The 111,630-nt window shown below is 48.6% G+C and overlaps 3 protein-coding genes across 11 annotated transcripts; 1 reads left to right on the top strand and 2 right to left on the bottom strand.

Annotated features, from left to right (window-relative positions):
* Nucleotides 1–22,581: 22,581 nt before the first annotated feature.
* On the top strand, nucleotides 22,582–25,674 carry Il9 (interleukin 9). The gene is made up of 5 exons (XM_006976859.2): nucleotides 22,582–22,704; nucleotides 22,796–22,831; nucleotides 22,917–22,949; nucleotides 24,068–24,199; nucleotides 25,396–25,674. Exons 1-5 carry the CDS (start codon nucleotides 22,582–22,584, stop codon nucleotides 25,513–25,515), a joined length of 444 nt encoding a protein of 147 aa, XP_006976921.1. The 3' UTR covers nucleotides 25,516–25,674.
* A 5,065-nt stretch (nucleotides 25,675–30,739) lies between these two features.
* Nucleotides 30,740–77,296, bottom strand: Slc25a48 (solute carrier family 25 member 48). 9 transcript variants are annotated; one of them, XR_006072686.2, is made up of 9 exons: nucleotides 77,111–77,291; nucleotides 73,698–73,741; nucleotides 65,980–66,051; nucleotides 63,733–63,991; nucleotides 44,733–44,990; nucleotides 42,802–42,935; nucleotides 34,157–34,284; nucleotides 31,898–31,941; nucleotides 30,740–31,783 (listed from the first exon to the last, which is right to left on the bottom strand). XR_006072686.2 is itself a non-coding variant. In XM_042278556.2 (8 exons), exons 1-7 carry the CDS (start codon nucleotides 77,154–77,156, stop codon nucleotides 34,174–34,176), a joined length of 924 nt encoding a protein of 307 aa, XP_042134490.1. In that variant the 5' UTR covers nucleotides 77,157–77,291; the 3' UTR covers nucleotides 30,740–31,783; nucleotides 34,157–34,173. The 9 variants fall into 9 exon arrangements, 6 of the variants coding, with proteins under 6 accessions (XP_042134490.1, XP_042134486.1, XP_042134487.1 ...); XR_006072685.2 differs by having other exon boundaries at nucleotides 30,740–31,689; XM_042278556.2 differs by lacking the exon at nucleotides 31,898–31,941.
* Nucleotides 77,297–90,223: 12,927 nt separating this feature from the next.
* Nucleotides 90,224–96,974, bottom strand: LOC102927100 (uncharacterized). The gene is made up of 3 exons (XM_042278551.2): nucleotides 96,836–96,974; nucleotides 91,319–91,738; nucleotides 90,224–90,603 (listed from the first exon to the last, which is right to left on the bottom strand). The coding sequence occupies exons 1-3, from the start codon at nucleotides 96,845–96,847 to the stop codon at nucleotides 90,349–90,351; spliced, it is 687 nt and encodes a 228-aa protein (XP_042134485.1). The 5' UTR covers nucleotides 96,848–96,974; the 3' UTR covers nucleotides 90,224–90,348.
* Between the last annotated feature and the right edge of the window lie 14,656 nt (nucleotides 96,975–111,630).

Raw genomic sequence — 111,630 nt, 5'->3', positions numbered from 1 at the left:
AGATTTGGTTTTTCTATTGTTTCTCCAGAATCCTGCATGTTGCATCTAGGGGCATGTCTATGATTCTCTATGAATCCAATCCCTCTACATTGTCTGTCTGTCTTTCACATGGTCTGTCCTGTTAGTGAGAATTCCCACCGAGCTCTTTACTTGACTGGTTAAAACTTTCTCAAGTTACTTCAGTTGAGGTTTCTTGAGTATTCGTCTGTGTTGAATTCTATCTCTTTCCAGAACTGATTTCCTTCCTTGGTTGTTCATATTTTCTTGAACTTTAGTTCATCCTGTCCTCTTTTGGCTCATTCAATTTTGTTTGTTTTTATCTTCTTTAAGTTATTGGTACTTTTTGAAGATGTTTTGTTTTTGTTCTTTTGAATTCCATGTCTTCTATTTTATCTAGGTCATTTTCTTTTGGACAGAGAGACTGCTGCTTTTGGAGGGAAGCATATTGTCTCGGCATTCCTGATGAGATCTGGGTGTCCAAACTGAGGCTGTTGGCTGTGACTTCTGCTATGTGTTTTCAGCCCACCAGGCTGGCATCTAGAGAGAGATGAGCCGTGGGATAGACCATTTTTGGAAGGCTAGCAGGCAGGATGCAGGTAGGGAAGATGAGGATGTCTTCCCAGGTCTCCATCAGACTGGATTATTTGTAGCTAGTCAGCTGGAGCAGGCTTCTAGGGCCAGAGAAAGGTCACAGGCAGTGGGAACGGAGGGAGTGCCTTACCTGGTCCCTAAGAGCCTGGTCATTGTGTGGTGACTCAAGAGGTCTCTAGGTGGCCTCTTTTTTGAACTTCAGACTCTCTACTTAATTTCAAACAGATTTGCAATAGTTTATCTCTTATTTCTGTCCATAGTAGATCCCAGATCTTCTCCAAAAGTCAGCCTCTTACTGTCTTCCTGTCTCAGCAAATAGCAGTTCCTGTTTTCAGTTGCTAGGGCCTAAACTTTGAAAATATCTGACTCTTTAAAAATTTTTTATTTATCCCCACATGTCAGCAAATCCCCAAACATGACCATAATCTGAGTTTCATCACCCTGCCCACCACTAGACTGGCCTGAGTCATCTGATGGCCTTCTGAATGGCCTCTCCCTCCACTTTGCTCACCCACAGTGTCTCAATCCAGGAACTAGAGTATTCCTATCACAATATCTGCTCTAGTCAGCCAGTGGCTTTCTCTTACTCAGAGTAAAACCCAAGTCCTTAACAAGACCTATGACGACTGCTAAGTCAGCCCTCACACGCCTCTCCCCACTCTGGCCTCCTTTCATCCCGCCGCTGCCTTCCTCTCTCCATGCACTCCATTCACAGCATCCTCTGTGCTGTGCCTCAGACCCTGCAAGCCCAGTCGTACTCAGACTCTCTGCGGTCACTTTCCCTTCTGCCTACAAAGTTCATCCCTAGGTACCGGTCCCTCTCCTCTCTAAGGTCTTTAGTCAGACGGCACCTGCCTCTTTTTTCCTCTTAGCACCACCCCCTGTATCACCTAGGCAAGCTGGATAGCCTCAGGCAGGCTGGATACTCTAAGTAGTGCTTGGCATCCAGTGAGTACAGAGTGTACAAAGACAGAGATGAATACATTAGTGCCCCACCATCTTACAGAACCACTCCAATAGTGAGAAGGCAGGTAGGAAGATAGTTAGATAAATATAAAGACAGGCTGCTGCTGATAGATGGAAACTGTGGGTGGATGGGAGTCCTCTATCCTTCCCAATCTCTCTTCCCTAGGAAAAGCAGCACAAGTACTCATAGCCAATCACAGAGAGAACGCACCCATGAAAGGTTAAAGAAAGCATAGAGTCATTATGTATTCTGTATTTTTCACAAATTAAGTACCAATACCTTTCATTTGATGATCTTAAAGCACGTTACAAAAAAGAGCACTGTAATTACATGTAGTTATACATCACTACTGTATATCAAGCAGCATTAGAAGGCTTAATGGATTCAAGATCTCACTTGCTCCTGACACATCTATATTATAAAAGAAAATGCAAGATGAGCCCAAGTGGCAGGCTGACATTTACACTGCGTCATCTGAGCCTCTGAAAATCTATTACAGTGTGCCTTATTAGCATAAGAAAAAGTGAAATGACTTGTAGACTGTCAACAGTCTCATGGCATCTCTGGGCCAGCCAGTCACCTCAGCTGACGTCGTCTGTTCTGTTTCCCCGGGCATGCCACTGATCATGATCTCCAGGGAACAGACCACTGAAGGAGGGCCTGGGGGAGGAAGTGGGGCTCACTTTTGGTGGTTAACCAAAAGTACGTCTCTGAGGTCAAAGTGTGGCATGTGTGCTCTGTGTTGACCACACTTGTGTCAAGAAAAGTTCTCTTCATGAGACCAAGTTCTGGCAGACTTTCCAAGTGTTCAGAGCCTGGCTTTGGTGTTTAGTGACTAAATGGCATGCCCCTCAGCACAGTGATCCTCTTTTCAGATGCCAGCAACCTTCCTCCTCCTTCCCCTCAAAAGTGGCACACAGAAAAGCCTCTGGTAACTGCTTAAATGCTCACCTTTTCTGAGATTCCTACACAACTATTTGAATAGATCATGGCCAGAGGCAAAACTACAGGCGGGCCTACAGTGCGATTTCAGGGTCAGCCTCAGGGTCTGGGTACAGGAATTTGACTGCCAGAGCCATGGGGGTGGAAGTGAGTATGATGCCCCAAGCATATCTAGCCTGAAACGTTTCTGTTGCAATGGATGGTCTCACTGTTGTGAAGTACGAAAGGAAGGCTAGCAGGCCTTCCTCAGTCTTGTTCCAGATCTCTGGAGGACCTTAGTAGTTACTGCATCTCATCTTGTTACATGAAATGGAAGTCCCGAAGAGTTCACTGCTGACCTGTGAGCCCCAGGGTGCTGATTCCAGGTCTTAAGTTGCACATTTGCTTGGTTGTGAGTAGAGTGAAGCTTTTCCAAAGCTCATGTGCTTCAGCATGATCGTTCTGTGAGTCTTTCTAACCTGAAGAGTGACTGGAGTTATCAGTTAGGACAGTCCAAGGGCCTCATAAGACGAACCACACAGAGTGGTGAGGCTTCGAACCTGGAGTTAGCTTGTCTCTTGCTGGGATGGTTTGAATAAAAATGTCCCCCATAGGCTCATACACTTGAATGCTTAGTCACCATGGAGTGGCACCACTTAAGAGGAATTAGGAAGTGTGGCCTTGTTGGAGTAGGTGTGGTCTTATTGGAGGAAGTGTATCACTGGGGGTGGGTTTGGGGGTTTCAAACGCCTAAGCCAGTCCCAGGGTCTCTCTCTTCCTGCTGCTTCTGACCCGAATGTAGAACTCTCAGCTACCATGTCTGTGTGTGTGCTGCCATGCTCCTGCCATGAGGATTCCAGAGGAAACCTCTGAAACTGCAAGCAAGCCCCAGTTCAATGCTTTCTTTGTATAAGAGTTGCTGTGGTCATGGTGTCTCTTCACAGAGATAGAACACTGAACAAGACCCTTCCCTTTACACTGGAGTAGCCTCACATCTACATGACCAACGTTAAATTATAGGGACAATGGAGAATAACGAACAACCCTGCACAGCAGCTGTTGAGTGTTCGCTCAGGCTTGGTCACAGTCTAGCCATTTCATCTCAGACAAGTATTTCATCCCCTTTGGAGACAGAAACTATTGTGTGACTTTGCCTGGGGAGGTATGAACAAATATCTATTCACCCCATAAATAGCAGAATGTAGCCATTCTGCCCAAGTCTAACTTGCAAACTAGTGCATTTATCAGGGTTACTTATAATAACCTGGATGATTCAAAGGCAGGTGCATCCCTGAGAAGCCCACCCAGACTGGGCAACATGACAGTTGCATCCCTGGAGCTCCTGCTCAACCTATAGGCAGCTCAGGGGGTTAAAGTTGGTTTGGCCCTCTGCTGGGCAGCTTGGCTGCTCACTGTTTCTAGGTGATTGGGTTGATCTGAACTTCTTTTAAGCAGCTCATCTTGTCTGAGAGTCTTTTAGGCAGTGGGCTGGTCTCTCTTTCAGGTGCCTTGCCTGGTCTAAGAGTGTCTTTCAGCAGGCCTTACTGCTTACATATCCTTGGGGAGGGACCTAGTGAATCTGGTCAGTTTCAGGGACTTCCTGAAGCAATTGAGTTGTTGGTTTCCTGATTTAGCTTAGCAAGCTTCCCTGCAGGATAGAATTGTTCATGTCCTACTGTGTCTAAAGGAGCTTTCCTCCAAGAGGGAAGATTTTATCTTGAAGGAAATCACTACACAATAATATTGGAAGGGAGGGAGAGGGAAATTTGGAGAAGAATCCAAGGAAGAAAAACCAAGCAAGTTTCCAGTAAACTGTTTTTCTTCTGTTTAACTGACCTTATAATTTGCTAACTAGTATGTTACAGATTTCAAAGGATGTCATGAAGCTAGTCCTCCACACAGCTGCTTTTCCTAAACTGAACAGAAGAAACTGCAAGAGAAACCTCAGACCACAGGGGCTTGAAGATTAGGAGCAAATGAGGTAACAGAAGATAGTGACACCTGATAGAAGTCCTCATCGTCCTGGTTCTATGAACTGCTTATGACAGGGCTCCAGCATGACCAGTAGCTTCCTTTGCAGAGGCTTCATGCTGAGGGAAATCGTGTGAAAGTGGGCACTTCGTGGGTTTAGTAGCACAATGAATAGCGTTTTTAGAAATTTGAATATTTGACAATGAAGTGGGAAGATTGTTTAGTATGAGTTGTATCATTCTCTGTGATCAGATTTTTTTCAAACCGCAAACAGGATGCAGATGATGGTGCTGAGACAAAAAAAGTTTGGGTGCCAGAAACAAAAATGATAACCAAACGAGTATGTTTTGCATGCTTTGTCAAAGTATGCAACCACTTTAAAACTTGCCGTGTCTAGTTTTAAATTCAGTCATGACAAGCAACACCTGAAATGATTGATTCTTTATTGGTGTAAACACAGGCTGAAAGGTATCTTACCCATCACTTTATATGCAGACATTATAAACAAGGAAAGGTAAAAACATTTTGCTACTGTTTATACTATAAAATTATATTAAAATAATGTTTTTTCATCAAAACAATGAGGTATAATACCTCTCTCTAGAGCACCACAGACTGGAAAAATACTTATTCTTAGAACTATAGCAACATTCTCCATGATGTATTATGTACTGCTCAATTAATAAGCCTCAATAATAAACTTGTAAATATTAAATAAAAATAAGATTTTCTTTATGTAAAAAAACCTTCAAGGGGACATACTAAAAAGAAATATAATTTCAGCCATAAATGAGTTTTAAAGCTATTTTCTTGTAAGGCTGGTTAGCTGGCTCAACAGGTGGACGCACTTGCCACCAAAGCTGATGACCTGAGTTCGAGTCTGGAGACCTGTGTGGTAGGTGAACCCTACGCGGTGTCTTCTGACTTTCTCATGCATGTCATGATGCGCGCGCGTGTGCACACACACACACACACACAAATAAATAAATACTAAATAAACTTTCTTTAATAGTTTCATATTCCAAGCACATAATAGTGTAACTACTTCTCAGCTTCTGAAATACTGGAAAACTGAGCCGTGGATGAGAAAACACTGGATGAGAGCCACCACCGAAGGTGTTGGCATCAACCTGCTATGTTGTTGAAGTTTGGGGACATGAGTGCACAGTTCACCGCCCAGCAAACTGCTTTTCATTTTCTGGCATTTTCTGTTTGTGTGTCTCCGACTGCACGTCATAACATCTCTGAGAAATTCTAAAGACTTGGCTTTGCTGACCAGCAACTCCTGCAATCTTGTTAGGAGTGTGCACAATAGCACCCTCCGCAGTTTAACCACTGATTCTTTAATCCGAGCATCCGTTCAACAATATGTGCCATTCGCTGCTCAAGACTCTGAAAATCAGAGTGGGCCAGACGTTTCCTGACTTTGGAGTTTCTACTTCTGGGGAAGAAAAAGAAGAAGAAACGAAATTTCAAACAGATGAATAAATGGGAAAATGATTTTGGAGGCTGATACATGTTCCTAAGGAAACAAAACAAGTAATATGATAGAGGGTGCAGGAGGAGGGTTGCATTAACAGTGCCATTTAGGTCAGCCCTTCCTGAGGACATGGCAGCTCAGCCAGACCTGAGTGACAACAGGAAGGAGCCGGCTCTTTACTCCAGTCCCACAGACAAAACAGCAGGAGCAAAAAGAGGAGACTGCATCAGGTTGTGGGGAAGGGGACAGTTGTGGGGGAAGTGGTGAAGCTGGAGAAGGAAGCAGGGGCCGGAGCAGGTGGGACATCACAGGCCATGGTGGGAAGCCGCAGCTCTGGCCTCTGAGCAAGGATCTTCACGGGATAAGGAAACCTGGTCTGCATAGGTGTCACTGTTGGGGAGGGCTGCTGACTGCTGTCGCAGGTTCAGTCCCACGCAAGGGTGTCAGCACAGCAGGTAAGAGGGGGCCAAGATCTAGGACTTGCCAGTCTGCAAGCCCTGTGTCCATCACGGGGTGACCATCTGTAGAAAGAAGGGGTTTTGTTGTTTTCTGAGTGTCTCACCTGGCCCAAACCGGCTTTGGACTATATGGTTGAAGATGGCCTTGAACTCCTGATCCTCCTGCTCCCACCTCCCGCGTGCTGGCTGGGATCACAGGCATGTGTCACCATCCCGTTTTATGAGGTACTAGAGTTTGAACCTAGAACTTGGTGCATCCTAGGCAAGCGCTCTGCCAGCTGAGTCTCATGCTCAGCTCCAGCGATCTCTCTTTCATAGCACAAGACACACCATGTGGAAGAAGTAATATGATAGAGGGTGCAGGAGGAGGGTTGCATTACTAGTGCCATTTAGGTCAGCCCTTACTGAGGACATGGCAGCTCAGCCAGATGTGAAAGCAAGGGAGAATGCTGCAGTGATGTTTACAAGGATAGCAGTTATGGTAGAAGAATAGAGAAGCAGAAGATCCTCCCTGCGTCAGGGTAGAGACTGCTGGTGGGTGGAGCAGTGTGAGAGCCGAGGGGGAGGAGCAATCCCAGGGAGCATTGGTGTACAGGGAGCACTGGTGGGTGGAATGTGAGAGCTGAGGGGGAGGAGCAATCCCAGGGAGCACCAGGTGTGCAGGGAGCACTAGGTTTGCAGGGAGCACTGGTGACCATGACTGAGGCAGGGAAACTGGAAGTTTTTCTTTTGGGGAAAGAGTAAAATATTTTTAGGTTACAATTAAAAACATGCAGCATGTTAAAAGCCAAGCAGCACCTATGCCAGCTGAAGAAATTTACAGTTTCAGTAAACACAACCTAAGAAGCACAAAGCTGTAGCTGCATTCTGGACCGTCCCATGGCTCCTGGCCCACTAGGGGAAGATGGAGGAAGGGAACTAGAGTTAGTTCAGTCTGGGAGGCTTCAGTCAGGGAAGGCACAGCCTCTCCTTCCCTTACCCATGGTGGCAGGCACCCGCAGAAGCCCATGGAGGGAGTTGTCGCCATACATGTCCTCTCCCTGCATGTTCTCGAGGTCTTGACTGCTCAGCCTGCTGACATTCCTTGCTGTACCTGGGAGCTAACTGTGATCTGATGGAGACTGGTGAAAATCCCGGGACTCCTGACTGACACAGCCCCATGCAAGCTGGACCAGTAGACCCAGATCCTAGCTCTGTGGTCCAGAGTACCTTGTCCCTCATACATGATGTCCGCTAACTTTCTACCTAGACGTGGTATAGAAACCCTTTGTAACATGGGATTTCTGACTCTCATCCATATGTGGGGAAATGAGTGGAGCTTCATCTAGCCCCAGCCTCCTTCTGTCTCCGTCTGACTGTACCATTGGCTGTACTCAGGTATGCTGCCAACGCCTCTTCCCACCGCCCAGATGGGTGGCATAGTGACTAGATGGGGAGATAATGGCCTCTCAGGCCCTCAAAACAAAACAAGCAAAAAGCTCTCTCCTCGTCCTCTAGAGATTTCGAGCACATCTCCCCTAACTGGCGGGGCTCAGAGAGAAGACAGTCACCCAGTGTTTCCCTCTGCTCCATTCTGCCCTCCTTCCCACGGTCCCTTGGCACTAGAAGAGGTAGACTTCCAACTTGAATTCCTCCTACTCCATATTTCTGGCCTGGGGCATCTAGGCTCACAGCCCAGTCACCCTTCAGGAGGGCAATCTGCCGTCTATATACAGAATCTTTACATAAGGTGAAGGAATTAAAGAATTCTTTCCAATCTTGTTGCTACACCTTAGTGTTTGAGGAGGAAATCTGGTTTTTGTAAATACAAAAAATATGCTATTTTCACCCCCAAACATATCATACTTATAACACGAGTCTGTAGTCCATGAAGCTCTCAGGGCTGGAGACATGATATGAGTCTTTGGCATGAGACTGAGTAACACTGGGGGCTGGACAAAGACTTTCAGTCACAACAGAGATGAGCAGAAAGATCAGGGCTAGGTCTGAGGACAACCTGTTACAAGTACCAGAAAAACATGAAGGAGTCTCAGAGCCCACAGAAACAAGGTTTCATCCGAAACTGGCACAAAATTACCATGTGGTGACCTGGAGTCCAGGAGATTTCCAGAGGGAGGGGCACTCAGCTGAATCAAGGGCTGCTGGAAGGCCCAACTGGTACAAGATCCCAACACATACTCTGATCCTGTCTCAGACAGACACTCACCCAGAGCCTCAAGTTTTCCTTGAAAGAAACTGAGGATGCCTTTTCCAGATCATAAATCAACTCAATTGACCAAAGAGGACCCCTGGCAGGAAAAATGCACAAACTCGTGCCACCATTTTAAAGGAAGATGGTGCTCTCCTAAGCAAATGCTCTGCTCTTTGAGCCAAACTGAAACTCCAGAAGCTGACGGTACCAGTGAATCCTGGCCACCGGAGAGTCCCTGTGGTTACTGAGAAACATCTACCAGCACTCCAGGGGACCCGCTGTCTGCTCTTACTGAGCATCACACACACCAGGGGGACGCCCTGCTTTGCCCATCTTGTTCTGAAATCAGCTTGGGAAACACTGTCACTCTTTCAGGCATACACTCAAGTGCTCAGTTGTGGGCGAGGCAGACAGTACATTCAGTGTCGCAGGTAAACTGGGGGTGGTGAGAATATCACCAGAGATAGATCCCCAGTTTCCACCAGTGAAATAAAACCTTGGGATGTAGAAGATGCCCACATCCTCCTGCCTCTCCCCATCTCTGCTCTGAGATTCTGGTGACCACCTCTCCTCTCCTGACCTCAACTCCCAACTGTGACTGTGGCCACTGTGGATGTCTTATTCACGTCTCCGGTCCCATCTGACCTACTGAATCCAATTGAGCAAGAACCAACCAGGAAGTCACTGGGCTACAGTCCGTCCAAGGGAGCACAGTGAGAGGTAGGAATAGAAAAGGAGGCCAGAAGTTTGTCTTTGGGGCCAACTCCAGCAGGAGTTGGCAGATCTGAAGAGAGATGAGGAAGTGGACTCTGCTCTACCCACAACACATTGTCCCAACACAGAGCCTTTGGGATGGAGGGCGCAACTGAGTAAGTCGAGCAACTCATGGGAACATGTGGGAGCTTCTCAGGGTGTTGGATGGCCAGACTCTGAGAAGCTGTTCACCCTCTCTATCTAGACCTCTGGTATCTTATCAGGTGATAGCAAAGTCTTCCCCGTAGACCTGAAGCCGGGTGCCATATTAGAAAAATTCATGATAGACTCTGAAAAGAGTCCCCAGCCAACGGTCTCAGTCCAACCATCGGTGAGGAACCAGATCCACATAAGCTAGGAAGCAGTTCCTGCTCCCAGTGGACCTTCAGGTGGGAGCACATCCCCTTTGTTGACACCTGGATGCAGCCTTGAGAGAGGCCTGCAGCACAGGATACAGCTGAGCCATGGCGCATTTCTGCGATACAAACTCTGGGACAGTAAACAACTGTAGTTTTAAACGTCGAGTTTTGAAGTCGTTTGTTACTCGGCCACAAGTAAGTAACAGAGCAGCCTTGTCACAGTCTCACCGGTGTGGGGAAGAGCCAAACCTGAGCCATCTTCATGCCCCGAGAGTCCTGGCCACGTGACCAGGTCAGGAGGAAGTGAGGAGCAGAAACAGAATTCAATGTCTTTGAATCTTCCTCCTCAAGTACCCAAAGAAGATACTGGAGGCTGAGCGGAGCGGGACTGTCAACCTTGTTCATAAGCTGTGTCCTCACAGCATCAAAGGACGAGCCAGTCCTCTGGGAAGAGAAGGATTCCATGAGGTCAATGATAACCGAGGTGCCACCTAGTGAGAGCTGCTGCTCAAATGGCCTCCAGCCTCTACAGGAGAGGATGACATTTCACACAAGTAGCTCTCAGGTCTCACACCCCCCTCCTAGGTCTCTAAGCTGCTAAGGTACACCTGGGGCCCCCAAGACTGAAGACTTGGATTCGGTCCCAGAGCCCACAGGGTGGAAGTAGAGAATTGACTCACACAAGTTTTGTCTCCACATTCCAGTGTGTGCACAACCCTCCCCAAATAAATGGGGGAAATTGAAAGTACCCATGTAAATTCTTTTCTCTCCTTGTTAAGGATGGAGAGGAATCATATTGGTTTACACAATCCCAGCTGGAGGTTATCTCAGCCACTAATACTGATTTTATTACCTTTCTGAGCAAAAACCCATTTGCGTTAATAAAGCAAAACATGACCAGATGTATAAAATACTCAGCAGTTTAAATGGATCATTCCGTGCAAATGACTCTCACCGCAGAGGCTCCTCCTAAAGAGCGGGCCCCATCTACTTCCTATGCTAATTATAATTCTCACTGTCACATTGCATCAATATGGTGAGGACAGGTTGTTCAGGAAAGGAAACCGTGTTCAAACCATCACCAAAGACAAGTCTCGGTGGGACTCTAATAGCGGTGAGCACACCTGCCGCCCTCTTGGCGTCTAATGTCATTTTCCTGTAAAAGGAGCCAGAATTCCTCAGAGAAATGGAAGCATCTAGGACTGCAGCAGAAAACAGACAATATGAGCCTGGAGAATCTCGTGGCAAAAAAAAGAGAGACAGAGGAGGAGAGGAAAAAAGAGGTGTAGCAGGTCTTTCTTCGGACCACCGGCTCCCAAATAATGACACAGAGACTTCTTATTAGTTATGAAAGCTTGGCCTTAGCTTAGGCTTGTCCTCAACTAGCTCTTAAAACTTAAATTAACCCATTGATACTAATCTATGTTCTGCCATGTGGCTCTTTACCTCTCCTCAGTACCTTATGTCTGACCTCCTCTGGGTCTGGCTGGTGAATCCCCTGCTCCAGATTCTTCCCAGAGTTCCTATCTCTACCAAGAAGTCCTGCCTATCCTTTCCTGCCTAGCTATTGGACATTTAGCTCTTTATTAAACCAATCAAAAGGTGCCTTATCAGGCAAGGCAGGACAGAGACAGATCTTCTCACAGTGTGATCAAATATCCTGTAACAGAGAGCGGGAAAGGAGGAAAAGAAGGAAGAGGATGAGAGGAGGGAGGGAAAGGATTACTGGATTTAAAAGCTTTATTGATGAACTCAGAGTACACGGAAGACAACTTCAACAGGCTCCTGGGGGCAGGTCAAACTCAGAGTGATGTGAGCAATAAGTAAAACATCATCAGATTATAAGATGAAATGTAAAATATCCACAAATCTATATTGATAATATTTTACTAGGTAAACTGGGAGACCAAATTCCCATGTGTAAGCCTTCTAAACCATTTGTGAAGATACACAGCCATTGAGGAGGCTGGTTATGCCCAAGTGCAGCCAGTGTGCAGCGGCTTTCTTCCAAAGAGCATCTTATGGGGAGGGGGGTAGGGAAAGATTCACCTCACAACAGAGAAGCAGCAGGACCACCTCAGCTGAGCAACCAAGGCAACATCAGGAGTGAGAGAAAACGTTGACAATATGTGCCTTTGAAGTCAAAGAACTAACAGGTTCTTTTGAAAAATACTAAAATGGAGAATGTGATCTTAAGATTAAATGAGCCAACCTCATGCTGGTCAGGAATAGCCAAGGACTAAACTAACTAGCCATAACTAAACACTTTCTGCTAGAGTTTCTGAATTTCCATAGAGAAGGTAATGTAGATAGAGTCAAGGGGTTTCCTGCAGAGAGGAAACAACAGTAGCTTCATCAGAGGAGAGATGAAACTGAAGACAGAGACTTTAAAGACTGGACTGGGCAGCCAGAGACAGCTCAGTGGTTAAGAGCACCTGCCGCTCTTCTGGAGGACCTGAGTTTGGTTCCCAACATCCATGTCTGGCAGTTTACAGCTGTAACACCAGTTCCAAGGGACCTGACACCCTTCTCTGGCCTCCAAGGGACCTGCACACACATGTCACACACACCCTCCCCACATATACATAAATAAATTTCAAAGTAAAAGGAGTGTGACTGAGTGAACCACATGATGGATTTCACAAGATGCTATAGGCTGTGTTCTGGGAGCAGCTGTGTGACCTTGTGCAAAGCACTGGGCCTTTCAAGCTCTGGTTTCCTCATCTTCAGACAAGGGTATCAATTGCTTCCATGGTAATGAGTGGGTTCCACGCTGTTGTAGGGGCTTCATATGTGCAAATTCATTGATCCTTTCTCTATGACAGGACTCAATGGGGACAGCCTGTGATACAGATTTCCTATCATCCCCTTCCCATGCATAAAGACCCAGATATACAATGGCAGAGGTTCTTCAGCTCAAGTTTATACCCAAAGCCACCATGCTTTAAAGACCCCTTATGATGCCTCTCAGGATGCTATGAGGACTCAGTAGAATAACATGTTTTAAATGTGAGGCTCTACCTGTGAATAGATCAACAACTGTAGGTCTATTTGTGTGGAAAATAAAACAAATGTGCAGCCCACAGAGCTAGAAAAGAAGTGGTAAAATAAATCTAAATCAAATGGAGAACAAATAAAGGAAAGATATATAATGTCAAATTAGTGTGGTGGCTTGAATGAGAATGGGCCCGTGGTCTTCTGTGTTTGAATACTTGGTCCGCAGTTGGTGGAACTGTTTGAGAAGGATTAGGAGGTGTGGCTTTGTTGGAGGAGGTGTGTCACTGAGGTTTGTGGTTTTAAAAGACTCTCATCATTCCCAGTGCCTCTCTGCCTCATGCTTGTCTCTCAAGCTGTGAGCTCTGAGCTACTGCTCCAGCACTATGCCTGCCTGTCTGCCGCCATGCTCCCCATCATGATGTTCATAGGCTGTAACCCTCTGAAGCTGTAATCCCCCCAATAAACTCTTTCCTTTATAACTTGCCTTGGTCATGGTGTCTTATCACAACAATATAAAAGCAACTAAGAGAGAAAACTAAGGCAAAAGTTGGTGCCAGGGTACGCTACTGCTGTAAAAAGCTGACTATGGAAGTCTTTGTGACTTTGGATTAGAAAAGCAGTTAAATTCTGGGAGAAGGGCTTAGTGGTTCATCCTAGTAGGATCTTGGAGGATGGTAGTACTGAGAGCAATGTGGACTATGGAGACCCAGCTCAAGAGGTTTCAGAGGGAACGGATATTAGCAATCAGGCTAGAGACCATACTTAAGATATTTTGGCAAAGAATGTGGCTGTTTTCTGCCCTCATCCTAAAAATCTGACTGAGGCTAAATTAGAATGTATTGGATTAATTTTCTTAGCAGGGGAACATTCAAGACAACCTAATATTCACTCTGTCTCATTGCTATTAGTAATCACTCTTATGCAGGTCTACAGTGAAAGTTAAGAAAGTTTTTTTAAGAATTTAGGAAATTAAAAAGAACTTGAAATTCTGTGAAGAACAAAATGTAAATGTTTTACTAAAGAGAAAACTGGGTATAGCATATAATTTGTTAATTTTGATTTTCAACAAATTCTAGGTCATGTTCTAAGAAAATTAATATAAAAAAAGTTAAGAAGTGGAGGCTTATGGGTAGAAGATAATATGCTAGTAAGTTTCTAATGTGGTGGGTTCCACTTGGTTCTAACTATTCACTTCTCTCCACACACATGCTCTCGGCTGTGTCATCATCCAGAGTTTTGAACAGTGGGCCAAGTGGCCTCTTTTGGCCATTGATCAGCCATATGGCTTGCTTTGGCTCTGAACTATTGGCAAATGTAATTAGAGTAGAACCTGATATGACTCTTAGCCTTGAGGTTGATATACTATTACCCTATTACTATGGGACGAATATATCTGAGCTACCCTCAGGCATGTGAGCAGCAGGCACTTCATTTAAGTCCACAGAAGTTCAACAGATCCTTCTGGGAAAACTCAGCTGAGCCCCATAGAAGTGTGTAAAATTAATGACTATCATTAGAAGCTGGTGAGGTGTTGGGATTGTTCGTTACACAGCAAACGCTAACTGTGGTATTTAAACATCAGTAATAACCAGTTGGAAGACACACACTATAAATAAGACCTGTGACCTGTAAAGGATCTGGTCTTCCATCCTTGTGTCCCTTGTCTCAGCTCTTCTCCATGCAATAGCCAGAGGAGCCTTCCTAAGTACAGACCGGTTCATGCTGTTCCCAGGCCTCACACCCACCAGCAGTTCCTCAGAGTGGAATCTGGAGTCCACCTTCACTGCCTGCACGGCTTCCTGAGATTTGCCCTTTTGCCTCGGACCGTAACTGTCCCCAGCCCTTTGCATCGACCTACAGGAGCACTGGCTGCCTTGCTGTCTGTCCCTCTTGCCTGGGAGGCACACTGGAGCCATGAGGCCTTTGTGTTCCCATCCTTTTTTCCCTGCCAGAAAGGCTCTTTCACAATCTGTCTGACTCACTCGCTTTCTTTGAGCATCTGGCCAAATCACCATCACTGGAGAGGCTTTCACTGGCTGCACAATAGGCCATAGCTCTGCTCTCCTCCCGTCTCCCCTGCCTCCTTACTGGCTTTTGTCTCCCTCGGCACATCTTGACACAGTACCAGTATGTTTACTTGTTTCGCGTTGTCTTTCTGCACTTTCTGAAATGTAGGCTGCACACACCAGGAATTTGGTTTTTGTTCACTTCTTAATCCCAAGCCCAGAACAATGATCAGGATATAAGTCCTCAATAAATAAATATAAGTCCTGAATAAATAGGTGAACCTAGGCAGAATTTTTGTAAAAACTCATGGAACTTGTATGAAATAAAAGAACAAATCTAAAACTGAATTGAGGGAGATAGAAAAAAACATGCTGAAACATATAGTGATAAGTAAGCTTTAGGAAGAGAGAGCCAATATCTTAAGGATATGATTTTCTCTCAAATTCATTTTAATTGAACCCATTCCCTAGAGTATTTACTGGAGGAATCATCAAATAGATCTTAAGGACAATTTAGACATGTAAATGTTTACAACTATCTAAACTGCTTTGTAAGAATGAATAGTAAACTGGGAATATGCTAGCTCACCCTGTGCGAGGACCTATACTTCCTTAGAACTAAAAATAAATAGGTAGGCTTGTATTCTCCTCCATCTGTTAAGACATTTAGAAGGCTACAGAAATAAAATCTTGGCAACACCAGTGTGAACAGTCATTTCATTGGAGCAGAATAAAATCCAGAAACAAACCTGTGACCATCCACACTGATTTTCAACTTGATGGGAATTAGATTCACCTAGACAAATCTCTAGACATATCTGTGAGGTAATTTCCAGTTTGCATTAACTAACATGGGAATGCCCACCCTAAATGTGGGTGGTACCATTCCCTAGGCTCAGATCCTAGGCTAAATAAAAAGAGAGCAGGCTGGGCACTAGCAGACATTGCTCTTTACTTTCTGACTGTGGATACAATGTGTCCAGTCACCTGTTCCTGCCCTGTGCCTTCCTCGCCATGATGAACTGTAACCTCACACTGTGAGCTGAAATCAATCCTCCCCTCAAGTTACTAGGATGTTGGGATGGCAGCTTTGGGACAGTGACACAGTTAATCTTTCTAGACTCTACATCCATGTATAAGTTACTTGCCTCACTGTGACAAGACATCTGAAGAAAAGAACTTCAAGAAGAAAGGATTTGTTCTGCCTTTCGGGGCAGATGGTGGCCGGGGACACTTTCCACCCTGACTAGGAGCTGCACAGCAGCAGCAGCCAGCTGGCCACACTGAGTCCAGTCAGGAAGTCACAAGTGATGACTCGTGCTCAGCTCAGTTTTTAGAAGCATTTTTAAAATGTATTTATTTTGTATGTCTGGGTGTTTGGCCTCCATGCATGTCTCTGCACCATGTTCATGACTGGTGCCCACAGAAGCCAGAAGAGGGCCTCAGATCCCCTGGGACTGAAGTTACAGATGGTTGTGAGCTGCTGTGGGGGTGCTGAGAATCAAATCCTGGTCCTCTGGAAGAGTGGCCAGTGCTTTTAATATCTGTACTATTTCTTCAGCCCCATTTTCTTCTCTTTACTCAGTCTAGGATCCCCTGGTGTGGGGTCCTCTCATCTCAATTAACCTGGACAGTCCCTCAAAGTCACTCCCAGAGGCTTGTCTTTCCGGTGACTCCAGGTTCTGTCAAGTTCACAGTGAACACTATCTACCATACCTCTTGCCCTGAAGGGCACTGACTTTCTGACTATATTAAGCAATCTTGGGACATGGACTGTGTGAAATGGGTCAACAGAAACAAAGACTGAGTCCTGGCATTGTCCACACACACACAAGCTTTGGGGTTTGCTACATTCTGTTCAAGATGTGGATTCTGTTGACTAAGATACGCCTCTGAGCACTCCAGCATATATAAATATATCTGGTCTTCCATGTAAAAACAATTACAAAAGGTTGAGAGAGCCCAGTGTGATCAAATATAGAACGGTGCTTAATACATTACCTTATATAATTAAAGGTTTGACTGAGTCTAAGATCTCCAATGTGACCACAAGAGTATCAGTCTTCGGAGTCACATGGACATCAATAAACCGGCCGGAGCCACGGAGGTCCCTGCAGTGTCTGAGAAATGGGACAAGCTTCAAGTAGTGATAGACTATGCTGACTCAGGATGTGAGATCTCCACTAACAAAGGTAGGCTGGGTGCTTCAGACAGTGGCAGGGAGTGAGGAGGAGAGGAATGGACCCTAAGGCTCGGGCTGGGGAGAACTTCGTGTCAGGTAAACAGGGAAGAACATCCCTGTGTCCCTGTGTCAGGAAAAGAAGAATTGGCTTAGGAGAGATTCTGGGGTAGTGGTCAATGGCGTGCAGTTAAAAAGCATCCTTCTTTGGGGAAAAGTGTATCCAGAGGAGCCTTACCCCTATCATAACTGGTGAGAAATATTGATCTAGAAATTACCATTTGATGAAGAAATTAGTGCTAGAAGATTCTTGGAACTAGTTATCTCTTTACTGTTTAAAGTAAAATGTGGAATGGTTTTTATGGCTTGGAAATTTAGCTTTTTTACAACAAAAAAAGTTTTTGGTCATTTTGTGTTGTGTTTTCCTAGAACAAATAACCATTTTGTATTCCTTGAGAAATAATCCATGACACATGAGCTTTTTAATCACAAAATAAGTATGTTAAGCTTTATCATTGGAACAAAATAAATGGCTGATTATTGTCACTTATTGCTAAAGATGTTATCTGTGTTCGATCTTGGCCTGCATTCTGCTCCCCAGCCTCCCTGATAGTTAATGTCAGTGAGTCATTTTTTTAGTTGGGTGCATTTCCTGCCGGTTATTTGCATACTTGCATTCTGATGCTGAGAAAATCCTAGAAGCCAAGCTTCAAAGGTTGCACACGGCCTGGCCAGTGCCTGCCATTCCAATGCTGTTCACCTGGAGTGCTTTCACCGAGGACCTGCTGAGTGTGTGTGTGTGTGTGTGTGTGTGTGTGTGTGTGTGTGTGTGTGTGTGTGTTGGGGGGGGGCGGAAACAAAAGATAAAGAATCAAACACCTATCCTCTTTCTGTTTCATTCTTTACAGAATGGGTGGCCCCGCCCCACAGCCCCGCCCCACAGCCCCGCCCCACAGCCCCTCTCTGGGCAGCCACTACTGAGCGAACCCTGCAGCAGGGGTTCAGAGCATAGTGATGACTCTGTTCCTCACCTATTTGCTCCTCAAATGCTCCCATGTTCAGCTGCTTAAAGCATTCGGTGATCATCTGCTGGGAATGTGTCCTGGTTATTTCTAATAATATATATGTCTAATGATATATATGTCTAAGGGCAAATGTGTAAGTCATTTAGTCAGTAATTGCTGAGCACTTAGTGAATTCAGAATTTGTTTTGCTATTTCTCTAAGAATGTAATTGGTATTTGGGTGGAAATTGCATTGAATCTATAAGCTACTTCGGGTAGTATAGACACTTTAAATATATGAATTCTCCCAGGCCACAAGCATACATGGTCTTCCCCTTGTGTGTGCACATACCATCTCCAGTTTCTTTTATCAGTGTTTTGCAATTTTATTATAGGACTTGTTACTTCTTTGCTTAAAATTATTTCTAGGCTTTTGGGGCTTATTTGTTTGCTGCTGGCCCTGAATTCCCAGGTTCGACCCATCTTGCTGCCTCAGCATCCTGAGTAGCTGGGACTATGGACTTCCACTCCCCTACCTGGCTTATTCCAAGACATTTATTTTTTTCTTTTGCTTTAATTTTGCTGCTGTTGTGAATAGATAGAATGCCTCTCATATCTTTTGAGTAAGTTCATTACTAGTATATGCAATATGGCTGGCTTTTATGTTGGATTACGAAGGATTTTACATCCTTCAGTTTTATTGAATTCCCTTATCTGTGTCTTTTGGTGGAGTTTGCAGTGTTTTTTTTTTTTTGTTGTTGTTGTTTGTTTGTTTTACCTATATATTATGTCATTTCCAAGAAGGCAATTTGATTTCTTCTCTTCCTATTTATATACCTTTGATTTATTTTACTTGATATCTAATTCAAAATAACTATTATAAAAAATAGCAAATGTTGACTGGAAGGCTGCAGGGTGAACTCACACACCGCCGATCAGTGGAGGGACGCCGATCAGTGGAGGGACGCTGATCAGTACAGACTTCTTAGTGTCAAGGTTTCAAAACATGAAAATCAGATTATCCAAAGAACCCAGCAATCCTGCTTCTGGTTCTATCCAAAGGCAATGACTGAAGGTGACGCTGCAGGCGGAGTGTGGCACTCTGACAGCACCTCGGACGCAGGATCAACCTACAAGTCTGTGACAGAAGAAGAAAACGCATTGTGCATGCATGCACAATGGAGTATGGTCCTACCATAAAACATCTGCGGCAGGATGGACACAACTGGAAGACACCACGGTGAAATAAGCCATGTCCCACATCCTTTCTAAGCAAGGATCTCACAGTGGAAACTAAAGATACTGTTCTCATAGTAGACGAAAGTGGAGTAATCATTCCTAGGGCATGGGAAAGGGAGAGGAAAGGAGAGATGAAAAGATGTTGGATAGTAAAAGGCGAAAGATTTATATGATCTGAAGAGATACCTGCCAGGTGGTGGCAGCACACACCTTTAATCCCAGCACTTGGGAGGCAGAGGCAGGCGGATCTCTGTGAGTTCGAGGCCAGCCTGGGCTACAGAGTGAGTTCCAGGACAAGCTCAAAAGCTACACAGAGAAACCCTGTCTAGAAAAAACAAAACAAAACAAAAAAAAAAAAAAAAAAGATGTTGGATAGTAAGTACCAAGACACAGGTAGATGGAGGGAGGGAGTCCTAGCACATTATCACCATCAGTAGAAGGTTATAATTCACTAATGCACAAGACCCCAAAGGTTCCTAAATTGGGGATAGAGAGATGACTCAGAGGTTAAAAGCACTAGCTGCTCTCACAGAGGACCTGGGTTTGATTCCCAGAACCCATATGGCATCTCACATCTGTAACTCCAGTTACAGGGGATCCGATGCCCTCTTTGGCCTCTATGGGAACTGTACACAAGTGGGAACTTACATACATGCACACAAAACACTTATATGTACATATAAAATAAAATATACACATCTTTTTATAAAAATACATCTTTTTATAAAAGGCTCCAAATATAGGCAAGTGATAAGGAGATGGAAAGCTAGCTGCCTTGGTTAAAAAGGACACACTGTATACATGCACTGAAATATCGGCACATTGTATCCCACTAATACACACAATTATTATGAATTTATTTTAAGGAGAGATAGAGACATACAATTGCAATAACTATCTGGTCAGGGAAGTCCTGGTGAATGAGAGCAGGCCCGGTATGGGAAAGGTGAGTAGGGACATCCCAGGCAGAGCTTAGCAAGGATAAGGGCGCAGAGGCAGAAGCAGGTGGCACCACAGTCTGGAGGGTGGTTTGAAAGAGGAAGTCAGCACCCAGTGAGACTGGACCAGATCAGACCAGACTTCCAAACAGAACTGCGGTTCACCGCTGGACATTGTGTTCCAAATCAAATAGTGTATCCTCTGGGAGGGAGGACTCAGTGTATGATGCCTCCACCCTCATTCGTCGGAGCTGCAAAAGGTTGGAGACCAGCCTAAGAAGCACCCATGGGTATGGACACCATCTTTACACCATTCTTTTTCTGGGTGGTGGCAGGGAGGTGACCCAAGGGCTATGGGTCAGGGTAGAACTTTGCAGGTGGTATAAGTAGCCAGCATTAAAATGAGACACGGCTCCCACTGCAGCAAAGTTGCGGGGGAGAGTAGGGCATTGGCTGGCTGTATTGCCACACTGAACTGGCCAGCGTCCTACCAGAGAGAGGCGCAAAGCTAGACTTAGAAACCAAGTGTTTTCCATAGGCTAGGAGGCCATCAGTTTCATCAAGTGTCTGTAAAAGGCAGGTATGCAGGACTAAGCTGTGGGGAGATTTGGGAAATGTACGGAGAAGTCATCTCTAACTTGTTAACCTCCAAGATGGCCCTCTTTCCCATTGTGCAGGCAATACCCCTCTCTCCTGAGAAAAGAAAATAATAAAAACCAACATTGCCACCACTCACATAACAGGCCGCACAAAGCTTAGGAGTTCACTCCTGCTGACAGAGAACGGACATGCTCTCGCCTGCTGATCTGATGGTACAGAAGGCAATGTTCTTACCTGAACTTACCTCCAAGGAGAAACAGCTTTGAGATCTCTCAGGAACATTGTTTCAATGCACCTTTCCATTTAAAAAGAATGCTTCAAATTAATGTTTGAAGTCAATTGACAAGCATTTAGTCGGTTTGAGTCTCTAGGTGTCTCAGCGTGGAGACTGCACTGGAGAGTCAGACCATGAAGACCCTGGAATACATACACATGGGCCTGAACAGGACAGGGAAGCCCTTAGGACTGTCAAGGTGGATCATCTGGGAAAAGCACCAGCTCCACAAGCCCACTAACCCAGGCTCGATTCCCAGAAACCTCGTGAAAAAGCGCGATGCTGTGGTGTTCATCTGCAATCCCGGAATGCCTACGGAGAGACAAGAGACAGGAGAATTGTCCAGAAACTTGGGGGCCCACTAGCCTGGAGCAACAGAGCAAAAGCAAAAAACCCTGCCTCAGAGTCAAGGCAGAGGGAGAGAACTGACTCCTCCAAATTGTCTCCTGATTCCATATACATACACCACAGTAGTAATATTCAATAAATACATTGTAAAAGGGTTTTTAAAGATGCCTTTGGGGACCAAAGAGGGTGTAGCCTGGCAGTGTGGTGCACTTGCCTGGGAAGGTGTAGCTTGGTGGTATAGCACACTTGCCTAGCTGAGTTCTGTTTTACACCCAAAAAACCTGCACTTGTAACTTTCAATACAGAATCTACAGAGTCCTAGTTGTATGACTTTGGGCAAATTACTTGCTTCTCTGTGCCTCGGTTTCCCCATGGATAAAATACTGAGGAAATGTGTTGTATTTACATCCGTGGCCACAGAGCATCTGCTTCCAGTCATAGTAATGAGCATAAGAGGTGGATGGACATAGGCACACACGGGAACCTGGAAGCTAAAATGTTTTCAGTGGCTGAAGTGGGAGAGATGAGAATGGCAAATTAGTGCCCATCTCATTTGAAGGCCCAATTTACATCAAGTACCTGGGATGGGGGCTGATACGCTGTAGGTGCTCCAGGGACTAAGCATTACCCTGTTTTAGTACTGAGTTTTGTTTTGTATTTTTAACCTGGTGTTACCCAGGGCTACACATGGTCTGTAAAGAGTCCAAGGCCAATGTTAGCAAGAACAGTTGCAGCATTCCTGTGCTTATAGAGCACAGCCTTCATAGACTCAGTTCTCAGAGGCTATGTTCCTACGCCTGAGAGACTTTGAGTAACTAAGCAATCATATAGTAAACTGAGGCTACAATGACTCAAGGAAAACCCCAATTAGAGAGAGGGGTGCCCTGCTTTCCCCTGATATCCCCAGCATGACCCCTTTATTACAACACTAGAACTGTCTATCAGCATTTCCACTAATGCAAAGGGGAAAACACAGACCTGGGCTTCATGGAAAGTGTTCTGATTCTCACAACCAGAATTCCTGCCTTTAGAAGGGGGTGGGGGTAGATCTTTAACTTTTCCTTTAGCATTTCAGAACCCAACTATTTGAAGAGCATCTTTTCTGAGGAATGGTATTTCCTGGCACAAAAAGTCTTTGTCAAGTGACTCAGACTGATTATTTTTCAATATCAATTGGCCTCAACTTTACAGAGAAAAAGTGGGCACTGGGTATCAGTTTGATGTCAGGGTTTTTCCCGGTTTGAAGAGCTTTAAATACGGCTAGGCTGGAAGGTGCCATCAGGTTGAGCTCCAGACTCCTGCCAAGATGTTTGTGGCCTCCATCCTTGCCTCTGCCCTGCTCTTCGGTTCTCTTGGTTCTATACTGGACTGGAAATGCAGCACCAAGTTGGGGATCATAGACACCAATTTCCTTATTGAGAAGCTGCAGGTAGATTATGGGGCTGGGGGGAGCTGGCATCCTGGAGGATGAGGAAGGGCACTTTACTCACTCTGAGTTATCATCTCTTTGCCTACTGTAGGGAGACCCAGCCTCAAAATGCAGCTGCAGCACCAATGTGAGTGAATGATTTCTTAAGAGCCTTCCAAACCTGTCTTAACATTTACAGCTAGAATGTTTATGCTGAGATTTCTCTCTTGCAGGTGACCAGCTGCTTGTGTCTTCCCATCCCATCTGTAAGTATAATTGAAAAAGATCACTGGGACTCTGTTTAAGCTTTGAAGAAAAGTAACACGATTTACTTGACATTCTAAATTTTAAATTATTATTTAAGTGTAACTGTTATAGTATAGACCCCACCTTTAGAACTTTTATGTTTATGTGTACATTATACATATATCTATATATTTAAGTTAGCTTCATGGCCCTTGAGAAATTTGAATATTTTTCAGAGTCTAAAATTTATTGACTATCTTGAGATAAATGGTCATTCAAAAAATGGATATTGTTTTCTGACTCATGTGCTGATGGCTCCAGTCTGTGAACAAAGTAACAGCACCAGGCGTGGACTCTCTGGATGTCACACACCTCTCCTTTCTCTAGCTCCTCCTCCTCCCTGCCCCCACTACTTTCTCTTCCTTCATCTTCCTGCTGGCTTTTGGTGGCTTTCAAATGGTTCCAACTGTCCTCTAGGAGGACAGTGTCAAAGTTTGGTGCTGGGGACCGAATGGGACCCCAAGAGAGCAGCTGCCACTGTGGCAGTGAAGGAGGAGCCGGAGGCTGTGGTCCTGTTCTAACTCCTGCTGAGGATGAGAGAGCAGTCAGCCAGACCTCTGCAGGGCTCCCCCTGCAAGCTGGGCCTGGGAGAAGCGGAGTTTGGAACCGTGTGAGGTCAGACGCCCCATCCTTTGGGGTCTGTGGCTAGGGAAGGGTCCAGCCTGTTCCCTCCTTTCTCAGGGTAGGATTTTAGCTTGTCTGAAGCATGAGCCCTATCCAATGGCATGCCTCAGCTGGTGTGAGAAAGGCTTTTCCTTTTCTGGACTTTCAAACTCGCAGCCACTGGACCTGGACGGGGCCACCAGGCGCAAGGCAGACGCGCAGCACGGCCTCTGTCAGGGCATCACGCCCACATTTCCTGGACAGAATCTCCTCCGGGGTGTCACTAGAAAAATGACTCACCTTAAATTACTTAAGATCATTTCCTGGACTGTCAAGGAACAGAAGGGAAAACAGCACGAGTTTGGGTGACACCGTTTAAATGAAGATGCTCTTTAAAACTCTCTTGGTGATTCTTTCTCAAAGCTGTCCTAGACAGTTTCACGAAGCCTTGTCCTAAGCCCTTATCATTTCCCAGGATGATTGCACCACACCGTGCTTCCAGGAGGGCCTGTCACAGGTGACCAACGCCACACGCAAATCCAGATTCTCCTTTTTTTTCACTCGGGTGAAAAAAACAGTTGAAGTTCTGAAGAGGAACAAGTGTCCGGTGAGTTCTGTGTTCGCATGTGACAACTGATTTCTGAGTGGATGCTGACACCAAAGGAGCAGGGCCTTTGGGTCAGAGCTGCAGCGGGAAACTTGATGCAACACCACTGCTTGTCCCTGAGCAGATGAGAAAGGGTGGTAGTTAGGGTGAGCAGCCCAGGCTGGAAGGGGGCAGGTAAGAAATCTAACCAGAAACAAGGCTCCAGAAGGAGGAGCTGCTCTGGACTCCGTGGCTCCCCTGGCTAAATGGAAACACTGATACCTGTGTGGCCAATGTCTTCTCTCTGCTTGTTGGATGATGAAAGAATTCATCCTGTTATAATCAAAAGATGCTCTCTAGAGTCAGACTGTGCCTCAACATACTAACCAAGGATGTGGAAGCCTCTAAGTCAGGATTTTTTGTTTGTTTGTTGAATGGCTCAAAAGGTTTGTTTAAAAAAAAAAAAAAGACACCAAGGTCTAGGCAGGTACTTGCCACCCACCCCACTCACTACCAGCATGCGCCCTGGTTCCCGGGCAGTGGTGGGCCTCTGTGCCTTGGTATGCGTAGGAGAGCACCAGCAGTGCAAAGCGCTGTGGTTGGCCAGTCGAGTCACATAACTCTGCCCAGAGTGGCGTCTGCCCCAGATGTGCCACATGTTAGGCTAAGCACCTGCCTTAGAGGCCGGTTTTAGCTCTGCCACCCCTGCTAAAGGAGGGCGGTGATACCCAGGAGAGTTATTTTTCCCATGCAATTGTGTTTAATAAGAGACAAAGTTGGGACTTAAACTCTGGTCTATGTGAACGCAAAGCCTCACTCAGAACTACTGTGTTATAAAGTGACCTTGAAAGGATGGGCGGGGGGAGATAAAACGTGTATAGATATTTAGTTCTCAGAGAATCCCAAGAAAATTTTCCCTAATGACATTTAGGGAAGTGTGTGTGTGTGTGTGTGTGTGTGTGTGTGTGTGTGTGTGTGTGTGTGTGTGTGACGTATTCGCACGCATGCATGCAGACTCCTGGAATCCTGACCCCAGATTAACCCCTACACAGTCTTTTCAAATACTAGCTGTCCCAGGATCACCTTATTTTCCCCACATCTCACTCCTCTCTCCCCTGCCCATCAGCTGGTCCCAAGCTCAGGGGGAGATGGTCCCGGGGCTGCTAGGCACACAGGACTGCAGTTGCTCACTCTCTCGTCCTCTCCCCTCCCTGCAGTTTTTCTCCTGTGAAAAGCCCTGCAACCAGACCACGGCAGGCAACACCTTGTCATTTCTGAAGAGTCTCCAGCAGACGTTCCAGAAGGCAAGGGAGCAAGGGCCGAAACGCCGAGCATGAAGATGAATATTATTTATTCTATTTATTGAATTTATAAAGCCTTTCCTCTTTAATTGTTACAATGAAGAAATAAACTCAGCTATTCTAGACCAAAGCCAGCTGCGTGCTTTTGTTCCACATTTGCTTTTGGAATAGAGGTCCACGGGGAAGCGGAAATACGAGCTGCCTCCAGGTGCTTTCTCGTTGCTTACTCATTCATGCTGCTCAGAACAGCTTCGAACTTTGTCATAGGTGGGACGGATCAAAGACTTGGTGATAAGCAGAGTCATAAGTCCGAGCCCAGAACTAGAGGCTTACGCCTTGACTGGCCTGTGGGTGAGCAGCTGTGCGGGGACAGTCTGAAAGGTGACAGTAGTGGAGGCAACAAGCCGCCTAGGGGAGGCACGGGACATTACCAAGGGGGTCTGCTCCTAGGAAACAAACTGTGGACCTAAGTGGTTAGGGCCATTGTTTGGTGAGTCCAAGGGCTGAGGGACTCCTTGGGAATGTGGGGGCTGCAAAGATGTGTCAGTGGTCATGAGCATTTGCTGCTCATCCAGAGAAAGAGTTCAGTTCCCAGCATCCTTGTCAGGAGGCTCACAGCCATCTGTAACTCTAGCTCCAGGAGATATGGTGCCTCTGCGCTCTAAGGGCACCTTCACACACACACACACACACACACACACACACACACACACACACACACACACACACACACGCGCGCACACGCACGCATGCACACGTGCATGCACACACACACACACGCACATGCACACACACACACACACACATCTACATATAATTTTTTTTAAATAAAAATAAACGTGGGCATGGCTTACATACGAGGCTGGCAGCGGGCCTGGAGATGAGTCACAGAGCAGGGCCTTCATGTTAGAGCTCAAAGCAAAGAAGTGTGGGATCAATATGGTCTGTTTACCCAAAGCTGTTCGGGGAGCACCCACCACGTGTCAACCCACAAAACCTAGTGGGCAAACCCCAGAAATCCTCAAACCACACAGCACGCTGGCAGAGTGTGGGTATGGCCATTCCCCTCACCCGAACACTCGACCCATCCCACCCCAGTGTCCACTCTGGCCTCCATCCCACAATGCTCACAGCCTCCGCAATGCCAGCTCTCCAGATCACGTGCCAGCTCTCCAGGGACCTGGTTTGTTCACTCCCTGTACTAGTACTGAGCTGTCTTGGAGCAGGCACTGTGTGAATATGGGCTGAATGGATGATGGGTCTCCAGATGCAAGGGCACAACTGGAACTGAGTCAGGAATATGCATGCCTGATGGATAGATTGGACCCAGAACATTCTATGGGTGTCTTTGCAACATCCCTAGGCAGGTCAAGGCAGTTTATGCTACCTGCCTACCCAGGATGGAAAAGACTTCAGACCTTCTGTTTGGCCCCTTTAGCATTGACTGATGGACTCGTGGACACAGGGTTAAGGACAGGTGAGAGTCTTTGGCAGAGAGAATGGCCCTCTCCCCCTCCATCTGCTGATACAGAGGTATGTGGGGAACCCCGGGTTCGCTCTTCATGAGTGAAGCTTCCAAAACTAGGTTCCTGCCTCTACACAGTGAAATGAATAGGGAGGGTGCCTGAGTATGTGTGTCATGCCTGGTGTCTGGCCTTTTGATCTCCCTAAAACAAGGTGCCTTTCCTCACCCCTTCCAAACTTACCACTCAAAGTGTGATACACAGAAAATGCTGAGAAGTCTAATAAGCCACACACTTAGAATAACCATTAGTGTTGAGTCCTTAACATTAGACATTCTTTTGGGACTGGAAGAGAGAACCTTACTTAATTACCCAAGACTGGTAGGAAGTAGACACTAGTATTTCTTTTTTATAAGCATGAACATCGAAGCTTTCTAGGTTGGACAGGTTCACAAGATCCCTCAGCTGGTGAACACTTAGAGCAGAGAGTCACTTCCAGCTGGTTCTGCTTGCCAACCCATCCCTCTGCCTACCCTGTTCTGTTCTTCTTCTATGTAAGATTTCCATGCTGCCTCCTCTGACCACAGCCCAATGCACACCCACTTATCCAGAGAGCCACCCACTTATGCAGAAGTCAAGAGTTAGGCAGGGTTCAGATGTTAAGCTTTTAGCCCTTTCAAAAGTTAATGCACAATTCCGTCTGCCACGTGTTACATAACACCCACAGCAGGGCCTGGGGCAAAATTCTGTGATTAAATGCATCAATAATATTCTGCAGTGAAACCAAAGAACATTCACACAGAGTGGTCAAGGTCTACAGTCACATGAGTCACAACAACCTTGAGTTGGCTGAGCTGTTTAGGTTTAAGGAAGGTGATAAAGGATTGAGGAGCTGCGTGAACAAAAACGCTTTGCTCCCGCTCAAAGCGCACGTAGGTTTTCCTTGGCTCTGGGTCATCCCCAGGAGAGACGGAGACTTCTGCAGCTCCCTGGCTGGCTACATGGCAACCCCGGTGGCTTCCCCTGCATCTGGGTCTTCTGAGTCAGACCACTCAGCGTGGTTTGCAGTCTGCACTGACCTCAGTGGGATCGCAGGCAGGGGAGGGTCCCGACAACACAGCTGCTGCTTCTGGAGAGGAACTGAGCAATGTCAACTGGAGCTCATCACCACATCAAAACCACCTGCCAGCTGGGTGCTTCCCCTCAGCCTTTCTGTAAAATTGTGTGAGATAAGACTCCACTCCGGCAGGCAAACTCTGAGGAGGGCTCACCCAGAGAGAGATGGGCTGTACTGGGAGAGCTGGACTCTCTCAAGAAGCACCTTGGAGAAAGGAGAAGAAACACGGTGTTTTGTTTTGCTGGGCATCAGGCAGTACTGTGTTTTGTAGGATAGTGAGTTGGATCCTCATGTTGACCCCATGGGGTATTCACTAACAGTTGTGCATGACTATTCTCATTGGACAAAGGAGAGAGCTGAGGCCCAGAAGCACGTCGTTCAAATGGGTGAGACTGCTTCCCTGCGTGGGCAGCTACGTCACCAGCAGATTTGTTCCAAACCCCAGAGGATACAACAGATACTGCCTGGAGAATCCCTCTCCCTGCATCCCAACCTCAGAGCCCCAAGTCTCCTCTGGGGAAGAAGGAGGCCATCTTGAGCTGAACATTTCACTTGGAATTCCTAAATTTTCCCCAGCAGTGGCAAAATCATGTTTCCCCAGCTATTGGGTAGAACGGAGGCTGAGGGTGGGTGACAAAAGGCACCTGCATCCTGAACACCTGAGTATATGATCTGATGACTCAGCAGCCATCATAAACATGCAGGTGCCAGCTGGGCAGGACAGGGAGACAATGTGGAGCTAGGAGGAGGCTAGAATGATGGTTCTTGTTGGGATCAAAACCCAGTTTGGGTTCCTTCCATGCTCAGAGGAACTAAGCCTAGTGGGCTCTCTCTATGCTCAGCCAGAGGCCAGAAGCCATACTTCTCTGGGTGTCTGGCTCTCTGGATTCCACTGTGGGATCACATGCTTCTGGAATCTTCTTTGACATCAGCTTAGCAGAAGGGATTATGGGAGTTAGAACCTGAACTAATAACCTGTCATGTGCCCTGAGCATGCAAAGATTTGCTCAGGATTTGCATCTACCCCGCGCCAAGCATGCTTTATGAGATGTTCACTTGAAGGCATAAAGGAGCAGCTATGGCTCTCAGGGTTTCACAGGGATCAGGCTCAGGGAATAGAGATGCAGCCACCCTGTCGAAAGCTAAGTGGCCCAGATTCAAAGGGGAAGGCAGACAGAAACAAAGACACATCAGAAAAAGTTCCCCTCACACACACACACACACAGTCTTCCAACCTCTACAGAGGACACTTTACAGTCCCCAAACCTACTTCTGTCCTTAGTTCTTACTGTCGATTCCGACAGTAGATAAAAGAAGACTGGGTGTTTGCAGATGAGGAAAACTGAGGTCCAAACAGGCAGACTTTGTTGAGATTATTCACATAGACACTGAGTCTGCAATCCAAGAAAATGACAGCCCCCAGTAGCACAGAGAACCAAGAGACAGGAAGAGAAGTATCAAGGACCCCACGCTCCACCAGACCTAGGTCACCAGCTAGAGATGCCTCTAGGGGTTTAGTTGACCTCTGCTGCCATCAAGTGGCAATTCTATGATATATCAGCCAGAGAGGCTTTTGAGGGACGCTGTTTCCTGCTGGGTGGAGCATCTGTCCTCAAAGTGACCCACAAGACCAGAATCATCTTCCTATGATTCTGAGAGACCCTTCCTTTGCACTCTCCTCTTCTCATGTGCACATGCGGTTTCCAAAGGCTGAACAACCAGTGACGTCACAAGACAAGCAGAAGGGTCTCCAGCTGCCCCCACCCATTCACTACAGAGGAGTAACTCAGCCTAGTCAGGAGAACACAGTGGCAGACCCTGCCTGGCCTCCGAACATACAACCCCTCCCAATCTAACTGTGCAGCCAGGGCAGGCACTAGGGCATACCTACTTGACACACCCTGGGACGTGATCGAGGAGGTACTCTGGGTTCACCTCAGCATTATCTAACATGCCAGGAGCATCTCCTCCCCAGCATCCTCAGAACCTGCTTGTGATGCTGAGGAGGGGAGGAATACAGTCTCTTTCTGCTAAAGGGTTTAATAAACTAGCGTGAAAGCATTGCTGGCGCTCCTCCATCCTCGACCCTCGAGACAGTGCCTACACAAGGCAGGTGCACAGCAATTGTGGATGACTAGGTGACCAGAGGCCCCATAGCCACAGGCTCAGAGCTGCCCAGGGGACTTTGCAGCCCTGTGGAGGAGCTGTGGAGAATGGAGATGGAGGAGAGCACTGTGAGGGTACGAGAGAATACCTGTGAGCTACATGCTACACTGGGAAGAACGACCCATCGGCCTCTGAGGGGCAGCAGTGATTTGGTGCTGGCTCTGTCAGGAATTTGCTTCAGATCACACAGAGGTGGGAGCAGATGGGGCATAAGAGAAACTGAGGAAGACCTGTAAAGGTTTGTTTTTTACTTGACTGTGAGGACAAGTTCCCTTGCTGGGATTTAAAAATCACCTTGTAGGGCATTTCTGCTTGGCTGTTGGTAGCTGTCCAGGTTACAGTGTTGGGCAATTCTGAAGTCACATTCAGCAGTGTGCTGAGATTCGGTGGAATAGGTGTGGCTGCTACAGGTACAGAATCGGAAGCGACATTATGAACACATAGCAATGCAATCTCGTATGTGCTTTCAATAGGAGATAAAAACAGACACATAAAATCACACTGGAAGGCAGAGTGCAGATGACATGCGCATTTTATTATGGTTTCCATATAAGTCAGGTCCAGAGAACACTCACCTCCTGCAAGCCTGGGCTGCCATCTGCTATCCGTGACACCAATACACACTACTGCTCAGGCTTGAGAACCTCTGGATTTCTCTCTCCTACATGATCCCTTTCCAGCCACTGTGCCCTCCCTACACACCTCAAGGACCTGGGAGAAGATGCTACTACCCCCTTAGTTCCATTACCAGACTGCATGGAGCTGGTTTCTCTCTGAGCTGGCAACATTTCCACAGACCTAACCTAAGCAGAGATGGGGGTGACCAAGGCATCCCAAAATCCAGGTAGAGGCATGTGACACAGAAATAACCCAAAGGGCATTCAGTGCTTTTATTTGGAAGCACGGAGCCACCTCAAGTTTCTCCACAAGTCTCTGCTGTGTTTTCAACATTCAGGGGCACAGGCATTTTGCTCCAGTTTTCCACAGGTTCTAATCCAGAGCTGAAAGAGATGGTGGTGGATGCTTGGTCCATGGTCTGCTGCTTCCTTCCAGCACTCGGGGCTGGGGAGAGAAATGGAGAGCCTGCAATCCTGAAGGAAGTGACTCTGAGCTCAGTATGACGGCTGCGGCCCACCAGCACAGAAGCGGGAAGGCCGGGTCTTTTTTCTTTCCAGTAACTCACTGGTGCTGGTTCTACAGGCATGGTCAGCACCAGCCCGCCAGGGCATGAGGCCTGGTCTGCCCTGGGAAGAGAGAAGGGATGTGAAGAATCCTCTTTTGAGTTGTGGCCTGCAGGATCCAGGCTCAGACAACCCACATGGAGATGGTTTGTGTTCCACAGAGACGGTGTAGTAATCACCAACACACTGAGGCCAGTCAGAACAGCTGTCTGAGATCATTTGTGAATGTTCAAACCAGGCAGCATGGAAAGAATGCATCTCCTTTCTTTGGGTATGAAGTTCCCTGCAAATGGAAAGTAGGCTTCCTGGGTCTGGAGCATGCATGCAGGGCAGAACATAGAACGGCACTATTCTAGGAAGGTTCTGGAGCCAGGACTCTGGAAAGGCAGGGAAGGATGACACAGTAGGACTTGTGAACAAACCTAAGAACTGACTACCCACCAGTGACTAGGACCCTTTCTCTCAAATTATCCCTATGACAAAATAACTACCTCAAAAAGTTCTCACTGAGTTTCATGTCTCTGTTCTGAGTAGCCTGGAAGAAAACAGAACAAGGGATGGATGAGAATTAAGGTGCTGTCTCCTTGAGACTCTAGGGAGATGTGTCCTCCATCCCATGCATATATTTGGAAACAATTTTCATTGACCCCTGTGCCTAGGACTCTGGAGACAGTCACCATCCCGCAACTTCTTAGGGTCTGCAGTGTTTTGGGGCAATCTGAGATACATCGTCTCCTCCATTCGGGTCTAAACGAGAAGGGAGGCGTTGCTGTGCATATCTTCAAAGAGTTCACGTTTCTGCTGCATAGATTGTAGCCTGCTCCAAACCTTTGTAGGTTAAAGCCCAGGCTTGCTAGAGGACCTGGTGTTCATGACTCCTGGTTAGAGCAGGATGTTAAACACCTTGAGCGAAGCCTGTTCAAGACAAAGCTGCTGGGCCACCCATTCCCACTTAAGGGGACCTGCTCTTCCCACTGCCACCCTTAATGACTTCTTTCTAAGGAGATGGGTTTCCAAGCCCTTTGCAAGAGACAGGGCATTCAGGATGAAAAGTTTCCAACTGGCTCGGCTATTGTTCTCAAATGCCAAATCTAGGACAGTCCTGACTTGGCTCTCTAGAAACTTCCTCCAGCCTCCTTCTTAAAGAGCCAGTCCCAGGGTGGCAAAGAGCGGCACAGTATGACAACTAGGGCAAGTGCCCAGCCACTCCAGACCCGAGGTCTTGGTACCGAAGCCATTTTGTATTTAAAATTTAGCTGCGTGAGACACGGTCTGGGCCATTAGGCAGGAAGGCACCTACATCATGCAAAGTGGGTTCTGGGTCTGAGGCTCCGGTTGGACCCTATGGTGACTGTGGGAAGTTGTACAATGTTCTTTCTGTAGTTTCTATATTTTCCTACAATATAAAAATGCAATGATTTTGTAACAGGTCTTTAAATTTTTATTTCCCTGTTAAAGGGGATGTCTAAGCACAGCTTTAGGAATGAAACAATATCCGTGTCCTGCCCTGCCTTGTCATGGACATCACCCAAACACAGGATGCTTCACCGAGAGCTTTAATTATGAAAAATGCATTACTACCCTTTTTCATTTTGTATAAAAGGTGGCAAAAGGCCGGAGAAGCTGTGAGTGTCAGAATTCTATTAAGGCCAGCTTCTAGGTTTGCTGTGGTCAGCCTGACTGATGGCTCTCTCTGCCTCCATCAAGAACCTGGTACACTGTCTATGCTTCCCAGCATCCACTGCAGCATGGAGTTAGAGGTCAATAGTCAGGCTCCCCTGATGGTGGCCATCCTCCTTGGCAGTCACAGAGGCAGAGTGAAATGGTTTCTTGGTTGATGAGAAAGTCCAATGATTGACCACTTCATTTTCTGAGCTTGCAAGTGACAAGCTTGAGGCTAGGAAGGAATAGCAACAGGACAGAGGGACATGGGAGGTCCACCATTCTTCATCCAGGGACAGTGTTAAGTCTCCATCAGGAAAAGGGTAGAGGAGGGAGAGATGCCTTGCAGAGGACCTCCACTGGGAAGGATGGAGGGGAACAGCAGGCAGTTAGGGGGTCCTTTGTAGGAAGGCCACATCTCAGCTAAGAAATCAAGCCGTTTGCTGGAGGAAACCAACAGTTAGGTCTGGAGGACAAAGCGAGTGACATCAAGACCAAGGGGAGTTGGCTCAAGGCACAGCAAGGTCACAGACCCCAGGAGAGAGAGGGTAGAATGTTCAGGATGGGGGCAGGTTGGAGGCGGGGGCATCAAGGACTGACTCCCGGGTAGCTGAGGCAGAGAGCTGCTGAGAGCATTTGAGCAGGAAGTCAGATTCACGGTGCCACACCAATCCTTCCACAGTGAGATAGGAAAGGGCCTGAGGACTCTAACGGTGGGAGGCAAGGAATGGCCGCCCCTCTGGAGCTCTGCGAAGGAGCGTGTTAGTAGGAAGTGGGGAGCTGACCCCATATTGGCATAGCGTGGCCTTTGGGGTCAGTATCCTCAGATCACAGATCACTACTGTGAAAGGGAAAGAGAGCGGGTGAACTGGCTGTGAGATGTTGAGTTGTGCCCAGCTCAGGGACTAGGGGCCCAGCATGCCGCGGTCAACCGCGGGTATTTCAGAACAGCAACGTGTTGGTGAGAAGGCAAGCTTCTCCACTGGACTTACCACAGGGGACAGAGGGGCATGTCAGAAGCTCAGGACAGTTTTGTAAGGAAGAGCGGAGTCCCAGCTTCCCCCTTGGCTAGAAGAAGCCACACTCACCTACAACCATGGGCTTGTCACAGTGTGGTGGTGCGGAGTGCCTTCAGGGAGAGCTCATACCCGAGGAACATGGCCGCACTCATGGGGAAGCCACGCACAGCGTTCACAGTGAGACCCCTGAAAAACACCTTTGTGCAGGGGGGTAGTTACTCCAGGGCTAGCCCTCTACAGTGCCGACCCACACTCTTCTGACGGTGAGGGAAAAGACTGCAAATGCACTGCAGCCCAGCCCTAGCCTGACCAGAGCCCAAAAGATCTCTATGCGGGCGGGCAGCCTCTGGCCTGTCCCCAACCCATAGTACCTGTGATGGCACTTGTCATCATGGGCTCTGCTATACATAAGGCTTCAGCAAGCTGAGATCCAAGCAATTCTGAGCTGGTGTGGTGGGATGCACCTGTGTTTGTTCTCTGTCTCTTTCCTGCCCCCCACCCCAGGGTTCTGGAATCTCGATATAAAGCACTCAGCCCCACTCAGTGATAGCAACAGGTGCTTCCTACAGCATCCCCAAGTGGTACAGTACAGACGCAGGACAATGCTTAAAGTCGCAGGCCATGGATAGGGTCACAGCATGGGTGGGTGACAGCATCTCTAATTATAGTGGCAATGTTGGGCTACTAATGGGAGATCCAGGGAACAACCCAGACAATGCTTCTTAAGCTTCTCCTAGTGCCCACTGAAGCAGCAGGTACCCAGTGACTGACTGCCATCCTCATCCTCAACAGCCATCACCTGTGGAGGCTGAGGTAGCAGTCTGAATGGAGAAGTGGCTAGCAGCCTCTGCCTCTGTCACGAGCTGTCACCTGTTTCTGGGCAATGCTATGGCAGGGCTCTCATGAGCTCCTGACTCCCTGCATCTTTCTGCCTGGTGTCCGGTGGGCGGCCTATACCCTCTTAGGTGAGCTAAGAACATTCTGGAGCAATGACAATATTACCAGGCGATGACGGGGACAGAGAGGGGCTAGGGAAGCGGGGAGGGAGCTGCTCCTTACGGTCTTCTCTGGAACTTGCACACAGTCAAGAGGTAAACCCTCCCCCAAGCACGATCTGAGAGCTGCCAGGCACGTGAACTGTCTCTCACACAGAATCATGGCAAAGACAGAGTGGGTCATTTTCAGAAAGAGGCAGCCAGCCTGTATATTCGTCCAGTTTCAGGGGACACTGGCAGCCACAGGACAGTTTGGCCTAGGAGAGGAGCGGATAGAATACAAGCTGGCACCACTCAGGCAGACCCACATGGGATCCGGGTAACATTAGCACTCTGTTCTAATGCCTAACCACACTGGAATTCCTCAGGCTCACCCGGAGTGACTAAGTAATAGCAAGGAGCTGGGTTCAGCTCCAAGGGGAAAATTCCACACTGGGTTCCCAGACTCTCTGTAACCTTGGCTTGACTCTGCTCCAAGGCTACAGGGAGAACCAGGTTCCAGGTGGGCCCAGCCTGGCACACAGCCTCCTATCCCATAAAACAACATTCAGAAATTTTGAGCTAAGACCCTCCTCATGAAGCCTCCATGGCTCCCTACTACCCGGGACATGTCTACCTAGACTCCTCACTGGGCTGTGATGAGCCTCCTGCCCAAGCCTTGTGTTCTCTCTGACTGCATGTCTCATCTGTCGCCCTGGGACATATCTGGTCCCCTCTGCTTTAAATGCTCTCCAGATATGCTTGCAGCCTCAGTCCATCCAATCAAGGCCACCCCAGAGTGGACAAGAGTAGCTTCCTAATCACACCATGCCTTCATTGTTTCTCGTGGTCCATGACCCATGAGTCCCTGACAGGACAAGGAGCAGAGCCTGTGGGTGTAGTGCTCTTCCCATCCCCCATCTCAACACTCATGGACCTGAGCAGACCTTCTGTAACTGGTCAAATGAGTCCACGGAGGATGGGCAAGTGAATGAACGACAGAAGGAGAGCCTATGCCGAGGGAGTTCTGCTGGTGGTGGCTGTAGGGTTCAAGCAGGGTTAGGACTTCAGACCCAAAGGGCAAGACCACCAGGCAGCTGACCTCAGCCCCGCAGGAAGCCTGACTACCAAAAACACACCTCTCCAGCCCTGAGCCAGCCTTGTCCCACCACCCGGAACGAAAGGCTCAACTCCAGCCTCCTCACTTCAGCCCATGTGGCCCACGTCAACCCTCAGAGTGGGTAGAGTCAAGGACCACAGCACTGGGGGCCACTGATTCTAGTTTGGTGGTAGATCCCTAAACCATGAGCTTCTGGGTGTGCCCTCTCTCAGCAACCCTTGAGCTACAAAGACCAGATCACCCTGCCTCCAGTGCCATGGTCCTTCCTGAGTCCTTGTCACTACTGAGTTCCTGTCTATGGAAAGATGAGGGTGGGTATGCTGATGGGGTGTGTAGGGTTTTCATAAGCCACAGGCAGAATGTTCTAGAAGTTATTCTCTAGCCAGCAGAGCCCACGTCATGGGGACTGCAGTTACTATTGGCCTTGATCAAAGGAACTCTTCCCACTTGGTGGTTGCCAAGTTCGAGACAACCGATGGGTATGGCTTGTGCACACTACTGTTATATCAATATGAAATGCCCGTATGTGTGAGCACACACAGACATCCACTCGCTTGCGTGTTTGCAAGTGCACTGTGTGTTTGGGGAATATAGCCCAAGAAACTCAAATTAGTAGCTGCTTTTGAAAGGATGGGGTGACAGGTGGGACACTAAGACATGTGGTGTCCTTGTGTTTGGGAGCTTCCTGCTTTCACAGAGCACCGACCTTTTCATCAACTAGTACACGATTTAAAGATTAATCTTCATCACCGGCTGGTGAAGCGGTTCATCAACTGAGCACTGTGTTGTATTTAATGACGCTCAATTCTTGGCGCCACAAAAAGCAAATAAAATCTATCTCTGAATAAGCACTGCAGATGAAATACTGCGGGGATTAGGAAAACAACCGCCCAGTCTCAGCTGTCCTGAGGTCTTTGTTTCTATGAAGTATGGAGACTGGGGAAGGGGAGAGGATGGCAGCAATTTGTTTTGCCTCTACAGATTTTTCTTTAGTTATGACACATTAATTTGGGAGAAATAGACAAAAACTCTCAAATAAAAAGTAGCATCCCGAAGGAATCTCTTTGGGTTCAGTAACTGCTGATGGGATCATAAGCATTTGTCTTCTGAAAAAAAAAAAAAAAAAAAAAAAGCTGGGTGTGGTGGCGCACACCTTTAATCCCAGCACTCGGGAGGCAAAGGCAGGTGTATCTTTGTGAGTTCGAGGTCAGCCTGGGCTACAGAGTGAGATCCAGGACAGCCAGGGATGTTACACAGAGAAACCCTGTCTCGAAAAACAAACAAACAAACAAACAAACAAAAAATCAAGTTTGTGCCCGAGCGGCACCCTCTCAGTGGCTGCCATTAAATAAAATAAGAATTAAAATAACGAAGACAGCAAAGCTCCAAATGTATCCATCCCTGAAGACAGAAAGGCTCTCCTGAACTGCATCCCGGGCAGATGTCAGTGCCTGGCCTTTCTGCGCATGCTCTGGGTCCCATCAGTGTATTAATTAATGGGAGCTGACTAGAGGTGGATGCAGTGTTCCAGCCGTGGTCTGCTCAGGGCAGAGGCTTCCAACTCCCTTGTCCTCTCCAGTACTTCTACACTGCATCCTGGTCCTGCCAGATCCATCAGAGTAGGCTTTTCCTCTTTCTTTACTGCTCTGTTCTCAACTCCTAAAATTGCACCTGACCTAGCCCAGTCTTCTAAAATTAGGCAAATTAATGGTGAACTTGTGAAAATGAAACCCCTCAGACATTTTCTCCAGGAGCTTTTGTCAAATTTGATTGACAACTAACTCTTTACTGCTAGGGGCTAGATGTGATGTTGATTCTAGCGGTTCTGCCTTTAGATGTGGGTCTCCCTCTAGACAGTAGGGAGTCCCCTGGATCTTACATCCTTTCATACAGCATGCTAGCTCACCTCTGGCTCAGCCAAAGCTCTGGATCTTTCCCTGATCGGAATAGGAGAGAGAACACGCAACTTCTCTAGAGAGAAGGCAGTAGAGAGAGCTTTGTGGCCCATGGTGCTGTGTGAGAAGCACCCATGTGGGCATAGAAGTGCAGTGGTCACTGGGCAAAGGTGTGCCAGGCATGGAGGTATGGGTGGAGCCAATTGGCAGGGCTTGGGGAGAGACAATACACGGGCACAGACACAGGCCCTATGGGAACATACATTAACCAAACTATCTCAAGTAAACTAGCATTCGGGAACTTCGGGGTGAGGCATGGGCTAGCAGCTGCCTCTGTGTGTCCTCATGAAGGAGAAATAACAGACAAAATAGATTCTATTCCAAGTGAAAAAGAGGAAGGGTGTTGTAAATCCACAAATGGGTGAAAGGCTGCCTGGGAACTATGAAGAAAAACACAGAAAAAGAGCTTTAGTCTTATGGCTCTGTGACAGGGGCAAGGAAGCAGAAGGCACATTCGGAAGGCGAGCTAGGTGTGAGGCAGCCATATCTGCCTTGGAGCATGCCTCTGCGTGCACAAGTCTCAAACCCAGCTGCAGGTTTGGGCAAGGCGGTGGTTCCTCTGGTCAGCTATAGAGAGATGTTCTGTTTCTGTCGTGGTAATATAGCTCAGAGGGCAGTGGCTGGGTCTTGCCCTGAGAATGACTACTGCTTAAAAACTGAACCAGCAAGGCTACAGAGAGCCAAGCTGAGCTGGCTCTGAGGGTAAGGGCATTTGCTGCTCTTCAGGAGGACCAGAGTTCAACTCCCACCATCCACATCAAGTGGTTAACAACTCCCTGTAACTTCAGCTCCAGGGCATCAGATAATCCCCTCTTAGACCCCGGGGACACTGGCCTTCAAATGTGCCCTCAACCCCACATGTACACATAAAGAAAACAAAAACCTGAGCTAGCCCTGGGGCATGCAATAAACTATATCCTCAGGCAGGGAGCCTCTGTTCCACCATAGCCTCAGGATTAGGAAAGGACCAGGGAGATTGTGGTGAGCAAGAAAGCAAAGTGCTGACAGTCAGAAGGGCATGGGCAACAGGTTTGGCTCAAGGAGGCAAGTGCATAAGCCTTGGATGATGGCAGGAAACAGATCTCAACTGTTTCATGGAGTTCAATAGCCCTAAAGCTCAGGTCAGTGAACTCTTGATTTCTGGTCACCTGTCTGCGTTAGAAGCTCCTTCTGACCCACGCCTGTATCCTTCCAGGAGACACTGAAACTACAAAGACAGGTTCTCCACCTGCTCAGGTCTCAGTGCTGTGCTCACTTCCTAGGCTACCAACACACAAAGATGAGATCCTCTAACTAGACTATAGCCACTCCAGGGGGTACAGTCTAGGGTGTTTTAGGAGAGTGAGACAACCCGTCCAGTCCACAGACTGCAAAGTTAAATATGGCCAGCAGAGGCCTCTGGTGCACAAATAAACAAATTAATTAATTAGTTAAATAAATAAAAAAAATAGCAAAATGAAGACAGTGCTGGTGGACAAGAGACACTTGTCTAGTACAGAGTAAGCAACAATATACACCACAGGCAAGACACGAGGTCACAAGTTCAACTGGCCTGCACTTCCATGCGTGAAGACCACTGAGGCAGCATCACAGAAGACAGACAGGACTGCTGCCCAAGGAAGAGGATAGAAGACGGTCGCGATCGTGAGAGCACTGGGAAGAATGAGTGACAGGAAAGAACAGGTGAAGAAAGGGGGCTAGGAAAGAGTCCATCATGTCCAACCCAGCAAGCCAGCAAACTGCTGTTACTAACGGGGGGGGGGGGGGGGGGAGGGGGCAGACAAGAACAGGCAAAAACCCAACCAATCAGAACAATAACAATAAAAATGACAGGAATCAGTCAACTTCTCTCAATATTAACCTTAAATGTATGTGTCATCAACTCATGAATAGAGAAATTCAAATTGGCTGACTGGATTAAAAGATTAGCCCAGCTGTCTGTTGTCTGCAAGAAACACACCCCACTGGTACACACACCCAGGGGTTAAAGGTAGAAGACAACTCATCAAGAGAGTGGAAGATGAACACAAGCTAGCATAGCTATTCTGGTATCTGATAAAGTAGACATCAAACCAAAATTGAAAGAGATAAGAAGGTCACTACATATGAAGAAAGGGAAAGCTCATCAAGAAGACAGTAATTGTAAATATATATGCACCAAATGGTAGATGTTTAATTTCTAAAATAAACACTAAAGGTCATAAAAGGTCATACCAATCCTGATATAATAACTGGGTAGTTTAAGTGTCCCACTCTCATCTAAAGATGGACCATCAACCTAAAAGTAAACAAACAAAAGACCCTAATATGGTGGTATTCTATTTGTACTGAAATGTGATTTTAATTGTATATTAATAAATAAAGTTGTCCAGGGGTCAGAGCTATTAGAGTCATAGCAAGAGTGTGGCGGTGGTGGCGCACGCCTTTAATCCCAGCACTTGGTAGACAGAGCTAGGTAGATCTCTGTGTGTTCAGTGATACAGCCAGCATTGGAGACACACACCTTTAAGATCTGGAGGGCTGTATATACAGGCAGTGATGAGGCAGTCACATGTTTGGGTTTACAACCAATGAGAAGGCAGAACAGAAAGACTATGTAAAGACATACACACAGGAAGTAGGTCTCTTTCGGGGGAGAGGTAGGAGCACCGCAGGAGGAAGGGTAAGATTTTAGCTCTGAGCTCTGACCTCTTGGCTTTCTCTTTTACATTGGTTCTGTGTTTCTTATTTAATAAGACAGTTGGTTACATCTACACCCTAAACCCTAAATTACATGAGATAGTAAATGGACTTAACAGATAACAATGAAATACTCCACCCAACAGAATCAGAATATATATTCGAAACAGCCAAGCAACCTTCTCTAAAACAGGCCACAGTCTAGGACACAAATTAAATCTTGGCAAATTCAAAAGCATAAAAATAATTTCTTGTTTTTTATCAAATCTTAGTAGAATAAAACTAAAATTCAATAACAAGATAAAGTGTAGAAACTGTGAAAACGCATGGAGACCAAACAATATACTCATCAATAATTCTTAAAAGTTCATTGAAGAAATCAGGGAGAAAATTGAAAAATTCCTAGAATCAGAAGAAAATGAAAATACCTGTAGTTATGAATACTTACATACACAACCCAGAGTGATTGTCAGGAATTGCCCAATGGTACATTTCAAAGTCTTAGAAAAACAAGAATCAGCCAAACCCCAAGCAGTGGTGGTTAAAAAAAAAAAATCAAAAAGATCAGGGCAGAAATTAGTGAAATGGAAATTTTTAAAAATGTACATAGAGTCAATCAAAGAGTTGGATCTCTGAAAAAAATGAGCAAGATTGACAAACTCCTGGCCAAACTAACTGAAAGAGAGAAAGAGAGAAAGAGAGAAAGAGAGAAAGAGAGAGAGAGAGAGAGAGAGAGAGAGAGAGAGAGAGAGAGAGAGAGAATGCTAGCATTAAAAATTAGAGATGAAAGGCTGACATTGCCACAGACTCCAGTGAACCCAGGCATTCACTAGGGAATACTTAGAATATCCATGCTCCAAACAACAGGAAAGTCTGGAAGGAATGGCTAAGGCCCTGGACACCTATGGCTACTAAATTAGTTCAAGATACAAACAATCTAAAAGATATAGAAAAATCAATATCATCAAAGCTGTAATAAAAATCTCCATCAAAGAAAAGGCCAGACCTGGACAGATTCACTGCTGAATTAAATTATTTAAAGAAGAACTGAAACTAATCCTCCAGAAACGTCCATAAAATAGAAAAGCCAGAAACACCACCAAACTCATTCTACAAAACCAGCATGGCCCTGATACCAGCAGGAGAAAAAGACAACAAAGGGGAATTATAGACCAATTCCCCAATGAACATAGACACAAAGATTCTCAATAAAACCTCACAAAGCTAATTAAAGAACACAATGAGAAGCTAGACACCATGACCAGGTTGGTTTTATTTCATGGATAGCTTGACTAAACATATGCAAATTAGTGTAAATAGAGATCACATGACCATTCCAATAGCTACAGGAAAGACCTTTGACAACACTTAACACTTCCGTTCGTGATAACAGCCTCCTCGAAGAAAATTAGAAGGGACACCCATCAGCACACCAGGGCTATATGACACACCTGAGCCAATACTATACCAAATAGGGGCAAACTGAAAACTTTTCTGTGAAATCTAAAAGAAGACAAGGGTGTCCACTCTCTCTCCTCTCCTTTTAGTACAGCGTGTGAAGTCTTAGCTGGGAAACGTGACAAGAGAAGAGATAAAAGGACTTCAAATAGAAAAGAAAGAATTCAAGCCACCCCATTTGCAGATAGCACCATCTTTTTCTTAAAAGCCTACGGACTCCAAAACCCTCAGACTTGATCCACAGTTTCAGCAAAGTAGCAGGGTACAGAATCAGCACACAAAATCTAGTAACTTTTCCATACACCAATAACAAACTTTCTGAGAAAGAAATCAGGAGGTGGAAAAAAAAAAGTCTCATCCACACTGCTTCCTAAAACAGAAAGTATCCAGGAATAATCTTAAGGACAGGCTGGTAACCTCCAATACCTGCTCTCTCAGTCCCTGACCTCACCCTCACAACATCCGAATCCTCTGCCAGGCTTTTGCTCACGGTGGGGGGGGGCGGGCGGGGGGCGGGGTGCAGCTCACCTTCAAGCCTTCTTGACGGTAACTCTGGGAGATACAGTCCAGGACTCCACTGTATCTGTTTAAATAGACCCCATCAGCTTGGAGTCGACTTTTCACGACATCCATCGGAGTTGCTGTCCCCCAGGAAATTGCCCCTGCAAAGTCAGAGAAAAGCATGCCAGAGCTGGCTGTCTTGGGTCTTCAAGGCATGGCTTCCTGAGGATGTTGTCCTTCAGAAAACCCATAGTTGGTGGCGAGGGACATGGGCCGGGAACTGGACTTCTGGTCCTCTCTCCACCCACTCTTGGACCTCGAAGAAGCCTCCTGCACCTGCTCTGTGGACTGGGGCTGAAGTGCTGTGTTCGTGAGGCAGCTGTGAAGACGTGTGAACAGATGCCTGTGGTTGCGTGGAAGGTGAGACCAGGCCACAGTGAGGCTCCACATGTGGCAACATTTATCTGTGGGACAGCAACTGCTTCACAGGCCTCTGCAGTCCTTCCTAAGCAGAGAGAGAGAGTTCAGGGTGAGACCTGTGACCAAAGGCTTGCAGCTACCCACAGGCAGGGTTTAATTTGAATCTGGGAAACGAAGCAAAGCCTGCCACACAGACCACTCACTGAGAAGGGCCAGCCTGGGGACTGCAAGGCAAGATTCGGCACAGTCTTTTTCTGTGTAAAAACTTTTCTAAATCTGTGGCATAAAACTGAGAGACCACATATTGGGGTCATCGTCACTGGATCAGCTGAAAAGTCCCTGTTTAAGCATCAGTGTGACTCCAAAGGATTAGGAAAGCAGTGGTTGTTTTGTTTCACTAATGCAGAAATTGGCACATTCTTGGCTGGGGAGAGACAACACTCCAATGTCAAAGTCCAGGGCAGCTGGCTTTCTAGGTTTGGTAACTGCCGCTCAGCGGCTCTCCAAAGAGACATCCTGGACCCTCTGCCCATGCAGGCCTCCAGCGCTCCAGTTTTCTCACACAGCCCCCGGAAGTCTGTTTCCATGTTCACTCTCTCCTGATCTTGCCAGGGCTCCTAGCTGCCTCCCCATGTGTGTCTGGGATTCTCATCCCTCAGTCACAGTGAGAATGTCATGAAATGAAGTCCTCGGGCCCTTGGTACCTGCTCTCCACGCAAAGGAGAACAGATAGGAACTTGAGGGCTCTTCCTAGGAATAGGTCCAAGGATGGGCCTCAGACACACAAGGGCATAAGCAGAACACCACTGCTGTATGGTCAAGGCATGGGCTTTGTGCATGTCTGATGTGAGTTTAAAACACAGATTGGAGGAGGGAGTGAGGAGGAGGGAAAGGGGAGGAGAGGAAGAGGAAGGGAAGAGGAGGAGGAGGAGCAAGAAAAGAAAGATGCCTGAGAGGCAGTAGGGAGTCATATCAAAGTAGGTATGGCAAACCACTCGGTGCACGCTGACCTTCCTTCTGATGAATCGCAGCTGTGGTGCAGGGTAGGAGAGTGACAAGTCCATGGCGACAGAACGAGCAAGTGTGGCCCCACCTGGCTCTTTCTGACTGCAGAGCCCCCCACTGTCCTATCTGCACCGGCTCCGTGGCCTTGAGTTCTCAGTGCAGCGTGTGGAGACTGGCTCCCCCTCACACACCTAACAAAGTGATGCTCAGTCAAGGGGAACTGCACCAATAACTTTCCCCAAAGCTCAGCAATGCCTGCCACCGAGAGCATGCTCGGAGTGCGTCCAGGGCCTCAAAGTCCAGTGAATTCACACAGAGACTCACAGCCCCAGAAAGAAGGACACGAGAGGTCACCGGACTGTTCCCACTACTAGTTAGGGCACATAGTAAGTGAAATAAAGGGTCCTGCGTATACGGCTGGATGAGTCCTGCCTTCTCAGAGGTGGGAAGGTCATGGTGGGTTCCTCTGCACTCTGCCATCACTGTGGCAGGCCCAGGACCCAGGGATGGGACTCCCATGCTGTAGCCCTTACCTGCAATGCCACCTGCCAGCCACACAGCATAGGGGCTGGGCCCTGTGCAGGCCTCGGGTGTGATCCATTCACTCAGGAACACATAGGGAATAAAGTAGAGGCAATATCCTGGGATGTCCCTCAGCAGCATGGCACTGGCTCCCCGGTATAGTCCTGCCAGGCCCTCGGTCCGCACAATGGTTGCGATGCAGTGTATTGGTCCCTGGTATGCTGCCTGCTCCCCTAGAGCCACTGCCCTGGTCTTCAACCCATGGTTGGCTGAAAAGACCGGAGAGAGATGGTAGCAAGTGATCAGGCAGGTAAGAGACTGGCCAGCCCCTGGCACCACAGCCGGCCCATCCCACTGACAGACTCCACTCACATGGTACATTTGTTTCTACCAAGCTATCTGTCACTCTTGGCAGCGTATACCAGAGTTTTGAGGCTCCAATCAGGAGCCCTGGCAACCTGCACACAAGATTGGAGACACTCCCAGCCAAGTTGCCCTGGGATTCCCAGAGCCTTCTGGTCAACCATCACTATGCATTTCTAAGCAGTTGTGATTGTAGAATGCCCAGGATCATTTAAGACTGTCAAGTCAAGATCACTCTTGATGGGGAATTGATAGTCATTCATAGTCCCCCACACACACACACACCTGTCTCTCCCAATACTGTGTGTGTGTGTGCACATATGTGAACATGCATGTGAATGCCTGTACTCTGTGTGGTAAAGTAAATGTGATTTGAAGCTAGGCTGTCCTGGATGCAAATCCTCTTCCACCACTTACAAGTGTCAGCATTTTCTATCTTTGTTTTCTGATCCTTAAAAGACTGACAGACTACTGTCACAGATACATGTCAAGTAACATGCCAAGTCCTCAGTGTGGTAGCTGGAATAGTGTTGGGTCCAATAAGTTAGCAAATAATGGTCAGTGAGAGGACCCACTGGCTGGCTAGAGAATAGGCATGTTTTGACTCATGCCAGCCCTGGCCTGGTTGTGCCCTAAAACAGCTGCAAGGCGGTATCAATGGACCCTCAAAGTTCAGGGGCCTAGCACAACTGACTCCATCACAGAAGTACCATTCAGACAGTAACACTCAACACGTAGACAGCACCACCTGCCAAAATGAAAACAAAGGCCTGATCCATCAAAGTTCATGACTCTGAGAAGTCTCTAAATGTGCTAACCTTGCTTTTTGGCATCTGTAGTTAGTTCTGCTTCTGAGTGTTCTTGTTAAGTCAAGTATGTCAACCCAGGATATGGTTGCTGTGCTTAAAAGCTCACCCTGAGAAAGTCTCAGGGCTACACTGAGATCCCAAACACCCAGTGTAGTCACCAGCCGGCTAATAAAGACTTTCTATGGCTTAAACCCATGTCTGAGCAGTCTTCTTTGGTGGATCCCCACAAGTTCAGGCTGCGGGGCGGGGCGGGGGGCTACTATGCTGGTGGTTTTCTCTCTCTGTAGCATCTCTGGGGTACACAGAGCAGCAGACTGGTCTCTCTCCCAGATGGTCCTCCCACAGAGCACCCTCCACCTTCCCTTGTGCTCATCTTCTCTGTTGTGGCTCTTGGTCGGATAGGCCTTCCAATACCGAAAAAAAGGTCCCTTCTGAAGGCTCCTACTAACACGATGGGACCAGGATGAAGCATGAAAGCCACCCATGACCACAACACTATTTGAGCCACCTGATCCCAGGTCTCTTTTGGTCTCACACATGCTGTAAACAGGAAGTGGCCTTTCATCCTGGGAGCTAACTCCCAAGTCCCCAAATGTCCCCATCTTTCTCCGATGAACATTCAGCCTTGTGGCTGTGTAGTTCAAAGTGGAGATTAAAGGACATGAACTTTAACTCATCCCAGAATTCCACAAGAGCAAGGGGAGGCAGCACTTGCCTGAGAAACACGCCTGAGCAAACTCCTACATACACATTTCCACCTGTGTAGGGGAAGGGAGGTGAGGGGGATAAAGGCCACCTTGGGGTTCATTTGAGCAAGAGCAGACATTGTGGCCCTTGAGGGGCCCCAAGAGATCATTATACATTCTTTCCCCAAACTGTGACAACATTACCAGTGTGCCCTGGGAAATTTGCCATAGACCAAATAGGTGCCGTTGTCTGGCTGTATAAATGCTGGCTAGGCAGCTCCTCTCTAGCTGTGGCTGACCTGACCCAGGAGGCGGTGTCCAGATAATGATCTGCTAGTTTGGCAGTGCAGATGTTGAAAGAACACTGGCCAAACTGCCAGCAGCCCTGTCCATAAACCCCTGCATTTTTTTCCCATTATCTCTCCTGAGTAAGCAATAAGAAAATTCTCTCACATTCTTCTAAGTTAGCAACATAAGCAATCTAGCTTTTATTGGTTTATAATTACTCATCTGTGGCTATTAAACCAATATAATAGCCAGTAAAGTATGCACTGGACTATCCTAGACATGAAAACAACCACCCGGATGCTGACGCAGCTCCGGACCAACCCAAACTCACACTGTTAATACTTGTCAACTTGGCAGTTCTATCACAAAACACCCGAGGTAATTATCTTCTGAAGAGAAAAGGTTTATTTTGGCTCACAGTTTGGGGGGTTGTTCTTTCAGTGATTAATTAGCCTCCTTGTTTGGGGTCTGTAGCAAGGCAGTGCACCATGGTTACATAAGATGATTTAATGCAAGTGTGTAACATACTTGGAGCATATGTACCCCACGCCCTGCTGCGTACCCCTTTCTCACCTCTCTATTCCCACTGTTCCCTACTCAGCCTTACTTCTTTCATGCCATATGTATATGTATGATGTCATGCACCTATATAAAATATGAGAACCACAAATGAGAGAAAACATGTAATATTTTTTTTCTGAAACAACTTAAATTGCTTACTAGGTTATATCCAGTTGAATCAATTTTCCTGTAAATGACATAACTTCATTCTTCATGGCTGAAACACTTCTACTGTGTGTATAACCACATTTCCTTAGTGCACTCTGTGCTGACTCCTGGGCTGGTCCTATAGCTCAGCTACTGTGATGAGCACTGCAATAATATTGATGTGCAGATATCTCTCTGTTGTGATGATTTGGAGTGGCACAGGTAGCTAGGTGTTAGTTTTTGAGGAACCTCCATATGACTTCCACAGTGATTAGACTAATTTATACCTCTACCAAAAGTTCCTCCCTACCCCTATATCTTCTCTAGAATTTTTATTTATTTTCTCATTTTGTTTGTTTTTCAAGATAGGTTTTCTTTGTGTAGTCCAGGCTGGCCTCAAACTCAGAGATCCGCCTGCCTCTGCCTCCCAAGTGCTGGGATTAAAGGCATGTGCCACCACTGCCCAGCTGTGATGTTCTTAATGAATGCTATTTTGACTGGAGGAGATGGAATTTCAATGCAGTTTAGTTGGTATTTCTCTGATGATCAGTGACACTGAATATTCTTTCATGTTTATTGCCCATGCATTTATTGACATGTGTCTACTCATTTCATTAGGCTGTCTATTGATTAGATTGTTTGACTTGCTTAGTTCTTTGAGCTCTTTGTATAATCTAGGTATTAACCCTGTTAGATATCTAGCCATCAAAGAGCCTCTCCCTTTCTGTGGGCTATCTCTTCACTCCATTGTTTCCTTTGCTGTGCTGAAGCTTTTTAATTTCATGAAACCCCACTTGACAGTTGTTAGCATTATTTCCTGAGTGACTGGAGTGCCATTCAGAAAGTCTTTGGCAGGCCACTGAGCTGACTCAGTGGGTAAAGATGCTTGCTGCCAAGCCTGATGACCTGAGTTGGATCTCCTAGGACCCACATAATGGGAGAGAGAACCAACTCTCATTAAATTGTCCTGTGATCTCCACACATGTGCATGGCATGTGTCTCCTCCAACACTAAATAAATAGAATTTAAAAATCAAAGTCCTTGCCCATGCTGATATCTTAAAATGTTTTCTCTTATTTTCCCTCCAATGCATTCTGGAGTTCAGATCTTACATTAAGGCTTTTACTCCATTTGGAGTTGATTTTCATACAGGGTGAGAAATAAGGATCTAAATTCATTCTTCTAATGTCGCTGCCCAGTTTCACCAGCAACATTTGTTGAAGAGGCTATCTTTTTCTCCAATATAGATTTTTGGCTTGTCAAAATTCAATTGGCCATAGTTGTGAGCGTCTAAATGTGGGTCCTCCATCCTATTCTATTCTATTCCACCCCATCTTATCTATCTTACTCTACCCTACCCTACCCTACGGTCTACATGTTGGTTTTTGCTCCCGTGACTCTATATTACAACTTGAAATCAAGTATGCTGATGTCTCCAGCATTTTTCATTTTGCTTAGGACTGTTTTGGTTTTCTGGAGTCTCATGCTTCTGCAGGTATTTTAAGACTTTTTTCTATTTCTGTAAAGAGTGACACTGGACTTTTCATGGGTTCGCTTGTATATAAGACTCGGTGCTTCTCTCAGCTTTCAGTATCTCCTTTGCTCTCTTGTTTAGTGTTACTATAATATGGTGTCAGCAGGTTCTTTTCTCATCTTGTCTGTTTGGTGTTCTAAATGCCTCCTGGTTCTAGATGCCATCTGCTTCTCTACATTTGGGGAACTTGTGCTACTATTTTGTTTAATATAATATAATATAATATAATATAATATAATATAATATAATATAATATAATATAATATAATATAATATAATATAATATAATATAATATAATATATATATCCTTAGACTAAAGTTCTATCACTCCATGACTTAGAAATTTGATCTTTTAATGGTGTCAAATAGAGCTTGTGTATTCTATTCATATTTTATCACTTTATCTTTGTCAGCATCTGAATCGATCTGTTTTCATCCCCGACAGTCTGTCTTTTATTTGAGCCATTCATGAGCAGAGCTTTGTAAAGAGTTTATTTGACTTACTGAGCTTCTATCTCTTAAATTTCAATTTTATTTGTATTTAGTATTTCTATCTCTTTCTTGAGTTCTTATGTCAAATCCTGTTTGATTCTCTTATTTCATTTATTTATTTGGATTCTATTTCAACTCATTTGATAGTTTATTTGTATCTTCTATTTTTATTAAACTTTCTTACAATCCGTCCTTTGAATTCTTTATCTGGGATTTAACGCAATGCTCTCTCATTGAGATCCATTGCTGTCCTTCATGTTTCTTATATATTATGTGTTCTGACTTATGCATATTGTGTTGATTGGATTTTATCAGCTGCATTATTTTTGTTGAATTATCTGCAATGTTCAAAGTGAGCTAGACTATGGTAGGGCTGAGGGGACAGTTTAGCAGTTAAACTCTCAATCCATGTGCATGAGGCAGAGATATGGTCCCCTATAGTACTCCAAGAATATAAACTACAGAAACAACCTCAGCAGCTGGATAGGACCACTATGCCAATATCATCCTAGCCGGTTGAAAATACTATCCCTTTGATAATAAGTATCAAAGAATAAAAGAACAAGACTTGTATGGCATCTACAAAGGTATTAGTTGCTAAGATTAGGAGTAGAAAGAATCAGGTTGGGTAGTAGTATTATGCTGTGGGATGGTCTATATGTCAAATGCTCTGATTGGTCAATAAATAAAACATTGATTGGCCAGTGGCCAGGCAGGAAGTATAGGCAGGACTAACAGAGAGGAGAATTGAGAGAACAGGAAGGTGGGAGGAGACACTGCCAGCCTCTGCCATGACAAGCAGCATGTGAAGATGCCGCTAAGCCATGAGCCATGTGGCAAGGTATAGATTTATGGAAATGGATTAATTTAAGCTATAAGAACAGTTAGCAAGAAGCCTGTCACAGCCATACAGTTTGTAAGCAATATAAGACTCTGTGTTTACTTGGTTGGGTCTGAGCAGCTGTGGGACTGGCGGGTGATGGAGATTTTTCCTGACTGTGGGCAAGGCAGGAAAACTCTAGCTACAGTATTACATCAACTGAGATAAAAGTTGAAATGGAAAAATATCCGAGAAGGGGAAGCTGGAATAGTTTTAGGGCCCATGGAGCTCAAAGATTTTTAGAGCTATGGAAGGCTAGAATTAAGAAGTAAAAACAGAAAGTGCAGGGAACTAAAGAGAAGACATGAAATAGGAATAAAAGACAATACAGGGGCTATTCACCAAAAGAACAGTGGGTTGTTGGCATTAGGACAGGTTGGAAAAATACAGGACAATCTAAAACCTAACAAAGAAATATACAAACTCAAAGATGAATGTGATGTAATTATGCAAGAGTTAAGATTATAAATTAACAAAGGTTAAAAGTAACAAAAAATAAAAACACAGCATATAAAAGTCCATTAGATTAAAAATACCACATCAGTCTGTATTTCTTCCTTGGTGGGATGGGTTTTGAATTATTTCCCTGTTGTGATGTTTCCTGGGGCAAACTGCTAATTGAAGGAAGCACAATTTGCAATTAGAGTTCAAAGCTATAAAAGCAGATTTTGGAGTGTGTGTTGCCCAGGAGAATTCACACAATTCCCTTTCAGAGTGAGTTTCTGGTGCAACCATGTTGAGTGTGCAGTTCTCAGACCTGAGTGTTGATGCTCTCGCGCTCCTGCTCTCAGAATGCATCAGCACCGGCAAGGGATGGGAACTTCTGCCTCAGGTCCCCCTGGCCTCAGCTACCTCAGCTCACAGCACATACTTGGAGCCCAAGACTTCATAGCCAGGACCAATGCCCTAGGCTTTCTACTCATAGTGCATCTGGCCCTTAGTCCCACCCCCTAAGCAGCAGTCCTCCCTGGCTGCACAACTGGTTCAGAAACTCTTTCAGGGTGGGCTGCATGCACTGAATGTCTAATCCTAACTGCTTCTGAACACATATCCTAAAGTTTGAGATGTCATCTTGTCTATCTCAGTGACCAGGTTCAAACTCTACATTGACGAGACCTTTATCTAATCTACCATCTGTAGCAGAGCTGTCATTTGACCTCATGACATCCTTGATAGCATCTCTCTCCTCCAGGAAGGAATCTAGTCTCTCCATCTATGACATCCCCACAGCCTTTAGCTGGTTTTTACGACACCGACATGCAGGAGGGGAACAGCCAGTCTCTGCTCTTTGTAGAACATTCGCTCAGGGCGTGTCAGATTTCCTTGTGCTTACACTGGAGTGGTTTGCTCCTTGTTTTTCTTCCCGGTTTGTCTTGCCTCCTACTTTTTTTTAATCAATTTGTTTCTAAATTTACACTTAATGAAAAGGTTAGCGCTTAAGTGCATAATTGGTGAGCTCTGTCAATGGAGTGCACCTATATAACCACACCTACCATGGAAAATGTCTCCTACATTTGCAGCAAACTTCTGTGGCCTCCACAGCTGCAATGCTCTGCTGATACTCACGGTTAAAGAACACCACAGAGCCATCAAGGAGGCACTCACTGAGAAGCAAAGCGCCTCTGGAGCACTGGTTGTTTGGGGTCCACCTCACAAGTTCAGCATGCATGGCTCACGCTGGCACCACAAAGCATGTCGTCAGCTGCGGATATTACAATTCTAGGCCCACATAAAAATACACCGCAATACTAACAATGGCTAGGTCAAGGTCATAAAGGCCTACAAGGATGGAGACTTTACACCACAGTTATCAACTCTGCAGCTATGGTAGGAGTAAAAGAAACCGGCCAGGATGTGTGTTCTAGTTCAGTTGCTATTTACTGTACAACCATGTACAAGGGACTGAACACTTCATGGACCTTGGTTTCTTCATCTCTTAAGTGGGGGCAAAGATGAATGGCCAGTTCACTTCCATGGCTTTGTAATTTAGACAGTGTTACAAATGACACTTCACTGAGATGGGAGCTGTGAGAATGCACTTTGCTCAAGGGAAACTGTTACCATTCCTATGTGTACTGCCCTGTGCCGATAGGAGTCTGGATTCCCAAAGGACACACCTGTCAACCTTGTTGCCTGCAGTCCAGCCTGTGGGAGCTCTGGGACCAAGAACGCTCAAGACGGATCTCAAGTCCCAAAACCAGGACAACACTTAGTCTTGTCCATTGATTAAAAACAAAACTAAACGCCATGGTGTACCTCCACTGCATGCAACTTTGGCAAAAGTATATTATGCTTAGTGCATGGCCATACGCGTAGCCTCTCTGTGAACCTCCTCCCTCTGCTTCTAGGCTGCCAGAGCCCAGCCCTCACTTCCTCTCAGCTTCTCAGAACCTCCTAGAGAAGCACAGCCAGGCTACAAAGTCCTGGAACATCTCTGGGTTTTTGTGTCTCTTGTGTTCCCAGGGGGTCTGACTTTTCACATAACTCCCTTAATTCGGAAGTGAATGGAGGTATCATCAGTAATTCGTGAACTTAAAGAACCTGTTGCTCCCCCCAACATGCCTGGAGAAGAGGGGAATGTGTGAGATATGCAAGTGTGTGGTGTGTGTGTGTGTGTGTGTGTGTGTGTGTGTGTGTGTAGTGTGCATGTGTGGAATACATGTGTGAGGTTTGCACATATGGTATGTGTATGTGAAGTGTGCATGTGGTATGCATGTGTGTAAAGTGTACATGTGTGGTATATGTGTGTGAGGTGTGCACCTGTGTATGTGAAGTGTGCATATGTAGTATGCATATATGCGAGGTGTGCACCTGTGTATGTGAAGTGTGCATATGTAGTATGCATATATGCGAAGTGTGCATGTGTGGTGTGCACATGTGTGAGGTGTGCACCTGTGGTATGTGTATGTAAAGTGTGCATTTGTGGTATGCATGTGTGTGTGTGGTGGTTCAGCAGTCACTCATCTGTATGGTGTCCCTCCTGGGGACCTCTGAGGACACGTGAAGCAAGCAAATGGGTCTCTTCCCATCTTTGTTGCCATACAGATCTTGGTTCTAATGGCTTTGGGTTCTAAAAGGCCCACACTGCCTAGAGCAGTGGCTCTCAACCTTCCTAATGCGGCAGCCCTTTAATACAGTCCCTCATGTAGTGGTAACTCCCTACCATAAAATTATTTCATTACTACTTCATAATTGTAATTTTGCCACTGTTATGAATCATAAATATCTGATATGTGACCCTCAAATGGGTCATGACCCACAGGTTGAGAACCACTGGCCTGGCTCAAGCCCGCAGCTAGCCTTCTCTTCTACTCACCATCCGGCATGACTCATGCGCTATTGGCAAGCTCAAAAGCAGGGCCACATCCTCCAACCCCAGCTATATTCTGCCCCCTGCTCCAGGTAGAGTATCCTCCCTATGGCGGCACCAGGTCCAGCACTCCCCCGTGGCCTTCCACTCACCCCCAGCACTGCCCCGTGGCCTTCCACTCACCCCCAGCACTGCCCCGTGGCCTTCCACTCACCCCCAGCGCTCCCCCGTGGCCTTCCATTCACCCCCAGCGCTCCCCCGTGGCCTTCCACTCACCCCCAGCGCTCCCCCGTGGCCTTCCACTCACCCCCAGCGCTCCCCCGTGGCCTTCCACTCACCCCCAGCACTGCCCCGTGGCCTTCCACTCACCCCCAGCACTGCCCCGTGGCCTTCCACTCACCCCCAGCGCTGCCCCGTGGCCTTCCACTCACCCCCAGCACTGCCCCGTGGCCTTCCACTCACCCCCAGTGCTCCCCCGTGGCCTTCCACTCACCCCCACCACTCCCCCGTGGCCTTCCACTCACCCCCACCTCTCCCCCGTGGCCTTCCACTCACCCCCAGCACTGCCCCGTGGCCTTCCACTCACCCCCAGTGCTCCCCCGTGGCCTTCCATTCACCCCCAGCGCTCCCCCGTGGCCTTCCACTCACCCCCAGCACTGCCCCGTGGCCTTCCACTCACCCCCAGTGCTCCCCCGTGGCCTTCCACTCACCCCCAGCACTGCCCCGTGGCCTTCCACTCACCCCCAGCACTGCCCCGTGGCCTTCCACTCACCCCCACCTCTCCCCCGTGGCCTTCCACTCACCCCCAGCGCTCCCCCGTGGCCTTCCACTCACCCCCAGCGCTCCCCCGTGGCCTTCCATTCACCCCCAGCGCTCCCCCGTGGCCTTCCACTCACCCCCAGCACTGCCCCGTGGCCTTCCACTCACCCCCACCGCTCCCCCGTGGCCTTCCACTCACCCCCATCACTCCCCCGTGGCCTTCCACTCACCCCCAGCACTGCCCCGTGGCCTTCCACTCACCCCCAGCGCTCCCCCGTGGCCTTCCACTCACCCCCAGCGCTGCCCCGTGGCCTTCCACTCACCCCCAGCACTGCCCCGTGGCCTTCCACTCACCCCCAGCACTGCCCCGTGGCCTTCCACTCACCCCCAGCACTGCCCCATGGCCTTCCACTCACCCCCACCTCTCCCCCGTGGCCTTCCACTCACCCCCAGCACTGCCCCGTGGCCTTCCACTCACCCCCACCTCTCCCCCGTGGCCTTCCACTCACCCCCAGCACTGCCCCGTGGCCTTCCACTCACCCCCACCTCTCCCCCGTGGCCTTCCACTCACCCCCAGCACTGCCCCGTGGCCTTCCACTCACCCCCAGCACTGCCCCGTGGCCTTCCACTCACCCCCAGCACTGCCCCGTGGCCTTCCACTCACCCCCAGCGCTCCCCCGTGGCCTTCCACTCACCCCCAGCACTGCCCCGTGGCCGTCCACTCACCCCCAGCACTGCCCCATGGCCTTCCACTCACCCCCAGCACTGCCCCGTGGCCTTCCACTCACCCCCACCTCTCCCCCATGGCCTTCCACTCACCCCCACCTCTCCCCCGTGGCCTTCCACTCACCCCCACCTCTCCCCCATGGCCTTCCACTCACCCCCAGCACTGCCCCGTGGCCTTCCACTCACCCCCACCTCTCCCCCGTGGCCTTCCACTCACCCCCAGCACTGCCCCGTGGCCTTCCACTCACCCCCAGCGCTCCCCCGTGGCCTTCCACTCACCCCCAGCACTGCCCCGTGGCCTTCCACTCACCCCCAGCACTGCCCCGTGGCCTTCCACTCACCCCACCACTCCCCCGTGGCCTTCCACTCACCCCCAGCACTGCCCCGTGGCCTTCCACTCACCCCCAGTGCTCCCCCGTGGCCTTCCACTCACCCCCAGTGCTCCCCCGTGGCCTTCCCCTCATCCCCACCACTCCCCCTGGCCGTCCACTCACCCCCAGCACTGCCCCGTGGCCTTCCACTCACCCCCAGCACTGCCCCGTGGCCTTCCACTCACCCCCAGCACTGCCCCGTGGCCTTCCACTCACCCCCAGCACTGCCCCGTGGCCTTCCACTCACCCCCAGCACTGCCCCATGGCCTTCCACTCACCCCCAGCACTCCCCCGTGGCCTTCCACTCACCCCCAGCGCTCCCCTGTGGCCTTCCACTCACCCCCAGCACTGCCCCGTGGCCTTCCACTCACCCCCAGCACTCCCTCGTGGCCTTCCACTCACCCTCAAAAATCCCTCTGTATTTCCTCCTTCCCTCCCGATTTGAAGAAAGCCTTTCCCTTCTCTACGCCATATCTTCCCCAAATATTTATTCCCTCAACGACACCCACCCCACCCCACTTGGGTGACCCCTGTGTCTCAGGACCCTGCTCCTAGACGTCATAGAGTAGCAGAGCTGAGCTGTCACCTCGAACAGGCGGGGGAAGAAACTGAGTCACACAACCCAAGCTCCCGCCTCCAACGCCAGAAGTCCAGCTGTCATTTCACGCTTCCTGCTCCCCTCAGGCCGGACACTGCCAGCTGCTCTCACACACCTCCTACAACACAACCCAGCCCCACTTACCCACCCGCCAGGCTCCAGAGCAGGAGCTCAGACAGTAGCCACTGACCACTACTGCGCGCCAGCCACTGAGCTCACCCTTGCTCACTGCTGCCTTCTGTGAGGAAGCCTCCTCCGCTGCCCTCATGGCCCATCGCCCAACTTTGAAACCCTGGGTCAATTCTGACACGTTTCTCTCCTCAAACTTGGGCTGTCAGTTCTGCGCGATCAGTGCATCTGATCTGTCACTCCTGTCACTCCTCTGTGTCCCCAAGTCTGTGACCCTGGGCTAGGGCAGCAGCCACCACCTCATCCTACCCATCCTACCATTCCTAACACCATGTGCTGCCTCCAAAGGCCAGATCTCTCTTGCTGTGACACAGCTCTGGTGGGCTCATCCTAGGGTCCAAACTGCTTCCCTGTGGGCTAGACTCACCCATCCTCTGCTAAGAAATCCAAGCTCTTCCCAACTCACCCCTTCTGTCCCCAAGTTCCTGCCCTCCCAGGTTTTGCACCCTGCCACCACATGCTACTTCCTGCCATTGACCATTGCTCTGCATTATTCCCTCGATATGAAAAACACTCCACTCCAGAATTTATCTTTGAATCAGTGTCCAGAGAACTCATCGTGGCTGCTGCCTCAGTGCCTTCCTGATCCACAAAGCCAGAGTCCAGGGTTCCAGAGAGGGCCCTTGACACGGAGGTTTCCAAAGGCAGGGGGCTATGCGTCCCACAGCTCTGCTTTACCCCCTCTCAGTCACTCAGAGGGGCTCAGGAAGTGACTGTGAAGGATGGACTGAGCCCCAGAGCAAACGGCAGAACATAGCGCACCTGGCTCCAGCTGGGCCTGGAGATGACTGGGATCATGGCCAAAGCTGAGCCCCTCTGGTCTCTCAACCTCCTCCTGCCACATGTGGGCCTTGGGAGCTGCACTTCAGTGTTTTAGTGCATACCCAAGAGCTTCCAGGTAGAGGAGAGCATCACTGGCCATCAACCTCTAAGATACAAATGGACAGGACAACAGGAAAATTGCTGGCCTCAACACCTAGGAAATGACCTCCATTTCCTGACAGACCCAACAGGGCACCAGGTCAACTCATTCATGCCAGTAACAATGCTGAAGGGAAAGCATGTTTCTTCACTGTGAGGGGCACATTTGAAAGAACCCAAGCTTACCAATGCTCACAAATGGGCAGGAGCCCCAGGAGACTAGCTCTGGTGATCTGGAGTTTGGAGGAGGGTTAAAGGCTGTGACATGCAATGGCCCTAGGTGCTGACTGGCAGGGAATTCCCTTTCAACTTCAGCAGCTGCCAATGCAAATGACAAGGCCCGGCTGCACAACAATTTCACAATGTGTACCAAGAATCTCAAAAATGGCCACACCCTCGGGCCCACTCATGGCTCCAAGAGCCCACGCGCTGAGGGAAATAATCCCAATGAGGCATGGCTTTATAAACAAGTTGGCTAATAACTTCTCTGCTTGGCGGTGAAGACAGACTGCCAACAGGCGGTCACCAGCAGGGAGATTCCTAAATAGCATAGTTACCAACCACACAGGTGACAATTATTTCACAGTTTCAACATGACAGCCACTGTGCTAAAAGCCTCATGGACATCCATGTGCCCTAGCTGTGAAGTGACACACCTGAGGTTTGGTGACACCAGGTGACTTGTCCTAACGCTCTCAGTTACTGGCAGTCTAACTCCAGGAATGGAATTCTTACCATAGAACGTAGGCCCTGTGTGCATGCACATGTATGTGTGCACATGTGTGTGTGTTTGAGGGAACAGTGCACATCTATTATTTTAAGTATCACACCTATTTTAAATAAATGCATATGCTATTAGAATGACAGAGAAAATGTGTCTGCTTCTATCGGGAGAACCAGAGGATATACAATTGTGCCTACTCTGAGTGACTTCTCTTAAAATCCTTAACCTAAGATTAGCAAAAGAAAGCACCTCAGTGAGTCAGCAGTCTGTCTGCTGGTGGGCTCTACAGGGTAGCAGGGCATGTTCAGCGTTCTGTCAGCTTTCAGCCATGGGACACCGCAAATACACATTCAGGAGGAAGTCACCAGTTCTCCCAAAAAGATGAGCTGGGCCACCTCACTGTGACCTCCAAATCTGTCACATTTCCTAAAGTAGAGGACACAGTCATCTGGCAATTGGCTTTAGAACGTCAGGCCACCTCTCATATCACGCGATCATTACTCTGGAAGTAGACTGGCAATTTTGAATTAAAATCACAAACCAAGGGAGATCTCACAAGTGGTGCCCACACTTCCTGTGAATGCTCAGGTCAGCAAAGCCATCCCTCATGAGGGCCTGACCTGCAGCTGAGACTGTGAGTTTTCAGTCTTCCCTGGCCTCGTACTCATCAGGCCACAGGAGAGGCTTGCTGAGCTTACTTGTAATTGAAGTACCTGATGCTTTCCGACTGTGATATCTTACAGTAAAGTCCAGCTTTCTGTCTTGTCCTAAAAACATCAGAGGCTCCAAACACTTCAGGCCCCAGGCTAGCAGCCATGTGGAAACAGTGTCACGGCTGTCCCCTTGGAAGGACACCACGCAGGTCACCACAGCCCCACTGCTCCTGCCACTTCCAGATAGAGGTGCTGCCCCTTCACCTAGGCTGTAGCTTTCCAACAGCACAGGGAGGCCTGCAGTGAGATGTGTCCCGAGTTCATGTGTCAGTCAAACAGAGGAAAGCTGAAACAGGAAAGTCAGGCTGGGTCTCAACAAATGGGAGAGGGTGCCCATCCTAGGACCTCTGCTCACCCATGTTACCTCCTCGGTCTTAATTGCCTGCAATTTCTCTTTCTAGCCTCGAGAGTTCCTAAGAAGCAAGTTAATGAAAACCATATCCTTCCTCGTTTTCTAGAGAGTTTCCTATCTGGTGACACTCTGCATGCCACAGCCCTTCTTCAGAGTTCCTCTGACATTTGTGGTTACCCAAGACCTTGTCCCAAGTAGCTATGACGAAAGGTGAAGAGGGGGATGCCCATGTGAATAGCCTGACTCATGTCACTCAGAGCCCCTTTCAGGGTCCAGGAACTTGGAACTGGGCCCATCTTAAGCAATATTTTGGAGACATACCCCTAGTCCAGCTCTCCCGGAAATCTGAAGCTTTGTACGAGAAGATTTTGTTCAAAGTCCTAGGTGGCCAGGAGTTACAAAGTCACTATAACCTTCCTTCTATAAGCCAGAAGCACACCTGTGGGCTCAGAGTGAGACCCGTGCTAGGCTCTCTGCCGTACCTCCAGCTGGGCAAAGACCCCAGGCCGGGAGGCCTGTGTGACCTGTGCTAGGCTCTCTGCCACCGTACCTCCAGCTGGGCAAAGACCCCAGGCTGGGAGGCCTGTGGGCTTCAACTTCCCCTTTACAGGTGCCCAGACAAGCAGGAACCCTGCCACTGAGTCTAATGTACTACAGGACTCCGTGCTATGTGGCCCCCAGGGCTGTGACCCATGTGAGCCCAACTCAGTGGGCTTGTGGGCATTGCTCAGGTGATCCCTCCAATCCAGCCTGAACCCTCCCTCCACTCACTCAGGTAAGCTGTCTTTGTCTTTGTTATCATCTAGGACCCGGACATAGACTTTGAGGACTAGAACTTTGTCAGCCCTCCAGACACTTACAGAGGCCTCCCTGGGCTCCTAGAGGACTTGTCTCCTGCATGCTCAGAAGGACAGACAGACACACATTCCTCTTCTGTTGCTGCCTCACGGGGTTTAAGACAGCAGGTTTCCCCCAGAACCACAGATGAACTGACGCTTGAGGCCAGAGGTGGGTGCTCACACAGGCATGGGGTCAGGGAAGCCCAGAGCTAGGTGCTCACACAGGTGTGGTCAGGGAAGCCCAGCCCTCCTGTAATACCTCACCTGGGGTTGGGAACTCGTGGTCTCTGTGTTCCTACTGGTCAAAGGGATTACCTAGAAAGTGGTATGCTAGAAAGAACTTCCTAGATGGGTAGATCCAAAGGGTCCTGACCTAGGTGGGCCATATCACAGGCTCTCACACTCTAGGTGAAGCAGGACTGGGTGGCCCTCTCCAATATTTTTAACTGGTATGTAGTTCTGTCCTTCAAGCTGGGCCACTCAGAGCTGCTGGTAGCAATGGCTTTACCAGAGACTGTAGAAATATACAACAGATGGCAATTAATAATTCAGGGGTCGACCCACCAGAGGAGTAACCCTCTGATGGAGGAATCCCATCAAGCAAGGCTTACGGAACCGCAGACTCTGGACTGGTTGCTTCTGTCTGTAATTTTTCTTGTGTGTCATTACATTTCTTCCCTAAGAACTGCTCTGGGTGTTTTCCCTCTGCTTGTGTGTTTATCTCATGAATATATTCCATCTACTGGGCACACATATAGCTGTGGATGGTCAGGAAGATGATTTCTGCTTAAGCTGTATAATTCTGATGAATAGAAATAATACTAGGATATTTTTCATTATTCAGATGGACATAGGAAAATACTCAGCTACAAAGACAGTCTTTTATACATTTTTGCTAAGATCTCAGAGCAAATCCAAAATAGACTAAGTTGCTCCTGGAGACAATTTGTTCAAGGACAAATTCCCAAGTGTCTGTTGAGCCAAAGTCAGGCTGAAAGCATTAGGACATAAACCCCCTGCAGTAATAGACCTTCTGCACGTACTCTTAACCTCGGTTTATGATACAAGACTAGGTTTAGCCAGCTAATTGTTTACCGCTTAGGTCCTTGGTTTCAATATCACTTTCTGTCTGGGAACCCTGACCACTTAGGCCAAGTGTTACTCACTGGCCCATCAGTGTGACGTCTGTAGTCTGAGAAACTGTGTGACTTATCATGTGTTATGAGAATGGGTCAGACCCTGTATATGTAACTCAGTATTGCCCAGAGTTTAGCTGTTGAAGTGAGTGTATGTGTGTGAGTGTGAGTGTGTGTGTGCTAAAAGAGGGATGGAGCTGAATGTGCAGAAGAGAAGTGAGAAGGAAGTGTGAGGAGATGTAGCTGAGTGGGTAGAGAGGTGTAGAAAAGAAACGTGTATGTAGGGGAGATGTATGTGAAGGAAGAGATGTGGCCATATGGTGACAGAGCCATATAAATGAGATGTATAGCTGAGGCTGTGTGGAGATTTGTAACTGTGTGGAGACAAGGAAAATGAATCTGTACAGAAAAGAGATATAACTGTGCAAAAGAAATATGTAGCTGTGTGGAAATGTAACTGTGTGAAAATAGATGTAATTATGGAGAGAGATGTATGGCTGTGCAGGAAAGAGATGTATGCATGTAAAGATATATATATATATCTGTATATATATCTGTATATAAAGAATGTAGCTGTGTAGAGTTCAGAAAGAAAAATTTTCAAGATAAAGTAAAAGAGAAAGTTACCATCACAAAGTGTGTATTTCCTTATTTCCCCTAAGAGAGAAAAAGTCTAGCCCTTGCCACATCTGTGGATTTTTTTTTTACATACCCTGGTGCTTCCTAGAGGCTCTCACTCCAGTTAACAGTTTTTATATCCTGCTCTCAACTCTGCTCCAAGCCCTCTCAGATCTAGCCTAGCTGAGAGCCTATATTTTCCCACAATCCATCCATTTTCTGTCTAGCTCTTAGATGGAGGTACCTGGAGATGAGGCAATAAAGTCTTGTTCCAGGGTCCTCAGCACAGACCCCTGAGTGCATCGTGCAACAGGTCCATAGATGGTACTCATGTCTACCTTACACTGCCATAGCTCATCACCCAGTTTTGAGGCCCTTTGGGGTCCATCCATTTCCCTGACTGACTCCCACCTTCCTCCTCTCTAGACACTTCCAAGCAAGCCTTCAAATCCCCGTGGCTCAGACCTTATCCCACCATCATCCCAGCGTCCTCCACAGAGCAGATGTAGGTAGGAGAAGTTAAAACAGGATGACATCAAATCCTATCAAGAAACTTCACCCACTTCTGGGCCTGGTGTCTCAGACCTGTAATACCAGCTGCTTAGGCAGCTGAAGCAGGAGGATTACAAGTTCCAGGCCCTGGATAACTTAGATCTTCTCTCAAAAATAAATAAGTAGATAAATAAGTCTGGGGAATGTGTGTCTTCATTGAATATCTTCCACCGTCTGGACCCAGTGAGGAGAGTCCCTGTAATTTCAGACTGGAGAGCTTTTCTGAAGCAGACAGGGCAGGGTGCCTGCTCATGAAATGTCATTCTGCATACCCTTGCTTTTACCCCTGGGATGGGACGGGATGGGCCTGCCTCATACCTCCCTGGTGGCTCTGTTGTGATCCTGCATCTCCTCTGTCCTGACACTGACTTTATGTATTGGAGAGAGACACATCCTCATGGCAGCTGGGCAACAGGCCCTCCCCTCTGCCTAGTGGGGAGTATCAGCCTCACACTCAGAGGACTTGGGACCTGCACTAGACACTGCCTGGACAGGGAGCTGGGGACCTGGGCCAGGGTGCTCTGAGTAAGCTCGTGGGTCTCCCATTATGTCACACAGCTGAACCCCAGGCTCAGTGAGCAGAGCAGTCACAGCAACATTTCGAAGGCTACCAGCAAAAGGGGCTTATCATATACATAACATAACAGGAAAGACCAGGGATCCAGCCCCTCCATTCTACAGAAATGGAAACTGAGGCAGGGAGAGGGCAACACCTCATCTGGAGAATGGTAAAAATTCAGTGAAAGAACCAGGAACAAAACTCTGAGGCACTGAAATATGCCTCCTCCAGCACCCAACTCCACCAAGGCTGACACACAGTGTGCGCCCCCTCCTCCAGCACCCAGCTCCACCAAGGCTGGCACGCAGCGTGCGCCCCCTCCTCCAGCACCCAGCTCCACCAAGGCTGGCACGCAGCGTGTGCCCCCCCCCCTCCTCCAGCACCCAGCTCCACCAAGGCTGGCACGCAGCGTGCGCCCCACCCCCTCCTCCAGCACCCAGCTCCACTAAGGCTGGTACACAGCGTGCGCCCCCTCCAGCACCCAGCTCCACCAAGGCTGACATGCAGCGTGCGCCCTCCTCCAGCACCCAGCTCCACCAAGGCTGGCACGCAGCGTGCGCCCCACCCCCCCCTCCAGCACCCAGCTCCACTAAGGCTGGTACACAGCGTGCGCCCCCCCCCCCCTCCAGCACCCAGCTCCACCAAGGCTGACAACAGGACACGCAGCGTGCGCCCCTCCTTCCCTTCCTCCTCTGCCAAAGCCACTTTTAAGAGCAGCATGGAAAACTCTCAGGAAGAGAAGGTGAAAGGTGGTACTTGTGGTGAACAGGGTGGGGGTGACCTTGCGCACTAACAAGGCTATGGACAATGGTACCCCAGATCCAGCCAACTGGGAAAAGGTCACAGGTCCTCAGCACCAAATTTCCCTCCATTGGCCTCTTACCTTCCCGAAACGGCTGTGTTTGCATCTGCAGTCGGATCTTGATGAGGTCCACGGGACCGCCCAGCCCAACAGAGATCACACCGGCCACCATGCTGGCCAGGAGGAGGTCAGACAGACTTCGGCCAGGGCCGGTCTCAGGCTCCTCACAGCGGTGCCGGCTGAGGAACCGTTCCGTGTTACTGAAGACCCCGAACACCACCGAGTTGTAGACGGCAACGCTGGCCAGGGGGAAGGACATGCCCTTGAAGAAGCCAAACACCTGTGGCAAGGGGATCCAGTGCGAGGAAGTGTGAGGCCGAACCACTGCCCCAGGGTCTCTGTCTGCATACTAGGTGTGGGACTCCCCTGATGCTCTGGGCCTCCCTCCTGGGAGCTTTGGGTAATACATGCTGGAGACATCCCGAGTCAATAATCCACTGTCTCAGAAAAGAGCTCCAAAGAGGGTCTAGATGGCACAGATAAGACGGAGGAGGAGGGCCACACACAACCCAGGCAGTCAGTCTAGACCCAAAGAGGAGCCTTCTGCACAATACAGCCTTGGCATCGTATATGATGCTAAGATGGTGTGTGTGTGTGTGTGTGTGTGTGTGTGTGTGTGTGTCTGTCTGTCTGTCTGTCTGTCTGTCCCAAACGGCAGTGTCTGGAGCTGGAGAAAAGCAGGCTATGCTGCAGAACACCTGAGAAGCCCTAAGGAGCAGTGGGCATGACCAAGCACCGACACACCTCCTCACTGGCCTCTCAAGCGAAGCATGCGCTCTCTCTTTGGTTGCTTTCTGTATGTCAAGCCTTCGGGGACACCAATAAGAAAACAGTCTTCACCCTCCTGAGCTCATGGTCTGGGGGTGGGACAGATGAGGATGGGGAGCAGGGTACAGACAAACTGACAGGCAATATAGTACAACTCACTAAGTCTGTGGTAAGGGGCTAACAAAGGGATCTCCCAACAGTGCCAGGAACAGCCTGTAGGTGACAGCACCTCAGAATGGGGCCCCCTCCACACACAGACACATATAAATACACACACATACAAACATGCATGCACACACATATATATGCATGTGCACATACATACACACACATAGAGAGAGAGAAGAGGGTAGAGTGGGGAGGGGGAGGCTGAGAAACAATGCTTCCTGCTGGGGTCAGGGTCTCCTCTATAACTGTGTTCTCGGTAAGACCACAGCTGTTCCAAGGAAAACTGGAAAATTCCACAGCCGCTGGAAGAACTGAAACAGTACACACGTGCCACAGATGAGAACGTCCTAGGAGGCCACTTCACACACTGAACATGTGCAAAGCTATGCCACAGACTGGTGCTCCTGACAGGGCAGGACACCCCACATACATGTGCGCACACACACATGTATGTGCAAGTCTTGTTTCAGGCTCTTCCTCCATAACTTGGGATGCTGAGCTACACTACCCCAGAGGCACCACCTGAAGTCCCTGCAGAGTCCTGGCAGTGGGACACTGGCTGGCAAGTACTGCAGAGGATGTGAGCCAGAAAAGGAGACTCAACGGCTCTCTCAGGAGACGGGGAGTCACACCCACCACCTCAGAACGCCAGGTTGGCGGTGCGCACCCTGACTTCAGAGCAGCCAATCGAGGGGGTGGAAACAACACTGGCCGTCAAGACGAACTTGTCTTCTGACAAGCTCGGTACTTGCAGGAGGCCACACAACCGTGGGGCGTTGGTTAGGATGGGGCCTGTGGCACCAACAGTCACAACTGGGTGCATTCCCAGGACTCAGAGGAAAGTGCAGAGCTGCCACGAACTGCCTTTGACCGTTTCTTTAAATTAGGTCATTTCACCCTCAATTTATTTATTTTTTATTTTAGATTCCCAATGGGTAGTCTTAGAAAGCAACCCACTAGTTCTTAAAAGGGAGCTGGTGTTATAAAATATCATTCTGTTTCCTATTTGAAAATCAGCGCCTGGTCACATGGGGAAGGTTCTGTACCCAGATAAAGGGAAGTCTGCTGTGGCTCAGCTTACCCAGCAATCATTGTTTCAGGAAACTGACAGTGGGCCTTTCCATACTGTGGTGCTAAAAGCCCTCAGAGCTTCTCCAGAGTCCATACAACACCAGTGTCTCCCCAGCAACGCCATATGGTGCAAAACGAGAAACTAGGTGATAAGCAGGAACAAGCTGCCTCATGCCTGTTGCTCTGGTGTAGGAGTGTGGCCCTGGCCCCAGCCCGTGGGAGAGCCCAGCAGGCACCCTCCACCCGCCCCAGGACACTCACACTCTCCCTCTTGTACACCATGCGGATACAGTTGAATGTGTTCCCATAGCCAACACCAGCCTGCAGGCGAGTCTGTGGAGAGAGGCAAGGGCAGAGACACACTCTGAGATAGGTCACAAGCCCACGAAGTTGCCCAAAGTGACCTAGCCAGGGAGGAGGACCAGGCTCAGTCCTGGCCAGCTTGGTGACACATGATCTTCAGGGACACTTGCTCTGATATCCATCCAGCCCAGTTCCACACAGCAGAAGGCTGCTTGAAGTCAGAGAATGACCCAGATCAGTTAGGTGTGTAACTATGATGGCTGCTGAATTTAAGAGGCTCGCCTCAAGTACAAAAAGCCAAACCGTGGCTCTGTCCTACCTCTGAGGTCCATCACTCCACATCAGTCCATTGTTCTAGATGTCTTTGGGGACACCTGCCCATTTTTCCACCTTTCTAGTCTCTGTCCCTCTCTCACCTGGACAAGGCCTCCAGCCCTTCTCTACACCACAGCCAGGCTGATGTTTCTCAAAAATCACTGCAATCATGACACTCTGTTTACAACTCTCCAGGGCCCTCTATCAAATGCTGCCAATGCCCAGGCACTTTGAGGGTGGGGATTGGCCTGCCTGTTACCCTCCACACCATTTCCTCCAATGGCATCCTCCTTTCCATGCCAACCACACATACATTTCCTGCCTCCAACCTTTGCTCTTGCTGGTCCTCTGGAATTCCCTCCCGTCCCTCTTCTGTTGGGTCTGCGCTTCGGTAGACTATGTAGGGTTCATGTTAGATTAAGACACACATAAGCTTAGTACATGGATTCCCTACCAGGAGAGGGCCACCCATCTCGCTCTCCTCTTGTCCTTGCCTGGAGAACAGCCTTAGCACAGTAACAACTCTGCAGCCACCTAAGAGGTCACATGGCTAGGGCATACGGCATCCTCTAGGAAGTCTGGATAACCGGGGGCAGGAGGCAACAGGCACAGAGCCCACAGGACTGTTCAGAAGAGCGTCTGCCCTGGCCTCAGAGGGTCCCTTCTTTATACATACACTGAAAGTCTCCCTGAGAGGGCCCAGAGTGGTCCTGCCCCCTGCAGCACCTAGTGGGCAGCAAGGAGTGAAGGTCCTCAGAAGGCAGGACAGCAACAGGCTCCAAGCTGGCAGCTGTCTGCAGCCCCAACCTTCCATGATAAGCAAGGGTATCTTCTAGCATGTATCGTTTTAAAAATAATTCTAATGCCGAATGTCATTTATTGAAGGAGGGAGGAGGTCTTAAATACAGGCTTACAGCACAATGGGGGAACCTCGGAGGGCAGAAGTTCACTACCGATGTTTTACAATCTTGCATTTAAGCTGTTAACGCCCAGTATGCAGGATACACAGACAAGGAACTTCCCTTAAGCATTCAGGAGGGTGGAACCCGGCAGGGAATTAGCATAGGGAGGATATCAAGGTCAAGGTCAGCAAGCAAGGCAACAGTTACCCAAAACAGGGGCCAGGGACCTACAGGTCCCCCTTTTACTAAAAAATGAGCTTCTGACTTAGGTTTCATGGGAAATCAGCAGGTCACCTTACACGTCATGGAGACGCCTGCCCAGGCCACATAGGCACTCTGTCTTAGGTTGGTGAGCGCCCCCAGGCATTACCAATCTCTGAATACTCATTATCATACAGGCTCAGTCGTGTGTGAGCTGCAGAATTAACTGCTGCCAAAGATCTCAAAGTGGCGCTGGGCTTGCAATCTGTGTGTTCAACACAGAAAAGACCAACAGAAGTCCTCCTTCCCTGCCCCAGTCAACTACACACATTATAACTTTTTAAATATCTTTTTTAATTTAATGGCTTTTTGTGTCTAGTCTTGTTTATAAAATCTTAGTACCGATTATATTTTAAATTGAAACTTCATAAATCATATTTAAAACACAGAAAGCATGTTTGACTGTATCCAAAATATCAAGTACAGGCAAAGTACAGTGTGGGGGCCCACAGAGAATCCATAGTGAGGCCTTATTCCATCTTGACTGAAGGTCAAGAGAATCTGAGCTTGTTTTGCCCCACAAGGCTACATAACAGGATATTTTGCCAAAGGTGTGGTTACCAGGTGTCTTGAGTACTAAGGAGGTGTTTACACTTGTTTGTGTACTTTGAACCATGATGTCTTTTGTGCGCCTTGCTTTGGGTATAAAAAGACTGTGGATAATAAGCTCAGGGTGACTATGGTATTAACTCAGAGACCTCCTGATGCTAAAATAATAATAATAATAATAATAATAATAATAATAATAATAATAATTCTAAGTGTGCAACTAATATGGGAATACATTGTCAATAAAAGTTTCACTATAAGTTCAGAGGCTCCCCGAACCCTATCTCACTCACCTTTCTCTAAGGAGCAGCCATGGTCAGTGGCATAACCAAGAATTTGACCGACATCTACTTACATTAATAAACATATGTAGCATAGATAATAGATGGGAAATGCTATCATGCTGTGCTGTTCATAAGTGTTAGGTTTATAATTAGGGAGATGAATTACCTTACTCAGACACCATTTGTTAAATGTCAATATTATAAGATTATCAGAAGATTCAGCAATAAAGACAGCAAAATCTCAGACCTCATGGATAACATAGCTTAGTAGGGTTGGAAAAATATAATGAAAAAAAATCTCCAAGAGTAGTTGAGCAACATATAGATGAATTAAAGGCAGAAGGAGGGGCCAGAGAGATGTCTCATCAGTAAGAGCACTGATTGCTCTTGAAGAGGACCTGGATTTAGTCCCTAGCACCCACATGGCAGTTTACAACTGCCTGTGAGTCCAGTTCCAAGGGACCTGATGTCCTCTTCTGGCCTCTGAGGGCACTGCACACACTGTACACAGACACACGTGCTGACAAAATGCTTATACACATAAAATAAAAAAATCTAAAAATGTAGAGTGAACACAGAGCAGGGTGGGTACTAAGGAGGGGTCGATCTGGGAGGAGTTGGGGGAAGAGAGTAAATATAATCAAAATACACTATGAAATACTCAAAGAATACATAAAACACTGCTTTAAAAAAAACAAAGCATGGCAAAATAACTGGAATATAAGCAGACAGTAAACCTCAAAGCTTTGAGAATAATAATTTCAAAATGAAGTATATCTGCTAGCTGAATGCTATAAAAAAAAATAAGCCCATGTCAAGAAAGGCTGAGTGGCAGTGAAGGAAACTTAGGCTGCTGAGTGGGAGAGACACTCTGGAATTCGTAGTAGTAGGGGGCTGAAAGCCACAGAAACCAAACTTGGGGTGGTATGTTCCCAACCAGGATGATGACAGGGACTATGCAGGTGATGTAGGCCTCTCTCCATATCCCACTTAAAGCTGGCATAAGGTCCCAAACTATCTCTCCCTGGCCCCAGCTCTGCCACAGGGTGGTAGAGACAATGGAGGAACAAGTTCCCCCCAAGGTTGAACAGTTAAAGCACTCAAGCCCACGTGGACTTAACTCTAGAGCAAAGCCTGGATCCCAGAGCCTCCACTAGACACGTTGAGCCCTTGGCAGAGTGCTGAGGCTGGCAGCCGAGCCAAAGCTCCTGGCCCTGGTTACACCAGCTGCAGACCGAATGCACATCGGCACCCGGAAGCCCTTATCAAGCTGCATCCTGAAAGTGCCACACCTTACAGATGAAGTACACTGTTGGCTTTAGTTTCCACCATTGCCTGAAGCAGCCCAAGCATATTGTCACTGTCATACAGCTCTGGATATCAGCCATCCCAGTTCCTCACTGCAGGGGAAGAAGCCTTTCCCTGAGGCTGCCAGCCCAGGGCCTGATGGTCAGGGTGCTCCATGGATGAGTCTTGGGCCCCTGGTTTACCTCTTCTACCCCCGCTGTTGTCCGGGCAGGAATGAATTGTCCCTGCTCTGACTGTAGCACTCCGTGGACAATCCTCATGACAGATTCACCAGGAAGGGATTATCTGCCCATTACTGATGAAGTGAGGAAAGTTCAGCACCAAGAGAGGGTGTGTTCGCTTTCTATCACTGGGACAAGACAGTGAAGACCAAGGCCACTTAAAAAGAAGACATTTAATTTGGGGGCTTACAGGTCCATCAGGGCAGAGAGCACAGTGGCAGGCAGGCAGGCCTGGTGCTGGAGCAGCAGCTGAGAGCCCACATGACCCACAGAATGAGGAGAGAGTCTAACTGGAATTGGGGGCTTTTGAAACCTCACAGCTTGCTCCAGTGGCACACTTCCTCCAACGGGGCCACGCTTCTTCATCCTTCTCAGACATTTCTAAGGGAGAACCAAGTGTTCACACATGAGCCTACTGGGCCATTCTCCTCCAAACCACCACAGAGGGCAAGGGTGTGGCTAAGACTGGACTCTTCTGACTGTGTTTGTGGGTACACAGATACATGGGGGTACACATGCACACATGTGTGTGAAGGCCAGAGGACAGCCTTGGGTATCATCCTCAGGGACATCATCCACTCCTTTTGAGATGGGATCTCTCACTGTCCCAGACCTCACCAACTAGATTAGCCTGGGTAGCCAGTGAGCTTCAAGGATTCTGTCTCTGCCTCTCAGTGCTGGGGTTCCAAGTGTGTGCCACCATGAAGTGTGTGCCACTGTGCCCAGCATTTTCACATGGATTCTGGAGATTGAACCCAGGTCCTTGTGCTTACAAGGCCGGTGCTTTGCTGACTGAGCCATCTCACCGGCCCTGCCTGGACTCCTATTTGGGGCTTGCCTGAGCCTTTTCATTTGGCAGAAACTCTAGAGAAAATGCCAGCCAGAAGGAGGAGAATGCTCCAGGGCAAACGAGAACACAAGGATATGTGTCCTGGTAAATCCAGGGCGAGCCACAGGAGCACGCCGCCACACTGGGGCTTCAGCAAGAGGGTTTCTGGCTGGACACCACCTGGATCTTCTCACAAGAAGGGTTTTTCCAGATGCAGAACAGGATGGGAAGAGGACAAGGCCAGGCTTTTCCAGTGTGTGTGCTGGGGTGGGGGAAGGCTTGCCTATGCAGGGGACAAGGAGATTCACTTTCCTAATGGCATGAATCCAGTGGTTCATGTCCTTAGAAAAGAGACACATCTTTGACAAGACACAGGCCATGCGAAGGCAGAGGCAGAGGTGTTAGAGAGGTGAAACCATGATCAGGACTGAGCAACAGCATAAGCCAGGACGGAGCATGGGGCACAGTCCCCTTGAGGTCTCCAGATGGGTCAAACAGCTTGATTTTGCTTTCTGCTTCCTGACTGCAAGAGAATCAATTTCTGGATTTTTAAAAAAGATTTATTTATTTTTACTTTTGTGTATGAGTGTTTTGCCTACATGTATATCTGCGCACCATGTGTGAGCAGTTACTGTGGAGGCCAGAAGAGCGCACCAAATGCCCCTGAACAGATGGTTGTGAACCACCTCATGTGGGTACTCGGGATTGAACCCACGTCCTTTAGAAGAGCAGACATTTAACCACTGAGCCATCTCTACAGCACCAATTTCTATTATCTTACGGCAGCCAATGTGTGGTAATTTACTACAGCAATCCAAGAAACTAATACCCCAGCCATCTTTTTATAGGTCAGTGTGTCACATCCTATTCAACAATAATGTGTTATGAGTTCACTTTTATCCAGTGAACTAGAGAAACAGTGGCATGTCCCTTGCTGTGACACAGAGGAACACATTTGGTGAGCACATCCATGGCCAGTCCACTGGGGAAGCCACTTGGGAGAAGGACTTCGGAAGTGCTTCCACATCATCCCAAAGAGAAATGAATGTATACTGCTTAGATTGCGAACCTTTAAACACATCCTCTGGATTTGGTTAAAGTTGCAGTAACTGGGGAGAAGATTAATTTACACTGATGATATTAAAGCGACAGCTGCCAGCTGAGCATGCCTAGTGGGTATCAGGAACGACTTTCTCACAGTCACCCTGCGAGGCAGAGTAACTGAAGCCTGCATCACAGGCTGTGCAAGCAGGAGCTGCCCGAATCCGGGTTTAGACCCATGCTGTGCCGCTCCACAGCCAGGATTTCTAGTTTGAGTTGTGCCTACCAACTGATCCCACTGGCGTTGATTATCAGAGGGACCTGTGGTGGGGTAGACTGGGAAGGAATTTGGTGAGTCTGAGCAAGTTGGGAGGCAGGAGTAGTCAGTGCCCTCCAGACAAAAGAACAATAGCTGAGCCCCACCCTGGAGAGGTATACAGCAGGCACAGAATAAGCCTGGCCCTGACCTAGGAGGGGCCATTGGCACATGCAGAGGAAGACAGAAAGAAAAGAAATTGTAGACATTTGAGTCAGGCCTCAGAGCTTCCTCTGTGTGCAGACCAGGCAGTCTTAGGAAGCATTGGAGCTCTATTGGTGGCCATGGCTGGGTCCCACTCGCCATGCATGGGTCATGTGTGGGATGACTGGGACTCAGGCTGTCCTTTTGTGGCATCTCACTCCTTCATTCCTGTTTTTCATGATATGACCTGAGACAAGCTCCCCTACCCCTTCAGGGGTACCTGTGAATGTCAGGAGGGCTCTGCTGGCTGCAGGGTCCTCATGCCCTATGTGCCTTTTCAAATTATTCCAACCCAGGTCCAAAGCCCCAGCCTGACAGCCACGCGCCCTCAGGACTGAGTGCTGACCTGCCTACATTGAGTCCGCAGTTGTAACGCAGATTCAGTGCAACACCAAAACTGTCTTGCTGGCCTTTGCCAAGCATGGTGCCCACCTCAGCACTCCTTCCCATGGAGCTCCCTGTGCCTGGCATGAATTTCCAGTGACTGGAAACCCAGTCCCACAAGCTCAGACCCCAGCTCACATCTGAAACCTTTTCTGATTGTTCAGCTCCCCAGGGACTTGGAGGAGGACAGTCATCTGTCCCCAGGGACTTGGAGGAGGACAGTCATCTGTCCCCAGGACTTGGTGAAGGACAGTCATCTGTCTCCAGGGACTTGGTGAAGGACAGTCATCTGTCCCCAGGACTTGGAGGAGGACAGTCATCTGTCCCCAGGACTTGGTGAAGGACAGTCATCTGTCCCCAGGACTTGGATGAAGACAGTCATCTGTCCCCAGGACTTGGTGAAGGACAGTCATCTGTCCCCAGGACTTGGAGGAGGACAGTCATCTATCCCCAGGACTTGGTGAAGGACAGTCATCTGTCCCCAGGACTTGGTGAAGGACAGTCATCTGTCCCCAGGACTTGGAGGAGGACAGTCATCTGTCCCCAGGACTTGGAGGAGGACAGTCATCTGTCCCCAGGACTTGGATGAAGACAGTCATCTGTCCCCAGGACTTGGTGAAGGACAGTCATCTGTCCCCAGGACTTGGAGGAGGACAGTCATCTGTCCCCAGGGACTTGGTGAAGGACAGTCATCTGTCCCCAGGGACTTAGAGGAGGACAATCATCTGTCCCCAGGACTTGGAGGACAATCATCTGTCCCCAGGTACCTGGAGGAGGACAATCATCTGTCCCCAGGTACCTGGAGGAGGACAGTCATCAGTCCCCAGGTACCTGGAGGAGGACAGTCATCAGTCCTAGCTCCTTCCTCACCAACACAGAAGATCCTGCAGGCAGACAGGAGACAGTGATGAAAATAAAGCAAGCCTCCTGGCGTCACATCCCCCAGGACAGAAGACCTGCCCTTGGCTGGAGAGTCCCTGGGGATCAGAGGGAGGCATGGTCCCAGGGGCAGACCCACTCCAGGTACCTTCCCAAGAGGTCATGAAAACACAGCGACTGTACCTTGACTGTGTCCAGAGGGTAGCCAACAATGACACTGGCTGCACCTGTAGGTCGAAGAACAATACTGGTCACCCAAACTCTGGACTCCTGGGTTGTCCCTGCCGTCCCCTAGAGGAGGTCAGAGACTGAGGCATGGCAGTCATGAGTCACCGGGGGTCTTCCAGCGCACAGGCCTGGCCCAGTTACTGAGGAAGACGGACAGTAGACTCAAACCTGGGCCTCATTCTTTAAAGTACCCCAAAATTAGAATTACAGCTCAGGTACAACTGGATATCCATGTGCTGAAGAATGGATTTAGATCCTGCCTCACACCACATACAAAAAGTTATCCAAAACAGACCAAAGGGTTAAAACTATAAAGATACAAATATGTGGAAAATACTTTACAGCCCGGGTTTTGTAACATTTGTAACATTCGTAGTTACACTAAAGAAGGCACAAACAGCAAAGGAAGAAGACTAATAAAATAGGTGAACTAGACATCACAATAGATACTCTATGAAAGTGAAGACAGACAGACAGCGAAAACTGAGACATTGTTTCCAAATCACCTCTCTGTTAGGGTCTCAATTCCAGAACACACAGAGAACTCTTAAAACATTGTTTAGGTGGCTATAATTAACATCTGAGGAAGACATGCCAATGGTATGTCTTGGTATGTCAATGGTATATATATGCTCAACATCATTGGTCACTAGGGAAATGTAAATCAAAATAATAATGAAACTTCACATCCACTAAGATGGCTGCAATTTTAAAAAAGAAAAACAGATAAAAAGTGCTGACAAAGATAGAAAGAAATTGGACTTTTGTTTCTTTGTTTTTTGAGACAGGGTTTCTCTGTGTAGCCCTGGCTGTCCTGGATCTCACTCTGTAGACCAGGCTGGCCTCAAACCCACAGAAATCCACCTGCCTCTGTCTCTGTCTCCCAAGGGCTAGGGTTCAGGGCGTGCCCCATCATGGCCTGCACAAGAAATTGGGACTTGTGTCTGTATGTGCACTACATGCATATGGTGCCTGTAGAGGCTAGAAGAGGATGTCGGATTCCCTGAAATCGCACATATAGATGGATGGTTCTGAGTAAACAGATGCTTGGAAGTGGGCTGGAAGAACAGTGCGGACTCTTGTGAGCTCTCTCTCTCCCCCTCCAGCCCTGAGAACTCTTGTACATTGTAGATGGCAATGTGAAACAGTGCCATCACTGCAGAAAACTGGTTATTCCTCAAAAAAGTTAAACACAGAATTACTACATGACTCAGCACTCCAACCCTGGATCTATACCTAAGAATTCAAAGCAAGAACTCAAATAAGAACAAGCATACCATGATCACCACAGCGTTTATCACAGGACAAAGAGTGGGAACACAACCAATGGCCATCAAGTGGCATATAATGAATGAATGTGGTCGAGAACAATGGATAGCTAGTACTGTGTAGCCATTTCCTCCGAATGGAAACATCCCATCCTGGAAGAAGGATCCTTAAGACTCAGGAAGTAAAACTCACAAGTCTCAGAACTTCCTGAAACTAGTAAGATTGACAGGGTCCTCTTCCCAAAGTTATATAGGCAGTAAGGGCTGCTGGAGAGAGGAGACTCTGTCTAGTTAAGCTGAGACCAGGTGTACAGCAGCTTTTAGGAGCTGTTGGCCATGCTGGGGTGGTTCTTCAGTGAGTCTCCCAGGCTCCTCTAACTAACCCCTTGTGTGTACTCCTGGAAGGAACTCCAGTAAACTTCCTGACTGGTTAAGTTAGACCTTGATGCTCTGGGGGGGGGGGGGGTGAACAATTCATATCTACCCAGGTAAAGTCACAAAACAGGTAGGAATGGAGTACTGAACCCTGCTGCAATGTGGGTGAACCTTAAAAACATAGTATGCTAGGCAAGAGAAGCCAGACACAAAGGCAGACATGCTGTGTGACTTTATTTAAATGAATTGTGGAGAATAGGCAAAGACAAAAAGAACCCAGAAAACAGGTTAGGTTCCAAGGCTGGGAGGAGGGGAGGAGGTTAGGAGTGATAACTGAATGGATAAGGAGGAGGCAGGGAGGAAAGGGAGGGAGGGAGGGAAGGAGAAGGGAAGAAGGGAGGGAGGGGGAAGAGAGAGAGAGAACAGGACATCTGGCTACACAAAGTCTCAAAGTCACCTAGATGAAGAAGCCTTTGCGGTCCCTAGCAACTGACATTCACACAGGGCTGTTTTTCCAGGACAAATTCCTCCACCCCATTGGTGAAAAAGGCAACATCTCCCCCAGCAGAGGAGTCTAACAAGCCAGGCAACAGGGACGCTTGTTGCTTGGTCTAGAACCTCCTGTCTTCTTCACCCTCCACTCTCCCCTGAACTGGGCAGCAGGGAGTTGAACAGCAGCCAAAGAAAGCCTGGACCTGCTGGTCCAGCTCAGCCCAGGTGCCACTGTCTCCCCCCAGGGTGGGGCAGTCATCCTCAGGTCTGGAGCAGCAGCTCAGAGCCCTGCTCACACTCAGCCCACATACCTGAAAGCAGGGATGCAAAATAAAAATCGAGGTACTAGGGCAGTAGTTTCTAGAGCTTGGAAAGTCTGTAGGGCTTCAGAAAAACGTGGGGGACACTGTGGTGAGATTTTGTTGCACAGTGTCATTCAGGAAGACAACTAGTGGCACTTGACAGGGACCTCAGCACACAGCTAGCAGCAGCGGGTGGTCTTGGGCTTTACTCTAAGACTGTTTTGTTAACTATTCCAGTCATGTTTTGCTTTGCGACAGTAAAATGATGGTGCATGTGGTGACCCCTAAGCACAGGGACCAAAGAGTCCAGAAGAGCTGTCGAGAAGGACATTGAAGAAGGTGAGAGCTGATAGGTGACAGTGGTGGATCAGAGGGATTCCTCTCAGCTGTCTCAGGCAAAAGCACCAGTAATGCTCCACTCCCTGCCCCATGGATCCGCTCCCTCCAGGGGCAACGCCCTTGAGAACAACCTGATCTTAAAGTCCAGGTTCTTGGCCACCCTGAGACCGGGGTTCAGGAGCCAAGCCAAGCGCCAACCTAAGCACAAATTTCTTGGAGAAATGTTCCCATACCCAGGTGCGCTCTGGGTCACTGAAGGGTGTGCACACACTGGGGTGGCTCCATTGGTTGTCTGCCCCGACCAGCGGTTTAATCATTATGGGATCCAAGTTCCTTGGGACCTGACATTGAGGCAAATCAGAAGCTTGAGGAAATCACTGTGAATCTGAAGAGCTTGGCTTCAGAAGCTAGGAGGGACATCAGGACCAGCCAAGCGGACTGGGTTAGGGACGCGGGGTACTGCAGGCGTCACTCACGCCAAGCAAACCAGGCAATGCAAAGCGCACTGAGAACACCAGGTGCAAACAAGCTGGCGCAGCTTGCCCTGTAGTGCGGGGGTGAAGGGGGGGCGCTGTCCTGAAAGCACACTCACCTCCGATCCAGCCCGCCGCGAAGTCTTCCAGCTGGAAGTTGCCCATGGCTAATGCGACTTGCGCCCGGGCAACGTCCGCTCAGTGTGTGTCGAGCATGGCCGGTGTCCACAAGCGCAGGCGACTCGATCACCCTGCAGGTTCTTCCCCAAATTCAGTGTTCCAGCCACCCGCGCTTGGGCAGTCAGCGAATGAGGGCGGGTGGCTGACAACCCGCCCCCAGAGGATCTTAAAGGCACAGCACTCTAGAGGCGTGATCCAGGAGGCTGTCCCAGTTACCAAGGGAATTCCCTTGGTATGTATGGCCACCGCCCTCGCTCTTCCCAACAACACAGCCTCAGGGTCCTCCATGTCTTCCAGGTGAAAGCAGCAGCCAGAGGAGCGAAAACCTGTTTAGGACACGCTTGCAAAGCTGTTCAAGAGAGTGAAGGAGGGAGACTTCACAAACACCACACTTGCCTGCAGTAGGACCCACCCGGCAAGACTCTCCGCTGTGTGGAAGGGCACACAGCCTTGTTAGGACTAATAGAAGGTTTGGGGAGATGGGTTAGTGGGGAAGAGCACTTGCTAGATAAGCATGAGGGCCTGAATTTGGGTTCCCAGGACCCACATAAATGCCTGGCATCGTTAGGTGCCTAGAACGTCAGAGTTGGGGGGCAGGGACAGGGGTCCCCAGAGACAAGAGGATTGCTGGGGCTTGCTTGACAGTCGGCATAGAGGAAAACAGAGTAGGACACTTGAGATCCTCGTCTCCTCAACACACATATACACATGCATGCATACATGTGCACACACACATGCACACACATGCATGTGTGCACACAAACTGTAACTGAACAGCATCTACAAACCAAAAATTCTTAATGATTTGACCAGCTGATGGAAAGCCATGGGCCATTTCACTATATGATGGAGTACACATGATTTTTCCAAGCTAGTTCTAGAGTTAAGAGACTGCCTCTCCTCCTCCAGGTCACACACTGTCCGCATGCCCTGGGTTGAGAGTCACATCCATCACTGAGTAATTGAATAAGGTATGGGAGTACCTCATTCAGAAATCAGCTCAAGCCAGCTCTGAATGAGTCTGTTATCCTGCACTTAACTGAAGCCCCCTTCCTCTGCTCTTGATTAATCTTTTCATCAAGTCTGTGGACTCCACTCCACAGGCCAGGAAAGCCATTGTGTGTTCAAAGTATAAAATGTATATGCATCTCACACAGAAATGATAATCCTTCAGAAAAGAGGCCAAAGCAGGCCATGAACATGTCCAGATCCTGGTCTGAAATCAGATTCCAAATTATTCCCCCAATATTGGCTTCCACAGGGAAAAGCCCAGGCAAGCCCTACCCAGAAGGGAAAATCCTGCAGCCTCCTCTGAAGTGTGCACACAGTCCCCTCCTGCAGACAGGTCTGGCCTGAATGGGCACCCCTGTATCGACCAAAGAGCCTCCTCACTACAACGGGAACACGGGAAAACGTTTCCAGCAGTCAGGCTGCAGTAAAGCAGCGGAAACTCGACTGCAGCTCGGACACTCTCTGATGTGTCCTCGGCTTTCGTGTTGGTAGAAACCAGTGGTCTCAATGCATTCCAGATGCTTTACTAACAGCCCAAGTGTTAGTCAGATGCAGACATGAATGATAAAAAGATAGCTAAGGGAACAGAGGGAATGTTGGCTTCAGTCTGCAACATTCCATCTCTCCACAATCACACATTCTGATGGATCAATCAGTAGCTCCACAGAGCCTTCTATATAAGTGAGGCTGTCTTAGAGGACATCGCACCACAGCCCTGGAGAGCTAGGCTCAACCTGACCAGCCTTCAGAGCAGGGAGGACAGAGTGATTCAACCAAACACTAATCTGGGTGGTGCCATGAGGGGTATGTTTAAGAGTATGGGTGGGTGATGATGGATGTTACTAGGGATGTTAACCCAGGGTTTTAAACCTCCTAGCTGCGAATGTGTATATGTATGTGTATGTGTATGTATGTGTGTGTATGTGTATGTGTATGTATATGTATGACCAGCACCACAGTCAACTGAACCTTGATCACCTGGGAAAGCTTCATTCAACCAATTCAAACACCCTAAAAGCAAACCACATGATGTCCTGAAAGACTAAGCTCTTGCCAGATGATTTCAGTCTTCTGGTCCATCCAACAAATGAGACCAGCTCAGATCAACTCTGACATTGCACACAGGGGCTTTGTTTTCTCAGGTAGAGCCCTGATGGGTACTCCGCATCACTGTGCACATCTTCAAACACAGATGTGGAAACTGAGGTACAGAGTGAGCAAACAAGATCCTATCAAGCTGGGGGTATTATCCCCCAGCTACAAAGTGGTGGCATGATTCTAGGGGCAATCTACAGATGCTGGCTGACTTTTCTGACACCCCCCCCCCTTCAACACCTCTTTTTCTGCCCCTCTGCTCTCCCATCTACCCCACCCCCAGCCTGAGATGGCACTTGGCAGGTGCTAGTATTGTCCTGTGCTGGCTTAATAGTGTGATTCCAATCAACTGTGGCCCTCCTCTAGCCATGCCCTTTCAAAGCCCTGAGCTCAGAGCACCTAGCAGTCCAAAGTATCTCTCTTTGGGGTGTGGTGGTATTGTGTTCCCCAAAATATTGTACATGCTAATAAACTTATCTGGGGTCAGAGAACAGGACAGCCACAATATTAAACATAGAAGATAGGCAGTGGTAGCACACACCTCTAATCCTAGCATTCCAGAGGCAGAAATCCCTTTGGATCTCTGTGAGTTCAAGGCTACACTGGAAACAGCCAGGCATGGTGACACACGCTTTTAATCCCAAGAAATGAGCCTTTAATCCCAGGGAGTGATGACAGATAGCAGAAAGGTATATAAGGCGTGAGGACCAGGAACTAGAAGCATTTGGCTGGTTAAGCTTTCAGGCTTTGGAACAGCACAGTTCAGCTGAGATTCATTCTGGATGAAGACTGAGAAGCTTCCAATCTGAGGAAACAGGATCAGCTGAGGAACTGGCCAGGTGAGGTAGCTGTGGCTTATTCTGCTTCTCTGATCTTCCAGCATTCACCCCAATAACTGGCCTCTGGTTTGATTTTATTAATAGACCGTCTATGATTCCTGATACATTTGGGGGTATGGTGTGGTGGGGATCCCCACCAGGTGCTGGCTCAACCTACACTGTCCTAGCCAAAAGGTAAAGGGTGGCCCTCTCTACCTTCCTCTGCAGGTAGACCACACATCCAGCCAACCCCCACCCCCCACCCCCCACCCCCCACCCACTGCAGTCCAGGGATATCCAGGCTGGCCACATGAGGCACCTTTGCTCCATTTGGAATGTCCTACCTCCCCCTGCCTCTAAGGAAGGTGACATTGTGCTCAACAGTGTCCAGCTAGCTTCCAGCAGGGGCGCAGCTCGGGGTTGATGGGAGTGGGGAGTGTGGCCTGGAGAAAGTCCCTCGGCTTGGCCTGCTCTTGTCCCACTGGCACTCTTGGGTCAGTGTGCAAGAGCCATTGGTCAGGCTTCCTTCTGCCAAAGCAAGAGTCTGACGGCTGGCACCTCTCCAGAGCCTCCTGAGGCGTGGGGCTCAGTGTTGGGCAGGTCCTCCTGTAGCCCTGTCCTCTTCCTCCATGAGGTGTGCACAGACTTTGGTTTTTAATTCCAGAGCCAACGCCCCCCCTCGGCGGGGAGAGTGTAGGACGAAGCAGGAAGCTCAGGCTGGCAGGGGTGGGGGGGTGGGGGGTGAAGAGTCACAGCCTGTGTCTGAGCTCACTTCATAGGCACATGGGGTCCGCTCAACCTTGAGGCCACAGCACTAGTGGAGCTAGGCTCTACCATGCCTGCGAGCCGGGCCTGTGACCATCTGGGAAACGGAAGGTCTCTGAAGAGCGGTCCTTTGGCGAGTCTACTGTTGGAGTGCATCCAGTGTGAAGCCAGCCAGTTCCCAAGGCCACTCTTGGAGGACCACCTAAGCACTTCCAGGCAGACTGCCAGCTCCTCAGTGCCGTGTCGGCCCCGTTAGGGTGGTCTTGAGTTGGCAGGCAGCACGGCTGGCAGACAGGATGGCCTCCCTGGCCCAGGGTTCTGCTGCTTGGTTGTCAATGAGCCTGAGATGACTGGAAGCCCTCACATTCCCGAGTGCATGCTGTGAGTCTACCCTGAAGCACGTCACAAGAAGAGTACAGAGAACCCTACATGGAGTGGCAGCATGGAGCAGGCAGGCCCTCAGAGTCCTGAGCCCTGGGGTGTGGGACCCGGCAGAACCCTGGTTCCTGCAAAGGAACCACCCATCCCTGGATTTCCCTCTTGGGGGCAGCATTGATGCCGCTGCTGAATCTATGCTGATTTCTGGGCTAGGATGCAACCAACCAGCTCATAAAGTAACCAGAGCTCAGAGTTAGCCTCTCAGATAGAGGGGCTACCGAGGCTGCCATGGCCAGAGAGAAATTCCATTCCATTCTCCCTCAGCTCTTCCACACAGAGCTCTTGCAGCATGCCTATGTGGTAGGGGCATGTGTAGGATGGGGTGGGTGCTGGTGTCCTTGGATAATGGGACCCATTTCCTGTGTCTCCTTCAAGGGCAAGAGAAGCTCCTGGGTACTGGTATATGCCAGCCTTTCCTTTGGAGAAAGCCGCTAAAGAAGAGACTGTTTGCCTGGAATAGGACATGGATGCCACTGGGAAAGCGCTGGAGGAGTTGTGTTTCCAGAAGTCAGGGAAGGCTCCACAGCCTGGAGTCTCCTGGCGATACCTTCAGTCTACTTAGCCATGGCTCCAGCTCTCTAGCACTTTTCTCAGCCAAGGACTCAGTCTCTACCTGAGCCCACCATCTACACCTGAGCTCACCAACTACACCTGTGCCACCATCTACACCTGTGCCCACCACCTACACCTGTTCCCACCATCTACACCTGAGCTCACCATCTACACCTGTGCCCTCCATCTACACCTGTGCCCTCCATCTACACCTGTGCCCTCCATCTACACCTGTGCCCTCCATCTACACCTGTGCCCACTATCTACACCTGTGCCCTCCATCTACACCTGTGCCCACTATCTACACCTGTGCCCTCCATCTACACCTTGCCCACTATCTACACCTGTGCCCTCCATCTACACCTGTGCTGTGGATATCGTTCTATATAAATAAAACACTGATGGCCAGTGGCCAGGCAGGAAGTAGGTGGGACAAGGAGAGAGGAGAATTCGGGGAAGCGGAAGGCTGAGGGGAGAGACACTGCAGCCACCACCAGGACAAGCAGCATGTGAAGACGCCGGTAAGCCACCGGCCACGTGGCAAGGTATAGATTTATAAAAATGGGTTAATTTAAGATAAAAGAACAGTTAGCAAGAAGCCTGCCACGGCCATACAGTTTATAAGTGATATAAGCGTCTGAGTGATTATTTTATACTTGGATTGTGGGACTGCGGGGCTTGGGGAACCTGGAGAGAAGCCCTCCAGCAACAAATGGCACCCAACGGCTCGAGTTTCCACCTTAAACCTGAGAATATTTAATAACCAATTCTAAAAAGAGCCAAAACCAGGTTCCTGTTTCTTGTCTCATATGGGCAGCTAGACGCCGCAAAACACAGGTTTGAACACTGGCGGGTTCCTGGCGTGTGCGTTTGACCGGCAGTATGGTGGGAATGAGGCATCTGCCAGCGGCACAATACGCTGTGTGGTAGATTTAGTCCTTACTAGTATTTAAAAAATAAATAAATAAAAGAGGTTTCTGGGCTACACGCTGCTTTGATAAAAGCGTAGACCCACTATTTCTGAGTATTGTTGACTCCCAGAGCTGGAGAAAATGTACCACTGCTGTGTTGAAAAGATGAAGTGGGCGGAGCCAGCAGCCACAATGCCGTTTCAGGCTTAAAAGGCTACAGTTTAAACCAATAAGTTCGCAGTAAGACTGATTCAGATGAAATAATTTATAATGCATGTAAAAATGTACGTAGGCTTAAAACAAAAAAAAAATATACCGTTATATAAACAAATAGTATCTAAAAATAAAGTGTTTAAAAAAATAGTAAAGGTAATAAGCCACGTAAAGATGGCTATCACACATAAAATCTGGATTATGTTGTCTTTGATATTTGTAACTAAAGAAAAACATTTGATTGTAAAAGCTGTTCAGTTATGCCAAAATGTAAATTTTAAAGGTACCTTGACTTCAAAATTTGGATATAAGGATATGTTACTTTGGAAAAGAGGTTCTGCTTTTGTTTCCACAGAAAGCCAGAGGCTATGGATTTGTTCCAGATTAAGATACATCAGGTTTGACCAGCCAAGACCCCCTGAAAGGTCTCTGATGACACCATGGCCCAGATGATCCAACATCCAGAGCGGTTTCAAGGCAACTGGTTCACACAATACAGCCTCACGGACTACCCCATAGGCCTAAAATTTTCTTTGCATCCCCATAAGATACAGCGCCCCCCTCCAGCAGGAAGTAGTAAGAGATGCTACGCCCAAATTCCAAATATACCAAGCTGGCTTTAGAGATGGAATTGGCTCACTCCCCCTCTAAACCCAGACATATTGCTTTTAAAAAAAAATGGTTAAGAGATTCTTGTGTCCCAAATCAGAAGAGCCCTCTGGTGTGGGACAGAGGAAAAACAATATTTTTATTTAAAACAGGTTGATTATAAATGTGATCTCTTTCTAAAAAAGAAAAGGGGATATGATATAGATATATAGGAGGATATGGAGATGATAAGATAAAATGGTAGATTAATGACCCTACTTTTAAAGAACAACTTGTTTAAAATGTTTTACATTGGTATAGATTTTAGATTATGTTTAAAATGTTTTACATTGGTATAAATTTTAGTTTATTGATACAAACTTGAAGTTAATTTTGTTATACTGTATATGTATATTTCTATTCTTGTTTGAGGTATTATGTTTATGTAACTCATTTAAAATTGTAATGGATAATTAAAAATAGATTAATAATTAGTCATCTATGATAATCATATCTGTAGCCATGTTAGTTAAGTCTTCTAGGTATACATAGATATATTTCAGATAGATAGGTAATCTTCAAACACTTCATAGACCTAGAGAATATGGCATTTAAATAACTTCAAATTCTGTTGACGTGAGACACAATTGCTCCTGGCTGCACCAATTGATCCCGAGAGAATGTTGGGCTTCTAAGACATTTCCATTTGGAAGTTTGTCCTTTTGGCACAAAATGGCCTACTGGGCAAAGAACTGCCCTTGCCTTGACGGCTGACAGTACAAATATAATGCTGTCCTTTCTGGACAAGCGGGACACAAGGAAAGCGACCACTGTATTCTGCCAAGACAGGGTAAGATGGTCTCTCAGAATTCCTGCTTCTAAAAATGGTCTGTCAGATACTCTAGGCCTGTAGCCAATTTAACTGCACCAACAATGCTGAGAAACATTAGGTGACTGTCCAGGCTGCCAGCTGTCTTGGTCTACTTTTGCAAGATTCCCGAAAGTTGCTTACATCTATCTACCATTTCTCAGGTACCATTATGTTCCTTCTCAGGTCTTTGATGTGGTTGAAAACTAGATAGTTGTAATTTCCTCAGTTATGATAAAAGATAAATTAGATATAAAACCTTAAATTCACAAATATAAGATAGATAGGACATTTTCTTTAATATTGTAACTAATTCTTGCTCGATAATTGTTTTGTTATATGTAATTTTACCATGTAAAAGTTAAAACCTTACTTTTTAAAAAAAGAAGAAAAGGGTGAAAAGAAGCTCTCCAGCAACACACCTGTGCCCACCACCTACCCCTGAGCCGGCTGCTGGCCTCTGACGACGGGCCTGCAGCTCCCTTCTTTGTCTCCTGTCTGTCCCTAGGCAGGGTTCCTTGGAGACCTCCGTGGGCCTTCCTCCATTCACACCACCATCCATCCCCCTACTTTACTTGTCCCCAGGCTTCACTTCTGAGCACAGAACCTCTGTTCTACTCAAGACCTCCACCTGGGAGCCTCACATCTCCGCCCAGCACGTCCATGAGAATGCGAACCCCAGTGCTCTCCTTCCAGACCTCTCCACACAGGAGACTGCACCTCCACTGCGCTGCCACGCACACGTGGGTATGAGCCTCCCTGCTCTCTCCCAGGCCTCACCCCTCCATCCAGGAGCTCCTGGTGCTCTCCCTTCTAGTGACTCCAGCGTCCACCGTCCTCTGGTGGCCCAGCCCATGCCTGTGCTGTCTGCCTCAGCACTGTGGACATAGACTCGGCCCCCGTTGTTCCCTCTGCCCTGGTCCTGGGCTCCCTCTCTACTGTTGCCGCAGCCGGCGTCAGAAGCCTGACCTCTGCTCTGGCCACCTCTGCAGTGTCCTCTGTGACTCTCCGCGGTGTCCCCTGTGGCTCTCTGCAGCCCGGTCTGCATGTCTTGTTTCCCCATTCGGCGTGTGCAGGCCTGTGAGGCGGAGTCCAGTGGCCTTTCCACGTCTTACGCCTACTACCCAAGCTTTGTCCAGCTGGACTCCAGCCAGGCAGAGTGGCTTCTCACCCCACATTCCTTCCCTGTGTGGGGCGATATGTGCTAGTCCCTTGTGGGGGTGCCCCCTCCCGCTCTCTGGCTAAGCCCAGTGCCCACTCCTTTGTGATTCTGCTTGGCTTCCACGTGCCCTGGCAGGCCCTTGCTGAAGGACCCACCATCACATTCCACCTCGACTGTCTGAGCTGGACATAGCCACCTGCCTGCCTGTGCACTCGGGCTTATAGTCCGCCTGTCCATCAGATGGGAAGCCTTTGAGAACAGGCATGACCTTGTCTCCTGGGCCTGTGTAGGCCTATGTTCAGTCAGCACTCAGAGGTCCCTTAATCAGGGAGGCTATGGGGCAGTGACTAAGGGACTGGCCACCTGATGTCAGCAGAAGAGGGGGTCTGGGTCATAGCAGAGCTGAGGAGGCAGCCACCTCACTTCCAGCTGCAGTAGTGATGCCTCTCCGTGGGCCTTACCAGAGCCCCACAGAATCATGGCTTCTTCTGGGGCCTCCAAAGTATTGGCCGCTTTTCTGCCTCTAGGCCTTTGTACTGACCACTAGGACCCCACCCACCACCGAGAATAAAAGGATGTAATTGAAGAACCCAGACCCATGCCTGGACCCCTGCCTGGACTATTCTGCAGCCATGACCAACTGTGGAAAACACCCAACAGAATGTAGGCCCCTGGCACAGCGTGATGTGCCCTTGAGCCCCAACCTTGGGCCTAGCTCTAGTTACAGGAAAACCCCGCCAGATGTCCCCATATCGTAAAAGAAGCCATCAAGTCACGGCAAAGCAGGGTCATGATAGAAGCTGTAGTAGCCACAACCACCGCTTTCTAGAAGCGGCAAACTAACCAAGCATGGGAGGTGCATCAATCCTGAGTCCGCTCCTATGTAGTCTGTAGACCCCAAGCCCCCCTTGCTTTAAAAACCCCGCCCCTTGCTACTCGGGGTCTCTCCTGCTCTGCTGCTGAGTCAGGGGGACAGAGTCTCCTGAGTTAGCTCGTAGTAAAAAGACCCTTTGCCTTTGCATTGGATGCGGTCTCTTGATGGTCTTTGGGGGACTCTGGGTACAACAGTAACGACTGAGGACTGTAACAGGACTCCACACACGTGCTTTCTTTGGGCGAGCATTGTCCCTGTGCTGGCTGCAGGAGGTAACTGGGGGGACAAAAAAGCCACAATGATTTTGGGGGTGCTGAATGAGCCTGTCATTGGGAACAGGGTCCCCCCCCCCATTGGCAGTTCTCTGGGGTCTGTCCAGAGAATGCTCAGCCCATCACAGAGCTGAGAAGCCGCATGGGGGTGGCTGAGGAGTGAAGGCAGATTGGCCATTTGAGGGCTAGGCTGCCTGGGCTCTGCACCAGAGCTGAGGCTGCTGCTGTCGGCTCCGTCTTTATAAGGCAGGGGTGGCGCTTTCCTGGATGATGCCCAAAGAATTTTATTATCTAGACCATGGAGACACCCACTGTGTCTTGACAAGATGTGCCAGGAGAGGGCGCTGCTCCACAGCACTAGGAACTTTCAGGTGGAAAAGGTCGCGAGAATGGAGCCAGACTCTATAAACAGGTCCAGAGGGATGTCAGAGGGTGCCAGGGGGGCCACTGAGAGAGATGTCAGAGGGTGCCAGGGTGGGTCACAGAGAGAGATGTCAGAGGGCGCCAGGGAGGCCACTGAGAGAGATGTCAGAGGGTGCCAGGGGGGCCACTGAGAGGGATGTCAGAGGGTGCCAGGGGGGCCACTGAGAGGGATGTCAGAGGGTTTCAGGGAGGTCACAGAGAGAGATGTCACAGGGTGCCAGGGAGGCCACTGAGAGGGATGTCACAGGGTGCCAGGGAAGCCACTGAGAGGGATGTCACAGGGTGCCAGGGAGGCCACTGAGAGGGATGTCAGAGGATGCCAGGGAGGCCACTGAGAGGGATGTCAGAGGGCGCCAGGGGGGGTCACAGAGAGCCAGCCACTCTGGCACCCTCAGACATCTTGAGAGCTGTGGGCTTCAAGGAGGAAGCGCTTCCTTCGGCATCCCCTGCAGTTTGTAAGCCGGCTCTGCTAGGCAGCTCCTGGCTTTCAGGGGGATGCTCAGACAAGGTCACTGAAGCGGTGATGGTTCCTGGCTCCCAGCTGTTTCACTCCAAGCCCCAAATGCTGCTTCTGGCCAGGACTCAATAAGGGAAGTGACTTTCCTAAAGGCCTGTAGTCCCACCCCTCAACATAAATGCCCTAACTCCCCTGCCTCAGCCTCTATATCATCATGAGACAGGAATAACATGCCAACTGCATCACATCCTAGATAGAGGCCTCTGGTATCAGAAGGGGAAATCTCTCCCAGACACCAATGCAGGACCCTGGGGCTCAGGGGTTTTCTTCCATACTGGGTCCTGAGGGCTGAGGGCTGCCTGGCTCCCTCCAGTTTTCTCCTCAGGTGATGGCTGTGTTAATGATGAGCAGAGGTGTTGTGGGGTATTTGTACTGTGTGAAGATCTAGTGCTGGGATGGATTTAATGAGAAGCTGGATGGCCAAGAGTTAGGCAGGAGGAAGAGGGGGGACTTCTGGGCAGAGAGAGGAAGTAGGAGGAGGTCATTGGGTGCAGGAGAGAGATAAGGAGACACCGAGGAAGCAGGATGGGCAGTATGTGACAGAACGTAGATGGATAGAAATGAGTTAAGTTATAAGAGCTAGCTAAAAACAAGCCTAAGCTAAGGCAAAGCTTTCCTAATTAATGAGTCTCTGTGTCATTATTTGTGAGCTGGCAGCCCAAAGAAAAATCTGACTACACAGTGGTTTCCTGATCAGGGGAGCCTGTGTAGCACAGGGGAGATCTGAAAATGAAGGAAACCTGTGGAAGAGGAGCGTATAAGAGGGTGACCAGGGCCACAGCTGCTATTGAAACCTCACTGGGGAGTCAAGTGGGGTCTGTGGTGCCCTAAATGGGAGGCAGCTAGATCACATGGTTGTCCTCCGTGTGTGTGTGTGTGTGTGTGTGTGTGTGTGTGTGTTCGAGGCTTCGATGCAGGCTCACCCACATACCTACCTAAAGAGCAGAGGCCAGCAATGTGCAGAAAGCAAGTCTGAGGGTGGACTGGGAAGTTGTGGGGGAGACTGTTGAAGCTTGCAGGTGATTGAGAACAGGGCACGGGGCAAGGGTACACCAGAGCAGTGGCTGTGGAGAGAGAGCAGAGTTAGGCAGACCTTTGCGCCGCTCCCTTGGGGGTCAGGATGCTGAAGGCCAGGACCTAACTCCAGAGGACCTTGGAAGGCAGGGCCAAGAGCTGTGATGGGATCATGTGGACAGTGGCACCCAGGGGTCAGTGCTAGTCCTCAGTGAGATGGCCACCTCTGTGAGTGACAATCACAGTGCTCACATGACAGGAATACAGGCTCCTCTCAAGCTAGCATTTGCTCTCAGGAGACCTGGTAGATTTGCCACCTGTCACCCCTTATTCCTGGGCACACATTCGCATCAGCCAATGCTCTCCAAATATCCTCTGAGGGTAGAGGTCAAGTCTGGGGCATAGGACAAGAGACCGAGAACAACATGATCAGCACACTGTTTCAGTGAACCAAGGTCTGCCCACGTGCTACACGTTTTGTATGTGTCCAGTACTTCTATGCCCATTTACCACCTGCTAAAAACGGCCTGGCACTAGGACCCTTTGTTTTTTAGTCTTTAACTCTGAGCCAGTATCACAGGTTATTAAGACTAACAACTCTCTGCCTCAGCCTCCTGAGTGGCTGAGATTAAAGGCCTGCACCACCAGCCCTACAGGACCCAATGTCAAGGCTGAGATCACTCTCAGCTTTGAGCACACCCATCCCCCACTGTTTTTCTGCTCCAGGGTCAGAGTAATCACCGCACAGGCAAATTCCCCAAGTTGAGGAGGAGCAATTCCAAAGGACTCCAGAACCGTTTGTAACAAGCAGGGGGTGGTGGTGCGGGGGGGGGGGGTTGTTTAAAGAATAAAACCTTAAAGCAACATGGATTTTTTTTTTCCCCCACAAAATACACCAAGGTTTTCCTAAGTGGCAGAACGGCCAGGTGAAAAGATTCGGGAGAAGCAGACGCAGACGAGGCCTGGGTGCACACGGGGTGGGAATGGGCAGGCCGAGTATGTGGGCTGTGCATAAGCTATGGAGTCGCGCTCCAGCTCAGCTCCTCCCAGCAGATCAATCCCGCCATCCCTGCAGCCCCAGCCATGGGCCTCTGCTAATGTCAGTACTGAGTCAGAAGCCTGTCGCCCCGCCCCGCCTGTTTCTTGGCCTGTAGAATGAGCCGGCAAGGCCCCCAGCTCATAGTGAGTGCTCAGTAGAAGGAAGTTGGGACCCGGTTCTGAAGCGCCACACTGAGGTAGTAAGGCACCCATGCCCACAGGATTTATTTACAAAGCCAGCTTCGGGGGTGTGTACCTCCAAGTTGTCCAGGAGGCCCCTGCTCCCTGTGTCGGGAATCCCTGTGTCCAGGCCTGTGACAAGCTACGGAAGGACAAATGAGGTTCTGATGGGGGGCACAGCAGGAATCCCTCTGCAGCCACGTTTGTGGTGCCCACCCCCACACCTCATCAGGCAGACTTTCTGCCTAGGAGAATAAAGTGGGATAGATGGGATAGGATGGTTGATTTCCGGGGGCGGTGTTGGGACGCCCCAGGAAGGACGAATGGTCCCAGGGCAAATGGACTGAGCCGTGGAATCCTCAGCTCCAGTTTTCTTCGTCCCTCACCCGACTGGCAAGTTCACTCCCAGAAGTCCCTACGGCTTTCACGGATGCATCCTCACAGGCTGGCAGTGCCAGGTTGGGGTCGCTCCCGCTCCCTCGAGCTCCCCAGCACAGAGGAGGGAGGCACCGGGCTGGTGTGAAGCCCCTCTTCAGGGCTTCTGTAGTATGGTACAAATCCTGAAGCATCAAGAGCACAGTCCCCAGAGAGGGGAAGATCCTGGTCGCCGTCAAGCATGAACCCTCCCAGGAAGTGGCAGCAGGCTGGTGAGGATGAAAAGCCAGAGAGGAGGTCAGGCCCTGCCAAAGCACACTGGGTGAGGAAAAGCAAGGTGTCAGCCCGGCTCAGGCCCAGATGCCAAGATGGACCCTGCCTTATAACTCTACAGGGCAATCAGTGAGGGTGCCAGGACCCAGGCCGGTCCTGCAGAGTGGGGAGCCCTTGGTGACATTGTCTACCCATCCAGGGGCCCCCATGGGAAGTTTGATCCCGGCTTTGAACTTATTATCTACCCCACTTCCTGTGCCATCCCTAGACCCCATGCCAAGCTGTGTGGTTGCCAGGGGGATTGCTCATAATATTAGAGGGTATGGGGCTGGACCAGAACCCAGGCTTGGCACCTGCTACCTGGGTGACTGAGGTCGTGTTCCTTTGATATTCGAAGAGATGTTGTCTCACTTGTAAGCTGCCATTAGCATGGGGTCATTGGGATTAAATGAGATGGCACAGATCCAGTATCTGGGTGTCTAACAAAGTTCAAGAAGGTAATGTAAGTGTTTCTATGGGCTCAGCTCTGGCTTCCGGCCTTTCTTTGAATTGTTGTATGCAATTCGATCTCCAGAGCCACCTCCCTGAAAGGGAGGAGATGAAGTATAGTTGGACAGTCCCTCTAGCCTTTGTGCCCATAGCTAGTGTGCCATCTGGCCAAGGGCTCACTGGGGATAGGTATCTGGAGCATTCCAGAGGTTTGGTGCTGCCTGCCCTCCTGTGGCCTCTTCAGATTCACAGGGCATCCATCCCATGTCACCTTGCAGCAGCCATCCTGTGCCCCACTTCCAGGAAAGCGGTCTCTGGTGCCCAGACACCAGCAGCCTTGAGGGGTGGTGCAGTTGAGCAGCTCTTCCTGAGAGCGGTAGTACGGGAAGAAGCCACTGGGTGGCGCCGACTCCTCGAGGAACAGACCCTCTCTGCAGCTCCTGCCAGCTTTGTGTCCTGGGCAGAGTTCAACCTGCTGAGCCAGCTCCTCCATAGCCAGGGGCTGCTCAGGAATGTGGAAGAAAGGCCGGTATTCTGAACCCGGCTCAGAGAGGCTGGGAGAGCCAAGTGGCTCCTGGTCCTGTGAACTGGTGGCCTGCGGTTGCTGGAACAGGTGTCCTGGGTCCTCCCCCAACAGGAGGCTCAGAGAGATCAAGGCACTGGACTCAGTCTCGTGGCTCTTCTGAGTTGTCTAAGAAGAGAGGGTATCCATTAGTCACAGCTGCCTGCTTCCTCCATAGTCCTGTGCTGTGGGATGTTCTGTATGTCAAATGTGTTGCTCTGATTGGTTAATAAATTAAACACTGATTGGCCAGTAGCCAGGCAGGAAGTATAGGCAGGACAAGGAGAGAGGAAAATTCTGGGAAGTGGAAGGCTGAGGCAGAAGACGTTGCCAGCCGCCACCATGAAAAGCGAGATGTAAGGTACTGGTAAGCCACAAGCCACATGGCAACTTCTAGACTAATAGATATGGGTTAATTTAAGATATAAGAACTAGATAACAAGAAGCCTGAGCCATTAGGCCAAACAGTTTAAATAATGTAAGCATCTGTGTGTTTATTTTATAAGTGGGCTGTTGGACTGCCGAGACTTGGCTGGACCTGGAGAGAAAACTCTAGCTACAAATGGCGCCCAATGGGTTGGCAAGAGTTTCCACCTAAAACCCGAGAAAGAAGATGCTAAAACAGCTTCTTAGTTGTCTCTCTCAAGTCAGCGGCAGCCTGCGCGTTTCAGCTACTCTATTGTGGATTCCTGGTGTGCATGTGCGTGTGCCTGTGGGCTTGACCTACCCTATGTTACACAGAGGTGTCTCCAAGCTGCACACTATGCTGTGTGTTGGATATAATTTTTGCTAGTTAAAAAAAAAAAAAAAAAAAAAAAAAAAAAAAAGAGGTTTCTGGGCTATACGCTGCTTTGACAAAAGCATAGACCCAGTGTTTCTAAGAGTTGATGGCTCCCAGAGCTGGTGGAAAAACGTACCACTGCCATGTTGGGAAGCTGAGGTGGGCGGAGCCACCAGCCACAGCGGCCATTTTTGTCTTACAAATGCTACAGTTTAAAGCAATAGTTACACAATAAGGCAGATTCAGATGAAGTAAGACTTTAAATGCTTTACAATGTGTGTAAAAATGTACGTAGGCTTGGAAGAGAGAGAAAAATGAATATATGCAGTTATATAAAGAAATAGATAGTTTTTAAAAATAAAGCCTTTAAAGAGACAGCAAAGGTAGTATAAAAAGTAAGCCAGGTAATGATGGATATTACACAGAGAATCTGGATTGTGTTGTCTTTGGGATTCTTAACTGCAGAAAAACATTTGATTGTAAAAGCTGTTGAGTTATGCCAATATGTATATTTTAAAGATATATTGACTTCAAAATTTGGATCTGAGGATATGTTGCTTTGGGAAGGAGGCTCTGCTTTTGTTTCTACAGAAAGCCAGAGGCTATGGATTTGTTCCAGATTAAGATACATCAGGTTTGACCAGCCAAGACCCCCTGAAAGGTCTCTGATGACACCATGGCCCAGATGATCCAACATACAGAATTGTTTCAAGGCAACTGGCTCAGACGGTACATCCTCACAGACTACTCCATAATCCTAAAATTTTCTTTGTGTCCCCATAAGATACAGTGCCCCCCTCCAGCAGAAAGTACTATGAGAAGCTACACCCAAATTCCCAAATATACCAAGCTGTCTTTGGAGATGGAATTGGCTCACTTTTTCTCTAAACCCAAGCATATTACTAAAAGAAAAGGTTAAGAGATTTTTGTGTCCCATATCAGAAGAGCCCTCTGGTATGGCACAGAGAAAAACCAATATTTCTATAAATGCAATCTCTTTCTAAAGAAGAAAAGGGGCTATAATATAGATATAATAGGATGAAAGGGTAGATTAATGAACCTACTTTTAAAGAGCAACCACTTGTTTAGAAATGTTTTACATTGCTATGTATTTTAGTTTGCTGATACAAATTTAAAGTTAATTTTGTTATACTGTGTGTATATTTCTACTCTTGTTTAAGGTATTATGTTTGTACAGCTCATTTAAAATTGTAATTGATAATTAAGAAATAGATTAATAATTAGTCATCTATGATAGTCATACTTGTAGCCATGTTAGTTAAGTTTTTTAGGTATACATGGATACATTTCATATAGATAGGTAATCTTCCAACACTTCAAAGACCTACAGAATATGGCATTTAAAATGTTTTAAAAATTTAGACTTTCTGGACAATGAGACATGTCTGCTCCTGGCAGCACCAATTTTCTTCAAAGAGGAGGATGGGCATCGAAGACACTCCATATGGAGTTTTTCTTCGCCTTGGCAAAAATAGCCATTTGGGCAAGAAACTGTTCTTGCCTGGACTGCTTGATCAACTGGACATACAGGACCCATAGGAAGGTGACCACTGAACTTTGCTTGGTAAAATGATCCTTTAGGTTCCTGCTTCACAGAAAAAAAACTGCCAGACATTCTACAGGACACAGAGAAAAATGACTGAGAGACTCTAGGCCTGTGGGCTGAAAATAGATGCCCCAACTTTACAAAGGAACATTAGGTGACTGTCCAGGCTGCCAGCTGTCTCTGTCTACCCTGCAAGACTCCCAAAAGTTGCTTGCATCCTTCTCCCATTTCTCAGGTAGTATTATATCCTTCCAAGGTCTTTGATGTAGTTGAAGACTAGATTGTTCCTCAGTTATAATAAAAGATAAGTTAGATATGAAACCTTAGACTCACAAATATAGGAGAAATAGGATATCTTCTTTAATATTGTAACTGTAATTCTTGCTTGATAATTGTTTTGTTATATGTACTATGTGAAAGTTAAAACCTTCCTTTTTGAAAAAAAGAAAAGGGGAAGTGCTGTGGCATGTTCTGTATGTTAAATGTGTTGCTCTGATTGGTTAATAAATGAAACACTGATTGGCCAGTAGCCAAGCAGGAAGTATAGGCAGGACAAGGAGAGAGGAAAATTCTGGGAAGAGGAAGGCTGAGGCAAAAGACGCTGCCAGCCACCACCATGAAAAGCAAGATGTAAGGTACAGTAAGCCACAAGCCACATGGCAACTTCTAGACTAATAGATATGGGTTAATTTAATATATAAGAACTAGATAACAAGAAGCCTGCCATGGCCATACAGTTTGTAAGCAATATAAGTCTCTGTGTGTTTACTCGTTTTGGTCTAAGTGGCTGCGGGACTGGTGGGTGAGAGAGATTTGTCCTGACCGTGGGCCAGGCAGGACTGGAAAAAACTCCAGCTACAGTCCTGTCTACATTTGGGGGACTTGTAGGGCCCACAACTGATCAGGGCTCCCTTCTGGGAAAGTCCAGTAGTGGTCCCAACCATGCCCTCAGAAAACCCTGAGCTCTCACTTCTCACCCTATTGGCTCTGCTCAGAAGACCCTGGTCCCCCCAGGCCCTCAGTCACACCACGCTTGACCCTGTCTGAGCTTCTGGGGCCCTCACCTCAGAGGAGTCTTCCCAGCTCCCAGCCTCCCCCATAGTGACTGTTATCCCTTCGTTCTCACAGAAATGTTTTTTCTCCTATTCTGCACCGGGGTGTCCATGCCTCTGACACTCAACCAACACTTTTCCAAGAAAAAAACTCAAGGTCTAGTTCCTTATTCTAACCTCCTGGTCTCGGACTCCCCTGAGGTCTGCTGGGTCCACACAGGCCTTCACTCGGCATTTCCTAGCAGGTCCTGAGCACACACTAGTGTGCTCTCCTGAGCCATCCCTTTGCCTGGGTGATGACTGCATATGGTGCCTGGTAGGGGTGCTTCCTCTACCATCCTGGTTTCATCACCTTATAGACAGACCCCCTCCCAGCTGAGGACACGTCTCCTTTCGTGTGCCTACTCCGCCCAAGCACTTGCCGGCATTGCTTTTGGCTATCTTGGATTAATTACACATCTCATCAAGGCAAGGCCCAGCTATGCAGTTGATGTCCGTCTCCATGGGATCCAGAAAAAGCCCTGGTGTGTGGTGGGCAATAAGAGGACGGGCGGTGTGGAAGGAAGAACCCAGATGGGGCTGCAGAGCTGGCTCGGAGCCTAAGAGCACAGCCATCTTCCGGGGGAATCTAGATTCAAGCACAGCATCCACTGGGTGGCTCACGGTCATTTGGAACCCTGCTTCTGAGAGGATCCAATGTTCTCTTCTGGCCTCCACAAGCACCAGGCAGGCATGCAGGTGGTGCACAGATGCGCATGCACGAAAAACACCCATTCACATGAGGGCGAGTGAGTGGGGGAGGGGAAGAGAATGAGAACATCAAGTAGGGCTTGACTAGGATCTAAGTTCTTGCTGACCCAGGGTTGGTAGGAGAGGAGTCATGTCATACGGAGAGGCAGAGAAAGAAAATGGTGGATTCCTTCTTGGCCGGGTGGGGGGTGGGGGTGGGGACACACAGAGACCTGGAGTCTCCCATATCCGTCAGTGCTCATTGGGACCATTTCCAGAGGCCTCAAGCTGCTCCAATGTATAGACTCTGGGCTTCATGGGAAGTCTATTATGGTCTGGCCCCTGGTTTTCCTGACTCCTCTAGGGGGTCCCAGCTCTGGTCTCCCCTTCCTTTGTCACAGGTACAACCAGAGCAGGTCCCTAACTCCCTGAATGTCGCCTAACTCCTGGGAAAGTGTTGTCCATGGACCGAGAGCTCCTGGAGATGAGGGACCAGAGCACACATTCGACATTCCCGATCCTACCCCTCATCTGGACTGGTCTGTCCTTGCACTGGGCTGGGGGAGCAGGCTGAGCCCCGTCCACACTCTCTCTCCGTGTGTGTTGTGCATGCTCCCCGTAAGGTGCATCCCAGCCCTGAGCCCTGGCAGGCACTGTGACTGGGCCTCCCTTGTCTGTGTGACCTTGGCAGGTGCAGCATGTGGAGTTCTACTGGGCATGCCCGAAATCTCTGACAGGGAAACTCGGACACCGATACTTGGGGAGCATGTCATACATGATCTCATGAGTGGAAACTGCAGCGGTGGTGCCACAGCCAAGGGACGCCAGGTCACCAGCATCACCAGAAGCCAGAAGAAAGGCACGGGACAGCTTCTCCCTTGCACCCCCAAGAAGGAAGTCACTCTGTTGACACCGTGACATCAGGCTTCGGGCCTGCAGCACTGTGGAAGTGAACTGCCACCATTTCACCGGGGTTACAGCAATTTGTTAGAGCACCTGAAGACCTGTGTGAGTGGGCTGGATGGCTCATCGCGGCTCGGAGGGCTCTACTGTGCTTCCTATGGAAGCCCCCTGTGGCGACTCCCCCTCTGCCTTACCCTTCCTGCCATTGAGAGGGTGCTGACCAGGACAGGCTGTTCTGGGTGGGAAAGATCCACACTTCTGTCTTTCCTCCTGGGGCCCTGGCTCCTCTTCACCTGCTAGGCTTGGATTGAAGGAAACCAGGTGTGATTCCTCCAATTCCCCAGAGGGCTTCAGCAGAGAATGGCCCACGTGCTACGCCACTCACACTCACTAGCACTTGCCACTTGGAGTCTTCTGGAGTTGACTGGAGCCCCAGATGCTGACAGGAAGAAGCCTAAGCCTCAGACTAGAGCGAGAAGGCCAAAGCCCCTCCCCCACCCTCTTTACCGGGCAACCTCTCCTGCCCGCTGTGAGAAGATTCCGCTGTGAAGTCACAAGGCTCCAATGCCAGGCAGCAAAGCCAGATGGCTCTGTTGCCATGGAGACTTCTGCCCTACACCCAGCACCTGTGCGCCTCACCTGCTCTTCATTCAGCTTAACTCAGATGGCCCCAAGAGACCAGGGAAACAAAGAGAATGAGAACATCTGCAGTCAGACCAGGTCTTTCCTCTGGGGCCGGTGACTCATGGGAGACCTCTGTCCAGAGACTACAGGGTGACAGCCCTGGGGAAGAAGAAGAGGAAGGGCTTCCACAGTCCATCTGTCCACGGACTAGGGGAGCTGGCCAGCTGTGTGGATTTCTACTCACCTGATGCTCCAACCTCTCAGTGCCCCGGGGCTAAGGCTACGGCACCCCACCATGGCTCTTCCCAAGTCACCTGTAAAGGGAGCAGGTCTTAAGGACTGATTATATACGACCATGCTGGCCCCTGTAGGAGCACCAAGTGCTCCTCCTAGGAGGAAGGGACCAGCACTGCTGACCCCTTATGAAGCGTCTGCAGCCACTCTGGGCCGCTCTGATGAGTGCTGCCTGGTCCGAATTTCTGCAAGCTTTCCAGTAGGAAGGACACCACTGCTGTCCGTTTCCCAGGGGGCCTGAACAGAGAAGGGGAAGAAGGCTTTGAAGTTCTCTCTAGTTTTGGAGGCATGAAGAGGAGCCTGGGGACTCCTTTCCTGTCCTGTCCCATCTGTGGGACCCTGGGCTTCCCCAAGACTAGACTCCAAACAGTGTGGCCCCATGGGACTCTCTGGGCACAGGCATGGCTCTTCCAAGCCACACCACACACTCACCCGGAGGCCTCTACTGTTCATTTAAGATGATTATGTTTTTAATAGACTTGACTCTTTAATCTACATGAAATTCTTTTTTTTTTTCCATAAGTGGATATAGGCCTTAATTTTGTAACTGGAATGGCCAACTGACTCAATATCATTTGTAAATATTTCTCCCCCAAATTGATTTGAAATACCAAATAACCCAAATGATTAACTTTAAAGCTCAAATCAGTTTCTAGATTATTTTTAATATCCATCTCCTCAACTGTCTTTGTACAAATATCATGTTATTTGTATTTTTCCAGCTTTATTTTAGTTCATGTTATATAATCAATTTTTTTAAAAATCAGCATTATTTAAGGCTAATAAATATTGACAAATTGGTATGTCCATGGAACAGCCCCCAAGTAATGCCTCCACTGATTCCCATACCCAAAACACTACTGATTTTGCTTTTTAACTAGAAATTATTATTTTTATTTTATGTATATGTATGCATGCTTGAGTGAATGTATGTGCACCGTGTGCACACAGTATCCTGAGAGGCCAGAGGAGGCAATAAAGTTTGTGATGGAAACTGAAGTGTCTATGCAACCAATAGCTGAATATGAGACACTGTGTCCATGTACTTTGTATTTCTAGCTAGGATTTGTCTAATTAGATCATATAGTTAATGTATGTTTAAGTAAGACATGGCTTAATTGTTTCCAAAATGGGCACACTCACTATCTTTATTTCCCCCAGAAAATTCTGTTTTCATCACACTCTTGCTGGCACTTTAAAATTTTTGCCATCCTTGTGGCTTGTAGCACATGTCAGGCTTAGTTCCGTCTTCCTGATCGTGGTAGTTTGGGAAATGTTCCCTCTTTCTCCCAATAGTCTGTGGCATTTAAACACTTGCCCCCCACTTGGTGGTGCTGTTTGTTGAGTTTTAGGGGAAGAAGTATGTCCCTGGGGGCAGACTTGGAAATTAAAATCTTTCCATTCCCACTTCCCTCCTTCCACTTCCCTCTTGTCAATCAGGAGGGACCAGCTCCCTGCCCTGCCACCAAGTCGGCCATTTGCTGCTGTGCCTCCCCGCCATGATGGACTCTGATCCCCTTGGGACCATAATAAACCCTTCCCTCGGTCAGTGGCTTCTGGCCACAGTGTTTTGTCACAGTAGCAGAGAAGCGTCTGATGTGTGGATGGCTGAAGAAGGTGAGAAAGTTTGCATGTGCCCAATGCCAACTTACATATTTTCCTTTGTGGAGTCTTCAGATCCTTTGTTCGTCCCAATAACTCGTTATAACTAAAGCGCATTAAATTGGGTTTGTTCAAAGGGTAAATGTGGTCACTTCGTACATAGATCCAAGCAGAGAGGATACCACAGTCAAGATACGTTTCTACAACCCTCAAAACTTTGTCATGCACTTTTATAATGTCGCCAGTTTTCTCTCATGCTCCTTCCCAGCCTCTCTTGCGGTTTCCTCTGAGGTTCAAACCTTCCATCTTGAAGTGAAGCTGTTATGACCCAGGAAAGGAAACAACAAGGTGTTCAAAGGGGACGTGGAACCTTCCACCCTGCAGGGAAGCTCATTGAAACTCAGGACTAAACAACTCACTCGCCTCAGAAAGTCCCTGAAACTGACCACATTCACTAGGCCCCTCCCTCCTCAAGCTTCTGTAAGCAGCAAGGACTGCTGGGAGACACTGTCAGGCAAGCTGTGCGGCCTGGAAGGGGCTCAGACCAACGGAGCCACCTGGAAAGGACAGCCTCCAACCTGCCGAGCTGTCTGCAGGCGGTGCAGTGTGCTCCCGGTTCCCAGCTTCTGTGAGCTGTCACCCGTGCTGGGGTGGACTTTGCTGATGCAGCTGCCTTTGAATCATTTCTGCTCCTGTAAGTGACCCCTCACCCACACTCCTCTAATCAACGCCAATAAAACTCATTGGTTCATGAAACTGTCTGTAGTTGGTTTCCTACCTGGGGTGACTAGATGACTGTTCACATCTCCCCAGGAAGAGTCATACAATACACCAGCTCCCTCCTCCTCTCTTCCCTCACCACCCTCAGGAACTCTGCTACCTGCTACCACTGTCCATGGCTTTACACTGTCTAGAACTTTATGTAACTGTAATGAAAAGGTCAATGAGTGCGGTTTATTGGCTTCTCTTCCCCACACACGCTCCTGACGGTAGCCCTGTGAACCACTGGCTCCTCCCACTTCTCGGACTGGTAGTGAACCACTGGCTCCTCCCACTTCACAGACTGGTAGTGAACCACTGGCTCCTCCCATTTCTCGGACTGGTAGTGAACCACTGGCTCCTCCCACTTCACAGACTGGTAGTGAACCACTGGCTCCTCCCACTTCACAGACTGGTAGTGAACCACTGGCTCCTCCCACTTCTCGGACTGGTAGTGAACCACTGGCTCCTCCCACTCCTCGGACTGGTGGTGCTGCCCCTGGATTAGACACATCACTACTGTGAGCTGTGTCTCAGTTCTTTGTTCCAATGGAAGCTTTATCTTGTTTTCAGCAGTTCCTGCTGCATCCAGGCGCGGTCTGACGGAGCACACCCTCTTGGGGTGCACAGAGCCTCCTGAACGTGCCAGGCTCTGCCCTTTACCAACTTCGGGCCTTTGTTTCTTCAAGCATTTCCCCCACTCTCTTTCTCCTCTTCTCCCAGAAATCTAACGACCAACACTTCATTATATCCTAAGAATAATGTTTCCACATTTGTCCCTGAGGATCATTTTAAATCCTTTCTCCCTGTTCTTCAGATTGAATCATTCTGACCCACCTCACACACCTTCCCCCACCTCACACACCTTCCCCCACCTCACACACCTTCCCCCACTTCACACACACACACACACACACACACACACACACACACACACACTCAATCTTCCCCCACCTCACACACACCTTCCCTCACCTCACACGCACCCTTCACTCTTCCCCCTACTGGATCATGCAGGGGGAATTTTAAGTTTCAGCTTTATATTTTATACTCAATCCTAGCATTTCCGTTTGCTCTTTTTAAAGTGTTTTTGAAGTTCTCTGTAGACAAATATCTTCTTAGTCCTCTTCTGTGTATTTCTCTGGATCTGATGGAGCATGCTATCACCACAGCCTCTTTGAAGTCTTTGTCTGGTAATCCAGCAGCCATGACTCACCTTGGGATCTGAATGTATTCTTTTCCCCTGAGAACTGCCTGTGCTTTCCTGGCTCTTTGCATGCTGGGTAGATTTGGATTGTCTTAGAGATGGGAAATGTCACTGAGTGTAGACTTTGGGTTCAGTCCACACTACTCTGTCTGAAGAACACGGTGGTTTTGCTCTCGCAGATCAGCAGTTTGCATGGGTTCAAGCTCAGGTTCAGCATTGCCTTGTGTGGACAGCGGTTCCTGGGTCAGTTGCTGTGCTGATTTGGGGCTGTCCCAAGCACGCACTGTTTAGTAAGTGTGCTAAAAAGGTGTGCCCATGGTCTGCATTTCAGTTTCATTCCCAAGGTTTCACTCTGCTGGTTTGGACCTGTGTGATTTGTGCACGGCGCAGCAGCCATGTTTCCACAGAATTAGGGAACCACTTTTTGGCTATCTATATCCCTGGATATTCCTTACTTCTTCCCACAAGGGCCCCTCCATCAGATTCCCCTGACTAAAAAGGAGCTCTCTTGGGGAATATACTTTCGCCTCTGCTGCTTCTGTGAGAAGTGGGGGAAGGAAGAACAGAAGGGGGAGGTGTGAGGGAGAGGAAGAAAAGAGGAACAGGAGAGGAGGGGAGGAGGGAGCGAGGAACCACGCCCGGCACGTGTCTGTTCAGTTTTTCCTCTTTTTTCCCCCAATCTGCAATCACTCACCTTTAGAGTTCTCACATAGCAGCTTGTATATTCTATTTAGAATTCCTAGTCGCAGTGAGAACGGGCTGTGCTGGGCTTATGTTACCATCTTAGGCTCACTTGGCCCGTTCATTCATGTTGTTGCGTTGTAAACACTTTATAGATGCTGGATACAAGTCCTTTGTCAAAAATTTGCATTGTAAATATTTTCTTTTTAGCTGTGCCTTTTTCTTTTTATTACTGACGTCTTTCTGTGATCCAAAAGTTTAATTTTTATGAAATTCTGCTTACCAATTTTCTTAATCTGTGCCAGTTTATCCCTGTCAACAGCATAAGGGATAGGAAAAGGCCCATGCAGGGTTTGAGAATGGTGGAGCCAGGGCCCACTATGAGGGCTCATGGCAAGGTTTCACTTAAACTGTGTCTTCATAGGACCATCCTGAATCCCAGGGCTAGAGATTCAGATCTGGAGAAGTGCACTCCAGGTCAGTCAGCCAGCCAAGCCTGGGCCAGGTCCCTCTGACCCTAGTGCCTGAAATTTTCAACTTCTGTTTGCCAGGAACCCTGTTCTCTGCCCAGAGAGACTTCACTGGATGGGGGCAAAACTGAAGGACACAGCCAAGATGGAGGTTTGAAACTCCCGCTGTCCTGATTTCCAGGAGCATGTGATCTCGCAGAGCTGGATGCAGGCAGGGTCTGAGAAGCCCGTGACTCTGCAGGCTGGGTCTGCAGGAAGGAGCAGGGCCAGCTGTGGCCAGGCTGCAGAACTTCTCTAAGGGACAAATGCGTGCGCCTTGGTCTCCAGGATGCTGCCAGAGGAGGCCCAGGCACAGAAGCCCCTGTGGGCGCCGCTGCGCTGCATTCACAACCTTGGAGCCATCAGGGCGAAGTCAACTGCAGCCTGCTTCCATGCTGGGAGAAAAATATCCCCCAAACCCTTTGAGTTTTCCTCCTTGCCTCAGTCCCAGTCCCATGTTTCCCCAGAAGCAGCTCATGGCATTTAGCAGAACCTGTTTGGACCAAGGATCACCACCGTCCATCAGGAGTGGAGCCGTTTGACAGTCCCTCTCTCATGCTTCCGGTGTCTCTCTGCCAGGGAAGTTTTCATAGCATTTCCGTTCTTCCTCTCGGAGCCCCATGCCAGGGACCCCGTAGTTTAAGGACGTCAGGACTTAGCCACACACCGCGGTTCCCTCAGATCTTGTGCTTAGTGGGAAAAACTCGGCATTTCCCTAGTTGTCCACAAGGGGGAGACTGATTCCCATTTATTCTGGAGGGTCTCCATTGGGCCATCATTAATGATTATTTAAAATGATATTTCTATTTCTTTGTGTGTGATTGTTTCAAAGAAATCCAATCTTGTGTAAGGTTGGCGCCATTGTTTTCCAGCTGACAACTTACAGATGGTTCTTTGTTTGGAAACGTATTTCCGAATCATTTACACACATCCTCCCCTGCAGTTAGTCATGGAGACTTCTAACACATACCACATCTAGACCACGAGGGGAGAGTCTTGTGGTCTTTCCACCAGAAATCAGGCAAATTATTTAAATACTCAGGAAAGGGGGGAAACCATCTTTTGTAGACATCAAACAGAAAGTGTGCTCTCTTTGAACATGAAAATCCCTTAAACATATTCAAGAATTTTAACAAGCATTCCAGAAAGCTATCCTATTACTCTTTGAAGCCTGGAAAGATTTTCTTAAAGTAGTCGCAGCCCCTCAGGGAGGGGAGAGGCCTTTGCAGTGACATGGGGGTGGAGCTGCACAGGTCCGGTGAGCCCCTCTGGTCCAGAAGGGAACAGCAGTCCCCAGAGGATGGGGATGCCTTTGGGAGGATGGGAAGTCTTCCAGAAAGAGGAGGCATTGAACCCATTTCCCATCTGCTCTGCACCAAGGGTTAGAAAAAGGACAGGAGCTGTGACCCACAGGGCAGTGCCAAGACCTGCTCATGGCCACCGCACTCTCAGGGAGGGGTGGCCACAGCTCTGGACCAACAGCTCTGGCCAGGAAGCTACATCTCCTTCAGGGGTCAAGAAACTGAAAAACCAAGACAGTTCAGCAATGCTACTGCTTAGGAAATGGTCGGAAGTTTTCAGAGACTTTCTGGCTTTCAGATATTGATAGTGATTAATAGTGTCAATAACGGTGGTGGGAGGGGGAATTGAAATTATTTAAAACACCTAAGTATCCAACAGTGGAAGATGGGATGGACAAATGAAGCTGCATTTTTATTACAAAACAGCAAAATGACAACATAGACCCGTGTTTACTGTTATGGAAAATACCAGAATGTTCCACTTACAAAGGGAGAGCTGGCGAAGAGGGAAGTTCTCCAAGATCCGCACGGAAGGCAAAGGAACTAGAGAGTTTTCTGGGCCATGCGTAAAATGAGTCGCTCTGGCCTGGAGACTCACTGCAGCCACAGTGATCAGGACCACACGGACAGGCAGAGAGAAACCGGAAGTAGATTCACCCAGATATACACAACTGAGTTTTGACAGGCATGTGAGGGGAGTCTACAGGGCTTGGAGATAGTCTTTTAACAAATGATGGTGGAACTTTGGGGGTGTGTGAGAGAAAAAAACTCACAGTACATTTGAAAATCAAAATGAAATTAAATGTAAGAAATAAAAACTCCTCAAAAGCTTCAGGAGGTTAAATAACACACACACACACACACACACACACACACACACACACACACACACACACTCACTAGGAACTAGAGCATGGTAAGAGTCTGAGGGCATCACAGCCTCATGCGCAGGGAAGAGCTGGCAAACTGAACCCCAGCAAAGTGAAGCTGCTCTGAAAAAAACCCTCTGAAAGATCAAACACAACACCAAAAAAAGTGCAGGAACAGGAAAAAAAACCAAAAATCTGGCAGAGTGCATGCGTGACAGAGTTACTGTGGGGCTCTAGAACTGACTGGCAAAGCACTCCGTGTCCCGACTAGAGAGTGGGCAAATGAGCAGAGGAGACACCCCACCAGAGGACCTACGGGTGACCGGTAAGCACTTGAGAAAGTGTTCAGCATGACCAGCCGTTAGAAAAACGCAAATGAAAGCCAGGAAGACACGGCACACTACGTCAGACAGCTGTTTAAAAAACGACAGCAGCAAATGATAGAATTTATAGGATCACTCCAACCCTATTGATGAGAATACAGAACAGGACAGGCAGTCTGGGCGGGGGACTCTTTAACAAAATATGCGATCCCCACAGAATCCAGCAATTGTGCTCCTGAGCATGTATATATCCTTGAGGGATGAAAACATTCACACCAAAATGTACAGAAATGTTATGTCAGATTTATCCATAGTAACACCAAACAAACATAATCTAGTTATGGGTTATGTCCATGGGTGAAAGGTTAAATAGATTGTGATATGTCCACAGTATGGAGTATTAGTCGGCCATAAAAAGGAATGAACTATTCACAATGCACACCCTCAACACAGCCAGAAATCATGCTGAGGAAAACAAGCTAATCCCAAATGTCACCCTGTGATTCCATCTTTGTAACACTCTGGAAACACAGAATTTCAGGAAAGGAGAACAGTTCAGCTCCTAAACTTGCAAGCTCTTGGGTGGCTCAGACACAGGGAGGTGGATACAGCTACCGGAAGACAGCGTGGCTGAAACCAATCTGTTTGCTTATGGTGATGAAGTAACTCTATTGACCATTAACGTCGATATCCTGGTTAGCAGGCTGACAGGACGGACGGCTCAGGGGGTAAAGTACTCGCTGCCACGCCTGATGATTCCTAGCTTGATCCTAGGACTCATGGCAGAAGGAGAGAAATAACTTCTAAGTTGTTTTCTGACCTCCGGGCTGACCCTGAAGTCATAAGTAGCTGAGGGTAACCTTGAACTTTTGATTCTCCTGCCTCTGCCTCCCAAGTTCTGGTTTTACCACATGCACCACTGTGCCTGGCTTTAGGCAGTTTGGGCTGCTTGAACCCAGGGCTTCACCTGTGCTAGGCAAACAGCCTAACCGGAGCCCAGCTCCCATTATTTCTTAGATGTGTGAATCGCTCGTGATCTCAGGATTCCAAGTTTAATTAAAAAGGACAGAGTGTGAGACTGCCCTGGAAACTGGAAGATGTGGATGTGTGTCCAGTATTCCTGGGGCTTCATCCCGAGCCTCACATTTGCTGGGCACCTAGATGGGGTGGTCACGTGGGAAGTGGAGTGTGCATTCCAGGAGGCACCTGGGTGATAAGCCACAGGGTGAAGTGATTAAGTCCCTAAATGGCAGACCCGTCCCTACTGAGTCCCTGCTGCCTGCCCTGGCCTGCTGGTCACAGGGCTGGCGGAGGAGGGTGGGGAGGGCAGTGCTCTCCTGCCTTCCATTCAGAGCTGCTGGGCAGAGTGTGCAGTGCTGTGAGCAGGCAGGGCCAGGCTCCAGCGTTGGTGTGGGGACCAGTGCACACTCACAGCAGCCCTGGGAGGCAGGATGCAACACTGCCCTACACGAGTGAGATCTTGCAGTCAGCCAACGTCCATCAGCAAGCAGGAAATGAGCAGGCACCTATAATTAACGCTCTCTCCAGAGCTGGTGAGCATTGCTCAGCTCAGGGCCCTTGACAAGAGCAGCCTTCTCCAATTAAGTAACCACAGGTAGCTTTTTACAAATCATAGCCATCTGCCTAGTAACCAGAAAGTAAACATGACCCGATTCAGCTCTCTGTAAAGTCCAAGAAATGCTATTTTGATCTGTCAGCTGCTCCTAATGAGGACACAGTTATATGTAAACAGGCCATCCATTTGAGGGGACTGACTAAGTGAGTCAGTCAGAAAAGCTCACCAGTCACGCAAGCAGCCTGTCAAGGCAGAAGGGAAAGCTTCATGGACCACAGAGCCAAGGCTAGACCTGAGAGAGCCTGGCAGTCCAGGCAGGGGGCTGGCTGTGCTTTCAACAGCACCAATGCTGAACAGAAGATAAGATCCATTCTAGCGACCCTCCCTTCTGGTCCTGGAACTCACGGCACCATGTCCTACCTCAGGACCTTTGCCCTCGCTCTGTCTCCTGCCTGAGAGCCCTGCTTCCAGGTCTGTACTTGGTAGATTCTTCCATTCCTGCCTCTTCCTCAGAAGGCTCACTCCCTCCAAACTGGCCGCTGGGCCCACCTCAGTCCCCCTGACTGCCTCCTCAAAGCACTTCCTCAGGAAGCATGTTGCTTTCTTGGTGGCTTTCTGAGTCCACCAAAGCAGAAGTTCTGAAGACAAGAGCGTGTACGTCTTGTTCCCTCCATTTCTTCCACGTTCACCAAATGCCTGAGGAGGAGATCAGGATGGGGCTGCCTCCATCCCAGAGGCTTCATTCTGTCAGGAGAGCCTTGTGTTCCTCTCAGAGGTCCCTCTCCAGGGTTTGTAAAGGTAAGTCCTTCTGCTCTTGGGAAATCCCTGTGAAGAATAAGCCTGAAAGGGCAGGGCAGCAGGCTGGAGGCTGATGAAACCCTGGGCTTGGTTTCTCAGATACCCAAGTCTCTCACCTGCCCTGCTCATCTCTACCCTCCACATCAGGCTGTGGTCACTCCCACTGCACCTGGCAGTCTGATCCCCAAGCTCGCCACCTTTTCTGAGGACAGAGCAGCTGTTCAGCTCTGACTGTCCCCTCAACTGCAGGGGTGTCTCTTAGAACAGCTCCCAGGGAGGGTCCGAGCCTGGTCACAACCAAGGCCCTCAGATCCTAGCCTGGCTCTGGTAATGGCTGACCCATGCTCTGAGGCAAGGGCCTTCCTGACTCTGGCCGCTAATGTCTACATCCCAGCCAGGCATGCTTTGCCCTGCCCAGGGCTCCTGCAGCGTTGAGTGTGGAGCCTGCTTCCCAGATAGACAGATCCCTCATGCTAAGGCTGCTTGGGAAGTCTTGCAGCTTAAGACCACCCATGCCCACAGGTCAAGCTCTCACTGGAGGAGCTGGTTGGTGCTAAGCTTTGCTCACCCCTGAGTGGGCTTCAAGGGAATTAAACGGTGCGAAGCAGGCTCTGAAAGTGGAGATTTGGCTGTGAAAGAAAAGTATCAGCATCCTAAGCCTGCCTCCTCCTCTGAATCTGAGGGTAATCCCAGCGGCCAATGGGATTAAACAGTCACATAAAAATACTGAGCACCAGGGCTAGAGGGGTGGCTGAGCAGTTAAGAGCACTGGCTGCTCTTCCAGAGGACCTGGGTTCAATTCCCAACACCCACATGACAGCTCACAACTGCTATAAGTATCCAGTCCTATGGATACTTCACCCTCTCCTGGTCTCTGTGGGTACCAGACACAAATGTGGCGCATATAGATGCAGACAAAACATTCATACACATAAAATAAATTTTTAAAAAACACTGAGTGCCTGGCACAGAGACATGTGATTTAGAAAGATGATGGAGGCAGTGTCGGTGATGGGTGAAGGGGAAGATGAAATAAATGTCCATTGAGAGGAATGATCTCTCCTTACGTTACGATGCCATGGCAGTACAGGGGAGCTCTGTGCGAGACTTGTTAGAAAATGAGGGATGTGGTGAGTCGACATAAGCTCCACAACAATGACCATCGTGACAAGGTAAGCCAGGTGTGGTAGTGGCATCGCATACCATGGCAGTAACCAGCAGCTCTCTAGCTGGACTTAAGACCCACTCAACAAGAGCTAACCTACTTGGTACTGGAAACCCAGACAACTACCCAGGGTCAGTGAAGTCGTGGATCTTGGAGGAGAACCTGCAACCACCGCTTTACCAAACTGAATTCTAGACATTGTCCTTAGACCTAAGGATAAGTGTAGTCCTCGCCCCTTTTCAAGGAAGCTTCTCCTGCAGCAGATGGAGGCCATTACAGAAAAACACAATGAATCAAATGCAGTTGTACTTCCAGTCCCAGCGGACACATCTACAGTACAGCTCCTGCACCAAGGCTCAGGGACCACTGAGCCAGAGGAGTTTGCAATGAGACTCTGCCCTCTAGTGAAGCCAGAAGGCACACCATAACGTCTCACAAACATGGCTACCGAAACATGAGCTGAATAAAGACAATACAGACATGCCAAAGCAGACAGGGATGGGGTCTGGGGGAGCCCACGGGGCTCCTCCACAACTATAGGAAACTAAGGAGCACTGAGAGTGAGAGAAACAGTCTTCCCTGGAAGAGCATTCCGTTTGTCATCCAATACCAAACAGTCAGCTCCGGAAACATACATACGAGTAACCGTATAGAGACGGAGCAGGTGGCATTTACGTACTTTGGAATATGTATATATGTATATGCAAATAAACATGTGCATGTAAGAACAATTAATGAAAAAGGAGGCCATGAATTTGAAAGAGAGCGAGGAGATGGGTATATGAGAGGATTTGGACAGAGGAAAGGGAAGGGGAAAATGATGTAATTATAATTTCAAAAAAGAAGTAATTAAAAAAATAAGTTAAAAAAAAAAGTTCCAGCCTTGGAAACAGTGATGTACCTGTTCCAGGGAAATATTTTATATTTAACGCCAGATGACTCAGTCCAGCAACACTGAGAAATTCTTGCACTCTAGATGTCCATCCCTGGCTAACTTTAACCTCTTCTGAGTGATGACATAATGGACATTTGGGGGACCGGCAAGCAGATTGCAGGAGCCTCACCAGGGGGTGGGTGAGTGGCCCATTGAAAAGGACTCCCAAGAAAGGCTGTAACAATGTGGAGCTAGGGCTGAGAGACAAGGGGCCACAATACAAAGTGCCGTGATTATAGCTGTTTACAGATCCGTCTGTCTACTCACAGGCTCTGGGAAGATTAGGGAAGATTAAAAACAGTTGATTTGGTTGAGTGATGGGATTTGGGTGATTAAAGCCGCATTCGGTTACGGTTGTTACCATGTGGTTTGTGCAAAGTTTTAGGCAAAAAAGAGTAAGAATTGAAATGGAGTCCACATACCTTAGGGGTCCCCGAAGTCGTTCCCCAACCCTCCAACTTATCATTAGACGAGTCTAGCTCCAGTGGTGCTATCCAAGGGGGGGTTAAAAGAACACTGAATCTGCTGCTGCACCCAAGTTTTGGTCTGCCCACTACATGCATAAAGACAACCACCAGAGAGGCAGGAGGCGGCAGAGACATTGCTTATATCAAGCTAGTGGATGGGAAGAAAGCCACTTCACCCCCTAAAGAGACAGCTTCCTGGTGGGAGGGGTGTAGAAGGTGGGAGATCACAACCTATGAGCACCTTCTCACAGCCGGGTCATCAAAGGACACTTGAGAGCAAAGGCCACCATCTCCTCAGGCCATGCTCATCCCGAAGCTTTGCCATGAGCTCCTGACATTTCTCACGGCAGACAGACTGGGGAGGGCAGCGCCTGATTTCTGAGGAAGACAAGGGTCGGTGAGGGTGAATGGGGATCAACCAGTAAGAAGCCACTGCCAGGTTTTGTCGTGTTACAAACACAGTGGGAAGCTTGGCCCCCCCTTGGGCAAATTATGTCCTCAGGGAGAGGGCTGTCCTTTCCACAGACAGGACACACTTGGCCACACAGGCTTCTTAGAACAACGGGTGCTATATAGCAAGCAGAGCGGTTCTTGACAGGGTCTGCTCATATCTAGAGGTGACTCCTTGAGTGCAGCGAGGGTGGAGTTGCTGGACTCTGCCTGCAAGACAGTAGAGAGGCCCAGCTGAGGCCAGGCAGTCGGAATGAGGATGGCGTCCTCAAGATATTCTAGGATCCCTCGGCTGTCAGGAAAAATAACGGTAACCACAGTTATTTTAAACTGGAGTCCTTATGGCAGAATTGTCCTTCTGGGTCTCTTCACGTAATCTCCACGATGTCATATACTCATTCTGATTAAATTCCACCACAGGTGAGAGCCAAGCATCCAGGAAATGGAACTGGTCTGACATCCAAAGCCACACACCCTTGTAAATGGCTGTGATTCCATATCCTTCCTGTTCTTTGTCACATGGAAAACGGAGCATAATTGTGAGTTCTGAGAGGAAGAACACACACTGAGGCTGAGCATGCTCTGCTACATTGTAGCGGGTGGTTGTCCATGCCATGTTCTGAAGGACCCTTAAGACCTGGGATGCATGTAAGTGAGCTCTCTTCTCTTTGCTTCCTCTGGCCTTGGATGCTGGTGCAGATCAGAGAACAGCACTAGACTGTGCTTCATCTTTCCAGGATCTGCTACAATCCCTATTTCCTGTATTATGAGTTTCCTGTATTGTGAGTTAACCACCCATTGAATTCCTATAATCATTAAGCTATTTCCGTGGATTGGTAGCAATTTAATTGCATTACTATATACATGCATAGGTCCCTTAGCTGGCCTACCCACCCAGAGGGTGCCAGCCACCACCCCTAGTGGGAGAATCTTGAGACAAGCTCCCTATTACTTCAGGTGGACAGACCAACAGACATCCTGACAGCCTGACAGAGTGCTGTCTTCACATCTTTACCTAGGCCAAGAAATGCAAGAGATTTAAAGTACAGATAAGAGGGAAGAGGCTTCTCCCTCCGTGGCTGCCCAGGTAGTTAGTATACACAGTTACCATGCAGCAGATCAACGTATTGAAATTGTGTCCTGCTCGGGCCTTCTAAAACCGTTGACAGCAAAAGCTGAAGCAGAGCACACAGAGCCCTGGAGGATGAGCTGGTCAGGGCTGCTGTGGAGCAGTCTGGGGAGAGGGAGGCCCCAGCCCCACCTAGCTGGGCACCGTGCCCACCCTGCTAGCCATTGCTGACTTTCAACAACACGTTATCACCCAAGCACATCTTACAACAATCAAAGAGGAATTCGGAGCATGGCGACCTCATCTTTCTTGGGCCGCATCCAGGTCGATCTCCATCTTCCCAGAACCTTGGCATCCTCCG

The sequence above is a fragment of the Peromyscus maniculatus genome, chromosome 5 (assembly GCF_049852395.1).
Source record: "Peromyscus maniculatus bairdii isolate BWxNUB_F1_BW_parent chromosome 5, HU_Pman_BW_mat_3.1, whole genome shotgun sequence".
In the NCBI taxonomy this organism is placed as follows: Eukaryota; Metazoa; Chordata; class Mammalia; order Rodentia; family Cricetidae; genus Peromyscus; species Peromyscus maniculatus.
The sequence above is the reverse complement of the archived record's forward strand: the minus strand, read 5'-3'. Positions and strand labels throughout refer to the sequence as shown.

What these genes read in the sequence shown, in the direction of transcription:
- LOC102927100 (XM_042278551.2), bottom strand. An exon ending in CACAGGATGGCTGCTGCAAG is followed by an intron (nt 90,604 to 91,318) that starts GTGACATGGGAT and finishes TTCCTCACCCAG; the next exon opens with TGTGCTTTGGCAGGGCCTGA.
- Slc25a48 (XM_042278556.2), bottom strand. Translation starts at nt 77,156, where the DNA reads ATGGGCAACTTCCAGCTGGAAGACTTCGCGGCGGGCTGGATCGGAG. An exon ending in AACACAGCCGTTTCGGGAAG is followed by an intron (nt 44,991 to 63,732) that starts GTAAGAGGCCAA and finishes CGGTCTTTTCAG; the next exon opens with CCAACCATGGGTTGAAGACC. An exon ending in ACCGTCAAGAAGGCTTGAAG is followed by an intron (nt 34,285 to 42,801) that starts GTGAGCTGCACC and finishes CCCTGCACAAAG; the next exon opens with GTGTTTTTCAGGGGTCTCAC.
- Il9 (XM_006976859.2), top strand. Translation starts at nt 22,582, where the DNA reads ATGTTTGTGGCCTCCATCCTTGCCTCTGCCCTGCTCTTCGGTTCTCTT. An exon ending in TCCTTATTGAGAAGCTGCAG is followed by an intron (nt 22,705 to 22,795) that starts GTAGATTATGGG and finishes TGCCTACTGTAG; the next exon opens with GGAGACCCAGCCTCAAAATG. An exon ending in AATGCAGCTGCAGCACCAAT is followed by an intron (nt 22,832 to 22,916) that starts GTGAGTGAATGA and finishes TCTCTCTTGCAG; the next exon opens with GTGACCAGCTGCTTGTGTCT.